General features: G+C 39.5%; 1 protein-coding gene across 2 annotated transcripts; it reads right to left on the bottom strand.

The window, feature by feature from the left end:
- Nucleotides 1-52,532: 52,532 nt before the first annotated feature.
- Nucleotides 52,533-126,871, bottom strand: PRRX1 (paired related homeobox 1). 2 transcript variants are annotated; one of them, XM_082649430.1, is made up of 5 exons: nt 125,611-126,871; nt 70,354-70,529; nt 65,463-65,644; nt 61,602-61,673; nt 55,738-55,875 (listed from the first exon to the last, which is right to left on the bottom strand). In XM_082649430.1, exons 1-4 carry the CDS (start codon nt 125,849-125,851, stop codon nt 61,619-61,621), a joined length of 654 nt encoding a protein of 217 aa, XP_082505556.1. In that variant the 5' UTR covers nt 125,852-126,871; the 3' UTR covers nt 55,738-55,875; nt 61,602-61,618. The 2 variants fall into 2 exon arrangements, with proteins under 2 accessions (XP_082505555.1, XP_082505556.1); XM_082649429.1 differs by lacking the exon at nt 61,602-61,673 and having other exon boundaries at nt 52,533-55,875.
- Between the last annotated feature and the right edge of the window lie 17,308 nt (nt 126,872-144,179).

Here is a 144,179-nt window from a genome sequence, read left to right as displayed (position 1 = left end):
TTTTTCCCTTTTTGCTTTTAATATTTTTTCTTTGTCTTTACTTTTTGTCTCTTTGATTACTCTTGTCTCCGTATGTTCCTCCTTGGTTTTATCCTGCCTGGGACTCTCTGCACTTCCTGTACTTGATTGACTGTTTTCATTCCCATGTTAGGGAAATTTTCAGCTATTATCTCTTCAAATATTTTCTCAGGTCCTTTCTCTCTCTCTTATTCTGGGACCCCTATAATGCAAATGTTGGTGCATTTAATCTTGTCTCAGATGTTTCTTAAACTGTCTTCATTTCTTTTCATTCTTTTTTTCTTTATCCTGTTCCACAGTAGCAATTTCCACCGTCTGTTTTCCAGGTCACTTATCTGTTCTTCTGCCTCAGTTATTCTGCTATTGATTCCTTCTGGTGTATTTTTTATTTTAATTATTGTATTGCTCATCTCCGTTTGTTCTTTAATTAAACCTTTCTTGTATCTTCTCAATCTTTGCCTCAGTTCTTTTTGCTGAGATCCTAGGTCATCTTCACTATCATTATTCTGAATTATTTTTCGGGACGGTTGCCTGTTTCCTCTTCATTTAGCTGTTTTTCTAGGGTTTTATCTTGTTCCTTCATCTGGGACATAATCCTTTGTCTTTTCTTTTTGTCTAGCTTTCTGTGATTGTGGTTTTCATTCTGCAGGTTGCAGGATTGTAGTTCTTCTTGCTTCTGCTCTCTGCCCTCTGGTGGATGAGACTATCCAAGAGGATCATGCAAGCTTCCTGGTGGGAGGGACTGGTGGTCAGTAGAACTGGGTCTTGCTGTGGTTGGCAGGGCTGTGCTCAGGAAAACTTTAATCTGCTTGTCTGCTGATGGGTGGGGTTGTTTTCCCTCCCTGTTTGTTGTTTTGTCTGAGGCTACCCAGCATTGGAGCCTACAGACTATATGGTAGGGCCAGTGTTGGCCTCTGGGAGGGCTCACACAAATAGGTACTTCCCAGAACTGCTGCTGCCAGTGCCCTTGTCGCCATGGAGAGCCACAGCTGGCCCCCACCTCTGTAGGAGACCCTCCAACACTAGCAGGTATGTTTGGTTCAGTCTCCTATCTGGTCACTGCTCCTTTGCTTGGGTCCTGGCGTGCACAAGATTTTGTGTGTGTCCTCTAAGAGTGGAGTCTCTGTTTCCCCCAGTCCTGTGGAAGTCCTGCAATCAAATCCCACTGGCCTTCAAAGTCAGATTCCCTGGGGATTCTTAGTCCCATTGCTGGACCCTCAGACTGGGAAGCCTGACATGGGGCTCAGAACCTGCACTCCAGTGGGAGGAGTTCTGTGGTATAATTTTTCTCGTTTGTGGGCTGCCCACCCAGCAGGTATGGCATTTGATTTTATCATGATCACGCCCCTCCAACCATCTCATTGCAGCTTCTCCTTTGTCTTTGGATGTGGGGTATCTTTTTTGGTGGGTTCCAGCATCTTCCTGTTGATGGTTGTTCAGCTGTTACTTGTGATTTTGGTGCTCTCACAAGAGGTGCTGAGCACAAGTCCCTTCTACTCCACCATCTTGAACCAATCTCTGGATCAGTGTTTCTTATTGATTTTCTGTGTGGATGATATGTTCACTGATGTAAGTGAGGTGTTAAAGTCTACTACTATTAATGTCAGTTTCTTCCTTTTTCAATATTTTCTCCCATGTGGGTGCATATATATTTACAATCGTTATGTCTTCTGGTTGTATTGATCTCTTTATCATTATATAATGCTCTTTGTCTCTTGTTACAGTCTTTGTTTTAAAGTCTATTTTGTCTAATATAAGTATTGCTATCTCAGCTTGCTCTTCACTTCCATTTTCATAAAATACTTTTTTCATCCTCTCACTTTCAGTGTAGATGTGTGTCTTTAGATCTGAAGTGAGTCTTTTGAAGGCAGAATATATATGGGTCTTATTTTTGTATCCATTCAGGTACTCTAATTCTTTTGATTGGAACACTTAGCCCACCTTCTAATCTGAATGATAACCTTTCCGGGTAGAGTATTCTTGGTTTCAGGGTTTTTTCTTTTATCACTTTGAGTATATTGTTTCCTTCTGTTCTGCCTGAAAAGTTTCTGCTGAAAAGTTATCTTATAGTCTTATGGGATTTCCTTGTGTGTAACTAGTTGCTTTTCTCTTACTGCTTTTAAGATTTTCTCTTCCTTTTGAAATTTTGCCTTTTAATTATAATGTTTCTTGGTGTGGACCTCTTTGGGTTGATCTTGTAAGGGACTCTCTGTAATTCCTAGACCTAGGTGTGTGTTTCCTTCCCCAGTTAAGAAAAGTTTTTAGCTATTTTTCTTTAAATAAGTTCTCTGTCACTTTCTCTCTCTCTTCTTTTTATGGAACCCCTATAATGCAAACATTAGTATACTTGATGTTGTCCCAGAGGTCTCTTAAACTATTCTAATTTTTTAAAATTATTTTTTCTGTTCAGCTTGGATGATTTTCACTACTCTCTCTTCCACTTTGCTGATCCATTTGTCTATATCATCTAAGCTACTGTTGATTCCTTCTAGTGTACTTTTTATTTCAGTTATTGTATTCTTCATCTCTGTTTGGTTTGTCTTTATATTTTCTAACTCTCTGTTGAAATTATCACCATGTTCATTCATTCTTCTCCCAGTTCAGTGAGCATCTTTACGTTTATTACTTTGAACGCTTTATCAGGTAGATTGCTTATCTACAGTTCATTTAGCTGTATTCCCACTAGGCTGACTAGAAAATCTCATGATTAAGGAACATTGCATAAGGCATTTGGAAGGGACCAGTCTCAGTACTGATGGATAATTAGCCTTGGATTGAGTACTTCTCTAGTCCAGTCTAACAAATATGAAAAGCAATACCCCAAAAGATCAAAAAAAGTTATGTAACTTAACTGCATTCCAGAATAAACTTCAAGACTAGTTATAGGAAAACAAGTTTTTCCAGCCCCCAACAAGTTAAAAACCACAATATCTGGAATCTCATAATAATAATAAAACTCTCAGGCATGTAGAGAAGCAAGAAATAAGTTTAAAGAGAAATTTAAATCAACCAAAAGTGACATAGAACAGATACAGATATTGAAATTTCAAAAAAAGTCATTAAAACAGTTATTATAGATGCATTTCATATATCCAAACTGTTAAGTAGATATATGGAATATATAATATTAAAAAAAAGTCAAACTTCTGAAATGAAAACTATACTACCTGAGATGAAACATACACTGAATGGGAATAATGGCAGATTAGACATCACAGAAGAAAAATTAGTCAGTTTGATTACAAAATAATAGAAACTCTCCAAAATGAAACACAAACAGAAAAATAAAAAAAGATCATCAGCACATTGTGGGACAACTTTTACATGGCCTTTTATATGTATAATTGGAGCCCTAAGAAGAGAAAGGTCACAGGAAAAGTACTTAAAGATATAATGGCCAAAGTGTTGCCAAATTTGAAAAATACTATAAATCCCCAGATCTTAGAAGCTCAAAAAAACTCTAGCACAATAGTCTTGATTAAAAGTACACCAATGCATGTTATAATCCATTTACTCATAATTGGTGATCAAAAGGAAAACCTAAAAGCACCTGAAAAACAAAGACACATTACAAATATAGAAACAAAGATAAGAATGGCTACAGATTTATTGTCAGAAACAGTGCATGTGGGAAGGCTTTGGAGCAATTTCTCTAAAGTACTAAGAGAAAAAATATTGTCAATATAGAATTGTATACCTAGTTAAATCATCCTTCAAAAACAAAGAGGATTTCTTTAAAAAAAAGAAAGAGATGGAATACTACTCAGCCATAAAAAAGAATAAAATAATGCCATTTGCAGCAACGTGGATGCAACTAGAGATTATCATACTAAGTGAAGTAAGCCAGAAAGAGAAAGACAAATACCATATGATATCACTTACATGTGGAATCTAAAATATGACAGAAATGAGCCTATCTATGAAACAGAAACAGAATCAGGGACATAGAGAATAGACTGGTGGTTGCCAAGGGGAAGGGTGTGGGAGAGGGATGGATTGGGAGTTTGGGAATAGCAGATGCAAGCTGGTATATATAGAATGGATAAACAACAAGGTCATACTATATAGCACAGGGAACTATATTCAATATCCTCTGATAAATTATAATGGAAAACAATATGAAAAAGAATATATATATGTATAACTGAATCACTTTGCTGTACAGCAGTAATTAACACAACATTATAAATCAACTATACTTCAATAAAAAATTTTGAAAAGAAAGATATTCTCAGACATATAAAACCTGAGAGAATGCATCAGCAGAAGACCCACACTAAAGAAATGTTAGAGGAGTTCCATCAGGCAGAAGGGAAATGGTTGACTGTGATAAGTTAAAGATGTATACTCTAAACCTTAAAGCAACTACTAAAATAAGAAAGCAAAGAGTTATAGCTAACAAGTCAGCAAAAGAGATGAAATGGAATCTATAAAAAGTCCAAAAGAAGAGAAAAAAATAGAACACAGAATAGACAAATAGAAAATAAATAGTAAGATAATTCAGTAAAACACTTAGCTTTAAATTCTTTGTGTTTTACCTCTACCACCGAGCTTTCAAAGGAATCTCCAGCTCCCAAAATGTCTCCCTCCCTTCCAAATCCTCTTTCTGCACATTTTTCAAGTTTGTTCCTTTTGACTCCCAATAATCCAGTGCTTTGACTCATAGAATCTTCTGATCTGCCTTCAGTATTTCCAAAGTGGGTCCCTTTCCTTGGGTGGATCTTAGTTGATGTAAACTGTGTTCCATCACTGCAAAGACCCTACTACATTGTATTCTCTTCTGTTTAGTCCCTAACTGACTCTCAGCTCTATTGTGAGTTCTGGAACCAACTTTACTAATCTTGAGTATTCATTTCTCCACTTACATGTTAATTGGACTTTGCATTTTCTCTGTTTCCTTATTATGTGGTTGGCATAGGCCATGGGTGATTTTATTTTCTATCTTTAAAATTTCCATTGTTCTCAGTAGAATGTATGAATAGATTCCACTGTAAGCAGCCACCAATATCTACAGGAATTCTTCCTGTCTTCTTCCTCACTTTATATTCATTCTTCAGCGATATATAAGGTAGCTTTCAACTTCACTGCAGCTTCCTTTCCAAGATCAGCAGGGAGCGCCCTTGTGTAGATGTTAGTGGATATGTCTCAATCTTTACCTTACTTGATATGTTTGTACATTTTGGTTACTCTCCACTTCTTAAAATACTTTGTTTTGTTTATTACATTCTTTGATACAACACTCTCCTGGTTTTTATTCTGTCATCTTGTCTGCTTCTTGGTGTTGTAAATTCTTTTTCTTCTATCTGCCTTTGTTTGACCCAGGGTTCTTTCTTAATTCCTAATCTCGTCTCACTCTAAACATGTTCCCTTCCTTGCATAGCTTCACTTTTCACCTCTATGCTAATGATTTTCAAATAGTTACCTAAGCCAAAATCTCTTACCCAAATCTCAAACTACATGTTTAACCACCTGTTGAACATTTCTATTTTATGTTTCGAGGACACCTCAAACTCATCCTGTCCCAAATTAAATGAATTACTATCTAAGCCTTCACCCTTCCCAATCCTACTCATCCTCTTAAGCACTGCTATCAATGATTTATCACCAATCATAAAATTCCCCAAGCTCAAAACTTTGTGATCACTCCTGCCTCTTCCCCTCTCTCTTCTGTAATGTCCTAATGATTCTATCTCTTTGTTATCTGTTGACTGTGTCCATTTATTACAACTACTATTCCCATTACCTTAGTTCAAGTCTTTATCATCTCTCACCTGGATTATATCACAGCCTTCTATCTACCTGCCAACAATAATTTTCCCCTTCCAATCTATTACTTATACAATAGTCAGTAGATTTTCTAAACTGTAACTTAATCATGTCACTCAACTGCTTAAAATTTTAACGGCTCAACATGCCTCAGGATAAGGTCTAAACTTAACAAGCCTTACAAAGTTAGTAGTTTAGCCCGTCTCTAATTCAGCCTCTTATCTCACTACTCTTCTACCTTACACTCTACGTTCTAGTCATACTAAACCTTGTGTAATTTTTATGAACAATTCTAGGACTTTGCTTATGCTTCTCCTCATCTTTCACATAGTTAACTCCCCATGACCTTTTAGGTCTCATCTTAGATATTCTTTCCTATTTGAAGCCCTTCCTGACCCCCTACTGCCTCAAGAATGAATTAGGAACACTTCTCTTTGATTCCATTATACCTGTTACTTATCCCTCTTGTAGATCTTTTCATACTCTAGTTGTAATTTTTTGAATGCAGGTCTGTATCTTCTGTTAGATGATGAGTTATTTGAGAGAAGTGACATTTTCGTCAACTTATCAGTAGTATCTGACCCAGAACCTAGCATATAAAAAACACTCAATGATTAACTGTTAAATACACACATACATACATACATACATATACAAATGAATGACTCACACTTAAATGTTTATTCCCAGTTATTAAGCTAGCTATTGATACTTCCCTTTGTACATTAAAAAGTATGAACATTATTCTCAGGTGAGTATGACTTATAAATCTCACAGTGTCAATAAATTTAAAGTTATTTTTATTATTTTTCAATGAAAGATTTTCAAGTCCCTTGAAGTAGCAGGTACATATTATTTCCAAATGAAAGTGAAACGTGGCTAAGTTTACTGTGGAGATAATAATAAGTAATACTTTTGAGAACTCACTCTGTGTCAATCAGTGTTCTTAGCACTTTACATGTAATAAGTTATTGACTCCCCACAATAACCCAATGAGATTGCAACTATCCCATTTCATAGATGGTAATCTGATTTAGCAAGTTCCCCAAAGTTGCACAGCTGGTAAGCAGAGCTGGGATTTGAACCCAGGCACTCTAGCTAAAAATACTTTTGGTTTGAGAGCTTTTGTATATGAATGTTCTTGCCACCCTTCGGTTTATCTTCTAATCTTTGCTATGTTTATATATGTAAATATGGAATCTATTCCACTTAGACTCTACAAAACCAACTCAGAATTAACTTTATCTTTTGAAACCAAGCACATAAATGCTAATGTCTCATCTTACTTTGAGGTAGAGTAATTCCTCCACGTGTTCATTCTTTTTCATAAATTTGAGCAAGCATGCATATAGCTTTGAATTTCCTTCCTAAGTCTCAGGACTTACTCTGTAATTTGCAGGGACCAGTGCAAAATGAGAATGCGGGGCCCCTGTTAAAAAATTGTTAAGAATTTCAAGGTGTCGACAGCAGAGCATTAAACCAAGCATGAACCCCTTCTAAGCACAGGGCCCTTTGCAACTGCGCAGGAAGAACACCCATGAAGTCAGCCTTGCTAATTCTCCTTCCTCAGAGGCAATAGACAACCAATACCTTGTCTACAGTTGACAATCACTTGACAGGCAGGCTACTTCACTTTTCTGTATATAAGACTAAAAATTCTATTCTTAACTATAAAACAACACATTTAAGTTGTTTAAAATAGCAATCCTCACTACCATTATCATAGCACAGAACTTGGGGATCTAGCACATATAAGGTATCTATGTGTTTTACTCAACAAAACACCTACTTCACAACTCTGTGCGATAGAAATGTGTTCCTATTTTACAGATGAATAAACAGACCAAGAGAGATAAAGTAACTTGTTTAAGGTCACCTAGGTAGTAAATTTGAGGGGCTACTATTTAAGCCCAGAGCCACCTGCCTCCAAAACCCACAGGTTTTTCATTATACCATGTTACTTCTTTTGTGACAATGAAATAAAAACACAACTAATCATGGACTAAGAAGTTGAATTGTGACGTACTTAGCTTTTGCCCTAAGCAAATAAAACCTTAATCTTGTTTTCTCTGTGTGTCTCCACTGTTGATCCCAGATTGTTCAATCATGGGCATGTGTGCACAAGACAATATATGATTTTTTAAAAGAACAAGGCTGTCTTCTGAGGCTTGGCGAGATCCCTACTGAGAGTGCTGTCATGGTCACTCTCAAATATCAGAGGTAGATACAGTCTATTAGAAATTACAAGGTCAGCTGTTGTTTTATATCATTAGACTTCTGAAACCAACTGGGAAAAATCTACTTCTGCCAAGAGGGAAGTCTCCAGGCTCTGCAGCAAATATCAATTCCAATTTGGTTGAAATTGTGCAGCGTTATTTTTTTCTGTGTTTCTCAAGGTTCCAGAAGTGATTCTCTGCACATTGGTTGGAGCTTAACCTGAAATATGTCATATTCTCCATCTAGATTGAAGAAGATGTGCATGTACTCATGCCTGCCCTCTTAAGTAGAGGTAGGGCACACAGTTCCATCTAGATGGAAGAAGATGTGCATTTATGCATGCCGTCTAAACCAGAACTGAGACATAAAGCTTGGGACTTTGAGCTGAGAACAGTGCATAACTTGCAGACTCAGTCATCTTGCCTTAGATAATGGGGGAAAAAAAGAATTATAATTTGTTATTCTCTCTTGTGAACAGTTATATTGTTCACTAAAGGTTACTAGCCACCTAGAAATTCATAAGTGGCTCTCCTTGGCAAAACTTGATTTTGACAGCAATCTGATGATTTCATAGCATTTTAGAATAATGAAGTGTTAACATTGGAAAGGACCTAGGAGGTCACATAATCTAAATACCTCATTTTCAGATGAGGACATTGATGTTCAGAGATGTTTTAAGGTGGCTGAAGTCATGAAGCTAGCATATGAGCTGGTATTGGAAATCAAAGCTTCTGATCCCAGTTTAGTTCTCTTTCCATTACTGCACAGCTGCCTTGTCTTACTTAGTTGACATGTCAGACTCCATTTAGTCTTACTCTGTCAGCAGTTTCCAGTTCAGCAGGGAAGTTCTTTGAAATTGGAACACTTAAATGAATCAAGTTTTATTGAGCATATACTTATTTTTCCTTTTTTAAATATTCAACACAGCATTCGGCATGGTCCTTTGTAAGTAGGAGGCTTTCAATCATTCTAACATTCATATATTCAGTCAACAAATATTTATTGAGCATAAAAAAACATAATAGGTGCTTATGAGTATGGAATTCATTGCTCATTTCTACTGAGATAAATAAGGTATGAGCCCTGCCCTAAAGGAGCTTACAGGACAGTGGGACAGATACATAAGCAATTAATAATTCTTTGATTAATAATTACATGAATATACATATATTCAATAATAAAGATACAAAAAGGAAAGAAAGATTAACTTTGGTAAAAGGCTTTATTTGAGTAGGTGGCATATGGAATCAAAGAGAATCAGATGTGAGGAATAGCATGAAGCGTGAAGAGTCATGTGGTATTCTGAAATCCTGGAGGAGATTAGACTGCAAAAAAGATGAGCAGGCTACGGAGGCAGAAAGGCAAACTTACATCAGATCTTGGAGGCTATTGAATACCAGGCAAAGGAATGTAGATGTTATCATGTAAACAGTGAGAGTATTAAGGTGATATTAAAAAACCGAGATGATCCAATCTGTATGTTCAGGGATAGTATAAAACGTTTACAAGAAAAGTATAAGAAGAGAGATAATTAGTAAATAATTATAAATTTATCCCTATCCAGTGTAAAAGAGATAATCCTACCAGTTGTGTTTGACTATGTTGCTTTCCTACTTAGGATCCTAAAATAGTTCTCTATTATTAATCCTTTAAAATCTAAAATCTTCAGCGCTTCACCAAATTTCTGCCCCATACCATGTAGTCATGAATAAAAACAAATGTAACAAAGTGTTCATGATTGTACATTGGTGCATTATTTACAAAGCACTTCCTGATATATTGTCCCATTTGATCCTCACAATTGTCCTCTAAAGTAGGCAGGAAGAGGTTAAAATCTTCATTTTATAGATGATGAAATAAAGGCTCAGAAAGATTAAGATCAATTTATTGGGGGCCTCTTAAGCATGTTATTCTACTCCTCAACTTCTCTAAGCTCACACATCTAGTAAATGACAATGACCTCTCAGGTCCTTGACTTCTCTTTTCCAATAATTGTATCCTCCATGACCTCAGCCACACCCTCCCATGATCATTCCCTGGACTTTGTCACAACCAATAACTGCAATATCTCCAATTTTTTTCATTCTTATTCTATTTTTCCCACTCACTCCCTTTGTCAATCTAATCCCAAGAATCAATCTTTCAACCTCACCACAATTAATAACCGTACCACTTTCTCACTGGATCTCTCTCCTTTGATGTTCTTTTTCCCTTTCCTTACACAGTTAAATTGATAGCCAATCATTCAAATCACACCATTGTTTATACTCTCAATAACCTTGCCCTTTCTCACTTTGTCAGAACTACAGCCTATAAACCCAACTATCCCATCTATTCCATGCCTCCCTCTATTCCATGCCTGTACTCATGTAGCTGAACATAGCTGCAAAAAATCTTAACTCTATAACCACAGACCTCACATTGGGCTTAATGATGTCAGTAAATCAAGGTATCCACACCTAGTTTATTTACTTTCCTACTGTCCTAGATGAATATTTAACACCTTTTCTTTTCTCCTCAAATATTCAACATCTCCTCCCTCATTCCAACTTTCAGCTGATGACCTTGCTCCCTGCTTTACTGAGAAAACTGAAGCAACAGAAGAGAATTTTTAGATTCCCATTATCACATCAACTTTCCTATAAGCATATGCAGACATATACTCTGCCTTAATGCTTATTATTAAGTATTAATATTAAACCTGTTTTCGCCTCCTACATAAGGCCATGTTAGCTACTTACACAGACAGAATCCCTTCTCATCTGTTAAGGACATTGCTCCAGTTCTCCCTCTTACCTCCTACAACATCAATTTTTCCCTTTGTACTGGAAAACTCCAATCAGCATACAAATATCTTCTTATTTTGTCCATCTTAAGGCCAAAAACAAAAATATTGCTTCACCTATCAACACTAGCCCCTTTGCTGCCCTCTGCAGCAAGGAGTTGTCTATAATTGTTGTTTCTGATTCCTCTTGTTTCTTAAAGTCATTTCAGTCAAGCTATTACCTCCACCGTGATCAAAACTACGCTTGACATGGTCACTAATAGCTTCCCCATTGCTAAACCCAAATGGTCAATTCTCAGACTTTATCTTACTTGAACCATTAGCAATATTTGAGACTATTGATAACTTCTCCTTGACATATCTTTTTTTGGCTTTCACAACATCAACTTTCTCATGTGTTCTCCTGTTATTGCTCTTTCTCAGCTGCCTTTTGTTGGTTTCTCCTGGTTTCCTTACCTCTCAGTGTTGTAGTGTTCCCTGTCCCAAACTAAACTCTTGATTTTCTTTGCTGTTCTCCCTAAACCTGTTTCTCCCATAGCCTTACATATCTCTGTTAATGGCAATTCCATCCTTCCATTTGTGCAGGCCAAACTTTTGAGTCATTCTCAAAAATGCCTCTTCTCTCTTTTGACTCTTCTCTTCTTCTCACATCATACATCCAACCTATCAGTAATTCTATTTGTCTTTATCTTCAAAATCTATCCAGAATCTAACCACTACTTAGCACGTCTTCTGCTACCATCCTGCTCGGAGCTACCATGATCTCTAGGCTGGATTATTATAGTAGCCCCATGAGAGATTTTCCTATTTCTATTTTTACCCCTCATTAATCTATTCAAGTGGCTTGCACCTGAGGGCAATTTTGTGCCGCCACAAGGGACATTTGGTAATATCTGAAGACCATTTCTGATGGTCACAACTGGGGAGGTGGTGTCACTGGCATCTAGTGGGTAGAAGTCAAAGATGCTCTAAATACTGTAAATGCACAGGACAGCACCCACAACAAATAAATCATCTGACTTGAAATGTTAGTAGTGCTGAGGTTGAGAAATCCTTGTTTATCTTCATCACAACTGCTAGAGTAATCCTTTTTAAAAACAAAGTTAAATCTGGGCAATCCTCTGTTAAAAACCCTACAAAGTTTCTCCATGTCACTTATACTAAAACCAAACTTTCTACAATGACCTATGGGGCTTGTATGATCTGGCTCCCCATTAGCTCCCTGATATCATCTTCTAACAGCCTATATAATGCTTATTCTGTTCCAGAGGCAAGCACCACATTAGCATTACAACCTGCTTCCTCCCCTGGCATTTCTGACACTCTTTACTCTGATTTCTATTTCCTGTAGCAATTATTACCTTTTAATATATTATGAAATTTATATTATTATATACACTGTTTACTGTCTGTCTCTGGAACATAAGCTCCATCAAGGAACCAAGCATCAGAAGCAAAAAGAACTACAATCCTGCAACCTGTGGAACAAAAACCACATTCACAGAAAGACAGACAAGATGAAAAGGCAGAGGGCTCTGTACCAGATGAAGGAACAAGATAAAACCACAGAAAAACAACTAAATGAAGTGGATATAGGCAACCTTCCAGAAAAAGAAATCAGAATAATGATAATGAAGATGACCCAGGAACTCAGAAAGAGGATGGAGAAAAAGATTAAGAAGATGCAAGAAATGTTTTAAAAAGACCTAGAAGAATTAAAGAACAAACAAACAGAGATGAACAATACAATAACTGAAATGAAAAATACACTAGAAGAAAAAAATAGCAGAATAACTGAGGCAGAACAGAGAAGTGACATAGAAGATGGAATGGTGGAATTCAATGCTGCAGAACAGAATAAAGAAAAAAGAATGAAAACAAATGAAGACAGCCTAAGAGACCTCTGAGACAACATTTAACACAACAACATTCCCATTATAGGGGTCCCAGAAGGAGAAGAGAGAGAGAAAGGACCAGAGAAAATATTTGAAGAGATTATAGTCGAAAACTTCCCTAACATGTGAAAGGAAATAGCCACCCAAGTCCAGGAAGCACAGAGAGTCCCATACAGGTTAAACCCAAGGATAAACATGCTAAGATACATAGTAATCAAATTGGCAAATATTAAAGACAAAGAAAAATTATTGAAATCAACAAGGGAAAAACAACATATAACATACAAGGTAACTCCCATAAGGTTAACAGCTGATTTCTCAGCAGAAACTCTACAAGCCAGAAAGGAGTGGTATGACATGTTTAAAGTGACGAAAGGGAAGAACCTACAACCATAATTACTCTATCTGGCAAGGATCTCATTCGGATTCGAAGGAGAAATCAAAATCCTTTCAGACAAGCAAAAGTTAAAAGAATTCATCTCCACCAAACCAGCTCTACAGCAAATGCTAAAGGAACTTCTCTAAGTGGGAAACACAAAAAAAGGAAAGGACCTACAAAAACAAACCCAAAACAAGTAAGAATATGATAATAGGAACATACATATCGATAATTACCTTAAACGTGAAAGGATAAAATGCTCCAACCAAAAGACACAGGCTTGCTGAATGGATACAAAAACAAGACCCATCTATATGCTGTCTACAAGAGACCCACTTCAGACCTAGGGACACATACAGACTGAAAGTGAGGGGATGGAAAAAGATATTCCATGCAAATGGAAATCAAAAGAAAGCTGGAGTAGCAATACTCATATCAGATAAAATAGACTTTAAAATAAAGAATGTACAAGAGACAAGGAAGGACACTACATAATGATCAAGGGATCAATCCAAGAAGAAGAAATAACAATTAAAAATATATATGCACCCAACATAAGAGCACATCAATACATAAAGCAACTGCTAACAGCTATAAAAGAGGAAATCAACAGTAACACAATAATAGTGGGGGATTTTAATACCTCACTTACACCAATGGACCAATCATCCAAACAGAAACTTAATAAGGAAACACAAGTTTTAAATGAAACAATAGTCCAGATAGATTTGATATTTATAGGATATTCATCCAAAAACAGCAGATTATACTTTCTTCTCAAGTGCGCACGGAACATTCTCCAGGATAGATCACATCTTGGGTCACAAATCAAGCCTCGGTAAATTTAAGAAAACTGAAATCATATCAAGCATCTTTTCTGACCACAATGATATGAGATCAGAAATAATTACAGGGAAAAAAAACTTAAAAAAAAACATAAAGGCTAAACAATACATTACTAAATAACCAAGAGATCACTGAAGAAATCAAAGAGGAAATCAAAAAATACCTAGAAACAAATGACAATGAAAACACAATGATCCAAAACCTGTGGGATGCAGCAAAAGCAGTTCTAAGAGGGAAGTTTATAGCAATACAAGCCTACCTCAAGATACAAGAAACATCTGAAATAAACAATCTAACCTTACACCTATAGGGACTAGAGAAAGAACAACAAACAAAACCCAAAGTTAGCAGAAGGAAAGAAATCATGAAGATCAGAACATAAATAAATGAAATAGAAACCAAAAAAGCAATAGCAAAGATCAATAAAGCTAAAAGCTGGTTATTTGAGAAGATAAACAAGATTGATAAACGATTAGCCAGACTCATCAAGAGGGAGAGGACTCAAATCAATAAAATTAGAAATGAAAAAGAAGTTACAACAGACACTGCAGAAATACAAAGCATCCTAAGAGACTACTACAAGCAACTCTATGTCAATAAAATAGACCACCTGGAAGAAATGGTCAAATTGTTAGAAAGGTATAACCTTCCAAGACTGAACCAGGAAGAAATAGAAAATATGAACAGACCAATGACAAGTAATGAAATTGAAACTGTGATTAAAATCTTCCAAAAAACAAAACTCCAGGACCAGATGGCTTCACAGATGAATTCTTTCAAACATTTAGAGAAGAGTTAACAGCCATCCTTCTCAAACTCTTCCAAAAAATTGCAGAAGGACCACTCCCAAATTCATTCTATGAGGCCACCATCACCCTGAATGCAAAACCAGACAATGATACTACAAAAAAAAAAGAAAATTACAGACCAATATCACTGATGAATATAGATGCAAAAATCATCCACAAAATACTAGCAAACAGAATCCAACAACACATTAAAAGGATCATACACCATGATCAAGTGGGATTTATCCCAGGGATGCAAGGATTCTTCAATATATGCAAATCACTCAATGTGATACACCGTATTAACATATTGAAGAATAAAAACCATATGATCATCTCAGTAGATGCAGAAAAAGCTTTTGACAAAATTCAACACCAATTTTTGATAAAAATTCTCCAGAAAGTGGGCATAGAGGGAAACTACCTCAACAAAATAAGGGTCATATACAACAAACCCACAGCAAACATCATTCTCAATGGTGAAAAATTGAAAGCATTTGCTCTAAGATCAGGAAAAAGACAAGGATGTCCACTCTCACCACTATTATTCAACAAAGTTTTGGAAGTCCTAGCCACAGCAATCAGAGAAGAAAAACAAATAAAAGGAATACAAATTGGAAAAGAAGAAGTAAAACTGTCACTGTTTTCAGATGACATTATACTATACATAGAGAATCCTAAAGATGCCACCAGAAAACTACTAGAGCTAATCCATGAATTTGGTCAAGTTGCAGGATACAAAATTAATGCACAGAAATGTCTTGCATTCCTATACACTAATGATGAAAAATCTGAAAGAGAATTTAAGGAAACAGTCTCATTTACCATTGCAACAAAAAGAATAAAATACCTAGGAATAAAACTACCTAGGGAGACAAAAGACCTATATGCAGAAAACCATAAGACACTGATGAAAGAAATTAAGGATGATGCAAAGAAATGGAGAGATATACCATGTTCTTTGATTGGAAGAATTAATATTGTGAAAATGACTATACTACCCAAAGCAATCTACAGATTCAATGCAATCCCTATTAATTACCAATGGCATTTTTTACAGAACTAGAACAAAAAATCTTAAAATTGGTATGGAGACACAAAAGACCCTGAATTGCCAAAGCAGTCTTGAGGGAAAAAAACGGAGCTGGAGGAATCAGACACCCTGACTTCAGACTATACTACAAAGCTACAGTAATCAAGACAATATGGTACTGGCATAAAAACAGAAATATAGATCAATGGAACAGGATAGAAAGCCCAGAGATAAACCCTCGCACCTATGGTCCACTAATCTATGACAAAGGAACCAAGGATATACAATGGAGAAAAGGCAGTCTCTTCAATAAGTGGTGCTGGGAAAACTGGACAGCTACATGTAAAAGAATGAAATTAGAACACTCCCTACACAAAAATAAACTCAAAATGGCTGAGAGACCTAAATGTAAGACCAGACACTATAAAACTCTTTGAGGAAAACATAGGAACAACACTCTGACATAAATCACAGCAAGATCTCTTTTGATCTACCTCCTAGAGTAATGGAAATAAGATCAAAAATAAACAAATGGGACCTAATGAAACTTAAAAATGTTTTGCACAGCAAAGGAAACCATAAACAAGACCAAAAGACAACCCTCAGAATGGGAGAAAATATTTGCAAACGAATCAACGGACAAAGGATTAATCTCCAAAATATATAAACAGCTCATGCATCTCAATATTAGAAAAAAACAAACAATCCAATCCAAAAGTGGGCAGAAGACCTAAACAGACATTTCTCCAAAGAAGACATACAGATGGCCAAGAAGCACATGAAAAACTGCTCAACATCACTAATTGTTAGAGAAATGCAAAACAAAACTACAATGAGGTAACACCTCGCACCAGTTAGAATGGGCTTCATCAGAAAATCTACAAACAGCAAATGCTGGAGAGGGTGTGGAGAAAAGGGAACCCTCTTGCACTGTTGGTGGGAATGTAAATTGATACAGCCACTATGGAGAACAGGATGGAGGTTCCTTAAAAAACTAAAAATAGAATTACCATACATATGACCCAGCAATCCCACTACTTGGCATATACCCAGAGAAAAACCATAATTCAAAAAGACACATACACCGCAATGTTCATTGTAGCACTGTTTACAGTAGCAGGTAATGGAAGCAACCTAAATGCCCATCAACAGACGAATGGATAAAGATGTGGTACATATATACAATGGAATATTACTCAGCCATAAAAAGGAACGAAATTGGGTCATTTGTAGAGACGTGGATGAATCTAGAGACTGTCATACAGAGTGAAGTAATTCAGAAAGTGAAAAACAAATATCGTATATTAACGCATATATGTGGAACCTAGAAAAATGGTACAGATGAACCAGTTTGCAGGGCAGAAATTGACACACAGATGTAGAGAACAAACGTATGGACACCAAGGGGGGAAAGTGGAGGGTGGGGGGTTGGGTGGGTGGTGGTGTGATTAATTGGGAGATTGGGGTTGCCATATATACACTAATATGTATAAAATGGATAACTAATAAGAACCTGCTGTATAAAAAATAAATAAAATAAAATTCAAAAATTCAAAGAAAAAGAAAAATGGTACCCAAGCATCTAGAAGCATGCTTGCATACAGGAAGCACTGAATAAATATTCTTTGGCTGAAAGAAGAAAGTTGCTTTGAAGAAAAGAAGCTCAATAAGAAAAAGCTGGTTATGCTGGCATAAGTATTCAGATCAAGTCATTCTCACAACAAATTTAAAAGGAAGACATTCTTAACCGTATTCTCCAGGTGGATAAGAAGTTTAAGTGACTTGCCCAACGTCACACAATAAGTAGAAGAGCCAGGATTCAAACCCAGGTCTACCTGACTCCAAACCCTCTGCTCTTTAAATAGTGTTAAACTGAACCTCAGTAATCAATATGAGATTAACATAACCTGGAGGAGGCGAATCTTATGTGACTTTATTATTCAATAAGCTGAGCAAAATAAAGGTGGCAAAATAAAAGAACAGATAAATAAACAAGGTTGGCAAAATTCTTATCTGAAAGAATAAAAGTAATGAGAGTAGAAGAGAGAATAACAAGAAAAGTCTAGTAATTTCAGAGGATCACAGAGCTGGTGGGAACTTAGGGGTTGTACAGCCTTCATTTAATAGATGAGGATGCTGAAGTCCACGGGGCAGGATGATTTAATCTAGTTCAAAAATAGTTCTGCTATGACAGAGTCAGGATGGAAATTTGGACATCCTATTCTAATCTAGTGCCCCATTTTTTAAAATCATATCTGTCTCATCTTTTTGTAGAAAATAGAGCTACTCTTCAAAAATAAAAATAGCCACTGTGATAAGACACAGTAAAAATTTGAACAATTTGATTTAACTCGAGTGAAGGAAGTGACTACTCAAAACAACAAACATTTTTAACAGATTGTTTTCTAATTCAGATGATAACAAAAATTAAGTCTAAAAAATGTTGTTAAATACTGATGCTTCAGTTGTGTATTTTAAATAGCACACTACTGTTAACGTGCATTGTTAATATGCAAATACATAAACAACATATTTTTAATATATAACTATTCTTTCTAAAGTAACTAAAAACTGTTTTCTCTCTTAAATTCCAATACATTTCCACAGGCTATAATCCACCCCTCTAATCTAGCAGATAGACATTTATGTATGTATGTACATGTATTATGTATGTGTAAGTCCCTTCTCTCTTAGCATGACAGGAATCTGTACTTATTTCCCAGATTATGGCACTATCCTACCCACATGCATTTATAGCTATCAGAGCTGTGTAGAGGATGGGCAGGCTCCCCAAGCCTCAGCACGAAGCAGCTTTCCTGGAACACCAGATTCTCTAGCATTAGGGATTCCATTCTGGCTGAGTGACAGCCATGATAGCTACAAAACAGAAGTAAGGCGGTAAGAACTGGATTCCACAGGACCTTCCCCTGGAGTCAAGGCTGCTGGGTTAAGCTGTAACAAACTACTAAGAAATATTAGTCTTTCTTCAATTAATTTTCTATATAGTAAATCAGAAATTGCTTTCTTCTGCTTAAATTAAAATGCTAATGTACTGTAAAAGGTCACCCTTATTCTACAGCTATAAGGAATGTTTCATGACCCCAAAAGTAATTCTACCAGAATATTTGCTTCCCTGGAATTGGACTTCTGGCCACTTATATACCACATGAATATCTTCAGACTCATTTGGAATTATATAGTGATGTAGTTGTATCACAATTATATAGTGATGTAACTTTCCTGTATTTTGCGCCTACTTGCTCATGGGAGACCTCTGGCTTCCATTCTCTCCCAATTATGTCTAAGAATCTCCAATCAGTGTTGGATAGGCTCACAAGTCAGTCTCTCCACTACAGCCACTGTCACACAGCTGCTGGGTTTTTCCTGCCTAACTCCTTTCCTTCCCCCTGGCTCCTCCCCTATCAGTGGATGTCTTCTCACAAAGCCATGGATGGGACAGTTCTTAGCTGCTCCCCCGGCTATCCATGGTGCTGTCACCTCATGCTCCTCAATCTGTGCGTCTTTAGGGTTTCAGGGCTGGTGTGTTCTAAGTAAGCATGAGTAGAACATCTTTCTCCTCTGAGTCTAGCTAGCATATGAAAGTCTACTATCCTAAAAGCTGGCACCAGATTTTCTCTTACAGAAAGAATTTTCTTTGTTTAAGAAAGTACTCTAATAAGCAACCTGGAGTCCAAGGTAACACTTTACAGTCATGGGGGTTGATGGGACAGAAGCCTGGAAACAAAGTGGCTAACTTCTGCATGAGACTGTTTTATTCTGGAGAAAAATAATATTGACATGATTGATATTTGGGGTCAGATAATTCTTTGTTGTGTGGGAATGTTCTATACATTGTAAGATGTGTAGCACAATCTCTGACCTCTACACTCTAGATGCCAGTAGCATTCCACCAATTGTGACAACAAACAGTGTCTCCAGACTTTGCCAAATGTCTCCTGGTGGCAAAATCATTCCCAGTTAAGAACAGCTGTCCTAGAGGAAGTTAAAAGAAAGATAAATTACTATTAAAATATAATTTGGGAAAGGCTAAGGAAGTACCAACAAACAATTGTCCTTATTGCCATTCTAGAACTTTATTTGTAAGAAATGAGCACATGTAATAACAGTATATGTTCTCTGAAAAATATAGCTCTTGCTTAGTTTTCCAGAATCCTCACCTTCTACTGCACCATATATATCCTACAGGGCTAATTTGCCTGGAACCATCTTCCCACCATTGTTCTTATTCATCTTTAGGATTCTACTCAAAGGTCTATTCTCTGTATCAATATCATTCTTTCATCAACTCCAACAGTAATCAAATGCCTACTCCTTATCCACTCCAACCTAGTCACTCCATTCTAGGTTTTCCAAAAAACTTTTATACTGGCTCTTTTGGCACTCATTTGTCTATTTCTAAATTATCTTGCATAGGTCTTCCTTCACAAGTAGACAGTAGGGTCTTCCAGAGCAGGATATTTTTCTAACTCATCTTGTGTCCCTGATAACAGTAATAAGAGCAATAATTCTTAATATGAGTACAACACTTCACAATTTTCAAAGAACTTTCATAGACCCTGTCTCACTTTATTCTCACCACTTGGTTAAGTATATATATTTAGAAGTTGAGGTCCAAAGGCCTTGAAGGAGACTCACTTTATAGCATAAAACTAATAAACTGTGGCTTTGCATCTAAAACATAGAATTTTTACTCTTAAAAAGGGAATTTGTTAAGAAATTGTTATAATAATAAGATTTTAAAGTCCATAAATTTAATGATTACAAAGTCATTGGAGATGTTCAAGAATATATTTGCTTTCTGTAGCATAGATGGTAATAAGCCAGTTTTGAAAGTTCATAGTATGTCTTCACAGAGAAGCATTAGAAGGAGAAAGTTAACTTGACAATTTTAATAGTAAAGTGGAGAAAGATAAAAGATTAGGTTGATGGAGTTGCAGGTCAAGGGAATATTTTCAAGTCATAAATCTATTAACATATTGATATGTATTAGGAGAGATTAAAGGGACAGGCTGAAAAAATTATATAAGCACAATGCAAGGTGTATCTTCCTGAAGAGGTGATATGACAGAAGATCAAAAGAAAGAATAGGAAGCATATACAAAGAGAAAGTTTTAATACTTTTTTAAAAATTGCATTTATGAAAAAATACTGAAGATACGGGTTTCAAAATGGAAAATACAATAGCAGATGTTTTACAGATTCATCTTATATTCATTCAACAGATATCGATGAAGTATCTTTTATATACTGGGCAGTGTTCACCCATGAACTTATCTTCCTGGCAATGACTCTTTGAAGTAGTTATTTTGATCTTCACTTTTTCAATTAGGAAACTAAGTCTAGTAAGTGTATAATATTCTGAAGGTCACACAGTTAACCCTGGAACAGGCTGGTGTCTCAGAGAAACTCTCTCCACTATACTAGCCTGCCTTTCAGAGATGAAAGACACTGCCCTGTCCTCAAGGGATTTACCATCTCCTGGGTGAGAAAGACAAGTAAAGTAGGTGATTATCACACACCCAGTGCTGTGAGGCTCCTACCCATGTGGGGACTATCAGAGAAGTTTTCATAAAATAAAATAGTTTAAAATACTTCTTTGAAATATTTAGGAAGCAATTTCTGATATTCAGCAAATTTCCTATTTTTAATTGCATCTGTTTTGTGAAATTCTCACAATGCCTTGGAGAAAGAGGCTGCTGGGGGGAAAACTGGTTGTAGCCATTTTGTCTTCTCAGTGCAGTTCTTTCCGGAGCCACCATGTGGTATCGTTGTGCAGTTAAAACAACTGCTGCCTTTAGCAATCTGGCCTTTCCCTGGACTAGTTCTAATCGAAAGAGTATGTTTCCTGAATCTTATCTGTCAGTTCTGTAATAAGCATTTATATTCTCCCCGTGATGTAGGACTTCTCAAATATCTATGTTCTGAAATTCCTCTAGAAGCTGAGGGAAATGGGTGGCCAAATGTGTTTGTTCAGAAAAACCTGCCAGGCACATTTGCTCATGTCATTGCTTCTAGGAGGAGCGGCAATTCTATATTTGTTGGCTGCCACCTTTTATCACAGCACCACATGGAATAGCAGTGCTTGGCCCCCATTGTGAGCGACCCCCATGGCCTGTGCACAGATAGCACCACTTGGACATACTGGATAGAACTAGTTCTTTGACGCTCTGCAGCTCTTCCATCATGAGAGCCACATAAAAGCACATGAAAAATTAGGTCTCACTTTATAACTCCCTAAGGGAGAACTATGGCTGGGGGAGGACAGTACAGTAGAAGGAGCACACTGAGCTTTGGAATTTGCATCAGAAGTCATGGAATCTCTTTGGAAACTTCTGGAAAATTCCAAGCCTTGAATTTCCCATCTGTGCTTAAAAGATTATCCGTCCTACCCATCACAATCACTATCATTACTGTTTATTACGCTTCATTTGACTTTTTTTTTTTTGCTGCTGTATCTAGACACCCTCAAGGACCAATGCTCAGACACCATCTAAGCTTGTTTTTGAAGAGACAAAAACCTCAAATCAAATAGAAAGGTGCACTTAAGGCAACGAATAATAACCCTGAATACTTTTATATTACTTGGGAATTTTCAAAGTGCTTTCTCATACATTATTTTATTCACCCTCACAGCAGCTCTCTAAGGCAGGTATTACTAACTACAAATCAGGAAACTGAACTTCTGAGAGGTTCAGTGATTTTCCTCAAATCCCCAAATGACAGAGGCAAGGTAAAAGTCGGGCTTCTGATTCTTAATATGTTGCGTTTCCACTGTACCTCGTCTATCCACGCTAAGAGGCAGAATATAACAAACAAATGCATGCTCAATTATTAGAGTTTGGGATAAAAGACAAGGACAAGGGCATAACAAAGGGCAGGGAATTGGGGAAACAGAGGACTTCCATGACATGAGCGTGATTTTAAAAATCAAAACGTAGTACGTGCTCTGAATCCTTTAGGCAGAATTTTTATAAAATAGCTTGGTAGGCGGCAGGAAAGCTGTTTCTGTGGCTTAAAAGAAAACCTCTCATCAGCTAATGTTTGTCATGATGTCTTTCATTTGAAAATGTGCTCTGCACATGCGACTGCCTAATAAATGCTAGCTGCTAATGACAATGAGGACTGATGAACTGAAATCACTTTGGCACCGAACTTGTCAGCTTTCACGTGAGTAGCACATGATGAAGAATGCTGCATCCCATTAATAGCTTGCTGAGCATTTGTATCTGTAATAGTAACTTTTTGAACCCACTGTGGTGGGAGTACAAGGGCTGATAACACAAGGCCCTATATACACAATGCCAGTCATTCCAATGAAAATGGAAAAGTTCAGTCAATCGTCTGGGGATTTATCCGCATGACACCTAACATCTGGATGACTGAATGTTTCCAGTCTTCACCAGGATGGTGCCATGTAGATGCTCAAGTCTACTCTTAGAGACCAGTAATGCTCCAAGATAAACAAACTTTCACATAGCATGGCACATTTGGGGGCCACAAGAGTATATTTCATTCATTCATTCTCTCAGTAAATATGTTTGTAAGAGAGAGTACTGTGTGTCACTAGTTCCTCTTTTGGTACAGAGACCAAACATGGACAAAGCACTCACAGGCCAGTGGAGGAAGATAGTGATTACAATGCAAGATAATAAAGGCCATCATAGAGGCACAAATAAAATGTCAAGGGACCACAAAGCAGAAATGAACTATCCGTGCCTAATGGTGTTTGCAGAGCTTCAAAGATGAGGTGGCATATGAACAAGTTCTTATGATACTCAACAGAGTGGGTGTGGGTATTGTAGGTGAAAAAGAAAGGCAGAGTGGTATGTATAAAGACAAAGAGATACTTAAAAACACTTTTTAGGGAAAAGGAGAAATTAGGCAGTGGGTAGCACATAGGGTATATTGGCTGTACCTTCCTGAGGTTCTGTGTATTGCAGGACCAGGCTTCAGCCCTCCTCAACTACAAACCTTCCATGAAACAAGAAGACCATGAGCAAGAAGATATGCTCACCCAGAGCCCATGCCCACCCCCTATAACCCTCCTTCCCACCCCTGCCCTTTGTAGACCCCACTCTGGTTTCCTGGAATCCAGAATTCCTTGCCCAAATGGCCCCAAACCTGCTTGAGGGCCTGCACAGACTTTTTCCCAAATTCGTCTTCGCAAGGCAGATCATGCTGCTGATGTGAACTCACCTACACTGAAGTGAGGACAACAGGCAGGTATCTGGGGGGAGGTGTGGATGAGCCTAGGTGTATGAGCTAGAGGCCACATGGTATGTATGAGGCCCCTCACATTGTGGGCTGGAAATGGGATACAGTAACAGAAGGGGAGTAGGCTGCAAGCCCGAGGCTAGGAGCCAGCTATTCCCACCCCACCAAGCTCAAGAGTGAAACTCCCAGGAGTCCAGGAAACCTAAATTAGAACCTAGCCTTCCAGATTGCCATAAAGATAGGATAATCAGTGCAGGATACTATGACAGGTATTATTTAACAGTTTACTACTTCGGCTTATAAATTTTAAACATCTGAATACATGGTATGTGAGCCTCCATTAATACTTTTGACCTGGGTTTTTTTAAGTTTTAGGGACAGATCTGTATTTGGGGAAACAGGTTAGAGAAGAAGCTGGAAAGAAAGGTTGGGACTAGACTGTAGAGGATTTTACATGACAGTTTAGCAAAGACATTTCTAAAACTAGATATTTGAGATGATAAGTGGCTCAAATCTTTCCCTTTCACATCTTCTCCAACTGTTCCTACTTTGAGATATCTTTCTTTTCTAAACTACTATTACAGTTATACACAATATTCAACTTAGCTCTTCATTATGGAGTAGCTAATTGATTAATGAATATCATCTTAACTCCCCAACCTGACTACAAGCTCTACTATAAGGTAACAAATATCTTGCTTCTTTTAAAAATCTTCCATGGATGTCTTGCATAATTTTAGGGTGAATAACTACTTAATGATTGATTGCAAAAAGTTGTTAATGAAAAACATTATGAATGAAATTAATGAAATTTCAATGTCACATTTGAGCTATGTTCTGATGCCAATCCTTTTTTATTCCTCTCTCCCTTTGGGACTGACTATATAAATTGCAGCACGTGGTACAAACTGAAAATGTGGGTCTTCTTGTTTAAATATTATTCAGAGGAGACTTCTCTGGTGGCACAGTAGTTAAGAATCCGCCTGCTAATGCAGGGGGACACGGGTTTCAGCCCTGGTCTGGGAAGATCCCCCTTGCCGCGGAAAAACTAAGCCCGTGCGCCACAACTACCAAGCCTGTGCTCTACAGCCCGCGAGCCACAACTACTGAGCCCACGTGCTGCAACTACTGAGCCTGTGCCTAGGACCCATGCTGTGCAACAAGAGAAGCCACCGCAGTGAGAAGCCCTCACACTGCAATGAAGAGTAGCCCCCGTTAGCCACAACTAGAGAAAGCCCACGTGCAGCAACGAAGGCCCAAAACAGCCAAAAATAAATAAATAAATAAATATTTTTAAAAAAATTATTAAGAATTTTAGGAGGGTGACAGCAGAGTATTAAACCAAACATGAGACCCTTCTGAGCGTGGGGTCCTGTGTGACTTCACAGGCCTGTTTCCATTTACTCATTTAAGACAAAATGCCTTTCCTTAGGCTTTGTTAGTAAACTTAGTGAAAATGGTCTGTAGAACTCTTTCCCAAATTGCGGTCCAGTGGTAGGCAGTATGATTTGAAATGGTACACAGATGGACATTTGTTTACCATAACAGTTATGTACCAATGTGTTATGATATATGTAATAGTTATGCAAATGTGTTTTAGGGAAATAACATTTGCACATCAATCAATAATTTCATGTTTATTATTGTTTGGGACAAGACTAAGTTAAAAATGGACCAAATTAAAGAAAAATATTAAAGAGATGAGTACGGATGGTATGCAGATGTTGTAGAAAGTATAATATAGTACTTAAATGATTGAAGTTGGAAACAGTGGAAAAACTGGTTGATTAAGGTGTCCTAATGACCTTAAATATTTGGGTAGCATTCTTGGGTCACATTTTTTTTCTTTATTTTTAAACGTTATTACAGAATACAGAGTTCCCTGTGCTCTACAGTAGGTCCCTATTGGTTATCTATTTTAAATATAGCAGTGTGTACCTGTCAGTCTCTTGGGTCACATTTGATCTTTGATATTTTTGTTCTGGCTGATTCCTTTTTTTGTGTTTTTCCCATTAGACTTTTTCTAGTATTGAAAAAGGAAGGACACTGAATCTGGAGCCTTGCTGGAGGCAGTCAGCAGAAATCCCCAGTATCTCAAAATCCATCAGCCGTTCACCACACCCATTCCTGATCCTATTTTGCAGGTAGGGAAAATTATTAGGAGCAGAATACTTGGAACTAGCCACAAAGCTCTTTCTACCAATTTCCCAGTCAGTCTTGCAGTCCAGTTTTGGGTCTTCCCAATTTTATAGGGAGCATGCAAATTTTGGCAAGATTATTTGAGATAATTGCCTGAATTTATCTGAAGTGCGTAAAAGGGTACAAAGTGAAATTCTTAATCTTATTTGAGCTCATCAACGACCCAGTAAAGCGTTAGTATTTCCATATTGCCAGTGGCTTGCCCAAGGCTGTCTAGTGGACAAGTCTCTGAAAGACGGTTTTTACTCTAGCTCTTCTAATTCCCAAGTTCAAAACATTCTCACCACTCTTTGCTAAGGCACTGAATACTGGAATTCGGTATTCTATTCACGAATGATGTTTCCTCCTAGGTTCACCAAGGACTAGTGCTTCAAATTCCCGGCTAGTATTAATCTTAGGATTTGGGAACAAGAAATTAGAATTCCTGGGAATTCTTGAGACTTGGCAAAGTCATAAGTTATTCTTAAAACACTTTCAGTACTCTGTACGCGCTTTACTTCTTATTATGGATATCTAAAACACATTTGTTTATAAATACATTAATTATTAATTATGACTTTATTAATCTTCATTATTAATAAATCATAGATATTAAGTTTAATAGTACTAAAATAAACTACAGTCTGTAACAAATATGCAAACACTGGAAAACACCAGAAAATATTATCGGGTGGGATTTAAATAATGTAACATTTACATCTTCTAACAAGGTTAATGGCAGTATACAAGATCACATGTCAACGTTATCAATTTAAGGACTTATTTTGTTTCTAAAACCTGTTATTTCCAGAAACACTACTCATAGCAGTTGTATAAAATATTCCATGTGATTAAACTTACTATATTTATTTTATTTACAAGAAAGACTCACTCTTAGCAGCACACAGGGCCACGGTAACAGCTACAAGGAGGACTGATTAGACTGTGATCTCTCCTACGTGTTACTGTCCTGGTACCCAAAATGCTGACCTTCAATTCCACTCTGCATGTCACAATCTCCTGAGATTCCTTTGATTCAGCAACTTCTCTATGTTGTTTATTCAGTGTAATTCTCTCAGGAGATAATATTTTTCTTCCCATTTCCCAGATTGTGCTTGGGATACAGAATTTAGAAAAGAATATAAAGGTAAAAGAGAGGCTGGAAAGAAACATCCACTTGGAAACACTACCTAGGACACAGGGATCGGGATCATGAGCATTAGGGTGGAAGAGTTAGGTCAAATTATTTGTGTTGCGAGAAAGAGAAGGGCAACAATGAAGTAAGATTTATAACAGAACTTCCTCCTTTTTGAAATAAAGAGCCTTTTAAACCTTAAATTAGGTACTGAGTGTTCTTCATGGATTTAAAATCCACTATCTTCCCAGAAAGAACTATTATTTAGGAGTTAATTGCTAGTTGCTTGTTTAGTCTTTCTGTGGCTGTCAGATTATTGCTGAGTGGGGGCCTCGTAAACAAGAAGCTCCTAGCTTGTCCTCTCCAGACCAAATGGACATGTGTTTCCCATTTAAACATTTCATTGCCCCAACTAAAAACAAATCAGCTGTGCCTTTGGGATGTTAAGGGGAGAAAATTGGGATTTATTCCTGGACAAGCCTGAGAAAAACATTAACCTAATGGATGAAATATGTTTGTACTAAAGACTTCTTAAAAGTGTTGAATTGGACTTTCCCAACTTGATCTCCTCCTCCTTGAAAGGAAAGAAAAGTCCATCAGTATTATCCTAGCTTTGTCATTAAATGAGGAGTAATGGATAAACCTTGCTTTGGTTTAGATAAGCATCAAAAGGAATAGTCACTGCCTCTAGAGATTATTCACACACCTTTGACAATGTGGTCTAGAAGTCCTTCTATCTTGGCCTTATACAGTAATAGAAACCCACTTCCTGTTTTCTAAAGCCAAATTCCTTCTTCAATTCAATTTTTCCCAAGAAGGCGCTCACTGATTTCTCAATGCTCAGTGTGGTCAGCAAGAAAATTGGTTCTGGAAAAAATATTTGACTTTCTGCGTTGAAAATAACGGTCTCCTTAAGACTGCAAGCCTACTGTGGAGAAATTTTGGCTTATTCTGTGTTTTGTACCCTGATGGAGCACGGGAAATAGGAAAATAGATTATTTTCCTTGGCAAACCTGGGGCATGTTTGGTTTAGCAACTGAACAATTTTTAGAGTTCAAGCTAGACAGTGCAACATGAAGCAACTCTCAAAACTGTGTGTTAAGTTCTCAAGCGTAACTAGGAAAATTCATCAACACTAATGATCTTATTCTGAATCTATGTGATAGGACTGCCCAGCAAGCAAAATATGTGAGGGTTGTTTTTTCTCCTTTTTGAGTCTAACTTTGCCACAAAAGGTTTGGAAACTCAAACAAACTTGAGTGCTGGCATACTCCACAGTGTACCCAAAGAACAGCTAGCTAACCAGAAGCTGGCATCTTACTCATATTTGTGCCATGCCACTCAGGCATTGAAAATACATCATAATACTATTAAAAAGTGTATTTTAATATTATCATCATATAGATACCTAATTCAAAATTGGAATGAAATGTAGAAGTCACTTTTCCATTACCCAAATTGGTAAGCCTCCATCTGGAGAGAGTACAATATATAATTCTTGATTTAGGCTTTTGATCCTAGAACCAACCTGACTGTGTCTCAGCAGAGAAAATTTTAGCATTAAGGATCAGTCTGTGGTTTTACCTAAGTGACTGTCAGGGCTTCATATTCATAGTTTGATGTTCATCTTTGAATTTTGATTTTTTAAAGTAACACCTTAAGTTTTCCTTATCGTCCTTCTGTGAGTTACAAAATGATTTACATTCATGTGAAATGGAAGCACACTATCTCATATTGGAAAATCATGTTCAGTTTGTATTTGGTACCAACATTATTATCTTCCAACAGTAGATTGTGTTTAAGTTTCAGGAAAGTTTCATGTGAATGTATAGATATATTATTCACCAAGGGAAGTACAAATATAATCAAAAATAATAATTAAGGGGCTTCCCTGGTGGTGCAGTGGTTGAGAGTCCGCCTGCCGATGCAGGGGACACGGGTTCGTGCCCCGGTCCGGGAAGATCCCACATGCCGCAGAGCGGCTGGGCCCGTGAGCCATGGCCACTGAGCCTGCGCGTCCGGAGCCTGTGCTCCACAATGGGAGAGGCCACAACGGTGAGAGGCCCGTGTACTGCAAATAATAATGATAATAATAATTAAGATCATGATGATAGTTGTCATTGCTTGTTTGCAGACCCTAGTTCTTTATGGCTTCAGAGCAATTCTGAATACATAATATTCTCTGAAGTCACAATGGGAATTTTTTTTTTGGTATGGATGCCCAATTAATTGAATTAAGTAACACATACCAAAAGTTTGTTCATTGCTCTGCAGCTCAAGCCATTGATTAACAACTGTTCTTAGATCCCCCTTCCTGCAACTTAAACTTTTCATCACACAGTCATTCAAGGAGCTTCTACTGCTGCATGATTTATTGATATCTCCAACATTTTCTTAGAGTTCTACAATCATACTATTTTTTAATCTTTTTTGAAGCATAATTTACATACAAATACATAGTTTATGACTATGGTTTGATGAGTTTTAACAAATGTGTGCCGTCATGGAGCCATCACCCCAGTCAGGGTAGAGGACTGTTCCATCCCTCAGGAAGATCCCTTGTAACCTTTGCAATCAGTCCTCCCAAACCCAGCCCTAGGCAACCCACTGAATTTCTATTCCTATAGATTAGATTTGTCTTTTCTAGAGTGTCATTTAATGAATTCATACATATATACTTTGTCTCCATCTTCTTTTACTCAACGTAATGTTTTTGGTATTCATCCATGTTGTTGCATGAATCAATAGTTTGTTTCTTGTCATCACTGAGTAGTACTTAATTTTATAAATATACCACACATATGTTTGTTCATCCATTTATTGTGAGCATTTAAGTTATTTCCATTTGGGGCTACTATGAACAAAACAGTTATAAACATTTGTGTATAGGTCTTTACATATATTTCTTTTCTCCTGGATAAATATCTAGGAGTGGAATTTTTTGGTCTTATGGTAATTATATTTTCATCTTGATAAGAAACTGACAAACTGTTCTCTAAAGTGATTATATCATTTTTCATTTCCACCAGCAAAATGTGTAAGATTTCCAGTTGCTCCACATCCTCACCAACAGTTGATATTGACAATCTCTTTAATTTCAGCCATTCTAAGGGGTGTGTAGTGGAAATCAGACTAAAGAAAGACATTGCTTTAGGTAGGGTTTTTTTTCTTGAAATTAGCAGCCTACTAATCCATTATCTAATATTGAAATGAATCCATCTTGAAATTAATCCTGTGACTCAAGTGTATTAGCTATTCTTTCAAGGCTTAGGTCATTTGAAATTTTGATCAGCATAACATTTTTCTTGCCTTTATACTAGCAATTGTTTAATATATTGAGCAAAGGTGAACCCACAACAAATTTCTGAAGTGTGCTAATGAAAAAAACACAATATTTGGATACAATTATTCAGCCAGGCAAAAATTATATCCAACTGTACTATATCATTATCTATCTCTTATTTCTCTATATTTTTTCTGTTGAAAAATGAGAAACTTACTCAAAAATTCTCTGGGACATTTTCAACTTTCTAGCTACCAGTCTGAGGATAAAGTCATTAGGTGAAAGGTATAGAAGCCCTGCCATAATAAGTTTCCTAATTTTTAAAAGGCTTCCAGAAATGAAGATGAACAAGTACTTTGGAATATCCCAAACTACCAGTCTACAAATCCTGCCTATTTAAAGAAGCATAAAGTACATGATTACATCCTGTCCTCTTGTGGCCATACTCTCTCTTTTTATCTTTTTCTCAAAAAGCATTCACTCAGTAGTTTTCTGGGAAGCAAAGTCAAACAGGACTTAATAAGTCTTATTAGGGGGCTTAAACTGACAAAATATCAAACACAGACATTGCTCTAGGAAATCAAGCTGGATTCATTTTTCTAAAGGATCCTTAAGGAAGTTAGCGATGTCAGGATACACAGCACATTTTCCAGGACAGATGGAAGGGCAAATTTCTACACCCTAACATCCTGCAGTTATGGATTATAATGTCTAAGTGAATGAGGGTAATATCACTGTTCAGGAAACCCAGCATTCTGTCTTATACAGGCCAGAGGAAGTCTGAGCGTAGGCTAGTCGGAATATATGCCTGAGATCATCAAACTTATTGTTTTATAATATATAATATTATTACTGACAGCAGTTCAATATAGTACATTCAAGCATCTCCCTCAACCCCTGTAGGCCAACATGAGTTTAGTCCAGGTATGTCCCTGAACTCAGTACAGTGGGATCAGTACAAGAATCAATTGCTCTGATGTCTCCAGGAGCCCAACTAACAGGACCTTTGACTGGTTGTAGGGCTTATCCCCTATACCCATATAGGTATAATGCCTGTTATCTCCCTTCCTTAAAATGTTGAAATATCTTCCTGAGCCTACTCTTCTGGAATACTGTCTGCTGTCTATGAATTTCAAAAATGGCCTATAATGTTTTCCCCATTATATTTCTTTTGCTAATGATATAGCATTTAATTAATATACAATAAAAAGGTAGTTTAGATGAGTTCTTTGATATTTAAAATCTATCTTATATTATCAATATGTATAAAGATGAAGCTTGTTCTTGTTCAACTCTTCTATAAGCTTTCTAATTTTCAGTCTTTATCATTTACTGAGAGAAGTATGTTAAAATTTCCAATTGGTATCGTGAATTTCTAAATTACTTTTTGTAATTCTGTCAATGTATAGATTATAAATTTTAAGGCTGTGTCATTAAGTGTTGTTAAGTGTTATTTTACATTGTTAAAGTTTCATGTTGTTCTTTTACCATGATGTGATGATTCTCCCTATCCCTAATAGTGCTCTTGGCCTCAAAGTCTGTATTATCTGTCATTAATATGTATACACCAGGTTTCTTTGGCCTAGTATTCAACTGATTTATATTTTCTTCAAAATTCCATCCTTGTGTTTTGTGCATCTCTTGTCAACAGCATATTTACAGTATATTTTTAATCCCACCTGACCATCAGCAATTTATATTGTGTTGGGGTGAGGGAAGGAGTTTCATTCTTTCCCTAGAAGGGCAGGGGCTGAGTTAGGTACCTAGCGACAGAGACAGCAGGGGCACTTGGGAGAAAGCTCCAGACTTCATTGTTTTGAAGCTTGAAGAAGGACAATTTTGTAATCATTCTTAGGCATCCACGGTGACTGCTGTTTTCCTCACTGACACAAAAATAGTTAACTTCAAGAAAACTCTTTGAAAACTCACCTGGAAACAAGAATGGAAAGTTTGGGGGTCAGGAGGAATAGGGAGTGCTGTCCAGGATGAGACAAGTTGTTCACAGCTAACCGGCATCAAACACTCCAGTCCTGACAAAAAGGGGCATTGCACAGACAAGCAGCAGTAGGGAAAGGGGATGGAAGCAAAATACTTTGGGGACTTTGTCTTCACTCAAAAATTAGCTCTGTGCACTACTACTTTGGAGCTGCACTATTTTGTGTTACAAAAGACAAAAAAGAAATTCATCAGAACTCTCCTCACTCACTGTTCTGTAGAATTTCCAAAGGGGTGGGGAAAAGAGGCTTCTAAACTTTCCTTTTTCTTTTTCTTTTTTTTTTTTTTGAGGCTTCTAAACTTTGAGTTTCATTTTTGTATCCAAAGGAGGTGGGGGAAGCCCACTTCAATTTTAAGAGTAGCTAGACAACAAGAGAAACGTCTTGCATATACTTCTGGGAAAAGTAGGGCAGTCACACACATTCTGTACACTCCCTCCTTTCCTCTCCATGTTTTTCCTTCTCTCATTGGTTACCACACTTCTCTCATCTTTGAATTCCTTCTGCTATGTTGCCACACAGAGAGTCTGGGCCTCCTAGCCTACAAATCATGACTCTCTCCATTGAATCTGAGCTGTCCCTTGGAAGTATGGAAGAAAAAGGAAATCTATAATGTGATTCAAGTAGTATGTTAATCCTTCATGTGTGTTGCCTTGTTTAATCCCTCCACCAACCAATGGTGTAGGTATCACTTTACAAACAAAGAGAAAAGGCTTATAGGGGATAAATAACTTTCCAAGATTACACTGAAAATAAGTTAGTAGAGACTGGAAACAAGGTTCATGCTTTTCCCATTACATCATGTTATCCCCTAAAATTCCCCTCTGTAGAGTTCCCATCAATGTTTGCTATTCTGCAACAGGATTCCCATACCCCACACACATACTTCTCCACTGCCCCCATCACATACATCAAAACTATGCCCTATGCTTTCAACACCATGCAGGAGTTATAATGGCTAATAATAACTTCAAGGTATGGGTTACTTCATACAGCCCAGATAATGGGAGACTCCTGGAAACCCAAACAATAAAGGCAGAAATTTAGGTTTACAGTAAAAAACCAAGGAAAATATTTTTGATATAAATCTTTAAGGGGCATTGCCTCTTCCATGCTTAGAAGCTTGATTGGGTGAGATAAGTTCTATGTAGGATTTTTTTAAAAATCTTCTTTAAAATGTATTATAGCATCTTTCCTCCCCTCTTGGCTAGAGCAAAGTCTAGGATTACACAAACACACCCACCACAATCTTGCATGTCCCCCTGCTGAGGTTGTAAGATATACATGCCCATTATTTTTTCCCACATTTAACAAATTTTGAAATATTATAAGCACAGAAAACTACAGAGATCAGTATCTTGAACATACTGTGCTTGCCACCCAGCTTTTGTCAAACTTTAATATTTGTCATATTTGCATCTCATATTTTTTTCAACATCTTTGTTGGAGTATAATTGCTCTACAATGGTGCATTAGCTTCTGCTGTATTACAAAGTGAATCAGCCACACGTATACACATATCCCATATCCCCTCCCTCTTGCGTCTCCCTCTCACCCTCCCTAACCCACCCGTCTAGGTGGTCACAAAGCACAGAGCTGAGAGCACACACAGCATGCCTCAGGCTGTTGCAACGTCACACCGGCCTCTGCTGCCACAGGCTCGCTCTGCATTCGGTATTCCACCTGGCCCCCCGGCCTGAGTGAGCCAGAGCCCCCAAATCAGCTGCTCCTTTAACCCTGTCATGTCTGGACGAAGAACAGAAGCCCTCAGGCAACCTACACACAGAGGCAGGGCCAAATCCAAAGCTGAACCCCAGGAGCTGTGCAAACAAGGAAGAGAAAGGGAAATTTCTCCCAGCAGCCTAAGGAGCCGCGGATTGAATCTCCACAATAAACGCTGCATCAGTGGAATACCTGAATAGACAACAAATCATCCCAAAATTGAGGAAGTGGACTTTGAGAGCAATGAAATATACATATTTTTTTCTTTTTTCTTTTTTGTGAGTGTGTATGTGTATGCTTCTTTGTGTGATTTTGTCTGTATAGTTTTGTTTTAACCATTTGTCCTTGGGTTCTGTCTGTCCGTTTCTTTTGTTGTTTTTTGTTTGTTTGTTTGTTTGTTTTAGTATAGTTTTTAGCACTTGTTATCATTCATGGATTGGTTTTTTGGTTTGGTTGCTCTCTTCCTTTTTCTTTTTTCTATTTCTAATTTTTTTTCTTTTTAATAATTACATTTTATTATTTTATTTTAATAACTTTATTTTATTTATTTTATTTATTTATTTTTCTCCTTTTCTTCTGAACCATGTGGCTGATAGGGTCTTGGTGCTCCGGCCAGCTGTCAGTCTTGTGTCTTTGAGGTGGGAAAGCTGAGTTCAGGACATTGATTTACCAGAGACCTCAGAGCTCCACGTAGTGTCAAATGGCAAAAGCACTCCTAGAGATCTCCATCTAAACGTCAAGACCCAGCTCCACTCAATGACCAGCAAGCAACAGTGATGGACACCCTATGCCAAACAACTAGCAAGACAGGAACACAACCACACCCATTAGCAGAGAGGCTGCCTGAAATCATATTAAGGTCACAGACACCCCAAAACACACCACCAGACACTGTCCTGCCCACCAGAAAGACAAGTTCCAGCCTCATCCACCAGAACACAGGCACCAGTCCCCTCCACCAGGAAGCCTATGCCACCCACAGAACCAACCTTAGCCACTAGAGGCAGACACAAAAAACAACAGGAACTAAGAACCTGCAGCCTGCTAAAAGGAGACCCCAAACACAGTAAGTTAAGCAAAATGAGACGACAGAGAAACACACAGCAGATGAAGGAGCAAGGTAAAAACCCACCAGACCAAACAAATGAAGAGGAAATAGGCAGTCTACCTGGAAAAGAATTCAGAGTAATGACAGTAAAGATGATCCAAAATCTTGGAAATAGAATGGAGAAAACACAAGAAATGTTTAAAAGGACCTAGAAGAACTAAACTGCAAACAAACAATGATGAACAACGCAATAAATGAAATTAAAAATTCTCTAGAAGGAATCAATAGCACAATAACTGAGGCAGAAGAACGGATAAGTGACGTGGAAGATAAAATACTGGAAATAACTACCACAGAGCAGAAAAAAGAATGAAAAGAATTGAGGACAGTCTCAGAGACCTCTGGGACAACATTAAAGGCACCAACATTCGAATTAGAGGGGTCCCAAAAGAAGAATAGAAAAAGAAAGGGACTGAGAAAATATTTGAAGAGATTATACTTGAAAACTTACCTATTACGGAAAAGGAAATAATCAAGTCCAGAAAGCACAGAGATTCCCATACAGGATAAATCCAAGGAGAAACACGCCAAGACACATATTAATCAAACTATCAAAAATTAAATTCAAAGAAAAATATTAAAAGCAGCAAGGGAAAAGCAACAAAAAACATACAAGGGAATCCCCGTAAGGTTAACAGCTAATCTTTCAGCAGAAACTCTGCAAGACAGAAGGGAATGGCAGGACATATTTAAAGTGATGAAAGGGAAAAACCTAAAACCAAGATTACTATACCCAGCAAGGATCCCATTCATATTAGACGGAGAAATTATTATCTTTACAGACAAGCGAAAGCTAACAGAATTCAGCACCACAAAGCCAGCTTTAGAAAAAATGCTAAAAAATTTCTATAGGTGGGAAACACGAGAAGAAAAAGACTCACAAAACAAACCCATAACAATTAAGAAAACGGTAATAGGAACATACATATTGATAATTACCTTAAATGTAAATGGATTAAATGCTCCAACCAAAAGACATAGACTGGCTGAATGGATACAAAAACAAGTCCCATATATATGTTGTCTACAAGACCCCACTTCAGAGCTAGGGACACATACAGACTGAAAGTGAGGGGATAGAAAAAAATATTCCATGCAAATGGAAATGAAAAGAAAGCTGGAGTAGCAATTCTCATATGAGACAAAATAGACTTTAAAATAAAGAATATTACAAGAGACAAACCAGGACACTACATAATGATCAAGGGATCAATCCCAAAAGAAGATATAACAATTCTAAATATTTATGCACCCAACATAGGAGCACCTCAGTAAATAAAGTACATGCTAACGGCTATAAAAGGGGAAACTGACAGTAACAAAATCATAGTAGGGGACTTTAAAACACCACTTTCACCAATGGACAGATCATCCAAACAGAACATTAATAAGGAAACACAAGGTTAAATGACACATTAAACAAGATGACTTAATTGATAGTTAAAGGACATTCCATCCAAAAACAACAGAATACACTTTCTTCTCAAGTGCTCATGGAACATTCTCCAGGATAGATCATATCGTGGTTAAAAAACCAAGCCTTGGTAAATTTAAGAAAATTGAAATTGTATCAAATATTTTTTTCTGACCACAACGCTAGACTACATATCAATTGCAGGAAAGTAATCTGTAAAAATACAAACACATGGAAGCTAAACAACACACTATTTAATAACCAAACATCACTGAGGAAATCAAAGAGGAAATCAAAAAATACCTAGAAACAAAAGACAATGAAAACACGACGACCCAAAACCTATGGGACGCAGCAAAAGCAGTTCTAAGAGGGAAGTTTATAGCAATACAATCCTACCTCAAGAAACAAGAAACACCTCAAATAAATAACAGAATGTTACATCTAAAGCAATTACAGAAAGAAGAACAAAAAAAAAAAACCCAAAGTAAGAAGAAGGAAAAAAAATCATAAAGATCAGAGCAGAAATAAATGGAAAAAAGAATGAAGGAAACAAGAGCAAAGATCAATAAAAATAAAAGCTGGTTCTTTGAGAAGATAAACAAAATTGATAAAACATTAGCCAGACTCATGAGAAAAAAAGGGAGAAGACTCAAATCAATAGAATTAGAGGTGAAAAAAGAGAAATAACAACTGACCCTGCAGAAACACAAAGGATCAGAGAACTACTACAAGCAACCATATGCCAATATTATGGAAAGCCTGGAAGAAATGGACAAATTCTTAGAAAAGCACAACTTTCGGAGACTGAATCAGGAAGAAATAGAAAATAATAAACAGACCAAAAACAAGCACTGAAATTGAATCTGTGTTTAAAAATTTTCCAACAAACAAAAGCCCGGGACTATATGGCTTCACAGGCGAATTGTAAAAAACATTAAGAGAAGAGTTAACACCTACCCTTCTCAAACTGTTCCAAAATATAGCAGAGGGAGGAACATTCCCAATCTCATTCTACGAGGACACCATCACCCGATACCAAAACCAGACAAGGATGTCACAAAGAGAGAAAACTAGAGGTCAATATCACTGATGAACATAGATGCAAAAATCCTCAACAAAATACTAGCAAACAGAATCCAACAGCGCATTAAAAGGATCATACACCATGATCAAATGGGGTTTATCCCAGGAATGCAAGGATTCTTCAATATATATAAATCAATCAATGTGATACACCATATTAACAAATTGAAGAATAAAAAACAAATGATCATCTAAAAAAGATGCAGAAAAAGCCTTCAACAAAATTCAACACCCATTTATGATAAAAACCCTAGAGAAAGTAGGCATAGAGGGAACTTACCTCAACATAATAAAGGCCATATATTACAAACCCATAGCCAACATCGTTCTCAATGGTGAAAAGCTGAAATCATTTCCACTAAGTTCAGGAACAAGACAAGGTTGCCTACTCTCACCACTATTATTCAACATAATTTTGGAAGTTTTAAGCACAGCAATCAGAGAAGAAAACGAAATAAAAGGAATCTAAATCAGAAAAGAAGAAGTTAAGCTATCACTGTTTGCAGATGACTTGATACTATACATAGAGAATCCTAAAGACACTACCAGAAAACTACTAGAGTTAATCAGTGAATTTAGTAAAGTGGCTGGATACAAAATTAATGCACAGAAATCTCTGGCATTCCTATACACTAATGATGAAAAATCTGAAAGAGAAATTGAGGAAACACTCCCATTTACCAATGCAACAAAGAGAATAAAACACCTAGGAATAAAACTACATAAGGAAACAAAAGACCTGTATGCAGAAAATTATAAGACACTGATGAAAGAAATTAAAGACGATACAAACAGATGGAGAGATATACTATGTTCTTGGATTGCAAGAATCAACATTATGAAAATGACTATACTACCCAAAGCAATCTACAGATTCAATGCAATCCCTATCAAACTACCAATGGCATTTTCACAGAAGTAGGACAAAAGTTTTCACAATTTGTGTAGAAACACAAAAGACCCCAAATGGCCAAAGCAATCTTGAGAAAGAAAAACGGAGCTGGAGGAATCAGGATCCATGACTTCATACAATGCTACAAAGCTACAGTAATCAAGACAGTATGGTACAGGCACAAAAACAGAAATATAGATAAATGGAACAGAATAGATAAACCCAGGGATAAACCCACACACATATGGTCACCTTATTTTTGACAAAGGAGGCAAGAATATACAATGGAGAAAAGACAGCCTCTTCAATAAGTGGTACGGGGAAAACTGGACAGCTAAACATCAAAGAATGAAATTAGAACACTGTACACAAAAATAAACTCAAAATGGATTAAAGACCTAAATGTAAGGCCAGACACTATAAAACTCTTAAAGGAAAACATAGGCAGAACACTCTATGACATAAATCACAGCAACATCCTTTTTGACCCACCTCCTAGAAAAAGGGAAATAAAAACAAAGATAAACAAATGGGACCTAATGAAACTTAAAAGCTTTTGCACAGCGAAGGAAGCCATAAACAAGAGTAAAAGACAGCCCTCAGAATGGGAGAAAATATTTGCTGATGAAGCAACTGACAAAGGATTAATCTCCAAAATATACAAGCAGCTCATGCAGCTCAATATCAAAAAAACAAACAGCCCAAACCAAAAACGGGCAGAAGACCTAAATAGACATTTCTCCGAAGAAGATATACAGATTGTCAACAAACACATGAAAGGATGATCAACTTCACAAATCATTAGAGAAATGCAAATCAAAACTACAATGAGCTATCACCACACACCAGACACAATGGCCATGATCAAAAAATCTACAAACAATAAATGCTGGAGAGGGTGTGGAGGAAAGGGAACCCTCTTGCACTGTTGGTGGGAATGTAAATTGATACAACCACTATGGAGAACAGTATGGAGGTTACTTAAAAACTAAAAATAGAACTACTATAGGACCCAGCAATCCAACTATTGGGCATATACCCTGAGAAAACCATAATTCAAAAAGAGTCATGTACCACAATGTTCATTGCAGCTCTGTTTACAATAGCCAGGACATGGAAGCAACCTAAGTGTCCATCGACAGATGAATGGACAAAGAAGATATGGCACATATATACAATTATATACAAATTACTCAGCCATAAAAAGAAAAGAAATTGAATTATTTGTAGTGAGTTGGGTGGACATAGAGTCTGTCATACAGAGTGAAGTCAGAAAGAGAAAAACAAATACTATATGCTAACATATACATATGGAATTAAAAAAAAAAAAGCTTACGAAGAGCCTAAGGTCAGGACAGGAATAAAGTTGGAGATGTAGAGAATGGACTTGAGGACTGGGGTTGGGGGGGCAAGGGTAAGCTGGGATGAAGTGAGAGAGTGGCCTGGACTTATATATGCTACCAGATGTAAAATATATAGCTAGTGGGAAGCAGCCTCATAGCACAGGGAAATCAGCTTGGTGTTTTGTGACCACCTAGAGAGGCGGGATAGGGAGGGTGGGAGGGAGACACAAGAGGAAGGAGACATGGGGATATACCTTTATTCATAGCTGATTCACTTTGTTATAAAGCAGAAACTAACACACCACTGTAAAGTAATTATACTTCAATAAAGATGTTAAAAAAAAATCAGCCAGCTGATTTCCCTGTGCTATGCAGCTGCTTCCCACCTGCGATCCATTCTATATTTGGTAGTGTATATATGTCCATGCGACTCTCTCACCTCATCCCAGCCCAACCCTCTCCCTCCCTGTGTCCTCAAGTCCACTCTCCACCTGTGCATCTTTATTCCTGTCTTGCCCCTAGGTTCTTCAGAACCTTTTTGTTTTTTTTTTTTAGATACCATATACATGGGTTAGCACACAATATTTGTTTTTGTTTTTCTCACTTCACTCTGTATGACACATGCTAGGTCCATCCGCCTCACTACAAATAACTCAATTTCGTTTCTTTCTATGGCTGAGTAATATTCCATTGTATATATGTGCCACATCTTCTTTACCCATTCATCTGTTGATGGACACTTAGGTTACTTCCATGTCCTGCCTATTGTAAATAGTGCTGCAATGAGCATTGTGGTATATGTCTTTTTTTTTTTTTTTTTTTTTTTTTTTTTTTTGCTGTACCCGGGCCTCTCACTGTTGTGGCCTCTCCCGTTGCGGAGCATAGGCTCCGGACGCGCAGGCTCAGCGGCCATGGCTCACGGGCACAGCCGCTCTGCGGCATGTGGGATCTTCCCGGACTGGGGCACAAACCCGTGTCCCCTGCATCGGCAGGCGGACTCTCAACCACTGCGCCACCAGGGAAGCCCCATGTCTCTTTTTGAATTATGGTTTTCTCAGGATATATGCCCAGTTGTGGGATTGCTGGGTCCTATGGTAGTTTTATTTTTAGTTTTTAAGTAACCTCCATACTGTTCTCCATAGTGGCTGTATCAATTTACATTCCCACCAACAGTGCAAGAGTGTTCCCTTTTCTCCACACCCTCTCCAGCATTTATTGTTTGTAGATTTTTTGATGATGGCCATTGTGACTGGTGTGAGTTGATACCTCATTTTAGTTTTGATTTGCATTTCTCTAATGATTAGTTATGTGGAGCATCCTTTCATGTGTTTGTTGGCAATCTGTATGTCTCCTTTGGAGAAATGTCTATTTAGGTCTTCTGCCCATTTTTGGATTGGAATGTTTGTTATTTTTATATTGAGCTCCATGTGTTTGTATATTTTGGAGATGAATCCTTTGTCTTTTTTTTCATTTGCAAATATTTTCTCCCATTTTGAGGGTTGTCTTTTAGTCTCTTTATGGTTTCCTTTGCTGTGCAAAAGCTTTTAAGCTTCATTAGGTACCATTGGTTTATTTTTGTTTTTATTTCCCTTTCTCTAGGAGGTGGGTCAAAGAGTATCTTGCTGTGATTTATGTCATAGAGTGTTCTGCTTATGTTTTCCTCTAAGAGTTTTATAGTGTCTGGCCTTACATTTAGGTCTTTCACCCATTTTGAGTTTATTTTTGGGTATGATGTTAGGGAGTGTTCTAATTTCATTCTTTTACATGTAGCTGTCCAGTTTTCCCAGCACCACTTACTGAAGAGGCTGACTTTTCTCCATTGTATATTCTTGCCTCCTTTTTCAAAAATAAGGTGACCATATGTGCGTGGGTTTATCCCTGTGCTTTCTTCCTTGTTCCATTGATCTATATTTCTGTACCATACTTCTTGATTACTGTAGCTTTGTAGTATAGTCTGAAGTCAGGGAGCCTGATTCCTCCAGCTCTGTTTTTCTTCTCACGATTGCTTTGGCCATTCGAGGTCTGTTGTGTTTCTATATAAATTGTTAAATTTTTGCTTCTAGTTCTGTGAAAAACGCCATTGGTAGTTTGATAGGGATTGCATTGAAACTGTAGATTGCTTTGGGTAGTATAGTCATTTTCACAATGTTGATTCTTCCAATCAAGGAACATGGTATATCTCTCCATCTGTTTGTATCATCTTTAATTTCTTTCATCAGTGTCTTATAGTTTTCTGCATGCAGGTGTTTTGTCTCCTTAGGTAGGTTTATTCCTTGGTATTTTATTCTTTTTGTTGCAACGGTACATATGAGTGTGTCCTGAATTTCTCTTTCAGATTTTTCATCATTAGTGTATAGGAATGCCAGAGATTTCTGTGCATTAATTTTGTATCCTGCTACTTTACCAAATTCATTGATTAGCTCTAGTAGTTTTCTGATGGCATCTTTAGGATTCTCTATGTATAGTATCATGTCATCTGCAAACAGTGATAGCTTAACTTCTTCTTTTCTGATTTGGATTCCTTTTATTTCTTTTTCTTCTCTGATTGCTGTGGCTAAAACTTCCAAAACTATGTTGAATAATAGTAATGAGAGTGGGCAACCTTGTCTTGTTCCTGATCTCAGTGGGAATGGTTTCAGTTTTTTGCCATTGAGAATGATGTTGGCTGTGGGTTTTTCATATATGGTCTTTATCATGTTGAGGTAAGTTCCCTCTATGCCTACTTTCTCTAGGGTTTTTATAATAAATGGGTGTTGAATTTTGTCAAAATTTTTTCTGCATCTATTGAGATGATCATATGGTTTTTATCCTTCAATTTGTTAATTTGGTGTATCACATTGATTGAATTGCATATATTCAAGAATCCATGTATTCCTGGGATAAACCCCACTTGATCATGGTGTATGATCCTTTTAATGTGCTGTTGGATTCTGTTTGCTAGTATTTTGTTGAGGATTTTTGTGTCAATGTTCATCGGTGATAGTGACCTCTAGTTTTTTTTTGTGACATCTTTTTCTGGTTTTAGTATCAGGGTGCTGGTGTCCTCGTAGAATGAAATTGGGAGTGTTCCTCCCTCTGCTATATTTTGGAAGAGTTTGAGAAGGATAGGTGTTAATTCTTCTCTAAATGTTTGATAGAATTCGCCTGTGAAGGTATCTGGTCCTGGGCTTTCGTTTCTTGGAAGACTTTTAATCACAATTTCCATTTCAGTGCCTGTGATTTGTCTGGTTATATTTTCTATTTCTTCAGTTCAGTCTCGGTAAGTTGTGCTTTTCTAAGAATTTTTCCATTTCCTCCAGGGTGTCCATTTTATTGGCATATAGTTGCTTGTAGTAATCTCTCATGATCCTTTGTATTTCTTCAGTGTCAGTTGTTACTTCTCCTTTTACATTTCTATTTCTATTGATTTGAATCTTCTCCCTTTATTTCTTGATGAGTCTGGCTAAAGGTTTATCAATTTTGTTTATCTTCCCAAAGAACTAGCTTTTAATTTTCTTGATCTTTGCTATCATTTCCTTCTTTTCTTTTTCATTGATTTCTGATCTGATCTTCATGATTTCTTCTGTTCTACTAACTTTGGGGTTTTTTTGTTCTTCCTTCCCTAATTGCTTAGGTGTAAGTTTAGGTTGTTCATTTGAGATTTTTCTTGTTTCTTGAGGTAGGATTTTATTGCTATAAACTTCCGTCTTAGAATGGATTTTGCTGCATCCCATAGGTTTTGGGTCATCATGTTTTCATTGTCATTTGTCTCTAGGTATTTTTTGATTGCCTCTTTGATTTCTTCAGTAATCTCTTTGTTATTAATAGTGTATTGTTTAGCCTCCATGTGTTTGTATTTTTTACAGATTTTTTCCTGTAATTGATATCTAGTCTTATAGCGTTGTGGTCAGAAAAGATACTTGATACTATTTCAACTTTCTTAAATTTACCAAGGCTTGATTTGTGACCCAAGATATGATCTATCCTGGAGAATGTTCCATGAACACTTGAGAAGAAAGTGTATTCTGTTGTTTTGGATGGAATATTCTATAAATATCAATTAAGTCCGTCTTGTTTAATGTGTCAATTAAAGCTTATGTTTCCTTATGTATTTTCATTTTGGATGATCTGTCCATTGCTGAAAGTGGAAAGTCCCCTACTATGATTGTGTTACTGTTGATTTCCCCTTTTTTGGCTGTTAGCATTTGCCTTATATATTGAGGTACTCCTGTTTTGGGTGCCTATATATTTACAATTGTTATATCTTCTTCTTGGATTGATCCCTTGATCATTATGTAGTGTCCTTCTTTGTTTCTTGTAATAGTCTTTGTGTTAAGGTCTATTTTGTCCAATATGAGAATTGCTGCTCCAGCTTTCTTTTGATTTCCTTTTGCATGGAATATCTGTTTTCATCCCCTCACTTTCAGTCTGTATATGTCCCTAGGTCTGAAGTTGGTCTCTCGTAGACAGCATATATACGGTCTTGTTTTTGTCGACATTCAGCCAGGCTATGTGTTGTGGTTGGAGCATTTAATCTATTTACATTTAATGTAATTTTCTATATGTACGTTCCTATTACCATTTTCTTAATTTTTGGGTTTGTTATTGTAGGTCTTTTCCTTGTCTTGTGTTTCCTGCCTAGAGAAGTTCCTTTAGCATTTGTTGTAAACCCGGTTTGGTGGTGCTGAATTCTCTTAGCTTTCGCTTGTCTGTGAAAATTGTAATTTCTCCGTCGAATCTGAATGAGATCATTGCTGGGTAGGGTAATCTTGGTTGTAGGTTTTTCCCTTTCATCACTTTAAATATGTCCTACCACTCCCTTCTGGCTTGCAGAGTTTATGCTGAAAGATCAACTGTTAACCTTATGGGGATTCCCTTGTATGTTATTTGTTGTTTTTCCCTTGCTGCTTTTAATGTTTTTTCTTTTTATTTAATTTTTGATAGTTTGATTAATATGTGTCTTGGTGTGTTTCTCCTCAGATATATCCTGTATGGGACTTTCTCTGCTTCCTGAACTTGAATGACTATTTCTTTTCCCATATTAAATAAGTTTTCAAGTATAATCTCTTCAAATATTTTCTCAGTCCCTTTCTTTTTCTCTTCTTCTTCTGGGACCTCTGTAATTTGAATGTTGGTGTGTTTAATGTTGTCCCAGAGGTTTCTGAGGCTGTCCTCATTTCTTTTCATTCTTTTTTCTTTATTCTGGTCTGTGGTAGTGATTTCCATTATTTTATCTTCTAGGTCACTTATCCATTCTTCTGCCTCAGTTATTCTACTATTGATTCCTTCTAGAGAATTTTTAATTTCATTTATTGTGTTGTTCATCATTGTTTGTTTGCACTTTAGTTCTTCTAGGTCCTTGTTAAACATATCTTTTATTTTCTCTATTCTATTTCCAGGATTTGGGATTATCTTTGCTATCATTACTCTGAATTCTTTTTCAGGTAGACTACCTATTTCCTCTTCATTTGTTTGGTCTGGTGAGTTTTTCCTTGTTCCTTCATCTGCTGTGTATTTCTCTGTCTTCTCATTTTGCTTAACTTACTGTGTTTGGTGTCTCCTTTTTGCAGGCTGCTAGTTCATAGCTCCCATTGTTTTTCATGTCTGCCCCCAGTGGGTAAGTTTGATTCAGTGGGTTTTGTAGGCTTCCTGGTCAAGGTTACTGGTGCCTGTGTTCTGGTGGATGAGGCTGGATCTTGTCTTTCTGGTGGGCAGGACCACTTCTTGTGGTGTGTTTTGGGTTGTCTATGAACTTAGTATGATTTTAGGCAGCCTCTCTGCTAATGGGTGGGTTTGTGTTCCTGTCGTGCTAGTTATTTGGCATGGGATGTCCAGCACTGGAGCTTGCTGGTCATTGAGTGGAGCTGGGTCTTAGCGTTGAGACAGAGATCTCTGGGAGAGCTCTCTCCCATTGATATTATGTGGGGCTTGGAGGTCTGTGGTGGATAATGTCCTTATTTCAGCTCTCCCACCTCAGAGGCTCAGGCCTGACAGCCAGCCAGAGCACCAAGACCCTGACAGCCACATGGCTGGAGAAGGTGGGCTATGAGTTGGGTGTCAGCCCTTGCCCTGTTGTAGCTCTGTCCCAGATGTCTCCAAACGTCACCCAGATACATTGGGTTATTCTACCATTCCTCAGAACTTGTACATGCCAGTCTAGGATTTGCAGATGTCCTCCTGATACTCTTCATTGAAATACCTTGCATTCTTGGTGGTGAGAGATATGCTAATAGTGTTGGTTCTCTTCAGTTCAGAGACTGGGACAGTCTGAGCCTTCATGTGGCCAAGACAGGAGTAGCAGGCCAACGATCCCAAAGTGATAACATGTCAGATTCCAAGAAGGCTTTCTGCAGTGCCTGAACAGTATTCCCAAGCAGCCGCTCTCCTCAGCTACAACACTCTGACCGGGGAACTCAGTGGGACCCTCAAACGAGATTTTCTGTCGGCCCTAGAGCCTGAATGCCAACCCAGGCAAGAAGGTGAGCAGAGCGTCTCCCGGCCCCATCTCACCAGAAGAGCAGACACCTTCATATTTTTTAAGAAATGAAGTAGTTCTGATTTACTTGAAGCACTCAGTGTGCCCCTTCCAATCCTATGCCTTACCTCCTTACTCAGAAATTGCCTTTTCTGAAATAGTATTCTGAAATTGTTTTTCATTTCATCTTTTTATTTATTTATATGTATGTGTATTTTTACCACATGCATCTGTGTTTATAAATAATATATGATTTTAGTGTGCATTTTTAGACTTTATATAAAGTATCATATATCCTTCTGCAACTTTTATTTTTTCTTCTCACAGTTATGTTTCTGAGAGGTCCCCAAGTAGATATGTGGTAGCCATTTCTCATTTATTCATTTTTTATTTCTGAATAATATTCCATTGTCTGAATATATCACAGTTTTGTTTATTCTCTCTTTGATGGACATTTTATTTGTTTCCAATATTTTATTATTGCAAACCGTGCTATAATGGACATTTCTGTTCACATCTTTCTGTGCACATGTGTGAGTTTCTCTAGCTGTCCAGGATCGCTAGCCTTATTTTACCTCTGAGTAACTGAGTGACACTAAGCAAATAAATATGTGACTCTAAGAAATAGTTTTCAGATGTCTTCAATTTGTAGATGACCTGGCTATCTTACTTTCAAGAATGCTGCCTTTTTATAACTAGAATAACATTTTGAGATATTTTCCAGGAACTCCAGAGTGTCCGGCACTAATTTATTGAAAGTGATATTTAGTGTACTCATTTACTACAATATTCAATTAATTAGGTATTATCCAAAGGGCACAAGATGCTATAAAACTATATATTATAATATTCAAATATCCAGTATGGGAGAATAAGAATGTGTGCTCATGGAAAACAGTAAGTCAGTGAGTTACAAGGATCTTGAAATGCATGTGATATTGAAGGAAGGAAGAATGGAAAGGGAGGAGAAAGGGGGAGGAGGTATTAGGTTGGGCTGAGTTGCAGTTAACAAATAAACCTTGTCATGTAATAGATTGACAGAACAAAACTTTATTTCCCCACCATATAACACTCCAGAATGTTTCCAGGTCAGCGAGAGTTGCAGCGTTGCTTCCTGAAGTCACTTTTCCAAGTTCCAGGTTGACTGTTGCTTTACCATCCTTAAAATGTGGTTCCCCATGTTGATCAGAGGCTGTCATATCAGGCAGCCAGAGGGAGGAAGAGCAAAGGAAAGCATAGATGGGAGCTATGAGCCAGGACTGAAGTTGTCAAATACCACTTCTCTCATTCCATTGTCTGAAAATTAGTCACAAGACCACACCTTACTGCAAGGGATGCTGGGGCATGAGACCTACCCATGTGCACAGAAAGAAGAGTAAATGGCTTTGTTGAAATGCTAGCTGTCTCTTCTACAAGAATGAGGAAAGGAATTGGTATGATTTTAACTGAAGTATTTGCAGCAAACATTTGCCAACATTAGTGAGAAGAAAGAGTTAATACCAATTGAGATGGAAAGCAATTTACAGTCAAAAATGTTTCTCTCTCCTTCCTTGCTCGGGACAACCTGTCTGTGTTATCTTTATCTGCCTACATTTCATTTCCTTCTCTTTCATCTGGTAACAGCAGGTCCCCAATACTCAATCCACATAGTTTTGGGGAGGATGCCCCTAGCAAAAGAGAATAGAGCTTCGTATTAGTCAGAGCCCTCCCCCACCCCACCCCCGAAAAAGCACAGATGGAGGTAATGGCTGACATGGAGGTATTTTATTTGGAAAATGATCCCAGGTAGCAGGATTGAGGAGCTTAGGGAATAAAAAGGAAAAAAGGGAAACCAACACAAGGATCCATTATCAAGGTGGCCACCACTGCTATGGGGACTGATGTCCAATAATTGTATGCCTGAAAATGAAAGTGGGGAGCATTTGTACATTGGCTTAGTTTATGTTCTGTCTACAAGACTCTGGAAATATGCTGGGGACTGAGTGTTTCAGTAGTGACTAGAGGTAGAAGTGAGGACAAGAGGAGTTGCCCTGATGCTCAAGTGATGCCTGAAAAAGGCAGACACCCCTGGTCTGGAGGCTCAGTACACCTCCACCCCCAGGGCACAATGATTGGGTCATGAGTGTGCGTAAATCAAGCCAGGACACTAAAGTCCTCTCCCAGGACATTTATAACAGGAGCTGGTTTCTCAGATCGTTCTGCTAAAGCTGAAGGGATGTAAGTCTGCCTCTGCCAGCAGTCAGTTTCCTTACTCCATGGAGAAAATTTGCCTGCAGAGATGAGAGACAGAGGGTTCTGGTGATGTCAAGTCTCTTCTGGTAGCTGAGCTTCTCAGAGCTACCCTGATTCTCATGGCTCCTCTTTTCTTCCTCTGGCCTACCTCCCATCCATCTAATAAACACCCTAATTAAACTGCCTCAACCTAATTTCAGTTGGGTTTCTGCCACTTGCAACAGAAATGTACCTAACAATATAGAAATGGGTAAGTGAAAGAGGAGTGTCATTTATTAGAGGCCCTCAAATCTAGAACTACATGACCTGAGGTATTCTGTACAACCAGGAGGATCTCAACCCATTGCCAGATCTCCAAGACTCCCGAGGGTCAGACCATAGCAAACTCTGTGAACTGTAACAGAAATGTCCCCTTTTTAAGCAAAGTCAGGAAGTTTGAAACACAGTGGAAAGTACATGGGCTTAAGAGGAGCTAAAGCGATAACTGAAATCTCCCTTCTCGGCCCTTTCTCAAAGCTCTCTGCTGTTTTCTCTCCCCATAGACCTGATGTAAGGTATCAAACCCCAACCCATGTAAATCACAATAAATTGGGATGTTGGTTGATAGGGGGCAGATTAGCTCTGTTCAGAACTCTCCTGTGACCCTGTCCCAAGGAAGATTTGAAAGAAGACTTCAAACTGAAGTCCTACAGATGCATAGAACTCTGAGTCCTATTTCTAAGAGAAAAAAAAAAGTGGGGTCAGGATGGGTTCAGATTCAAAATTTATGACGCAAAAAGCTTTCTGGCACTGATTTCTAGTTAATGGAGTCTCCAGAAATTAAATCAAAAGGCAGCCAAGCTAGGTCTCTCATCCATGGGGGTGCTAGAGCCATACCCAGGCAAGAGTACAAATGAAGGTCCGCATAGTTACGTCCACACGCTTATATTATAAATCAGGCTAACAAATCGCTAAACAATTATGCTCCACTCTCCTCCATTAATGAATCCCTCCATAATGACCAGAAAAGCCAGGTTCACATCCAGAATTCTCAGACTGTTTGCTTTGTAATTTCTTTCAGAGCATGGCAGTGTAGGGAAGGGCCAGGACCTAGCCCCCAGCCTGTGGCCTACCCACTTCCCTTCTCACCTCAGCCCCATCCCACAGCAAAAGTAGACATGCGCACACAGGTGGCAACTGCAGCACACATATCCTAGGACAACATACAAACCCCATCTCCCAAAAACAGTGGTCCTAGGAAAAGAGGCCTATGGAAACCCTGAAAGCAGGTTCCAGGTCATTCTGACAGGAAATTCCAAATCCCAAGTGCCCGAAGGATGGTCTACAATGAATGGTGCAGATTCCAGGTGGGCACATCCATCTGGCCCCCTAGACTATTTGCACAGTCAGAGGAGTGCTAGTGAGACCCAACGCAGGGTGTGTGGACTTTGCCAGGTCTAAGGGTATGGGCCTCATTACAGTGTCTGGGATCCCAAGGGCTACTCTGGCTCCAGCAGTGTTTTTCTGGGTTCAGTGGGCAACCCTAGTGTCCTTTAAGTAAAGCTCTTTGTAATTTGAACTAGTGCGATAGGTTTCTGCCACCTGCCACTGAAAGGATCCTTATTAATACACTTGCAATGCCAAAAGTCTCAAGCAAGTGGTCTATAGCCACTGCTTCCATTTTTTAAAGCACTTCTTCTTACCGTAACTTGTCAAAATGTACCTTCTTCTTTCAGCACTCTAGTACACTGTACTCTAGAAAATCACTAATCCAATGGCCTTTTCCCCACCCCCAGTTAGCTGGTCTGCTCTACAGCATTTGAGTATATTAAGCATTCCCTTCTTTTTGAAAACTTCTCTTTCCTTAACTCTGGGATAACAAACAAGCTGACCTCTCTCCTATTTCTCAAAAAGCTCCTTGTAAATTGCTTTCAGTAACTCTCTCCCTAATTGGAGATGTTCTTCAAAGTCCTGTCTTTCTCCCTGGGCTAAACTACTTCCAAAAGCCACTTATTAAAATATTTATTTGAGTCACGACACTTTCTCTTCTCGAAGAACTTATTCACACTTGTACCTCAAGGTGTCACCTCCTTAAAGATGAATCCCAAACATCTATCATCCTTGACCTTGGTTCCAAGCCTTACTTCTTCACTTACTGGACACTTATATTTCAGTTTTTTGTTTTGTATTTTTGTCCATGCCACTCAGCATGTGGGATCTTAGTTCCCTGAGTAGGGACCAAACCCATGCCCGCTGCAGTGAAAGCGTGGAGTCTTAACCACCGGACTGCCAGGGAAGTCCCTACATTTCAGTTTTCAAATGGTACAATAATATAATACATCTAAAACTGCAATTATCTTCTCCTGTAATTGGGTCTCTCCCATTTTTGTTGCTTTTTGTCAGTTTTGTCAGTGATTCATCCCCCTAGTCCCCAGGTTTCAAATCAGGGTTGTCTTTGATTTGTCCATTCTCTTTCTCCCATCATAAAGTCCTATTGATTCTTTCCTTGCAAGATATTTCCTATCCATCCTTTGTTTTTTGTTCCCCTTCTCTCTGTTCTGCTTCCGGTTTCTGTTCTGCGCTAGTTTACCTTTATTCTTTTACCACAACAATCCTGCTAAAGAAGTACTTTTTGCATGGCATTTTTTTTTCCTGCTTTATAATTTTCAATGAATCTCTATGGCCTGAGGAAAAGTCCACAGTCCTTTGTCTGACACATAATACCTTGCAAGATGAAGACTCAGCTTCAATCTTCAGTGTTTTCTTCTTGAAAGTATTTTCTTCTTGAAAATAAACTCTCCATCCCATCTAGGCCCATCTTTTTTTTTTTTTAACATCTTTATTGGGGTATAATTGCTTTACAATGGTGTGTTAGTTTCTGCTTTATAACAAAGTGAATCAGTTATACATATACATATGTTCCCATAGCTCTTCCCTCTTGCGTCTCCCTCCCACCCTTCCTATCCCACCCCTCCAGGCGGTCACAAGGCCCATCTTGCCGTGCCCTCCTGAAACAAATTCCTCATTCCCGTATCCCTACCTTCATCCTTTCTTATGCATGCCATTCCCCCTACCTGAAAGCCATCACTTTCCCTTCTCCTGACCAAATCCTTGCTGATGAAACTCAAGCCCCAGTTCCTCCGTGAAACCCTCTCCCATTCCAGTTCACAGTGTTTTCTTGCTTCCTCTTCTGAACTCCCATCTGCTCTATTTCTTTGACACATTAATTTATTGTCTTGAACTACTGCATAAATTTGTTCATGCTGTAGTTGCCTTTTAAATCATATTTTAATTTGTATGAAAAAACTCGATTCCTATTTAGTTTTTCTATATCACGCCTCCACCAGTTACCACACACAATGCTATAACAATAGATGCTTAAGAAATGTTACTTTGTTACTTCTTTTTTCTAAAAGAAAAGGCTGTGCTTTATATAAAATCTGTTTTGTCTAATGATATCTGTTATTGTGGATACTAAAGATGTGGATGAAAAATAGCAAAACTCTCCTAAAAGATCCGCTTGATACTTATCCATTATACTAAAAAAAAGTCCCCTCTTTCTCCCACCATTTGTCTTTGTTTGTGAGAACAATAGATTATTTCCCTTTTTTAGAAAATATTATTACACTCTGATAAAAGTTCTCTTGTTCATAAATCCCTCTTACCTTCACTCTTTTCTGAGTGCAATCTTAGATCTTAGCAGATGTGTTTTTGAAGGTCAAAGAGAAAAGAACCAGCAGACTCAGCAGACATAGTAGTATCCTTCTTTCTTTTTATTGAAAAGGAATCATTTCTATTCTAGCGCAAACAATGTATATTTTACATCATAAAGCAAGATATAATTTACATATTACATTTCTTATGAGATCTTTATACCCTAAATGTCATTCCCTTTTTTATCCGGTCACTTCTTCCTGCTTGATTTAAACTGCCAAGTACCCTACAAATCAGCGCCTTATTTTGGTGGTGGCGGGGACTGGGGACACAGACAGATAGTTTGTATGTATTCATCTGTTATCTGGGTATAGATGACAAGGAACAGGGATATGCCTTTGAATTTTGTGTCCCTGAGGCCCTCTGTTGACACCTGGTTTAGGAGCCAGAAGGCTACTCCTCCAAATCACATATCAAACTTCTATTTTTTTAATCAATAACGAATGAACAAAATTGAGTGCTTGTACCCTGTGTACATGTCTCCATCAGATGCTTACATAATAGGTGTCTGTGGTATTGATTCACTAGCAATAAAAGCTCCTGTGGCAGACAGCATTGGTTACTCTATGATATTCCTGGACAGCACTTGCCCAGGTGTTGGGTAAAATTGCCTAATTTCATCCAGCACTGGGGTTATGGGTTCAGGCTTTTCTCTTCACCACTGGAAATGAATGTCAGGATGCAAGTTTCAAATGACCTTGTTTTACATGATCCTCTATCTCTTTACTCCCTCTTCTAAGATTTCCCCCTTTTTAGCAAAATCTTTTCACCTATGATGTCTCTTCCCTGCACTATATAACCCAAATCCTTTTTTAGCTGTTCTCCCCAAACTCCAAAAGTTCACCAATTTCTTGGACTGCACTCATTTCACAAAGAACGTTTTAATCTGTTAGGATACACTGTTCCTTTGAAACTTGATAATCTGCAGCAACTAGTGGGATAAAAGAATTAGTTGAAGAATACTTTAGGAAGCAAGTAATGTGTGTTGTTCAGCCAGCCTACATAAACCATTCAGTAAGAAATGTTTTAATAGTATGTTAAGAGAGAATCAGCTGATGAAAGCAAAATGCATAAGATGGGCTTCCTTCTTAATAAAAGAAGTTCAAAATCAACAGAGGAAATACATTTTCAGATTGGTGGCTGTTTGACTGAAAAAATACCACCATTAGCTTAATCTGATATGCCAGGGAAAATAAAAAATCTGTACTAAAAGTGCATCTTAAATCCCAAATCCTTGCCTGTCACTCAGAGTTGGCATATTTGGCCAAAATCAATCTAAACCTTTTCAAATTACTGATAAAAATTATTAGAAATCCAAGTTGGTCAGGATGAAAACGTAAGTCAAAGATATGTCTGTTCTGTGTGTCTTAAATTATTCTTTGGTCAAATGATGTGATTTTTTGAGAGGTCTGCAAATATAAACCTATTTCTCATTTCCAAATACAAGGTTATAAGTATTTACAGCAAGGTAGCATTTCCTTGCTAGAAAACAAGGCTTCTGGGTACAGCAGCCTTCTATTAACATGGTATACTTTTATATTCCCTTTCCTCCCATGGCTACAAAGCGCTGGACGTACAGAGAATACAGGAAAGACTGAAAAAGCAAATGATTAGAGCCTCACAACACCCCTGTGAGGTAGGTAAGTATTGTTAAACCCATTTTACAAAAACGGTAAACCAAGGCACAGCATGGTAACATGGTTTGGTCAAGTTTACCTGACAAGTTACAAAAGCACGGGTGGAAACAAAGAGAAAGAAACAAAGAAAAGGTCAGTCCTGGCTCCCAGCCCTAGACACGAAACTTTATTTCAATATATTAGAAGATAAAAATAGCCCACAATTGCCTTTTAAATTTTTAGAATTTAGATAAACCTTTAAGTATTCCACTTAAAGGCGTATCTTTCAGATTTCTGTTGAGTGGAAAAAGGACAGATGACGAAACGGCTTTCCCTCTTCTAAGTGTAATTCGCGTGATAGATCAGAATGTATCAGCATTCCACCAGAGTTCAGGTGCCAAACTCAAGGACATTTTCATAGCCTCAAATAGCTTCTAATTTATTTAAAACCCTAATGTGAAAATTAGACCTGTTTTCAAACAGCGGCCCTATCAATTGCTCTGTGGCCGTAATGAGAATTTTGTGTAGAGAAAGAAAGGAAATGAGATCCCTAATAAAAAGTCTTATCACCGTAGAAATAAAGACACTGGTGATGGTGTGAAATTTGCTCTTTGTAGTGTTTGAGAAACTGCAAACTCAAGCTTGCAAGAATATTTTATATATATATAATATATAAATATATACAGTATATATATAAGTGTGCATCTGACTACCCTTAAGGCACCAAAGAGATATAGGCCATGCCTTTCACAACTTAGTCTTTGTTTTCCTAGAGAAATGTCTCTCCCTCTCTCAAGTGAAAAATGTATCTTCTATCAAATAGCCTATGACAGCAAATCATTCAAGAAACAACAAATATCTTTAACTTAGGATGGCTGATTGATTGGATAGGGGTGAGGGGTGGTAGTGATGGTAATATTATCCTCTATAGTTTAGAGCTTAAATCTAGAGCTTAGATCTAGAACTTAGAGCTTAGAATTAGCCAGACATAGCCAATCACACTGGATCAGACAGGCCAGTGACCAGATGTTGTATACAATTGCTTTTTCTTTCCAGTAGCTGACGGAACAAGCTTACCATGACCAACAGAGATGGAGACAATGAGAAAGGGAATTATGTCTGGCACAGATTCTTCAGAAAGACTTTGGCTTTTCAGAAGTTCCTAGAGCTTCTGTACAGAGAACTAGGAAGAAGGATAGTGTAAGACACTGAGGTTCAAACAGGTCAATGAGGAGACTATAGGCAATTATTCTGAATATATACACATATATGGTTTCTTTGGCTGCTGTAGATTCTTTTAAAACCCATACAATCATGGGGGTGGGTGGGCTGAACTTAACTGAAGAAGCTCAGAGTATATCAAGCAAAGCATATGAATAGAAGGAAAAACAAAATTAACACACACAGAAACAAGTGGTGGTGGTATCCCAGAGGGAGGAGGAACATTTGTTAACTAATTTTCATTTTGCTCCTCTCCTGCTTTTCTCTGCCATGGTCCCAATAGTTTATTTCTGTGTTTGTTTGTTTGTTTTTATTTTTTTCCAGCAGATGTAGAAATGACAGAGCAGGATAGGTGTCTTATGGTTTTTGATTTCTTCTTAGGCCTGTTTAATTATTTTTTTCCTCAGTTGACTGTTGGCACCTGGTTCCTCTGTAAACTATATTCCTTGGCCTTCAGTCTCAGGTTGGCAATGCTGTTGGCCATGTTGATGCCCTGTGCAGGGCTATTGTTGGCACATGTGGCAGAATAAGTAGCCATGGCGCTGTAGGGACAAAGGAGAGAGCAGGGAGAATAACAGGCATTAGTTTCATAAAGCTGCAAGTCTGTGCCCCAGATGGGTACAAGTCTCAGGATGGGGGCAGGTAGGGGCAGGTGGGTTGGACTACATGACCTCTGAGGTCCCTTACAGCCCCAGATTCCATTAGTCTAAGGCCCTTGGAAAAGGGTGGCAGTGTTTTGAAGGGCAGGGAAAAGCAGTGGAGCGTGGAACAAGACGAGGGGGAAAGTATTTTCTGTGTTGGATACAGTGAGTAATGATTTATTTCTGGGGTGAGAGAAGAAAGCTGCTTATGGTGGATAACAGGTGTTTCATCAGTTGACCAGTTAAAACAGTGTTTAATCTTGTCCTGCCTACATCACCAGCTTGTGGGAGTGAGGAGGAAGAGAAGGAGGCATTTGAAAAGAAACTACGGGGCATTTTTCATTCCTCATTCTAGGTAGCTGACATTAATCCTAACATATTTTAGATAATCACTGAATACCATATTAAATAGTGTACTTGGGGAACCAGTTAAATAATCTAAGATGACTTCTCTGCCTTTGTTGATCCACTGGTTGATAGTACCAAGCACTGCCAAATCAGGAGGTTTCCACTCCAATTGGCCTTGATTTTATAACTTATTCAAAAGTTGAGCAGCTTACACTGTCTTTTGGGTCAGTTATTTTGGAAATGTTTAAATCTCTTAGATAAACTAGCAAATGCTCCAGTTTCAGTATTCCTGACCTCAGAGGTAACTGTTTCTGACTGTTCTTATTGCTGAGAAAAACCCAAAGTTGTTTTTCATTGTCAGAGACTGTAATTAAGACCTAGGAATACCACTGGGCAGAAATTTGTAATTGGTGGTTTTCTGTTAATTGTATCCATGAATTTCTTTTAAAGGAAAAGTAAAGGTTTCTTAGACTTGGATGCAAATTATCCATTACTTGATACTAAACAGCTATAAGGGAACTCATTTTAATTCAATGAAAATGTTCCTAGTTGTTTCTAAGATTAACAAAATACCTTTCAACTGAGGGCTGAAATGAGATAGACTTATAAATGGAATGACATGTGCTCTTCTGGCGCCTGCATTCCTATGCAATTTTGTCAGCCACACAGGAGTCTGTGGTTCTGGGGATCAAGTGACAGACCAGAAAGAAAGAACTAAAGCTACTCTACAAATAGAGAGACTGTATCATTAATACTTATTTGGGACACCACATAGTCAAGATTTACAGTCAAGACTTAGAGTCAAGACCCACAATAGCCTATATCAGCTCAGTTACTAGCAATTAACCCAGGAAAATTGGGTTAAAAAGTATAATTAGGTCTTTCCAGAAATATAATCCTTAATTTAAGACCCTTATAACACTGGTATGTGTATGAGTGTGAGTGTCTATGGTTGTGTCCTATGGCAGGGGGAAGACTCAGAAGCGTTCCAAAATAACCCTACACTCTTCTGTTTCATTGTTGTGTGTTTCACTCTTACTCATCTCTGGGTGCACGATCTTAACTGTCTACACAAAGTTAGATTTATCTATAGCACCCTGTACTTTTCCTTTTAGGACTTATTTTAATTCCTCATACTATAAGCCCCATAGATGAGATACCACATCTGCCTTGTTCACCACCGTGTCCCCAGATAGAACTACCACCATATCTAGCACATATTTGGCATTCAAGAAAGTATTTAATGAATAGATAAGTAACTGACAAATATCTAGATATTGTATGATTAAACTGATTGATTACTGCTCAATATCAGTGATCTCTGTCATCCTGCTGTGAGTAATGATTTCTAAAAATATTTTACCAACATGCTTTTATTTTAAGGAACCAGTCCTTCCCGTTAATTTTGCTATCTTAATCGAATGTGCCAAATCAAAAGGGACATGACAAAGGCAAGACTGATGATTGCATATTCTTAATCCACCATAAATAGCTTTTAACAGTAAAAAGTGAACAAATATTGGTGCAGGTTAGACTTATAGAATAGACTATTACTTCTACTACTGTCTACCAAAAGACAAAGACAGAAAGAGCCCCAATTCATGTAGGTTTCAATTAGGAGTGAGATAAATAGTCAGAACAACCTGTTAAAATGGGACAAGTTTTTTTCTTTGTTACAATATACCAAGAAGTCTCATTTGTTTTCAAAACCCATATACATATTATCATTTAAGTTCTGTATGAATTACATGATTCCATTCAAGACCCTACCAGAAATATATGCAAATCCATAAATCCCATACTCAAGAAATTTCTAGGATATACTGAAATCTAAGATTTCAAAGAAATAAAAGATCTAAGTAGCTGAGAAAAAAGATAATTGGATTTGGAAAATGTACCTAAGTTATAGATTATGACATCAACCAAATCAGCCTTTCTCAGCCAGATTTCTGTGAGAGAATTAAGTCCTAAAGATGGTACATAGTATAATTTTAAATGCATAGGAAAGAAGCTGAGATTTTGAGTTATCTGTATTATTTAAGTACTGAGAATAAAATTAAATGGCTTCTGAAAACAGGAGGCTAAAACTTCATGAGAGAGCAGAAAGAAAACAAAAATTCTCTGATGGCAAACTGTAGATTGTCATAGAGTATTGTGCTTTTACATATTTGGCCCAATTTCTCGGGGGATATGTTTTGCCTCCTTTGAGATCCTGGACAAGCAAAGTCCTATTTAATAGAGATTCTCTCTTTTTGTGATGATCAAAGGTGTGGCCACTTTCCTTAGCAGACAAAGGGAATTAGAACCATGGAGAATTAGTTTACTGAAGATGCTGTTACTGTTTTCTAGAAATGTCTACTGTATTTGCGATTTCAGTTTTATCTATTATATAACCATTTTGCTGCAGTTACTTCATAATTCGCTAGTATCATCTGGTTTTCTAGTCTGAAGACTTAGTATGGTAACACATATCTTGGAAACACTGAGATTTTCTAACGCAGGCCAGATGTTAATATCCCAGATGAGATGAATGTTGATCCACTTCCCATCTCAAAACCAAATTAATGGAATTAGAGTTATATTTTACACAGGAGATTGGATTTTCACTGAGACATTTTTCCTTAAATAGCAACCTGTGTTTGCAGAGTTGAGAACAACACCCTTGTCTAATTGTACTGTGGTGCTGTTAAAGGACACCACTGTGTTAGTGAGACCATGACAATGACTTATATGTAGCTCTCAAGTTAGAGGGGTGTGAGAATAAACAAGCAGTTGATATTAATGAATGAGTTTTGCAATATCCTATACACTTGATAAGTGATAAGCTTTTCACTCTATAAACGTTTAGGAAAGCTATAAACTTTCAAAAATCGGTCTAACTTATTTCAGCATCGCATAGCCATAAGAAATAGGATAAAAGAACAGAGACCATCTTAATTCACAGCCTCTAAACAAACATTTAGAGTACATAACTTCATAGGTAGAGGCTAAAGTGATATTGTGTGCACACACTAAAGAAAACGAGTATGTTTTCCCTCCAGCAGTTTGACATGAATCTAGTTTCTCAACTTAAACTAAAACTACCATTTAGGCAAGTAGGGACCAGTCCTTTGACATACCAGTAATAAGCAAGACGTGTTACAGGTCAGAAAAGACAAAATTAATCCAAGAGCAGCTTAGTCATGCTTTAAAAAGGCATTAGAAGTATGATGGAGAGGACCCACTTCCAAAAGTGACAACAGATGCAAGAGAGCCTTGAGTGGCTGTCAATCTGAAAGATTGTTCATGACCACCTGTTTTCCATGTCACCAAAACTTCTAAAGCTCTGTGTTAGGAAAAGAACGAGAACCCTGAAATGTTTTCTCACAAGACAGAAACCAGTGAGGTTAATAAGCTGTTTTCAACCAAATTAATGGGGCCATTCGCACCATGTAAAATGACCTCTCCTTCCTAAACAGGATTAAGCTTCCTGGGCTAAAAAGATGAGGTTGAAACTAGGTAATTTATTAAGCACATGATAACACCAAGAGCCTGCTTTCCAACACGTAGAGATCCTGCCCATTGGTCTTGCCTTCTGCCTATTCCTCTAACAGGATGCAGACATGAGATGAGTACTAAGACTGGGCTTATAGGGTTTGGCCAAAGCAACATTTCTATTTAGTTTTGAAGAATGTAAAATTCTCTGTGTCTGTGACCAAGAAACGACATTGCCGTGTACAGGGCATTGAGGAATTAGAGATGAAAAAGAAATACTTGTATCCTATCTGTTGATTCAGCAAATCTGCTCTGGGACTTGCTCAGAGCTGACACATTTAAGTAAGCTTGAAATTTTTCCCTCTCCTTATTTGGAGATTCCTAACAGTTGGAGCCCAGCCACAGACAGCAGAATGCTAACCACCAGCAGGGTTAGAGTTCTGTTTTCACTGGGGACAAATCATTTTTGATAACTTCAACCTACCTTGAGAGGTTGTCGTGAGGGATAGTGTGTTAAAATGACTGCCAAACACCAAGGAAGTATGGAAAATACTATACATGGTATGGTTTTAAAGCCAGGAAACTTATGACCGTCTCCCCGTCTGCTTTCTAATCACCTGGAGTGTAAATCCCACAAATCACGAAACAATTGAGGAGAGCTGGGGGAAAAATACTACCTGACTCAGTTTTCAACTCTAACTTTGTTTTCTATTTGGCCCTTTTGGAAAAATGATGACAAGCTATGGAAAATTTCACCCCAAAGACAGATCTGTCAGCCCAAGAAGTCTATGTGTCTTCCTGAGATCCTAAGGCTTCCCAGCTTGGGATTTTTCGAAAGGCTGTAGAGCTTGAGGTTTTCATGACTCTGTCAGTGACGTGTAGAGGTTGGAGATCATCTCTTTGGTTTGTTCTTTTGTCAATGCAAGAACAGCAGAGGTATACTCGCTTCATCTAAGAAAATTCAATATGAGTTTTCCTAGGGAAAATTTACTTTTAAAGAGAGACCCGATAAATCCTTTTGGAAATGATCTTTTCGTGATTTAAATAATCATTTCCAACTTCTGTTTTTAAAACTCAGAAGTTGATTTTTTTAAATGTACATTTAGCTCTTAAAGTGGACACATTTGGGCCATATTTCATTACTAAGCCTTCAGTTTGCACTGCATGTTCAGTGATGCTTCCACCATTTTAAACTTTTCTTTCTAGAAATGTTTTATATATGAAGACTTGCATCTTTCTGTTGTCTCAATGATTTTTGTTTCTCTTTTTGAAATGCACATTGCTTAACGTAGGTTCCAAATGCCCCTGTGTGATATATAAGAGGGAAACTATTACTAGCTCAAGCTTAGATACAAGGTTACGTAGATTCACGACCCAACTGGCCTGAAGGACAACAAGAGCCAGGACAAGAACATAGTTCTTCTGACCTCTGTCCCATCTCCTCTAAAACCTCACTATTCAAAGTATGTACCAAGTGTCAACAGCATGGGCATCACATGGGAGCAAGTTAGAGGTACATTTCCCAGGTCCTGCCCCAGACTTACTGAATCTCATTCTGCATCGTACCGTGATTCCAGGTGATTCATACGCCCAGTAATCTTTGCAGAGCCGTGCTCTAGGCTATCAGACTACCCTTAACTCTATGGATGTATTTTCTTGCAGTTTTGGTTTCCAATGGTGTTCCCCACTTGAGGACCTCACTGCTTTCATTTCTAGGACTGGTAAGCCCCACTTTCTTGAATATACTTAATTCCCATTTAAACCCTACCCCCAGCAGCCGCCCTCTTCCCCCTCTGACAAGTTACCTTTTCAGTGTCTTCCGTTAGAATCCGTTATGAAGCCCCTCGTGTAAACAACATCTTGGGAGGGACGAGGATCTATTTTTGAAAGTGTGAAAGGGAGAAATGAGCCAAATGCGTTCAGCAGATGTCAGGCAGCACCGTGACCACGATCAAATGAGGGGAGGAGGAGAAGGTGGGGGGAGGGAAATTGTGGATAAGGATCGCTGGCCTCTCTTTCACTTGTCATTAGTTTTCTTTGAAGCCCAGCCCTCCCTCTGGAAATGGCACTCCAGACCAACACTGCAGAGCTAGGCCATTCTTTATCTATCTTTCATAGGAAGGGACGTCTCGCAGAAAGGTTTCTTAACTACTTCATCTAAAACAACAGTCAAAAGTCCAGGACTTGGTAAATCACTGCCACCCGAAAGGCAAAGCAGTACAAGCTAATGAGTCTTAAATAACTCTAGTGCTTGTGTGTGCTTTCATTTGCATAAGGAAACAGTTCTTAGCTAAGCAGTGAGCACGTGTGCCAAAGACAAGCTTCTTTCAACTGTCTAGGCGTAGATAAAGAAGACACCTCCCAGGACAGTAGTGTCCTGTTAAGGAATGCTTTGTTCCTTCTGGTGACTCAGTTTCCTACCTGATATCATCACCTCTAACACCCTCGAGGGAATGAAGGAGGTCATGACATGCTATAAATAGAGTGAACCATAAGTCTCAGTTTGCCAGGGACAATCCCAGTTTATGCCTGTTGTCCTAGTGTCATTATGAATAGCACTCCCCTTTTACTTGAAAAGTGTCCCAGTTTGGAGGATAAATTATACAGCCACCACTCTAGATATAAAAGACACCCAGAAAAAAATATGTTGGCTGTTTCCCATCCCATAATTCTGACCATACGCATGCTCTCTGCTTTGAGTCTTGCTTTCCTCCTGTCTTCCACAGTTTGCTGTGGAAGTGAGCAAACTGTCCTCTTTGGCAAAACTGTCTGCTCCGCTGTCCCTGGGTTGCATGACCAAGCTGCCTCACTCATCCCAGGGGTTACCCACACACCCCAGAAGGTGGACCTCAGTCGCAGGCATGCTTCACAGATCTGAGACAAACCCTGAATCAAACAGGCATGTTTACGTAGTTTCCTAGTCTTATACTATTTACTATTTTCAGTATCATGTAAGATTTAATTTGAATGAAAATATGGTTATGTGGCCTAATACTTTGGACAGAAACAGGGATCATGAGCCCTCGCTCTAATTCTGCTTGCTGAAGGCTTAAACTTGGGCAGGTGTTGGGTCTGTTCTTTGGAACCAGATCAAGGACAGAGCTGCCACACAGGTGCGTCCAAGGATTAACCAAGAGCAATGCCTTTTAATGAATGTCACATGTGAGATAACTAATTTGACATAATAGTACCAACAGAAATAGCAAGTTAATTTTCCATAACACAAAAGGTCTATCATTTCCTCTGCTTTTCATCACTTGGTTTTCTTTTATATTTCCTTAACAAGACTTATATTTCCTACCAAGCTTCAAAATGTGAAATCATAATGTATTTTGGTTCTAAACATAGCAGAAAAATCTCTAAGAAACAAAATAGCTTTGTGCCACTTTTAGAAATTAATCAAAATATAAACACTTCAGTCAACATTGGGTCAAAAAACATTACTATTGCTTAAATTACTGCTTAAACCATCATTTTTCTACTTAAATCTGGAGATTAATTAATTCTTCATACAGAATATGAACAATCAGATTCTATGAAATTTTTAATTATTTTTTACAAACTCTGTGTCTAAGAGAGAAATGATATAAAAGTATACCATGAATTGAGTAAGAAGTACTAGGTTATATGATTTTTAAGTGAAAGGAGCAGAATACAAAATAGTATTTATACTAAGTCTATACTATATGAAATACTGAACTCTAATTGCAAAAATAAACACTAATTATCTCAAGATGGTGGAATTATGAGTGTTTTTTTAAAGTGTATCTAGTATTTCTACATACTCATTCAAAATAAAATAGAACACTTCCCCAAATAGCACACATAAATTGCATAATAATTTCAATTAATTAGATGCCCATATACATAGTATGTATAATGCAGGCACAGGATTTGAACTTCTGCTGAGGTCCAGGTGATCTAGCCATTAATTCAGGGAAGATTTCATCCCCACTCATGCAGTGTACTGCCCTCCGCCTCTCACTGGTAAGGACCACGTGACAGCCATCTGGGTTATTACAGCTGGTATGAAAACTTCCTCACTAGGATCCAGGAAGAAAAAGGAGCTGAACTCCCTGGTTGTGACCAAATTCAAACCAGAGACCTTGAAATATCAAGCTCTGATCCACATCCATTTCCCAAGCCATTTAATGAGTCTATGAACTATCAATATTTATCTGAAAAACAAAGCAGTCTTCCACTTTTTTAAAATATTAAAGAATATATGATTTCACGATGGTCTTCAAAATATGTTTTTAGTAAATCCTATGGGAGAGGAGTCTAAATTTTAAATAGGACACACAGATAGGACTCATCTTTTGAAATCAGCAAAGCATACTATGTCTGAGAGCAATAGAAATTTCCAGTTTCCTATGCATAGAATCTCCATGTACTAAGACCAAAGCAATTCAGGCTAATTTCACAATGGGGAATTTAAAAGAAATTTTCAAATCCATTTATGCTGTTTCTTTCAAGGAACTGATTTGGAACAGAGAGAATATTTAGTTGAGGTTTTTTGCTTTGATTAGAGTGATCAACTTTTGAAAGTATTTGCATTTCACTAATGTTGCGTTTCACTTCAGTAGCTCAGCATCAACTGGGAGATAATCTTATAATTAGTTTAAAACCTCTCTTTAAACTTTTAATTAACCTTAGCAATAAAAAGGTAAACAGAAGCATAATAAATGAATTTGTAAATACTTCCTCCTCCACTGCAATCAGCCAGAGAACACATAGCCTTGATCTGGTTTCTAAGAATACTCAAGTTTAGGTTCAAATAAAGACACTTTAGACTGATGACAATGCATTAGGCACATGTGTCTCAGCTTCCCTCTGGCGTTAATCTGTATTTTCTGGACAGCATAATAAATGGAGGTTAAAAGCCTTTCCAAGCCATTGAAATAATACTCTGTTATTTGCGTCCTTAATATTTTTCACCTTTTAAATATAAAAATTTAGTGTAAATTATACATTGTTTTTATATATTTTTAAAAAAAAACACACACACAAACTAACCCCTCAAAGAACTTCAGATAAGTAGACAAGAATTAGCAATAGATTAGGAAGGCATCTTGGATCATACGACATCCCCACCTACTAACAAAGAACTATGGCCATGAAAGTTATCTGAATGATCTTGGGTTTTTTCCCCTTCTCTCTCTCTCTGTCTTTCTCTGTCTCTCTCCTTCTTTTTTCCCTTCCTTACTTCTTTTCTTTTCATTCAAAATCAGTTTTATTGTGAAGTTTGCCTTTGGTCCTACACTTAAGAGCCTTACATGTTAAATTCCTACTTGCATATAATCAAACCAATCTATCAGATTTGGAAATGGAGTGAAGTTTTGTTTCAGAATGATTACAAGAGGGACTCTGGGCATAGCTTAATGATCTTTTCTTTGAGATTCTTCCCCATCTTTGAAACCTTTGCAAGAGTTCCTGAGTCCAAGAGGAGATTGCTGATGGCCTGCCCCTCTCTCTTCTGCCCCAAACCCTGCTCCTGGGGCAACTAGTAATCTCCTGTGAAAATCTGGGGATGTCAGCAAGTTGAATGTCTCTGAAGAGGTTAACCCAGTAAGAAATGTCAGCCAGCTGCACAAGCAGCTTTAAACGTGACCAACCGCTGAGAAACGTGTGGAAGCGGAGCAAGGGAGAGTGGGCCAGTCATTCACCTGTACGGAGAGGCCGTCCCCCAGGAGAGATAATCAGTGGGTCTTGGGGCAGGACGAGGTACGATGGGCTGCTCCACAGCAGTCACATCTCCTGAGTAGGATTTGAGGAGGGAAGCGTTTTTATTGGCCAGCATGGCTCTCTCATTCCTGCGGAATTTGGCTCTTCGGTTCTGAAACCACACCTGGAAGATTGTCGGGAGGAGAGAAGAGCATGAGGAGGGAGAGAAAAAAACAAAGAAGAGGTTCCATGAATAAAGTCCTGGTTGATTTTTACCATGCAATACCTTCCCATGGAAGACCTAGGCTAAGTATGGAATTCTTCCCAGAACAACAGAAAACATGCCATAATCCTTCCCTGGTGGGCCATGTTCCAGGGCTCTTAAGCACAAAGACTATTAGAACAGGACCATGAGGTACTTCCAATAATCAAGCCACCGGAGATGCGGTCCATGACTAACCCACGTGACAGCAAAATATGGATTATATTCCTTGTTGTAATTGTAATAAAAAAAGAAAAATCTCATTAGACTTCTGCACAGATACAATGGCATCTTAAAAGTTTTTTCAAAAACAGAAAAATCTCGTTAGATTTCTGCACAGATACAATGGCATTTTAAAAGTTTTTTCAAAGTTCTTCAAAAGGCAAAAACTTCAACTGCTTTCATAATACTTATTGGATATGGAAGGAAAACTCTCCATCTTCCCAAAAGTAGACCCTGCGACAAGGATTTAAGAAGCAAATAGTTTATCTGGGAGGTGCAAGGAATATCAATAAGAGAGGGAGGAAGTAACAGAAGAAAAGCAACCTCTAACTGTGCTACTGAACCAGCTTCCTCTGTGGGAGCTCAGTCCTTAAGGGGCTCTAAGGACTGATGCAGGGCACACACCTCCCACTGGAGGGGTGAGAGAACTGTGGATTTGTACACTGGCTCCTGTCAGTCATTGATCATAAATGTTCCAACACTTCTGGCGTGTCTCCCGAAGTTCTAGAAAGAAACTTGTGAAACAGAAATGCAGATACTGAAAATCGGAAGTTGGCTGGAGTATATTTAATTGTAGGGTTCCAAGGAAATGGGCAGTACTGATATCATCGACTACAGCTAATAATAAACCTACCACTTATTAAGTGCTATTAGGGCTAGGAACTTATATAAGCACATTACCTACATTATTTCTAGTTATCATGACAATTCCACAATTAGGTGTTATTATTTCTATTTCAGAGTTGAGGAAACCGTTTCAATGAGATTAAGTAATCTGTTAAAGTTCTCACAAGTAATAAATGGCTGAGTTTTTGAGCTTAAGAACATCTGACTCATGATACTACAACTCTTCCAGACTGCCGTGGTATTTTATTCATTCATTTACTCATTCAAGAAGTCTTTATGGCGACTGTGTTCTAGACCCTGGCCTAAATACCGGGAATGGAGAGGTGAGACTTATTCTCTGCTCATAAGCAGCTCACAATCTATTAAAAGAAGATAGACATGTAAATTTGAAAAATTACAAGAATTTTAAGTGCAATTATGGAAACGCATGACCAGGTGTGGGAGAAAGAAATCCTATGGTGAGGAGTGGGACAATTTCACAGTTCTAGTTGGTAACATTCACATAAAATACCATGTGATTGGTGCCCCATGGAAGACCAGGGTGCAAATCAGTAGAGGCAGAATCTTTTCTGGCTTCACCTCTTCTGTTTCTAATGTGTCCTTCATATTGCTATTAGAGTTATCGTTTTAAATGCAAATATAATTGTATCAGGGCTTCGCTTTAGCTTTATATCATCCTCTGACTCTCCATCACCCACAGATTAAAATCAAAATGTATTACCATAGAACAAAGACTGTTCAAGAATTAGCACACTGTCCACCAAGTCAGCCACATCCTGTATCACTTGAATCTCATGCACTGGCCCTTCATCATTTCCAATCCTACCTGGGCTTAAGGCTCCCAAATATATTTGGTTATTTTCCCACCTATGTGTATTCACACTGAATGTTCTCTCTGCCTGTGATATTCTTCCCTTTTGTCCACATGCCAAGGACATGTTTTTTAAGATTTAACTTTAATATCACCTTCTTTGTGAAATGTTGTAGTAGAAAGAACATAACTTTAAAGTCTAACAGAGTTGGATAAAAACACTGGCTCCATGACTTTAAAGGTTTGTCCTTGGATAGTTATTTAATTTCTCTGATTCCTTGTCCCCCAATCAAATGAAGATAATTATACCTACTCACAGGTTGTTGTGAGACTTGGCTCAGAATGGCTGCTTAATGTTCATGTATTCTCTTTTTCCCCAGGAAGATTTAATCATTCCCTCCTCTGGTCTATCACTCATTCTTGAACATTCCTGTAGTGTAGGAATCATCTTACTCTATGATAATAGTATGATATGCACATCTGTCTTCTCTGCCCCCAGTCTGTAACAACTTTAAGGAGAGAGGCCAGTGTATTATTTATGCCCTGCAAACCAAAACCAGTTCCAAGCGAATAACAGATGCTCGATAAATATTTGAGGGAAAAAAGTGAATTTTGCAAAGATGATAAGATATGGCTTCCATCCAAGAGGGCTTCACAGTCTAGTTGGGGAAGTTGGCCCACATACAACTCAATATAATACATGTCATGTTGCGATAAAAGCCATAAATATAAAGAAGGCCAGAGTCAGAGGGAGTGGTTCACACTGGCAAAAGGTAAGACTTCACGGAGGAAGAATAAAGTCACGGAGGGAGAATTCTGTCCTGCTCACGTGGGAAATGTTCACAGCTCTAAAAGACATTAGAACGTAGTAGGATGGAAAAGGTGGAAGATAAAATAGTTTCAGCATATAAGAACGTCATTTGCTCATTGTTGTGATGGGGCCAAAATAGCTCTCAACCCAAAATTGTTCTTTCACATTTTTTTAAAAATTTCCAGCATTGCCGTGTCCAGGTTTCCTTATTTAAAATTCAGATCGCCATGGCAAAAATGGTACTTTCAGGAATTGTGGGTTATTGGCCTAAAATTATTTATTAGGCCACTGCAGGCCAAGCCTGGGGTATAAAACATATGGGGTTTTTGAAGGAGAGGAAGAGATTTAAGAGTAGAAACAGAGAACGTGTTTGGAGAACTGTGGTGAGCAGCATGGGGGAAGAGGATGTTGGAAGGCAGACCTCCGAGTTCTGCTTTGGACTGCAGGACGGAGAGAGCAGAACTGAGTTTGTGCCCGTGGACCACTCTCATCTGAGCCCTGAGAGACTGCCACGCAGTAACATACGCATCCTCACGTATGCCTTCTCCTCACCTATCCTTGGGGGCACCACAGTGCCCAGGCAACTTTCCCCTTTTGTCAATGACATTTTTTTTTCTCCTGGGGAACACTTCTAGGTGAAGTCCCTGTTTCCCATGGGGAAAACTCTTGCACACTCTCTTCAGGTTGAAGGGACCTCTAGGACCCTCTCCCTCAACTCAACGAATGTCTCTCATAGCATAGGGTACTAGATACAGTTCCTACCCTCCACACTCTTTGAGTCTAGCTCTAGTCCCCATCAAGAGGGTTATTATTTGCAGAAAGAAACCCTTTAAGCCCAGACTGAACACAGATATGCAAACAATAACTCATTCGGGAAGACAAGACAGATTTGGCCCACAACCCCTCTTTATCAAAAGAGCAGCCTACTTGGGCTTCCCTGGTGGCGCAGTGGTTGAGGGTCCACCTGCCGATGCAGGGGACACGGGTTCGTGCCCCGGTCCGGGAAGATCCCACATGCCACAGAGCGGCTGGGCCCATGAGCCATGGCCGCTGAGCCTGCGCGTTCGGAGCCTGTGCTCCGCAATGGGAGAGGCCACAACAGTGAGAGGCCCGCGTACCACAAAAAAAAAAAAAAAAAAGCAGCCTACCACTGGCAATATGGAAAATAATAAAATCTTGACTCTCAGCAAAGACAGCAAAGCACTGCTTGAAAAAGCATTTAGCCAGAAGACTCTTACTTATTTAAAATTTACTGTAGTGCTTAAAATCATGAACTCTGAATCTGCATATCTGTCTTCAAATCCTAGTTCAGCCACTTCCTAGCTGTGTGACACTGGGGAAACTACTTTAACCTCTGAGTCTCAGTTTCCTCATCTGCAAGATGAATAATGTTATCCACCTCAGTGAATTGTTGCGAGGATTAGACAGATTAGTTCATGTAACTACAAACACTAGTTGGCATGTAAGGGCTCAACTAGTGTTAGTTATAATTATCATCATTATTATTCCTAATCACAGGTGGTATTATTTCTAGATGTCTGGCTTGTAGGTGATGTCTCATGGCATTCATATTAGAAACACATGTGATTCTCTTTCCCCTGTCTTACATGCCCTTATCCTTCTTTACTTCATAGAAACACAAAATCATCTATTTGAATGTGCTCTTAATGCAGTTCCTATGGGCAAGGTCTTTGGTGTGTTCATTTCTCACTCCCATCCATGTCCATAATTGTGTGTATTTATAATACCTTTCCTGAAGATTTAGATATTCCCAAAGTCTGGGGAGGAAAACTGAGATGGAGGACAGAGAGTTCATCTCTCCGGCCACCCTACAACTCAAGTTGAAATCTGGGATGTGGATGAGGGAGGGTGCAGAGTCAAATCCTCCAATGGACAATGTTTATAACATGGATCTGGAAGGGTGAGAAACGTTGGGAGGAATGAGACCTCCAGCAAGGCATTTTCTGCCCTACTGAAAGGCATTCACTTCAATTTTTAAAAATACTCTGCTGCCAAAAGAAACACAATTAGAAACGGATTCTGATCTCATGCTGTCCATTTATAATTCTTTTTAGCATCGGCTCTGGTCTGAAACCTACAAGTTGTGTTTTTCAACAGTCTTCAGAGATGTGCCTCTAAGGAGGGGAATACTCCGGTTACCTGCACTCTGGCCTCGGTGAGGTTCACCCGGCGGGCGAGGTCTTCTCGCACAAAAGCATCCGGGTAGTGTGTCCGCTCAAAGACACGCTCCAAAGCCTGCAGCTGGCTGCTGTTGAAGGTTGTCCTGTTCCTCCGCTGCTTTCTCTTTTTCTTTTCCTCTGAGTTCAGTTGATCATCTGGAATAGAAGAAATTGATGATAAGGAGCTAAAAAGTCACGTTGGAGGTCCCGGTTTACACTTCTTTACGGTGTACCTACAGTGAGACTGTTTCCTTGGCTCACACGCTTATCAAAGTGCTATAGCCAAATGCCACTTTCAGTATGCACATGCAGGCGTTGGTGCAATCAGGTTCATATGCCAAGAGCCCGCAGCAGTCCTCATGCTTGGTTGTTGCTTCTAAATCTGGGACCAGACCTGAACTGTCAGAGGGATATTTTTTGTATGCTGAAAAAAAAAATTTTTTTGAAGCCTGTTTTGTCAAAGAGGGCTAAAGGAAAATTTAACTCCTCTCCATATTCTCTGGAGATGGGGGAAGGAGAGTAGATTGCTTTGTACCTCACTTGTCTTAGGCAATATTAGAAGGATCTCTGTTTTACCATGCATTTTCCTGGAAACGGCAAGTAACTCATAACTGTATTCGCTCAAGGCTCCATGCTGTTGCTGAGGCAGGCTTCAGGGGCCTCAGCCTAGATCAGAGCTAGTGCTATAACACCATCAAAAGCTGACACTGACCTGAGACTCACCCTCTAAGAACTCAAGAACAGTCCTGAAACATCTCTGAAACAGTTTCACTCCAAATTTGAGTTCTAAGGCTTTGAGCTCTTGGGAACCTTTGGAGAATCATTTCCCCATGTTTTCACCTGTCAAGATTCCTCCTTGGTTTTCTCTGAGTGCCCCCAAAGGCACCCTGGCAAGCTGATCATCCAGGTTGCCCATGGCAGTCAGAGAGTAGTGTGCTCCTGTCCTGCCACCCTCCTTCAGCCCAGACAGGAATGATGGATGTGTGAAGCTGCGCGGAATACCAGTTGTGCTAACACCACCATCAAGCCCTCACCCTGACGCCCAAGCCACTGCAGAGCCCGTGTAGCACTCAGAGACTTACAGCTCAAGCTGCTCAGGCCCAAGTCACATGCTCAGCCTGATGAACTGAACTCACACTTCCAATCACTTTCCCCACTCAGCTCAAAGAAAAATATGAGTGAGAGTGAGGATGGAGAGAAAGAGGAGCGTGGCTGCTAGCTCCACATTCAACAGAAAGTAGCTCTCAGCCATTTTTTCCAACATGTAAAGTCTCCTGATCCTCTCTGACTATAAACACACAAAATACTCAAAAAATTACTAACATGAATTCTAATGCCCCGAGGAGAGTGACCCACCCCTGAGCTATAGTAGTAGTATTACAAACTGAGGGCATGTTCCAGATTTGGGCGGGGATTCAAAGTGCAGCTTAAATCTAGGAGTTCCTAGCTCAGATCTCTCAGTGCCTAACTAAGGCCTCCAAGACTTTTTGATGAGAGACCCCTTCTTCATGAGTGCTGCTTCATCAGTGGAGGATGAAGCCCTTGGAGCTCAGAAGAGAGACTGCTCATTCCTTCCTGATAGTTAAAGCACCTAGATATAGTAAGTGCTTGTTGAATTTGTGTCCAGGGAAAATGTGAAACTTTTCCTGTCTTTAGAAAATTGTTTCTGTAGGAAAAAAAAAAAAAAGCCGTATGATCTCAACCACATTCCCCCAGCTAAGAAGCTGCTGACACCCATTCTCTCAGCTTTATGGCTGTGTTCAGAGTTGACCACCTCTCTAGTTTCTTCCACTGTGGTACCTCAACAAGGAGCCCTGCTTTGAAGGCAGTTTTGTGACACTCTCAATAAGAAGGTCAGATCAGTGGCATCTTGAGAATGGAGCCAATTTAATTATCATGATTTCTGGGATCTATCAACGCCTGGAATATTCCATCCAACAACCCTGATTTTACCACTATTTAGCTATTAGCAAAATTAGTTTATAATAATGTCAACACTAGAGTTCAAACACCTAGGATCATACATCTTTCAGCTGTTGCCTTGCGTTTGTATGCTCCTTCCTATTTGAATATTTGAAGGCATTCCTGTTGCTCCCATTCTCTTTCTAAATCTTTTTACAGTTCTATGTCTTGCACTTCAGGTCTCTCTCAGTCATTCAGGCCTTTTGACAGCACCACACCTGTATTTCATGCTCCTATTAAACAGAAGTCTGCAAAAAATATTTAGCTTCCATACCAACCCTAGACTGAGATCAATTAGACCCTAGGCTATTTTAATCATATAAAGGAAATCCCTTGTTAAGCCAATCCCATGATTTGCTTTCTTTCCTCAAAGAAAATGCTTTCTCAGGTATAACCACAAATTATAAATCCTTTACGCTGTTTGGTAAGCCCATTTCTTCTTGTACTGCCAAACTATGATGGAGAACAAGAATTTTTTATGTTTTGTTGTTAGTACTACAACCTGCTCCATAGCCTTTCAGTAGTTCTTTGAAATCTTCCACTCTTCACTCAAATTCCACTGCCTGTCCACCATAAACCACCAACTCCCCTGACATGGGAGCAAGGGAAATGGAGAATTATAGTTTATGACAGAGAATAAATAGCTATGATGACCTGAAATGATTCCAGCAAAAGTTTCCCAGTGAATGTTCTTGTTGTTTTTAACAAATGAAAACACCAGTCCAGATCACATTGAAGGTGAGAAAAGACACACAAATAACAGGGGTCCAAGGAGTGTATCTGGCAAACGTCCTTCAGAGCACAAGTATAACAGAAAGAGACAGTGAGGGGGCAACAGAGACAGCTTGAGCGGCAGCCCTTCGGCTCGTCTGTCTTTGCTCACTAATCACCAACTATGAGCTCCCTGTTTTCCCCCAAGAACACAGAACAGGATCAGTACAATCTCATCAGCAGCATGAGAGAAAATGTGAACATCGTACGGGTTTCCAAATGTGGGGTATTTGCAACACCTGGGATAAGGACTGTTATCAGATTCTGAACTCTGGTTGAATACAGGGTAGAGACAGTAGTGTATTTTTATCATTGCCGGAATATCATCTTTCTTATAAAAACAGCTACTGTAAAGGTTGATTTTGAAAGATGCTGTCCAAGGATGCTGACAGCCAATTGGCCATCAGGAAATAGCTAATTCTTTGGAATTCTGAAATGGGTAGGATTCACCAAACTGCAGGATAACCACAGGGTACACGGATACATTTTTATCAAAATCATGTTTCAAATCCAAGGTGTTTACAGATTTTATGGATGATTATGTATGTTATGAATGATTGAGTAAATTGTAAGTATGCAGTTACTGCCATGCTTTCTAAGAAAAATAAGAAAAATGATCTTATTAGCAGGTTAATTTTCACTTGGATTCATGAGTCATAAAATATTGGCACCACATGAAACCAGAGAAATTATCTAATTCAACCCTTTTATTTTACAGATGAGGTAAATGAGGCTTAGAAGAATGAAGTGATTTGCCTCAAATCACAATACAAGCTGTGACTGAGCCAGAGCTAGAAGCCAGGACTTCTTTTTTTTTTAATTTAAGGTATAGTTGATTTATAATGTGTTAGTTTCAGGTGAACGGTGAAGTGATTCAGATATATATTTTATATATATATATATATAAAATATATAAAAGAATATATATTTATTCTTTTTCAGATTCTTTTGCCTTATAGGTTATTACAAAATATTGAGTATAGTTCCCTGTGCTATACAGTAGGTCCTTGTTTGTTACGTATTTTATATATAGTAGTGTGGAAGCCAGGACTTCTAATTCCACTCTACTTTTAAGTGCCAATGACAATATACACCCTGTGCAGGAGAGGGGCAATGACTCACCACAGATATAAATAAAAAACCACTACCCCAGGAAAAAATTTTATGGGAAAGGTAGCTTTAACCAAACTAGCTGTATAAAGAGGGTCTCAGGAAGAGAGTCCACGTGTATCACAAGCTGTTATTCCTGCCAGAAAAGCCATTACAAAAATGCAACCATTCTCATCTAGGACAGCAACTTTGATCCAGACGTCCTTGGATTTCACTTTTCAAAGGCCTCTGTAAGTGCTTGCTTCATCAGTTAAGTGTGTGCAGGGTTACGTTAGCACAGGAGTAAACCCTCACCTTCCATCTTCTCCTCACATTCATATTAGTCCTTCCCTTTCTTTCATTTTAGGACACAGTTCAAAATCTCTGTCTCCTATGACACATCTTAATCCTACTTTCTCTATATAACTTTGCTGATAATGCCAGTCCATATTGATTTCTCCATATCTAAATTCCTAAACATATTTTAGTACATAATCAAATACTTTTTTAAAATTATGGTTCATGTCTTTTTATGTAAATGCTTTGTCACCTCGCTGTGCTCAAGTATTCCTATATAAAAGACATAAGGTCTTTTGATACATTAAATGACAATAAAATTTGAAAGAGTTATAGTAGTATTGTGGTACAGAAGTAGTCCCAGAAAATTAGAACCTTGGTGATTTACGTAAGGTTTTGGAGGGCTGAATAACTTCTGATTCCAATTATTATTTTTAACAGTGCATAGTAAATAATTAGATTAACATTATCTTTTGTCCCTGGATAATTTTACCTGTGGAGGAAAAAAATCTTTTTACCATGTTTCTTTTTCAAACAGGTTCACCACCAGATTTAGAGAGATGGGAGAAAGCTGGGTGGGTCTGACTCTTCCGTAAATGAAGGAGCTGGTCCTTCTTTTTTATTCCCTACAAGAAAAGCAGATCTAAGATAAATGAATGATTTCAGCAAACAGGAACACGCAGGGGGAAGAGCTGCTAAAGAGAATGGTGTTTCCTATGGAACAGGATGTTAGAATACTTATCAAGCACTTCTTTAGGAAAGAAAGCCGTAAATTTTAGGGAGGAGACCCCTCACGCTTTCAAGTAGAAGTTAAAGAGAACAATAGCTCTGTCCTTGGCTCTAGCTTGAAATTCACTGTGAACTTCACTCGCGGCTGCTGAAGTTGCACTGAAGGGAGGGTGGAGAAGACAGGGAGGAGCGCCATCCTCAAGCGTGAGGAGAACGCAGCACACCGCGGTTCCTCCTCACTAAGGTTTGCACTCACTGTGCAGGCTCCAGTTAACTCCCAAAGGCCCTTACGCTCTCCTGCTCTGTACCTTGTGGGACACTTGAGATTCCAAAATCAGTCAGCCAAATGTAATTTAAAGGTACAGCAAAAACATATTTTAGGAATAAAATCTGAAGAAAAAAATGTGTTTCGTATGCCTGAGTCACATCAATTTGAGAAGAAATCTGATGCAAGAAGATAAAACGCCAGCTTCAGTAGCAGAAACCAACCATCACATCAAAGCTTGTCATCTGCCTTTTGGCTGAAAACATGGCAGGCAAGCGGATCTAAAGAGCAGCCGGCTGATCATTTTATGGGCATTGAAGAATGTTTTCAAAGGAACTTATATTGCACAACTACTTACTTTAATGGGATTTGTGTGGTTCAGGCCCTGTAACCTTTGGAAAATTGAAGGGAAGTATAATTGTAAAAGCCACTAAAAACTGTTTAGCTTTTATTGCAAGGCTTATGAAAAGCAGTGAAATACAGCTATGGCATTCATTTGAGTTTCTTTGGTTACACTAAGCTCCAATTGTAATTAGGACAGCATCTTTTCAATAAGTGCTCCGATCAATGGCACATAGGTCCTCACCAGGATGAGTGTAGACTGAGTTTAGCACATCCCACTGACCAAAGCCAAGTTCAGCAGCACATCCGCATCTTCTCTGCAGCATACCTGGTATCCTCCACTGCTGAATCCCAGCAACTGTCAAGAGTGACCAGGTTTCAGCCAATACAAATGCCCAACTGTACAGCTCTTACTCACCTTAGGGTCATGGCTGCCAGAACCTGAACTTTGCGTCATGGTCTTTGATGATTTTTTCCCTTACTGTCAACTTGGCATAGACATGGTTTATTTTTGGTCAAGTATGAGTCTTAAACCTTAGAAAATAGCATTAAAACACCTTAAACATTTGGGGGAATATATGTTCTTTGGAGAATAAAATGCTCTAAAAAGTTTGAAATAATGTTATTTTGAATGGTTTTCACCCAAAAGATGGATCAATGGCTCTGTGTAAAGCTACAGTGGTTTCAAGCAGATACAGCTCAAAGTTGAGCTCTCTGAATATAACCAACTGTCATTTGAAATGGAAAATACTGGAGAATATGAGATATCATAATACAGTTTGTACTGCTTTTCACTTCTTCATCTCACATATTTGCTTTCACCTCTGTAGGACCAATACATTTCCATACAGTCAAAAATATCAACACAATCCATATCATCTTATCTACTTTAACCCTCTTAAGACATTTTTCTGAAAGGATTCCTGACCAGAACCTTGAGGATATCCGAGACAAAGCAAGCCTTCCGATGCAGCCCTATATTGGAACCCTAGCTTTCTTCTGGGACTATATTGACAATTTTCCCCATGCTATCATTTTTCCATGTGACTCTGGGTCTATTTTAGACTATAACTTCAGAATACAAAGTTTACATGTGTATTTAATTGAAGCTCTTATCAATGCTCAGTGAATACAAATTAACAGTCAGACATAAAATATTCATATATTGGAATTATTATCATAGGAGTTCAGTTACTGCACAAAATACCTTCTCTTCGATAAAGACATAAAATTCCAGCTTCAGATATGTAACCTACTCCCAATTCTCTACGGATGAATCACTTACTCATTTTTCAATTCATTTCTGGATGTCGAAAATAGTGGAAAATGAGAATGTTTTACTCAGAGCCAACTACACTATAATCAGGAGGGAGTGCAGTGGAGTAGAGAGGAAAGTTCACTGGCTTGGCGATCAGAATGACCTGTGTTCTCCTATAGGCCCTGCTACTTTAGTAGCTGTGTGGCCTTGAGTAAGACACTTCACTTCTCTGAGCCTCAATTTTCAAAACAATAAAATGGAAGTAGACTACCTACTTCCTAGGGTCACTTGAAAATATAATGAACACAGAGCAGGCAGATAGTCTGGCACATAGCAGTTGTTTTGTAAGTGGTGGATTTTAACAGCTACCACTGCTGCTGCAATTTCTCCTTGGAGGTGGATTGTCAAAACCACTGCTGTTCTTCCTTTTTTCTTCTGCTTACTGTTTGTTGGTATCTAACTATTCACTAAGATCTCTATCACAGCATAACTAGGGAGATAGTGAGAAAAAACATTCAAATATGTTGATCTGGCTTAGTTAGGTTTGATGGAGGGCATAGTTGAGATCTAGGGAGCATGAAAAATGAGTAAAAACTTTATAAATTAAAAAAGAACTGAAACATGACAATAGACCCAAAATTGCACATGGAAATCAGTGCAGTTTGGGTCACTTTTCTACTGCTCGTCAATTCCTAGCTTTCTAACAAGGCAATCAATTTTCCTCTCTCAATTAAAATTTTGAAAAGAAACTTTCAGAAAGCAGGCAGATTCTAAGACTCAAAGACAGCAACCTTCTCCTTTAACAAGTAATCTCACTAGAAACAAGTTTAAAAAAAAAAATACAGGAGAAAGGAAGAAGACAACCAAGGGCTAAACCCAGGCTATGAAAATTCAATGATTTCGCAGCCTGTTTGCCTCGGGTTGACTAATTTGGTTGCCACATGTCTAAAAACACAAGAGTTGGGTCATACTACTCCATATTTATTCAGTGACTTTTTTTTTTCTAAATGTCTGAGCATTTTGGTGAATTCCAAAGGGATAAAAAGAAACCAAGGAAAGCGAATTCTGGGAAAAGAGTGAGTTCTGATGGAGATTTTAAAAGCTTTCTAAACTTGCAGTATTCCAGGTGTGTGGTCCCCTTGGAAGTGCCGTGTATTTCAGTAGGATTACAAACAAAGCTCTAGAGGAGTTATAAGCTCCTGTCTTCTTTGGGTAGCATTTTCCCTTTGTAGTAAGACTTGTTGTTATTTTGTAAAAGACACAACATCAGTCTTAACGTTAGCAGTGGAAATTGGTGTCTCCATGGGAGGCAACCGCTATAAGTCATTTTTTTTTAATGATTCATTTTTCGGGTAATAAATTTTAATGTCCTCAAGAAAAATACGGTAAAAAATACATTTTTTAAAAAAGCAAACAAACAAACATAGCTGGCAGCAGATAGTAATGAAGGAGATGTACATGATTAATGAGTCAGCTCAGCTCTTGAAAGGACAGTAGTGGTGGAACAAGGCTCTTTTACTTGGATAAAAAGACAATTATGAGGCTTGAACACTTGAGAATAGAAGCATGACTAGTCTTTCCTTATGCTTTTTCATCTCAAGTTAAAAGGACAGATGCCTATAGCAGAGAAAGCCACAGAGAACAGAGAATTAGCTTTTCATCACAATAAAGATGGAGCCAAGGATAACTCTGTTAACACTGTATAGAGTAAATGAAGAGGGCTAAAGAGGAGATTAAAGCCCCTCTCAGGTGTTACTCTGGCCTCTGACATCAAACTAATACAAAGACTAAAATATGCCAAAATGGTCAACATAAGAAGCCTGGTATCTTTAAACAATGTTTAAGTGAAAGGAAATTAAAATTCTCTTTCAAGAATTAGAAAAGCCAAAGTGTAAACGGTGGTTTAAAGCTTGACATATTCTGAGAAATGTATCACACTGTAACATCTCTGGATTTCAACTTTCTTATCTGTAAAATGGGGTTGCTTTAAGACATAAACAATACATGTTTTTTAAAAATTATAACAACTAGGTATATACACATTTCCTTCTATTTTGCTTTAAATTCTGTTATGGAGCAGTTGTGGAAATTGGCAATTAGGGTGTTAGATTGGCAATCAGGAGGTTCAGATCCTAATTCAGCAGGATTGCTGACCAAATATGTGATGTTTGGCCTTAGTGTTCTTACTGGAAAAATTATAGGTTGGACTAGGCAACTAAGATCTCTTTCAAATCCAGCACTGTGGGTTTTTCGGATTGTTTTTATATTTTCGGTATCTAGCCCAATAGAAAACTTTTAATAATTGTTTGTTTAAGGCAATGACTGAATCATGTCCTTTGGTTTTTGTTGTTATGTGTTTGGTTTTGCTTTGTTTCGTTCTTGTCTATGTTTTGGAAAACCTTTGGCTAGATGACATATTGGATGAAGACTATTCTGTAATTACTCATGCCTGGAGGAAGCTGAAGTGATTGACCCATTCCTCTATGTCCAGAGTACTCTGCACATATGTCTCCAAACTGAAATTTATGTGAATCTTTATTCTAAAAGAAATTAGTTCACCTATAATCGCAGTCAAGAAAAAAGAGGCAACCTGAGAGGTTTCTAAGAAACAGTTATTCTAACATTTAAATTTACTTAACAGAAATGAGAATAACTGCTATTTCTATTATTACTTCTACTAGCTTTGACCACCTAACTGTGGGTTGGGTGACAGTACACTTGCTGAAAACACTGTCTGTGTCAACCACTTTAGACTAATCCCAAAACTGGTGCCACTAACAATGGTCACGCTTATTCTTGACCTTCACATCCTGTCTCTATCACCTTATTCATTCATTTGAACAAATATTAAGTGTGCATCTACTACACACCAGGCAAGTAGGTGCTCTGAGAAATAGACAAATATTACATGTAGTCCACCTTCAAGGCACTTTATAATCGATTTGGGAAATGAAGCCATGAGCACTTGAAAAGTAAAGTAAAAACAGAGAAAAGAGATTCCAGTAGATGTGGTGGCCATCAGAGCCAGTAATGGGCGAGGGAGGAGGACAGAGACACCAAAGTGGCTGGCAAGTAAGAAGACACAGTCAGCATGAGCCTCCCTCTGTCACATGTGAAGTTCAGCATCCTTTTTTCAGCTGCATTATGACTTGTCATTCCATTCACCCCATTCTGGTTGTTCAGCTGATGATGGTGACAAATCATGCCTTCCTCATGTGTCATTCATAGTCTTCTTTGACCTCGTCTGTCTTTGCCTAACCACACATACTAGGCCTTTCCCCTATCCACTGACTATGCTGATGGTACCTTCTCCTCCTCCAAGTCTCAGTCAACCTCCATAGTTAACCTCCTCCTGTCAGCTCTCCATAGGGACCCTCTTTGATCACCAAGCAGAAGTAGCCTTCCTATAACTATTCCCCTTCCAGAATCGGAATGAACCATCGGCTTTGCAACTTATGACAAACTAATAATTATGACAAATAATTATTGCTGTTGATTGGCTCACACACTAGAATATGAGTTGCGTGGGGGCAGGAACCTTTTCTGACTTGTTAACTGTAGTATCCCAGCCTCTAGCATTAGTGCCTGGCATACTTTAGGCTCTTTTCTTTGAATGACTAATGAATATGTTAACTGTGCTTGGTGAAAACGCCTATTCTGTACACCTGGTTGATTCACACTCAGCCACAAACCTGACAGCCCTTTCAGGGCTGAGTTTCTATAAAGTCTTGGCACAGAGACTTTCCTGTTATGAAGGGTTACTGCAATCTCTACAAGGCACATAAATTCCAGGAGCATGCGTTACCCAGGTCTCTCATGCACTTTCTTTGCACATGACTTTGCATCAGTAATTATCACCCCAGTTAGAAGAGAGCCTTGAGGCAGGTGAATAAGTGTGTAGAACAGAGCCCTATATATCTCAGTAACACTCATGAAATCTTTGACTTTGGTAATGATGACACATTATGGAATTATTGAACATGTTAGTGGTGACTTGATACAGTTATTTCTGTTCCAAAAATATATATTTTTAGCTTTAGGTTGTATTCTCTTCTAGTTAGTTATTTCTGTGTTTTCTGTTCCTTTTCACTGGTAAAGGAGCTTGGGCAAAAGCATGACTAATTCATTTGCCAACATACAAGAACATTACTGTCAACCACACCTAAACCTTAATTATATGGCGATTTCCTCTCCAGGGATATGTGACTTTTAACCGGTAAGAAAGCTGATGCACTAAGGTCATATGAGAGAAAGAAGGTTTTGGGCAAAGCACTCAAAAATCCATGTGGGATAATCTTATTCCACTGAATCATGTCCCCTGCTGTTGAACAGCCCTAAAGAACTCCTTGTGAGTAGGTGATTCTGTTTGCCTAGAGTGGAAACCTATGAGTAATCTATGTGTCACTGTGAGTCATGTCATGGCCACCACTTCCAACTCCGCATCATCTGAAAGTTGGCAAGAAGACTTTATACTGCTCAGCTCATAACAGGAAGAAGCCAGGATGGAGGAAAGACCTAATAACAAGTTTTACTGATTAAAAAGAAGGTAACTAGAAAAGGAGGATAACCAAGGGTAAGAACAATGGCTCTTTAGTCACCACCTAAATCTTTCTCTTCTTTGACACCTGTTCCCAATGTGCATGCATTGCCAATACAGCCATTCTTCCTTCCACATCCTTGCGTCTTTTTACAGATTTTCCCTACCTTTAGATCTTTTTCCAACCTTTAAGTCATTTTCAAGAAAGGACTCTGATAGCAATATGTTGAACCAAGAGGAAGGATAAACCAGGACAAACTAGTGTTTAATTCCACTACAAAACTAGTGCTTAATTCCACTACAAAACCATTCTTCAACTTTCATTTGCTGGCTTTCTTCTTATTTCTTCTCTATTCCTCTGCAATGTTGATAAAATGGCACAGGGTTTGACGATGTGGTTAGCTTACTGGGAAGGCAGCACCTTTAAAATAAAGCATCTTAGGAATAAACTGGAAGATTTTATGAACTCAGGTGACTCACAAAAAAAACATATATGGATTAGGTGTATAGATGGGAGAAGAGATTTTAGAAAATAAGATTTTAGAAACATAATGTTTGCCATAAATTGGTTGAAGGACGTGTGCATACAGTAACTGATCTGGGAAAGTGAGACCATCCTAAGCTGCAGTTTTATACTTTTTTATCTAGCCAAAGAGGGAGTTACCTACAAGGAAATCAACTTCCTTCTTGCTCTTCAGTTGTGTTTTGCAGACCCCTGCTGGGCTCCTTCACTTTGTTCTGTTTGGTTGTTTTCATACTAAGGTTTTCCAGTAGTGGTCATACCTCCCTTGAGAGCATAATTAAACTTCCTTCTTTACTACAGGTCTGTCAGTTTGGAAGTAAAGCTCCTTGGCTAGAGGATTATCATGATTTTCTTTCCTGGAGACTTCTAGTTTTAGCACCAGTCTCAGATCTTCCCAAAAGCCAAAAGGGCACTAACTTTGTTTGCCACTAAGCCTAGGTGGTCACCGAATGACATCAGTATAATTAACTTCTTGACTTGAGAGAGTCTAGTTTTATATCAAACTTTATCTCTAATTAGTCATAGCCCCAGATCAGATTTTCACGATAGTGATTTTATACCTTTCCCCAGAAATCCAATATTTATGTCTTCATAGAATTTTATTATAAAGACAGTTTTATATAATTGGTGGGGGCAGGGGTGGGGGAGGTACTCCAGTGGATTAAAAGTCAGACAACCTGGGTTCTTGACCTGTCTGGTACTAAAAATCATGTGATTTTTTTCCCAGTCATGTAATCTTAAGCATGTAACTTTGCCAAGCTGGGTTTCCATTTCTATTGTTATCAAATGTGGCATGTTATTAGATTTTTTAATATCTTTTCCTGATTTTAAATTATAAATTCTTCTTCAAATACTTGACCAATGAATAAATCTGTGCCCTCAAAGAGGTATATAGTAAAGAATAATATATTTACTTACTAATTATCTCCAATTTTGGAATCTATGACTAACTAGATATTACATAACTCCGTGGATACACATTTTTGCAGTCAAATCTGCAGTGTTCTTGATGTTTTAAATAACATTACTGATGACCTTTGTGGATATCAGGGTTATTTCAGCATTGCGTAGATGCTTATTTTCTTTTAGATAAACTTTAAAGAAAATGTTCAGATTTAGCAAGTATTCAAACAGTTGAGAAGAGAGCAAAGATGAAAAACCATTTTATAAAGTTCTGGAATTTTAAAATAATCTGACATTTAGAGGTGGGGGACATATTTTTTATAAAAAGTCTGTGTGCATGTGCATGTGCGTGGGTGTGTGTGTCTGCGTGAGTGTGTGTGTGACTCAGCTCAGAGAATCCTGGGTTGAACTGCAACAGTGCTATAAACATGAGAACCAGAAGCAGATCCAACTGCCCACAGTGGAAAGGACCAACCTTTGGCATTGTGAAAGATTTTACTTGTTTGGGCTTTCTGTGTAGCCCACTAAAACTGTTAAGACCTATCATCATTACCTAGTCTCATGTCAGCTATATCTGGTAACTCACTTTGACATATTAGTTTCTAGGTAGGAGCTCCCCGACAATGGCTCATGTGATATCAGTGCCAGCTGGACTCAGCTGTAAACAAAAAAAAATCTTAAATAGATATTTCAGATGTTTAAATTTTAAAATTTAAATAAACCAAGGCAGAGTGTGTAAGGTTCCAAGTAAGTCAATTGCCAAGTTGTGCTGGTTGGTACAACCAAGTGCTATATCAATGGGGTCTTAAATTGTTGCATAATGCAGACATAGAGGAGGGGAAGTGACACAAAAGGAGTAGGAGTGCATTAAAGATGAATCACTAAGGATGCTCTTCCATTAAACTGTGAGTGTTTATACATTAACACCATCCCACTAGGACCCAAGTAATACGCAAGCCTTTGGAACCATTTGCAGTATATGTTTCAAAATCCAGACCAAAGCCACTAGGTAGATTTTATGGGTCCCTCTAGAAAAGCAGTTTCTTGTCAGGGCTGGAAAAATAATGTTGCAAAGGATCCAGTAACAACAGAATTTAGGCCTGTTAGTTAGATTCCAAGTTGATGCCTCTTCCAAAAGGAGAGCATTCAGAAAAACAATTTACTTCCCAGGCTGAGAGAAAAACTCTGACATTTAGGATTAAGAAGAGTTTGGTGTATAGTCTATTATACACAGGGTGCAGATCTGTTGGGGCAAATCTGTCTACCGTTTTATTTGTTTCAACAAAGACTATCATGATGGCGAGTTCCTCCAAGATCATCCCTTGTGGGAGCTCAGGACAGGAGACAGGAAGATGTATGTCACTGGCTTTCCCAAGTCTAGCTTGCTTCTCAAGGTGCCTTTAAGAATATAGTACAGCTAAGAAGGCAAGTTTGCATACAGTCCTATACAATGACTCCAGTGACCAATGGCCAATAAATCAATTACATCTTTGTACCCTACTTAACCTTTGGATATGACAAATATTTGGAGTGTGTTTTTTGTGGTCTCAAGCCAAAAGTTAACCACAGCCTAGAGATTTTTAAACCTCAGGAATAGAACTAGAAATCTATGTTCCCCACTTTATTCTCAGTGCAGCTGGAGAGAACAGAATTCCATTAGAGAGAGACAATGTAATTGTATTCATAACTTCTGAGGGTTGAGAGGTTACATTTTTATGATGCCTTTCTTCCAAAGATCATAAAACACCTCACATATGCTATTTCATTTATATTCCAAATGTGTTTACAGTATAAGAAAAGAGCACTTAAATACAATTTTAAGGAAAAATATATTAATAATTTAATAAATTTAGCAAAACTAAGTAAAGTAACGTTTACTTAATTTAATGTACAAGAGAAACCAATGTTCAGTAACATTCAGAATTAAAAATGGTTAGTGGGTGAGTTCACTGTTTTTATTTCTAATTAAAAATTTTATTTTACTTTTCCCGACTTCTCAAGATCACATGAGTTATTCTCTTTTCTTAACTCTAATTGCACTAAGTGCTTGATTGACACAATTTAGCACATTGTTATACACTGTTACATTGTCTTCTTTGTTTTCTATGTATTTTAGTCTCAATAGCTACTCAAAGGGAGAGACTGGTGTGTATTGGAAATGACACTAACTCAAGACAAGAGCCTTGAGTGCCCGACCTGTGTCTGCCCCTCACTGTCATTCAACAAACTCGCAGCCTTACTATGCTCCAGTTTCTTTACTAACAAATGAAAAAAAATCTTAAAGGATTGTTGTGAGGTTCAAATAAGATTTTTTTCCTAAAAACTACTATGCATACAAATAAGACATTATTATTGTAAACTCTGTGAAGGCAGACACAATATTTTGTAACTGTCTTACCTACTTTCCAGGATCTAATGTGATGTTGTGTTAATATGATTTCCCAAGTAAGTACTTAATTAATATTTCTTAATAACGAACAATTACTGAGTACTTACTATTTTCCAAGAATCACTGTTAAGTACTTTACATGGAATATTTTATATTTCATTACCTTAATAGGTCATGTTATATGCTCATGTTGCAAATGAAGAAGCCAAGGCTGAGAGGGATTGAGCAGCCTGACCAGGGGCACATAGCTGACACTTGACTCTTAGTAGTTTGGCTACAGAGCCCAAGTTCTGAAACTCTTTACTCTGTTTGTCTTTCATAGAACCAGCATTCTTTCCTGAAAGAATGCAGAGGTTATAAAATGTCCTTCCTAAAACTATCAAAAAATGAAAGAACTTTTAAGAAGTGCATAGGAATTGGTGAGCGTATGTTGGATATAATTTTAACTCAGAATTTGAAATAAATAAATACACCAACTTCTTGATATATATATGATTGGGTTGCAATCATATGATTTGTATAAGAGGTGTTTCTTTCAGAGAAACACTTCTGAGCATGACTTGGCAAAATGTTAAACACTGAAGTTACAGCCTACAAGATGTTTCTATTCTTCTCCTGATCAACTCGTTACAAATTCTTCCCAGAATCATGGGAGCATAAATCCGATTATGCACAAGGCCAGTGGGAACAAGATAATTGCACAGACCTAGTACCCATCCGTTACACTCAGCATCATCAATCACTGAAGTGCCGCGACCTCAGCTTTCTGGAATCCCCACGTTGTTTGAAATACTCTACTATTGCCATTTATGGAAGAACCATATTATACTGTCTTTGCCTTAAGTGCTATCAAAATAAAATTAAAAATTTAAGTGTTTATCCTTCAGAGGGTGCTCATGAGATAGAACAACGGAAAACATGAGAAAAACCAGCAAAATTCAATATCGTCTGATGTGAACGTAGATAAGCACCTCAATTTAAGGATCCGGTGAGCCCCACTAAGAAATTAAGTTGGGTAGTTCTCTTTTTAGTTCTTTTGTGATGGAAACTACATTTGTTAGCAGAAATGTGCCTCTGCTTTTCCCTCACACGCACCTCACACACAGACCAACTCCACAGGGGGAGTCTGACAAATGAGCGATTCTTGAACAAAGCAAGCAAAGCATTTGGCCTGAGTAGAGATGGAATGATCAGTAGCCCACAAATTAAACTGAGTTCATGCCCAAGGTGTATACGAGCCTTTAAACCATGGAATTAAAATAAAGTTGCAATGATGAATCAGTTCAGGTTTCCTATCTTGTGTTTTCTTTCTATTCAATGTGACATATGTTTACTGAACACCTAGGGGCTGGTGAGTATGCAAGGTCAATGGCCTTCACCCCCACAAGGAGCTCACAGGTTAGTGAGAAAAACAGATCTATAAATAGGTAACTTCAAAAAAAATGAGCTAAGTAAAATAACAGAGGCATACACTGCAAAGCTGTGGAACAAAGGAGGGATCAACTGCATCTTAACAGATGAAAAAAAAGAGTCACAGGGCTTCCCTGGTGGCGCAGTGGTCGAGAGTCTGCCTGCAGATGCAGGGGACACGGGTTTGTGCCCCGGTCCGGGAGGATCCCACATGCCGCGGAGCGGCTGGGCCCGTGAGCCATGGCGCTGAGCCTGCGTGTCCGGAGCCTGTGCTCCGCAACGGGAGAGGCCACAGCAGTGAGAGGCCCGCGTACCGCAAAAAAAAAGAGTCACAGAAAAGGAGAAACAAATTGCACTGGATTTTCAAGGAAAAAAATTACACTTTGACCGGGGGGGGGGGGGGATGACTCCTTGTAATGGATGGAGCAAAGTTATAGAAAGCAGTATTACTCATTCCTAATAGAGGATTTTCACTTCATTTATTCCTCATTCCAGCCCCATGAAGGAGCATGTCATTGTCCTAATTTCAGAGTTTCGGAAAAGTAGACATCTCAAGAAGGCAGGGCTGGCAAGTGATATGATCTTGACCTTCCTGTGTTGCTGAAGCTGAGCATTGGGATCTTTGAGAAGAGGAGAAAGATGGAGCTGTAGGGAAAGCAGGGCCAGATGGTGGAGGGCCTCCTAAAACATGCATTTGGACTTCATCCTTTAGCGCAGGGGAGTCAGTAATGAATTTTTCAGCAGGGGAGTGGGTGACAGGAGCAGTTCTGCCTTTCAGATAGCATCCTGCTAATTGCATAGAGTGTGGTTTTGGCTCGGCATGAGGCAAACATCGACACTTTATATATTCAAAAAGTCAGTACTAATAATGTGGCCCATCCTGCTGCTTTTAATGCTCAGGATGCTTTAGGCATCTCTGATTCTTAAACTTCCACCATAATATCTCTGTCTATCATCTCTCACTATCTCTCTGATATGTACCTGTTTTTAACTTCCCTGCTGATCTTTCTTTCAATCTATTAAGTATATGTGTATCTGAGTTACAAAAGATTCAAAGTACAAATTCAGGACATGAAGAAGTGAAATTTTTTACTGTATGGCAGAGCTTTGAGGACTTTCCAAATGGTCCAAATGTATATCCAAAAAGTCCACGCACCCCTCCACTAGGAACCTGCAGTAACTCAACCCATCAAAGGCTCTATACTACCTGCTATTGCCTCCACCCTCCAACATTCCACCTGAGACCTACTGAACTTCCCAGGCTCCTGAGGAGTCTCACTTTAAGCAACTTGATTTATTAAAGAAAAGAAAGAAAATTTCTAAAAATATAATATCAGATATGACAAAATATTGACCACAGGGTATTTTAAAATTGCTAACTCTATTGGTATATTTTAAGTATAATTATATATATATGAAACCCCCAGAAGTGCATGCATTTGTACTTTGAGGCAAACTGGCACTTCTCATCGTATTTTTGTGTTGCTTTGTGCAATTCAAATCCAAGCAAGCCTGTCTCCTTCTGAGCCCACGGGAACCCTTATTTCTCTTCTCTTTGCCATTCTCCAGCCCTTTTTACTCTAACTTTTCCTTCAGTCTTGGAATGGGCAGACCCCCTCAAGATCCTCACCCCCAACCCCATTGCTCATAGTTCAGTTTTCTGTGAATTGAGAAAGTTGCCTTCTTGCCATTTATCTGGCGGAGCTATGTGCGCACCACGGCTCCAGAATGGGACAGAGAAAGAAGTGAGACACATTCAGAAACTCAAAGAATCCCTCTCTTTTCAAGGAACTAAACATGTAGCCCTCTGAAAGTGTTTTATACAAGAATAAAAATCAGAAGTAAAAAAAAATAAAAATAAACAAGCCTTATTAATGTTTGCTGGAGAAACAGAAAAAGCTTTTTCCACAAGAAAAGTCCTTTCTGTACTGAAATTGGCAGCCAGACGGCCTGAGCATTTATCTCCTGCATAGAAAGTGCTCTGTCAGGCAAGCTGTGATTAACAATAAGCTGAAAAACACGCCCCAGACTTCCACTATATTTTATTTGGCAGAGAGAAATTATTCCTCAGCACAAAGTATTTGCAACTGGCATCAGTTAAACAAGAAATTATAACCTTTAAAAGCCCTATTTATCATTAGCTGCAAAAGTGCAGACTTCACCATCAATTACTCTGACAAAGGATTACAGACCATCAACACTGAACACAGGATAACACCAGCCTTGGCGGCCAGTGGGCCACTCTGAAGGGAGGATCAGAACATTAAACACCAAGAGCCCCTTCCCCAGAGACCCCCCTCGACCCTTCCTCGCCCACCCTCTTCACTTTTAAAGGCTGACTCTCCCATCTCTTGCACTCTCTCCCTTCACGAGCAAGCTTTCAGCAAAAAGATGCAATGGTTGTGAAAGGCCTTACTTAAGAACCTTTGGCCAAATCAAGTCAGCAGCAACTTTGCTCCAATTCTGCTCTGAATGAGCTCTGTTGATAAAAATGGAAATGACAAGATTGGTTTCTGAAAACTAAAGAAATAATATGGTCTTATTCCTCTCAGCTGCTTCATTTAGAGGCTAACTGGTCAGAAAAATAGTGAATTTTAATAAGCAAAAGGCCTCTACTGTGATTCTAAAACACCCTCCCAAACCCTGAATGGTGCCTATGTATTCTCGGAAGAAGCCTTTTTGCATTTCACTGAGGCATTAAACCATCTTTAAATGATTTCATTCCTTAGGAACAGAAAAACAAAGAGATGCTTTGTTTTCCAGACTTTAAAATTAGAAAAAAATTTAGTCTCAAGTGCATATATGTGGTACGACATCTCTTTTTCAAGAAACATATGTGTATATCTTTATTTAGATTTAACTTTCCAGAGAAGTATGAGGTCATTGTCAGTATTACTATCACCTTGTTGCTAGTTAATTTAATTTCAATGGTCCTGGAGTTTCTCTCAGAGGCTTACAGATTAATATTATTATTCCCTACAATATTTTGCTTTTATTGACTATATTTGTCTCAGTATACAAACATCGGTATTCTATCAGAAGGAAGTAAAATAACAGAATATATGTAAACCACATATTTTTTGTTTAGTATATAGTGATCAGTAAACGAAGATAATGATGCTGTTGGCAATAATGCTGATAAAGATGAGGAGGGGGAATATGCAGTATTAAGATTTGCGTTTATAAAGCCTTTTTAATGTTACGAAAGAACGCTTGTGAACACATATATCCATATATATACGAATGAAAGTTATACATCTGGTATATTCTTAACTGTGTGAAACACTGTTCAGCAAAAAAGACTGGAAGGAGATAAATCAAAGTGTTAAGAGTATTTACCTCTGAGTGATGCAATAATAGATATTTTTCTCATATTGTTTTTTTCTATACTCTTCTTTAATTTTCTATGATGAGCTTGTCTTACATTTATTATGAGAAAAAAACAGAAAAGGTACAGGCAAGGAAAAAAATCAAAACTAAAATATTAGGCTTGCAAGGTGATTGTGAATGTATATACTTTTCACATCCAATATGATAACCTTTTGACTGTTCCCATTTTTACAATAAAGTAACTGAGTCTTAAAGAGATTAAGTGATTTGCCCAATGGAAACCGGGTAGGTACCACAGCCAAAGCTGAGACACGGTTTATTCTACTTCTAGGCCTATGTGCTTTCCCTTTCTCCTTGCTGCCTCCTGCACTGATATGTGTGTGTGTGTGTGTGTGCGTGCACACTCAGGCACACTTGCACATTCACATTCCATATCTTTCCCAGTTAATGTGGGTTTAAGAAGCGGGTCTATTCATATATGAGGCTCCTAATCGCTCCAGATTAGAGCATGTTCCTTCACATTTGGTCTGCTATGTTCATAAAAACTATCACAGGGCTATCACTTGTGGGTGACCTCCTCCAAAAATCACAGGAGTTTGGATGGCTTTATTTAGCTCTATTAGGTTCAAAGAATGTACCAGGCAGATTCTCAGTCCAAAAATAATCTCCTTTTATTAGTGCTCTAAATTAACTCATGGAGGAGTGAGCCGAGCTAAATTAAAGCTTTCATACAGCGAGGCCCCAGGATTTTTACTGAGTGGTAAACGTTTTCTCTCCCTGTGAGAACTTTACTATTTCCTTCCTCTAAGAGAGGCTGTGCTTAGATGCAAAGAAAGTTGCTCAAAGCAGATCTCAGAGAATTCATTTTATTTGACAAAGACTCTTAGTTTGAGTCCCTGGTGTGGAATATTTAAGATTTTATAGGTTTTCCTAGTTTTTAAAGTAATTTGCATGTAAATAAAGAGATACTAATCTCTAGCACAAATGGCAAAATGTGTTCTTTGCCCTTTTTTAACTGGAAAATTGAATCATAAGAGCAGCTCAATATCAAAAAAACAAACAACCCAATCCAAAAATGGGCAGAAGACTTAAACAGACATTTCTCCAAAGAAGATATACAGACTGTCAACAAACACATGAAAGAATACTCAACATCATTAATCATTAGAGAAATGCAAATCAAAACTACAATGAGATACCATCTCACACCAGTCAGAATGGCCATCATCAAAAAATCTAGAAACAATAAATGCTGGAGAGGGTGTGGAGAAAAGGGAACACTCTTGCACTGTCGGTGGGAATGTAAATTGATACAGCCACTATGGAGAACAGTATGGAGGTTCCTTAAAAAACTAAAAATAGAACTATCACATGACCCAGAAATCCCACTACTGGGCATAGACCCTGAGAAAACCAGAATTCAAAAAGAGTCATGTACCAAAATGTTCATTGCAGCTGTATTTACAATAGCCAGGACATGGAAGCAACCTAAGTGTCCATCAACAGATGAATGGATAAAGAAGATGTGGCACATATATACAATGGAATATTACTCAGCCATAAAAAGAAATAAAATTGAGTTATTTGTAGTGAGGTGGATGGACCTAGAGTGTGTCATACAGAGTGAAGTGAGAAAAACAAAAACAAATATTGTGTGCTAATCCATGTATATGGTATCTAAAAAGAAAAAAAAAAGGTTCTGAAGAAACTAGGGGCAAGACAGGAATAAAGACACAGACCTCCTAGAGAATGGACTTGAGGATATGGGGAGGGGGAAGGGTAAGCTGGGACAAAGTGAGAGAGTGGCATGGACATATATACACTACCAAACGTAAAACAGATAGCTAGTGGGAAGCAGCCGCACAGCACAGGGAGATCAGCTCAGTGCTTTGTGACCACCTGGAGGGGTGGGATAGGGAGGGTGGGAGGGAGGGAGACGCAAGAGGGAAGAGATATGGGAACATATGTATATGTATAACTGATTCACTTTGTTATAAAGCAGAAACTAACACACCATTGTAAAGCAATTATACTCCAATAAAGATGTTAAAAAAACAAAAAAAGAGCCATTAAGTGAGGTATTTTTACTTATAAAGAACTTCAAGTGGCTTATATCTTAACCACATCCTTTCCGGACTGCCAGCTGTACTTATGCTATCTTTTCATAACCATTGGAATACTATGGCACATTCCTCTCTGAGAACTGCACACTAGGGAACAGGCAAAGTAAGACAAAAAATATGATATTGAGAGCCAAGTTTGCCTCTTTTTCTCTAATACAGACAGGTCACCACTGGCCATGACTAATAATGCATTTAGCACCCTTCCCGCTGAGTTTCCAAATCGCTCTAGAAAAGCATGCCAGGCTGGTCTTACTGTCATGTGGCCCTGGGACTTTTCATGTGTCACTCTCTCCTTTGCTCCTGCCTAGCTGGCACCTTGCATGAGTGACCCGTGCAGATGTGAGGTGTGGATGCTCTCTGTCTCTCTTTTGTGCTGGATTTTGGACACGTACCACTACAGGGAGAGGAAGCTAAAAGCTCAAGCCTTTTATGTTGAAGTCTAGAGGGAAGCACGTCTATATTTTATTTCTCCACACTGAACATCTGGAAGGTCCCAGAAAAATCATCCTAAATCGCTCTAAGCCTATGCTACATTACATCAACTGGGGTTCCAGATAAGGGCCCAGAGAATAGAGCAAAAAAGAGCATATCCAGGAAAAGAAGTGAAAAGAGAAGACGCAGTTAGGATAGCTGGAGGGAAAGGTGTGATTTCATACCTCTTATAGATTTCTTGTTGACTGGAGGTGTGACTTTCTAACAGGAACTAACAGGAAGTGATTTTTTTTTTACCTTGAATATATATGCATTTTATTTAAAAAAAATAAAAGATCAAGTAAACAAATAAAATAGTTTCAGGACCTTAAATACATCTAGTTTTATGTTTTCTTTTTATTATTTATCAGTAACTATTATTCTTATAATATCTAATGCCAATATGAGGCTATAAGTTCACACATAAAGACTTTAAAAATGATTCCTCACTGAATAGAGCAAAAAAGCACATCCAAAATTATTAGCCACTATTAATCAAATCACTGATTATGTGTTGCAGATTTAATATTTTAAAATAACGAACCAGCACTACTTTAGTGGCTCTCTTTTTTTAAACACAATCCAAATCTAAAAGCTTTGCAGCAAAATTTCTTTGATGTTTGACTCTTGCCAGCATACAAATCCAAAAATGTTGGTGGCAATAGTCTCTACTTTCCTTTTTGAGTTTTTTATTTTTATTTATTTTTTAAGTGAAGTATTACAATATTATGTAGTATTGAATATAAGTATTACAATATTATGATAGGAAATGATTTGAACTAATAGGAAATATAATTGACTGGGAGTTGATATGTCCAAGTGAAAAGAACTCAAGCACAGCTGGTAGTATAAAGGCTTCTGATCCTGACTCTGAAGAAGGAAATATTCTCCTCTATCTAACTGTGGCTGAGAATCTCATGCATGTACACATTCCCAGCATGAAAGAATGACCTTTCCACCCAAAGACAAATATTCCTTCACTAAGCGTATGTGAACAGACACATGACACTAGCGTCAAATATATTCCAGAAAGGTTTCGCTAAAAGGTGGCGGTGGGGTGGGGGGGACAATTGATTGAATATTTAGGTATGTAGTATTTATATAGCATCTTATTTTGAGTGGTTACAACCAGAAGGCAGCTTTGGAAAAGCCACTGGTGGAACCTAATGGGCATTAAACAGGCGCTCCAGTTGCAGACACAGTTCTGCCACCAGCGACCTGATCTTGTGTAAATCACCTCAGATTCCTCATTTTGCAAATAAGAGGTTTGGAAGGATGCCCTCTCCAGACCCTTGTAGCTCTAACCGTCCATGGGGGTAGAGTTATTGCATTTAGCCATGCTAATATCAGATATCTTGTAAATCAGGCCACCAAAGACATCCCAGTGGGTGAACTAGACTCTTCCATTGCAAGTTCTTGCAACTACATGCAGGTTCAGAGAGCCCCGGCCTCTCTCCCAATGCACTGCATTCTTAGACTCTGCCAGTTCCTAATTTACTTCACGAAGAGGCTGAATGACAAATTAGAAGAACTGATGCCCTTAGTCACCACTTAGTTTCCCGCATCTATTGTTATTCTGACAACAACAAAAAATCCTTAGATGTTATCATACTTAAAATTTTTTATCTATAGAAACACTTCAAGCACAGCTGTTATTCATTAGACTCCAGTGGCTGAAAGCATTTGGTTACTACAGGAAAAGGAAAAAAGAAAATCAGTAACGTTTTATTTACAGTCTGCTTTCATTGTGAAATAGTAGAAGTTCCTGAGTTAATAAAAAGATGTGCTTGGTACTAAAAGCCTAAATATGCTTTCTTAAAAGAGTGGTAAATACTGCGGGCACATTTCCCAGTTCTTAAGCACTATTCCAGTTCTCTTATTTTCCCCATAAATATGCTCACACTTTTTAGCCCACGTGACTAGCTTTTGAATAAGAAAATGAAGTTATATAGGGAATATGCCTCTTCTAAATGGGCATATGTATAATACATGCACACAAGCATGTACATGTACAAAATTTTCATATAAATTTTATAAAGATAATTTCCACCCTACAAAGAAAACAGCTGTTCTGTGAGATAGTGCACTCCTTAGCTGTGAAAACCACTAAACAAGCCCTGGATTTTTTTTAATCCAGGAATACCAGAGGAGGAATTCCAGATCCCAGAATAGGTTTGATTCAGTCACTTATAAACTCTCTTTCAACTGTGAGTTCAGAGATTCTGTAAGTTACCGTTTTCTCCTTAATTCATTTTAGAAATTGACCCAACCTCTTTACTGTGTTTCATTTGTTGGCAGGGACTACAACAAACACAAGTGAGAAACTAAAACCTTGTGGTGCTGAAATCTGGATACATTTGCACCTGGGATTTTGGACACATTTGCACCTAGAAACCAAAGTATGTGGTAGTAACATCCTTTGTGGCGGCAACCTTCTTCCAAAAAAACTGCCAAGTGCTATATAAAACTAAAACTCTATGGTATCTATGTGTGGTGAACAATACTATTCCCGCTTCTCACAGGCAGAAAACATGGAAATTAGGAATCAAATGTTTGAAATAAAATGGAATTATTACTCCCAACCATTTTATTTTGTAGACAAAAACTCACCTGCAATTTATACTACGTAGACTTGTTTCTTTGCTACTACTGATACATCTCACTTTCCTCCAATCAGATCAGATTTCTGATTGTCTCATCTCAAAATTTAGTCCAGTTCAAGGTCTGATCTTCTCGTCTTTTTAATTCAATTTCCAAGAAATTCCAGGTAATAAATGGCCCCATCAACCCCATTACCCATCCTCCATCATACCAACTGTACTATCAAACGTCTCATTCCTAAAAGTTCTCCTTTTAAGAGTCTGGCTGAGCAAGTTCTACCTAGCAACACCAATTTTTAAATTATTTACAATGGTAATTGTTGAATTTAGTGGGGGTTAGGGGTAGGGGAAGAGGGAGATCACAGCCCAGCAAGAAAGTTAACTGTTGTTCTTTCCTGGTCCCCTTCGTAAGTAAGGCACTGCTGTCATATCAAATATCCTGTTTCCTGAAAACACGACTCTGAGATTGGTTATGTGCGGGAAGTTACATCATAGCAGAAATCAGTCTTGTTGACCCTAAGTGCACCCATATTCCAGCTTTTGCCCTCTGGCCCCACCTCCTTAATCACATTTGCATGCTGTCTCCACTCTTTATAGTAATATTTAGAACTTTTCTACAGCATATTTTATTGTGCAAGTCATTTATCAATGCTATTTCATCTTTTCTCACCCTCGTTCCTTTGAGGTAGAGCCCCGTGATTAGTAATAATAACAAAACCATGCTATTCGGCTTTTCTATTGCTTCTGTCTCCTGAGAACTCTACACATATTAACAGCACACACTGTTCTCCCAAATAGCTTAGGTCACAGAAGGAGCAGGGAAGAATGCTATGACTAGCCTAAGTGGAATAAATTGAAGGTTGGGTTGGAAATGAATCAAGATGCTGGTGTTAATATGCCCAACTATTTAGGAAAAGTTCCAGGGTCACTTAATGATGAAAAGCAATAAGGCTGTCAAAATTTGCCTGGAATACATATAGGATTAAGCAAGCTCCTAAAGTTTCCCAAGGTACCTCAAGGTCAAGGGCTTTCTGCAGAAGGTAAGTCTTTTTGATGGTACACAAATTCCAAAAGCCCCAAATGCAGAAAAATGTAAGAGAGGTAGGGGTGAGTGTGTGTTGGGTGGTGGTGGGGAATTAATTAGTTAAAGATTCCTTTAACTTATTTCCATGAAAGTTCTCTACTGAACCCATTTAAATCCTCAATCCTTGTCACAGACTATCATTTTTTATCTTGAAAAACAATGATTCCACAACTAGGACAAATCTAATTCTTAAATAGTAAGAGAATACTAGCAACCTGAAATAAAATCAGCTTTGATTTTTCACCAGATACATGTAATGCATAACTTAATAATAAGGTTATAATGCTCATTATAATGTAGGGTTATAATAATAATGTAAGGTTATCTTTTAACTACATTCTAGAAAGTTAGCTACATTCTAATATATAATTCAACAATGCATCAAGGAAGAATATTCCAACAGTCTTACTAACACCATTTATTGGGATTTTTAAGGCTCTTCTCTTGAGTTAAACCCTTCAAATTAAGAATTTAATCAGAAATATTGAAACTATGGAAGAATAATTAGATTTTTAACCCATAAAGATTGTCAGTTATTAGGAAGAACTTCCTGATCTTGGACAATCATTAATATAAATGCATATTCTTTCCCAGAAATATAAATCCTACTCCAATTTTGGACTTCCAAGATAAAAATAACTCCTGTATCAAATAATTTGTTCCTCTCTTATAACATCACTTTCCATTTAATATTATATTTATTTTGTGTTTATCTAATCTAGAGCCTAGATTCTAGACCCATCCATCAACTCAAGTTTCTTGAGGGACAAAGAACTTTGTGTTCTCAGAGTGCTTAACACAGTACCATGTACATATGTTGGCGCATTAAATATTTCTTGAATTAATGTTACAATAAGGTAGGTTTAAGTGCTGTAATAAGGCATTGCTTCCCCCACCCCAACAGAAGGTCGAGTGGTCTGCTGAAACCTGCAGCTAGAACTCTGTCAGCCACCAGAGCACAAGGGTTAAAATATTTCCATTTTACATTAAACCCTTGGGGCTGTGCTCCTTTAGTTTATTTATTTTCAATTCTATGTTTGTCACTCACACAAGAATAGGGGAGGAAAAAGAGGGAGAGGAAGGAGAAGGGGGAAGGAGGAAGGAGAGGAGGAGAAAAGGAAGGGTGGGGGAGGGAATGCAGAAGAAAGGGGGGAGAAAAAGAAAAGGGAGAGAAAAAGAAGGAGAGAGGAAGAAAAGATGGGAACTGGGGAAAACAAAATAATTCAATGTACCTGAAATAATAGCAAAAACATGAGAAAGAAAAAAAAGGAAAGAAGGAAAGAAGGGAGGGAGGGAGGGAAGGAGGGAAGGAAAGAGGGAGGAAGGGAAGAAGAAAGAAGGAAAAAATGAATGTAATTTCTTCTCGAAGTCAGAATTCATTTGAATGGCAACTCTATAAAAACAAGTTGGTTCTCATTACTTGGGTTAAATTTGACCTGATTAAATCCATTGGCAATGTCTAAGACATTACTTTATATTTCATGCCTAAATTGGCTAATAAACATTTTTTAACCCAATCTGAGTCTGCTTGCTGTCACCCAACCCATCTGCTTTATTTCATTTATTCAACAAATGTTTTCTGAGGAACAATTTCCCAGGTCTGTGATGGGCATTGGAAAAATAGTGGCGAACAAAACATGTCTCTCACTTGAACGGATTATCTGACTCTCTCTACAGCCATCTGAAACCCAAACTAGTGCTATTATCCATCCCCAAATTTTGTCAAGCAGGCATCTTTTTCATCACATTATCCTCTCTAAATTCTTTCTGTCTGCCCAGACAAAACCATTAGTACCTTCTCCCTGCAATCAAACCTTTTCTAATGGACTATGTCTGATCAATCCCTGCAGTCCCTGGTTCTGACCCCAATGGCAGTGCTTGCATCAAGCCAACTTACTATTCTCTCTCCAGGCTCTTACATCTTCTGAAATTTCCGACTCTCTGAATAGTTTCTAAGTTTTTTTTATTCAAACTCTTCCAAGAATCACACGTCCAGACCTTTCTGACACAAAATCCAGGTGGCCCATATTTAAACCATCCTGACCCCGTAAAAACATTTGAATGTTTAAACCCAATTTATATTACAATTACTCTTATCACAAAAATTCTCATATATAGGAGGAGGTGGCGGGTTTTGCCAACAGTGTATTCTCTCACATTTTCAAATCCAAAAACTAGGTTACTAATGTTAACGACCAAGTTTGCTTTTGGGTATGATTATGATTAACTGCTAAGACCCAACCAACTTTTCTTGCACATACCACACATACTTGAACTGTCTGTGGTGGCAAAATGGACTGTTATGTATAAAGGGAATTCCCTTCCCCCAATCCGTTCTAAGTGATTAACATCTGTTCATCTTTCATTATTCAGCCCAAAGTTCGCATCTTCCATGTAGTTCTTCCTTAGTCATTTATTTGGTTGACAACTTCATCCTTTGTGACTCTTCTTTATCCTGCCTTGATCCTGACTCCATCCTAGAATCCATGACATGTTGCTGATTTAGGATTCGTATGTCTGCCTCTTCTAAACTATGCGGTCCTAGGGGGCAGGGCCCAGACCTTATTATACAACACAATATTTCTAGTGCTTATAACAGTGCGTGCAACACTGTAGGTACTCTGTAAATGTTGAATGAATGTGAGAGATGGGAGGAGGGCAGGTCTTGTATATTATGAAATACTAATCAAAAATGGCTAGCAGAGGACTTCCCTGGTGGCGCAGTGGTTGAGAGTCCGCCTGCCGATGCAGGGGACACGGGTTCGTGCCCCGGTCTGGGAAGATCCCACATACCGCAGAGCGGCTGGGCCCGTGAGCCATGGCCGCTGAGCCTGCGCGTCCGGAGCCTGTGCTCCGCAACAGGAGAGGCCACAGCAGTGAGAGGCCCCCGTATCGGAAAAAAAAGAAAGAAAGAAAGAAAAGACTAGCAGAAGCTACAGACCTTCTGGTAGCTCCTGAATTTTCCAAGTGAAATATTGCCTGAAATCTGGTGAGAAAAGTGTTTCATACAGATGATGAATGCCAACCTAGCCTTTCTCAGCCAAAATACAGCCAAATCGTTAAAACGCCTTCCCTTTTTAAATTTATCTGTCTTGTGACATAATCCAGCCTCAGGGCCCCAAGCTCCCCACATCTCACCTCATATCGCCACCTGGTGTCCGAAAGCAAGAAAAATATCTAAGAAATGAAAAGGATTTTTTTTGAGCTGATAAATATCAGGACATTAGAATCATATACTGAAAGTTTAAAAAAATCACATGCTTCTTGGCATAGACTTCTGGTCACAAACATAAAGATTAAGTGCACAAAACTCCCTCAAAGCACAGCCTCTTTCCACTCACATCTTCACACAAGAAAAGAATGCTGTCAATCTTTTCAGTTCCATGGACTACCTTCCCCCCACCACAGATTCCATGTTTTAAAAACCTTACTGGAAAATAAACTATCATTTGTTATTTTCATTAAGTAAACTCAAAATTGTCAGTCTAAGGTGTCGTTTAGCCTGTGATAGCCAGGAATATCATCATTCATTATGTGTTCAATCAGCTCTTTAATAAGTCCCTACTATATTCTAAGAGCTATACAATGTTCCACAGAGTGACAGTAACTTAATATCAATCCAATCAAGAAATCGTGAAGTTTTTTCTTTGTCTGTAGAGAGTAAACATATATTTTCATTAGGTGTTTTGAAATAACTGAAAATTAGTCAAGTTTTCCTATCACTGTCCCTAAGAAGCTGGGGAATCTGAACTTGGGTACCAGTGGATAAGGAAAAAATAGATCCTGATGGATTGAGTACAGCTTCAAATCAATAATTCCTGAAAAAAAGTCTCAAATGTCTACTTTTTATTCAGATTATCTTTCATCTGGTTTTAAATATGTAATTGGTTGTTAAGGCATATTGATGATAATTTTATTGTCACAGAACTAAGAACTGAAAATGCATAGCTAAAGAATATGAATTTTACTTGAACTAGGGTCATCACGAAATCATCAAATGAGTTTCAATAACAAAATCAGCAATTATATAGTGAAGATATAGGAGGCAAAAAATACCTAGATCAGAGGTTCCTAGTCAACAGTCCTCAGAACAAAGCTTTCAAGGTTCCAATATAAAACGGGGAGGAAATAAGTACAAAGCAGCGAGTTTCTTCATAAGTTAAGTGCACTCATAAGTTTTATTCTGAGATTATAGTCATTTTATTATTTTGGTGTTATAGTATCCTTTTCTTTATGAAACGATATAGTCAGAAAAGAGTAGGAAGTTTATATAAATGTCCTTATGTGGCTAAATAAGAATGCCCAGAATTTTTTGAATAAAATTTTACAACTAAATAAATTTCTAAAGTCTAGATTATCCAGAGCATGAATCTGAAATTAATTTTGAAGGGCTAAAAGTTGGGAACCCTCAAAACACACCTGGCTTTGTGTTATCTTTAAGAGCAAAATTTAAAAAGCCAATTGCTTTTTCAAATGGATTGGTTAAAAAAAAAAGGCAACGTCTAAGAAAAGTAGAAAAAAACCCAAATACCTCCATTTTTGCAAGTATAGCCCAATTCCACAGATATCTCTTTACACTGTGTAACATTACATCTTTCTGATCCACGTTGTACTCTGAGTGCTAATGTTTCCCTTGAGTGATTTTACACCGCTTCGAGGTCCAAATTCAGCAGGCAGTTCTAGGCTTTATCTCCCAAGATCTCTAGGTGAATAGATTTAATAATAATAATAACAATAATAATTTTTAGAGAGGTACTCCACTGGATTTAGAGGTCACTCAGCAAATAAATACATATATAGCCTAGATGCTTTGACTTTTAAATCATAGAATAAGCAACATGTTGCTTCTCAAACAAAATATGCTTGATCCTTAGCTTTAAGCAAAATCTATTTCTCTCCCACCCGTTCTCTTTCTCCCTCCTTCTTTTTCCCTCTCTCTCACCACAAAGCTTTCTGGATTGAGTAGAAGTATTTGGTCACTTGCTCTCTGACCCCAGAGTCTCCTGAGACTATATATTCATTTTAAGAATGAGTCCCTTTAGTTACCTAAAGTGTCCTCGGACTAAATTGTTTCCAGATGTTTACAAATATTTCAAGGAAATATTCACACAGTTTTTATGGCTGAGTGATAAAGGACTCCACAGTGTCTGCTCAATTGTAAAATAAGGATCAAGTGCTTATTATAAAATAACTTCCATTCTGCAAGTATTTGCTACATGCCAGGCACAGCGCTAACCACGCTCAATACATTATCTCACTGGATGCTCACAATAGCCCTATATGGGAGGTTTTGTACTCCTCGTTTTGGAGAAGAGGAAGGTGGGGCTCAGAGAGTAACCACAGAACATGAAGTGAGGGAATGGGCTGCCATACTAAGTCCACATTCTTAGCCGGTGGGCCCTGCCTCTCTCTCAGAGCAAAGCTCTTCTCCTGTTGGCTTAGCACAGGATCATACAGAGGAAAGAATTCACAGAAGTTGTGGAGCATCCCTGAACATCCAAATAAATTTCCTTTAAGAGGTGAGAGAGGAAGGTTTGTAGACCAAGAGTCCTCCTTGTTTAATATCCATGAGTACTTCCCACAGACTTGTTCACCAAATATAGCAACAGACTGTAAATGTATGACGCCAACACTTTCTCACTATTTAAAAACCAGGGCTTCCCTGGTTGCACAGTGGTTAAGAATCTGCCTGCCAATGCAGGGGACACGGGTTCGAACCCTGGTCCGGGAAGATCCCACATGCCGCGGAGCAGCTAAGCCCGTGAGCCACAACTACTGAGCCCACGTGCCACAATTACTGAAGCCCGTGCCCCTAGAGCCCGCGCTCTGCAACTAGAGAAGACACCACAATGAGAAGCCCGCGCACTGCAACGAAGAGTCGCTCCCCCTTCGCCGCAACAAGAGAAAGCCCACGCGCAGCAACGAAGACCCAACACAGCCAGAAACAATAAATAAGATAAAATAAATAAATTTATTAAAAAATAAAAAAATAAAAACCAGCTTTCACGTATGGAGTTTGAAATTTGCCTGTTTAGTGTTTATATTGTTCTTCACTCACAATATTCTGACCTGTAAAAAAAAGAATCCTAAGTGGTCAAGGTGAGCTTTCTAAAAGAAGCTCTTAATATCATAGAAACTATGCTTTTTGTTTAACTTTGTGTTACTCTGGAAAGAGCCTAGTATTAATTAAAAAACGCTTAAATGACTTGTATTTGGGGTGGGGATGAGGAAGTGTCCAATCAATTGATTGTTCTAACTAATGGAGAGAAGCAAGCCATGACCATTTACAAGGTACTCAAAGAATGTTAGTTCCACTCCCCAAAACAAAAAGTAGTCCAGAAGCCTTCTGTATTTACCCCTGAAAAATATTATATAGTTTCTTTGTTTTCGTTTACCTAGGAGGTATACATTTCTAACAAGTTTTGCCTAGGTTTAGTTTCCAGATGATTTTGGGTTCTCAACGTGCAGTCTCTGGGATAATGAAATGAAGTACCTCTGGAGTGTGCAAGTTCGAGACAGCAACCATCGACATTAAAAGAATCCACCAAGTGGGAAATCCATATGCAGGCGATTAAGAGGTGACGCTGTTTGCTCTGGAAATGTCTCTCCTGGAATTGAGCGCACAAGCTGCTGCAGCTGCCTGTCTCTTACCGATGTTAAATGTCATCTATTCATGCCACTTCTTCCCCTGTTCTCATCAAATAGCTACCCTCCTAAGGCTAGAATTTGAATGAGTGTCAGAAATTGCTGACCTTGCCAAGTCACATTTTCCTTAGTCCCACTCCCCAAGGCACCACAGAACTCTCAGACTTTTGACCTTGCTGAAAACCATGGGATTATTTGAATGAGTTCTCTTCCCCACTTCTCTCCTTCCCCCCTTTCCAGGGTCTCCAATAGCTCCTTTTAAAGAAAAGCTGGGTTATAAAATGCAGAGCTGCCCGCTTTTGCCCTCTTAGGTTTTCTGGTCCTCTAAAAGCCAGCATGTTTTCCAAGCTGCCATTCTCCACTCACCAGACCATATTTTTTAAAAAGTATCTGGAACACAAACAGCAACTTGTTTTTTGTACCCTTGACTAAAAATCTACCAGGCTCTTTTTTTTTTTTTTAAATGTAATGTTGTTTCAAATCATTTTTAAGTGAGTTTAATGCTGGTGAAAGGTGCCTAGATTGACAGCCTGGAGGCGAGGGTCTATATTTTTAACTATAACAGAGTGAAGCAATGTCAGCTACTGCCAAGGAAATTCACAGGCCTCACCCTTCTGCTTGCAAGGGTCCTTGTGGGATTGAACAGGTCCATGTCCATTTGAAATTTGCTTGCTTAGTGTTTATATTGTTCTTAACTCACAATGTTCCAACTTGTAAAAAAATTCTACTACACCCAAGTCCCGTTCAAATGCTGCTTTTTCCAGGAAGCCTTTCCTCATGTATCCCTGCTAGTTTGAAAAATCCACCGTCTGATTCCCTAGCAGTTTGCTACCCTTCTGTTATACTAGAGTTTTATAGTAGTGTTGATCAGACCTCAAACCACATACATCTTTTTTCTTTTAATTTTTATTAGGGTATAGTTCGTTTACAATGTTGTGTTAGTTTCTTCTCATATACATCTTTCCTTCCATGTTGTGCCCCCTTCAAGACTCCATAAAAAAAAAAAAAAGAAAAATCAAGCATGCATTATCATTCCATTTTACAGATGGGTAATAGAGGCCAAGAGTGGCACACATAGGCAGGACTGAAATCTAGATGTTCTGATTTCAAATTCCATATTCTTCACCTACCAAAACAAATATTTTTTAAACTTCCTAGTCTGGATGAAAGCACTGTAATTCCCATATCATCTTCCCTCTTAACTGTGTCTTGCAGATTGCCTCCATAAATCCTCTGGCTTGGAATCAGCCTTCTGAGAACTGCTGAGTTGTTCCCTAGTCAGCTACTAGTCAGGACTTGAATTACCCTTTGACCAGCCTTCCCAGGTCTGAGCTGACTATGACCAGCCTTGTCAGGCTGCAGGGCTTCCCCACCTCACACTGTCCTCTGTGTCCCCGTGCATCAGGAGATGTGCAGGGCTAGTTCCAGCCACCACTGGTGTAAAATGATTTATCCTGACCCAATTTCCTCTGCTCCTTTTTTCAGATCATTAATAAAGACATTAGTGGAAGCTCAGAAGAAATGAGAAGCCTAATAAAACCTCAAATAAGCCCTGTTGCAAAGCCAATATTTCAGCCTCAGGAAAAATATTGTCTAAATTCCCTGTGTTAAGAAATTAATAAACTGTCTCTGAATTCTAGTCTCAAAGTTAGGGGACTGTCATCTTGTTCCAAGGTTCAGTTTATATGAAGTCCAGTTTTTCTTTCCAACTACTGAACTTTTCTGTGTGGTCTGTTTAATTGATCGCATACTTGTACATTTATGCTGACTATAACATCATTTGCCAAATAACTTGAAAATCACGAGAAGTGTTAGAAGGTTTAGAATGCTGAGGAAGATGAGATAATGAGGCATTTCTTAACTCTCGTGGTACTATAAGCTGCACAATGCTTAAAGTACCGGAGGTTCAAAATATTCTTTGAAAGCAAGAGGAGATATTGAAAACATATTTGTAGTTACCAGGGGGTAAGGGGGGGGAGGATAAATTGGAAGATTAGGATTGACATATACACCCTGCTATATATAAAATAGATAACTAATAAGGACCTACTGTATAGCACAGGGAACTCTGCTCAACACTCTGTAATGGCCTATATGGGAAAAGAATCTAAAAAAGAGTAGATATATGTATAACTGATTCACTTTGCTGTACATCTGAAACTAACACAACATTGTAAATCAACTATACTCCAATAAAAATTTTAAAAAATAAATAAGAGCAAGATGTATCTATTCAAAGTGTCTTCTTTCCAACTAGTGGTTTCTTACATGTTTGAAATTCTTCCTCCAGTTTAGAATCACTTCCAGGTCATAGAAAATTCCATCTGTAAAGAACTGGAAGGAAAGATCTGATCAAGCCCCTGTGAGACAAGATGTCTGCCCCGAGAAACAGGCATGTAGAACAGAAGACAAGAAGGAGTTGCAGTTGCTGTTGAAAGTTTGAGCTGGCACCACCTGGTAGCCTGAGGTACCCTTGAGTGATGGGGAAAAGAGGAGGAAAGGTATGGAGGACTGGTGATCTCAGGATTGGACGTGTTAAAATTACACTGAAGGTGAGCTATGTGAGGGCCAGTAGTAGATTCATCTCACCAATTAGATGATTGGCTTTTTTTTGGCAAAAGCTTATGTCATATGCATCTTTAGTATCCTCCAAAGTGCTTGACATGGTGCAGAACACAATAAATACTTGTTAGCTGGATGACCAGTGGTAGGTAAAATGTTCTGATTTGAGCTCATCTGAACTCTGCGTACTATTTCATTGTTTGGAGAAAAGACCTCACTGGCTTCTGACCTCTGACTGCATTAATGCACACACACTAAAGGGGAGGAACTCCAACCGAGGAAATACAAAGAACGTCTCAAGGCATTTCAGTTATCACGTATCTGAATTGTGGTTGTTAGTAACACTACCTTCTGATGTTTTGTTAAATTACAAAGAGGCTGCTTTTGAACTTAAACTTAAAACAGAATCCTTCCTTTCTGGGAAAATTACAGGCAGTACCTGAATTACAGGCTCAAACTTTTCAAATCACAAACTCGAGGAAAAAATTGCCCACATTTCACACTGCACCCAACCACTCCCTCTTCTTTGTCAACTGATTCCAGGGAGCTCCCTGAGAAAAGGCTTGCAAGTTCGAGAGAAAACCTGGTTAAGGAAATACAGAAAAGATGAGGCTAAGAAAAGTAAGCGCCTGGGGTCAGTCCTCCAGGCGAGGCCTCTTTTATCTACTAAGCCAGCTGGCTCCCATCAGCCTCCTACGCCCCTATAGTAAGCGCAGTCTGGGTGAATGCCACCGATGCTCAGTTCTTCATCCATACAGCTAGTTCAAAACACCATCGCCCCCGACCTGGCCTGTTGCAATAACCTCCTAATTGCTTCTCCTTTCCCCTCTAATATCTATTTTCCATATAGCAGTCATATTGTTCTCTTAAATTCATCAATCAGATTACAAAACTCCCCAGCTTAAATCTCTCCACGGGCTTCCCACTGCCATCACACGTAGAATATAAGCCCAGCTCCTCACTGTGACCGACAAGGTCACTATCACCCGGCCCCTACTTATGTCTATGATCTCATCTGCCAAACTCCTATCATTTGCTATCTTCCAGTCACACTGACCTTCTTTCTGTTCCTTGGACCCATCAAGTTTGTACCTGTTGGGCTTCCCTGGTGGCGCAGTGGTTGAGAGTCCGCCTGCCGATGCAGGGGACGCGGGTTTGTGCCCCGGTCCGGGAAGATCCCACATGCCGCGGAGCGGCTGGGCCCGTGAGCCATGGCCGCTGAGCCTGCGCGTCCGGAGCCTGTGCTCTGCAAGCGGAGAGGCCACAACAGTGAGAGGCCCGCGTACAGCAAAAAAAAAAAAAAAAGTAAAAAAAAAAAAACAGCCCTGCCTGGGTTTCCCTGGTGGCGCAGTGGTTGAGAGTCCGCCTGCCAATGCAGGGGACGCGGGTTTGTGCCCCGGTCCGGGAAGATCCCACATGCAGCGGAGCGGCTGGGCCCGTGAGCCATGGCCGCTGGGCCTGCGCGTCCGGAGCCTGCGCGTCCGGAGCCTGCGCATCCGGAGCCTGTGCTCCGCAATGGGAGACGCCACAACGGTGAGAGGCCCGCGTACCGCAAAAAAAAAAAAAAAAAAGTTTGTACCTGTCATAGGGCCTTTGCACTTGCTGTTTACTCCCACTGCCTGAGAGGCTCTTTATTCTCATCTCCTCATGGTTAGCTCCTTCCTTTCATTATATCCTTGCTCGTATAATCCTGTTCATTTCCTTTATAGGACTTAGCATCATGTGTAATTGAATCATTTATCTAGTTGTTCGTTTATGTACAGGTTTATCACCTTTCTTTCCCAGGAGAATGTAAGGTTTATGAGAAGAAACAATTTGTCTTTTTCACTGCTTCATCCCCAAAACCTAGAATAGTGACTGGTACACAGCAGGTACTCAAAACATAGTGTCAAACATGAGGAAATGAGTGAGAGGAACAGAAAAGACAATGGAATGGGAGTCTGTTCCACAATCATGACAGACTTAAACTTAGGCCTCCAACTTTGTTTCATCAGCAAATCTCAGAAGATGGGGCCTTGGGCTGCCCGGGGTTTATTGAGTGTTGGTCCAGATGATGAAAATTCAGTATATCATTTCCCATTAAACTACTGTCTGTGTGTTTATCACTGGGAACTAAGAAAGAAGAGAGGTGAGCAGGAAGGATGATTGAGGCACCAAAACCTCAGTCGCATTCTTAAAGAAACCGGGCAAAGAGACCACACCATAAATGACATGAGAGCACCAGGAGAGAAGGGCTGAATTCATACGTTGGTGGTCAGAGGGTAAGTGCTAAAGAAGGCTGCTAGAGATAAAATTCATCCAGTTCTAAACTTTTCCCAGCACTGGTCTATACCAGTAAAGAGGGAAAGACAGCCCTTTCCTCCTCACTATTGAGCCCCTGAGACAATTCCTTCCAGGACACAGCCCTCTGGATGCCTCCATCATCACTACTGTTCATCTATATCATACTTTTACTCGTCTGTTGGAGGCTTCCTGGGACCCTAATCACCACTTATAACATTGCATCTGGAAAAATGAATTTCCAATTCCAAACAACCAAATCAGACTGACTCTTTCAAATAAAACCCTATTCTTTGCTATAAAAAAAAATCATTTCCATAGCAGGAAAGAATATAACCAGAAATTTTGGACCTGTCATTTTGTTTCAATATTTTAATCCGGTATTTAATCCAGTATTAGACCTGACACAATTGAAAAGATGTGTACCACTCGTGAGATAAGGTAAAGAAGATCCATATATACCTGATTTAATCTTCAATGGACTTGTAAAAACTATACCGATATGCTTTCTATTTGAGAGGATTATAGCTCAGAGGGGCTGGGTGGCATGTTCAAGGTCAGAGCCATGATCAAAATCAAGTCCTTATCTTGAGGAAAGCTCTCTGGCTCTCCTAATCTCTTCTCTGGTACTATCTTCAGCTCACCCTTTCAGTCAAGTTCACTGAGCCCTGTAATTAACCTCAACTTTGCTGCTTGACTGTCATTGAAGTATCCAGTGACACGAGGGGTTTTCTTTGCAAAACTATAATTTTCTAAAGGACTATTTGCATTTTTTAACTTGTAAGCCCAGTGAACAGTCCAGTACCCCAGTTACAGGAGTCCTGTGTTCCACGGACTAAACGTCACAGAAAAGCCATTCAACTCAATCATCTTCTTCCACTTTTCTAGCCACTGGAGGATAAGTGATAGGATAACAGAATATGGGTTACCAGAGGTGTCAAGACAGGTTCTGGTTTTGTCAGGATTAACTTTGAGGCTTTAGGCAAGTTGCTCTGCCCCTTCTGAGTCTCAAAACCCTATTTGTAAAGTGGGCATGACAATATCTACCACTCAGCATTATTGTGAAAATTTAAACAGTATTAAGTAGTATAAATCACCCAGCACAGTACCTGGTCATGATGAGTGCTCAATAAATCCTAATTTCTTTCCCTTAGCTCCCTTCCTCCATTGAAAGATCCAAAGACATTAGATAAGTGGTAGCATCTCTGAGCCGCAGGGCCAAACACAGAGAAATATAGAGACTAATCCAAATTCCCTTTGCTAACTCAAGAACCTTCTTTGTTATATCATTGATACATTTAACATTCTTTTGGGTTAATAGGAATAGAAACACATTTTACAGTTACATCATAGAAGTTAATATCACATAGAGGATTATCTTTCTATGGAAGCATTATGCTTGCTACTTAGAAAACTGTATTTAAACCAGGAAGCCCAGCTGTCTTTGGTAACTGTTCAGCCCAAAGAAAAACTCATTGAGAAGGTGAGTCAGCAGGGCTAACTTTCAGGACAATCACAACCAAGGCCAGCATCTGCAAGACCTGAAATATGGGATGTTATGACACTGGGTGAATTACTTCTTACGTACTTAATTATGCAACAAGATTTGCAGGAGCACAACCACATAGTTCCCCTGAGTATACTGCCAATATGCTCCACAAATGATTAAATATAAAATAAACAACAGCTAACTGTAAATTATGAAGTTGTAATTCCACTAAGGGGGTGCCAGTGATGTCATAAACCACTAGAGCAAAGTTTAGGTCACCAAAGGATCCCAGATGAGCTTAGAGGCCTGTAACTCAGCAGTGGTCTCTGCTGCAGATATGACTCCAGGAAAGCCTTTCCCCTTGTTTTTTGCCCCTTCTCATCTCTGCAAAGGTCCTCCTTTCTTGTTCTCTTCCTCTGAGCTTTCTAAAATCACACTAACCCTGACTTTCTAAATGCAGTTCCTTTTTAACTGAATGGTCTGTCATTTAAGAGGCTATCCACATCTCCTCCACACTCTTTGAACGGCAAGCTATGAATTAGATATACTTCAGTAGAAAAAAGCTAAGCCTGATATTTAGCAGAAAAATCCATTTAGGGCAAAAGCCCTGGAACACACCTTAAAAGGAGATATTTGAGATGTAACTTTAGTATGTGCCAAGCTAATGTATGTGCCCACTAATGGAATAAATTTGTCTCTAAACATGGCAAACTTGGAAAAGTTATGTTGAAATTTCAAAATACAACCTTCCCACAGTCAATGTCTGAAAAAAGGGTAAATTAAAACTTGGCTTTCTCAGACCATGTAGAAGATAAGTACACAAAATTGCATAAATATTAGAAAAACTGTACTTTATCAACCATCAGAAAGGAAGGACTTTGTAAAAAAAAAAAAGATACAAAATACTGAACTATAACTTTCTAAATGTGGCATGCTTTCATCTGAAAACTTACTTAAAACTAAAGTGAAATTGCAAATATTAGTATCTGTGTGATAGATTGCCCCTTCTTTAACATTTTTCTTCTAGAAGAAGAGCTGAGATAACAATCACTGAAAATTTATCATAGGAATTTTACAACTCCGAATAATTGCCTCACACTGTTTTTCTTTGTTTTATGTGAAGCGTTTAAAACAGTGCCAGGCACCTAGTGAGTGCTTTATGTGTGCTCTTTTTATCTCCCACTTTGTTCATGCATTCATTTATTTAATAAATGCTTTTTATTAAGCCATCTACAACATGAAAAGCACCATGATAAGCACTCTGAAGTTAGAAAATACCTGCCTCTCTGCCCTTGTCTTCAAAACTTTATACACCTGGTTGAAAAGATAAGATTGACAATTAGGGAGAGTTAAATAACAATGGAACACATAAAACACAGTGGATGTCACAAAGAAACATCATTCAACACCAATTACTATGAGAGAAAGTGGTGTACGTCAGTGTTTTCAAACTTTGCGGTATATAAAAATCATCCAGGATATTTAGAATGCACATGATTGGTAGATTCTGATTCACTGGGTGTGGGTGGGGCCTTGGAATCTGCATTTTAAGGTTCTTCTTTCTGATGCATGCGGGTGAGTTAGGGATCACACTTTAAGATACACAGGATTAGATTGCAAGTGCATTAGAGAAAGAATCCGATTACCTGTTATTTCTCTTTATCCTTTTTCTCTAAATCATTAGAAATGAACTGCACATGGGAGAGACATATATAGGAGAAAGAAAGGAAGAATATAAGGACCAAAGCATAATTTTCCTGGATGAGGAAGGACTCCATGCTCCCTAAAGGAAAGCAGTAACCCAGTTATCTACACCCCCAATTAGAGACTACATAACACTGTAAAGCACACAAAGCATTTTTAACAAACACACAAACACTTTTCCATATGTCGGAACTGATATTCCCAACAAAGCTGTGCTCCTAATCTCTGACTAATACCCACTGAGCGTGTTTAAGAGATGATCTGCCTCTCATCTATCATGTGCAGAAGGTACATGGTACCCTGCTTCTCTAGACGGCTAGCACACGTCTTGCAATAAACCGTCTTCAAAGTGCCTCACCCACAGTGACCCATTTTCTCCACATGCACCACAAGCATTAGCCATGCTGTTCTATTACAGAAAAATGCCAGGAAGATTTCATCGTTAATTGCTTGGCAAAAAATAAATAGAGTCCTGGATGCTTCATGATGTAGAAATGCAGTCTGTATGTCTTCCAGGTTCATCAGATTTCAAAGCCATACATATGAAAGCAGGTCACATATCAAACTGAGAACACAGAATGTTTATCTTACTCAACTGGTTAGGAAATCTAAGTTGGCAAAAGAATGGCAACTTTATATATAATCACATTTAACTTAGTATTATTCATGTACAAAAAAATTAAGTAAACCCCACAGAAATCTCAGAGGAGTGGTATGACAGTGCTATGTTAGAGATATTATACTACAGAGAAAATTTAACGTGATTGGTCTCCTGGAAACTTACTGGCTGTGTCAGGTCTGGGATGAGAAGTCTTGACAGCTGGTAGCCTAAGCATATGTCATATATTCTCCATTCAATTCAGTGTCTAACTTGGGGATGGGTGTTTGTCTGCTTCAGTCACGATAAAGTCTTCAGTGATGGATGAAGCACGTGGAAATATGAAAGGTTGGTCCCATCTCAAAGTTTAAAAAGATGTGCAATACTGTTTCATGCTAAAGAAGGGGAGGGTGGCCTGAAAGAGGTGACCGTAGTCAGGAACATCTAAGCCAGACTCCTGGCTCTGCCAGGAACTTATGGTGTGGTCTTAGGAGTGTCACTAAAAATCCTAAGGCATCAGCTCTGAACTGTTGATCAAAAACGGATGTCTCCCTAGTCACTCGGTAAGTGACATGCTGTAAGACTGTGACTTTGGAGGATGGGAATATTCCTAATTTCAGTGACATTAAATGACCTCCAGCATGGATTGGGAAACCGTATTGAATACATAACTGAACCTGAACTTGTCGGAGAGGTCGTAGAATTAGAGAACAGGGAAAGGGCAAGCATTCAGGGTCTTTGTTTACATCATCTCATCATTCCAAACAATAAACCTGTGTGATAGATATTAATGTGTCAGGTTTTTAGATGAGAAAATCAAGACCCAGAGACGTGTCTAAAGTCAACCAGTAAGTAAATTGCAGACCCATCATTTAACATGGATTTGTCTAAAAACAAAGTAAAATGCTTTGAACCTCCTAGTGCCCCTAAATCTAAATTAAGTATTCTTGCTTTTGAGAATTGGATATAAATGTATTGAAATACATTCTTGTTTTTTATCTTTATTTGATAACTTAATTTAGAAAAGCCTTCATTTGATTCCTTATGGTATACTAATGTACATAAATTTAGCACTTTATTTCTCAAATATTTTCACAAATGCAATGTCTTTTTGGCCTGCTACATTCCCATGAGGAAGATGGGCAGTTTATAATGAAGTTATATGCCCAGTTTATAACGAAGAATAAGAACCAGAGGAATTAAAAGAGATTTGTGCAGCACGGCAGTGTGTCATGAAGTGGCATGCTGGGGTCCCTCTTCCTAACTCAGCGTTGTTTCTCTAGATAATAATGTATCTAAAAGAATCTGATTGACATCAAAGGTGGTGGGATACAATGAAAAAAATTAAAATGGGATCAGGAGAGATTCCTGATCAAGATTCAAGTCACTCAACAGTAGCTCACTAAAATTCTCCAAGCCACAGTTTTCTTATCTGTAAAACAAAAATAATTATGCTACCCCTACCTACTTCTTAGAACTGCCTTTATAAAACATAATAGCACTGGCACATGTTCTTAGAGTTTGTGAAGCAGTTTCATATTTTATCTCACTTTATCATTCCTATTATTAATGTTATTAATCCTTTAAGACAAGTAAGGCATCAATTTATACAAGTAATAAGGGAAAAGAATTAAGCAAACCAGCAGCCTGAGTATATTAATTCAGTTTAAACAATTGTACTTTTAAGGCTTTACCCAAGCACAGCTGGAATTTCCTGGCTGTGCAAGGTAGCCCTGAATCTTCAAACACACACACACACAAAAGAAAAATCCAAAACAGTGCAGACAACAGATATTCTCATCACCCTGAGAAAGGAGAATGTTAGGGTAAAGGAAAAAAAGATATAAATTTAAATAACACTTCATACATTCTGAGTAAAAAATGATCACGCACGGAAAAATCTCTTCTTCCCTGAGGGAAGCTAGAACAGATGCGTAACAGTCAAACGTGCAGTGATATTATTTTCTTCTTCTCTTGTCAAAAGGGATTCAGCCTTTGAAATATATGTAGCGAAACTGCAGATTTCAGTTTCGTGATTAATGAACCAAATTACATTTTATTTCTTAAATGTGTTAAGGATTCATCCTGTGTTCTTCCCTCGAACTTGAGGATTAGAGCAGCTGAACAGCACATCTGGTTATAGGCAAAGAGCTCTCTGGGTGGTTCTCCTTCTTTTCTCCTTTAAAACTAGGCAATGTGGGAAACTGCAGAAACTTTTATTGGGGAAGAGTGATTTTTAATCCTCAAAAACGATGATTACTCTCCCTGTTCCCCCTTTTTCATGAGAAAGAGAAAGATTAATTATTAGCTATATCTAATTTATAATTTTAAAATTTTGTTCTGCATGATGTTATATCATTTGTTAATACTTTCCCTAAAGAAAATATTTGCATTCATCAGGCAAATGTTTCAACATCATTTTGCCTGGGAATGATTTTTACATAGACTTCATAATAACAATTTATATTTTCTCTGCAATTATCACTTGAAATAAGGGCTGGGGGACTGCAGACTTTCATATCTGGATAAATGCATTGTCTTTGATTTTTCTAAGTGCTTCTTCTTCTGCCAAAAAACACTACCGTGTCCTGGAATGTGTTGCTATCCAACCTGATCATCATTCTACAGGGTACAGAGAAATATATATCATTTTCCTCCTCTTTTTTCTACAAAAGCATGTATGAGTCTTAAAATATTTAATAAAAGAAAATTCAAGATCCAGGTATCTACAATAATAGAAAAATTTCAGTCCCTTAAGATATTTTCTTCCCAACTTGCTTTGTGGCACTTTTCTTACTAAATCATGTAAAAATGATTTTTTTTGAGCAGTAGCTCTCCAACTGTGGTCTTGGAATGTCCTTTAGGTATTATGCAGGCTTTTCCAATTTCAAAAGGAGACATGTGCTCATGTCTAGGGAAGGTTCCCAGCTAGAACAAGCAGAAAAGAAAAAGAAACTGTTTACTCTGAAGGTCTTTACTGCTGGAAATGTACCCACTGGAACTTGAGAACGCTGGGAAATAACTGTGATGTCACAGCTCTCATCATTCTTGGAGAACTTTTGTTTGTTGTTTGTGCATTTGTTTAACTTTTCTGACGAGAGCAAGTGGGTTCAACATGTGTGTGTTTTCTTAATTTGGGGGAAACACAGTCTGAAAAATTAAGAAAAATCAGCCATCAAGAATGTTGTACATGGGTTTGCCTGGTGGCACAGTGGTTAAGAATCTGCCTACCAATGCAGGGGACACAGGTACGAACCCTGGTCCGGGAAGATCCCAAATGCCGCAGAGCAACTAAGTCCGTGTGCCACAACTACTGAGTTTGCGCTCTAGAGCCCGCGAGCCACAACTACTGAGCCCATGCGTCACAACTACTGAAGCCCACGCTCCACAAGAGAAGCCACCTCAATGAGAAGCCTGCACACTGCAACGAAGAGTAGCCCCCGCTCGCCTCAACTAGAGAAAGCCCGTGCACAGCAAAGAAGACCCAACGCAGCCAAAAATAAAAATAAATAAATTTATATTAAAAAAGAATATTAATACAAACATTGTGTAAAAAATAAAAAAGAAATACATTAACATCTAACTGTTACCTGTGTCTACCTCAGGGTGGTGAAATTTAGTTGACTTTCCCATTTAAACTTTTTAATGCAAAATAATACATTCTCTAAAATAAGCATGTATTGCACTTTGGTATTACTCATATTTTAAAAATTACTTGCATTAGAGATTGCATAAACAGAAGAATCATACAATACCTCCCTAAAATTATCTATTTGATTTATTTGCTTACTACAACTGTGGAATAAACCCTGCCCAAAAAAGTCTCTAATCTTAAGAAAATTCTCAAGGTAAATTAACAATTTAAAATATTTAGAAAAGAATTAAGCAGTACTTGTAGAGGAACTGATTATTTCTACAGTAAGCATTGATAAAAGGGATTTGCTTGGTCTAAAAGAAGCAGACAAAGAAGATGTCACAAGGAGGTGATGGAAGCAGAACCTTGAAAGGTAGCATGGGTAGGTTTGTAAAAAAGAGGCATGGAGCAAGGACATTTCAGATCAGAATCAAAGAAGCAGAAAAGAGACTAGAGCACACGTACTAGCTTAACTGGCATACTAGGGAAAAGCAGGGGAATGGTTCGAATCAGCATTTGTGTGTGAATGAGCAGGTTGCTGGGGCAGAGATAAAAATACAGATTGTAGGGCTTCCCTGGTGGCGCAGTGGTTGAGAGTCCGCCTGCCAACGCAGGGGACACGGGTTCGTGCCCCGGTCCGGGAAGATCCCACATGCCGCAGAGCAGCTGGGCCTGTGAGCCATGGCCGCTGAGCCTGCGCGTCCGGAGCCTGTGCTCCGCAACGGGAGAGGCCACAACAGTGAGAGGCCCACGTACCGAAAAAAAAAAAAATATATATATATATATATAGATATAGTAAAGAGTGATTTTAAAAAAAGAACAGGACAAAAATTTGGTCTTCAGATAGAAAAGAATGAAAAGCAATTGTGAATTCTAAAGAAGAGGAGAGCCATGATTTTTTAAAAAATATATTTGTAAAAAATGCACTAGCATTCACTCATTCATGCAACCAATATTCTTTGAAGATCTATTATATCCACTCTGCCATCATGTACACATAGAGGAGGACAAGCATGGATGCAGACAGACCCATTTAGTTAGGAGGCTGGCTTAGCAGTGCAGGTGAGGTATTGTAAAGATTTAAAAAGGAGATGAATTCAAGGGATTTTAGAAGGTAAAATTGTTGGGATTTGGAGTTGGATTGGACAGAGGCATAAAGGAAGGAGTCAAGGATGAGTCTGAAGTTTCTGAGTGTTGCACCCACATGTTTTGATACAGGAAAATAGAAAAAGTTATGAGAGGATCAGACTGGGAAAAGGAGCTCATTAGTGCCATGTTTAGGTTGTTTTTGAGGTTGAAGCATTTTGTGCTGTTCAAATGGAAATGTCCAATAGGTAGATGCATATATAGATCTGCAGCTCCAAGGGGGGGAGCCTTGAAGCTATATCCTGGGAGTCATTAGTATATAGATGGTTACTAAAATGGTGAGCCTAGAGGAGATCTCCAAGGCAAAGGGTTTAGAGTGGGAAGAGGAGGGGAAGGGGCCTAGTACTTATGCTAGGTTAGAAAGGGGATCCACTAAACTTAGGGAGCTCATTCTATCACTTAATAAGCATTTACTGAGCACAGACAACAGTCTGGCACCTGTCCCAGTGGTATGTGACTGATGTAATCCAGACCAGTATTTAGGGAAGTAGCACTGGTAGAAAATGGAAAGAAAAGTCACAATGTACATAATCATTTAGTGTCACCTCCCAGTTTGGATTAATGGTGATGTATGTCAATGTCCAGGTATAAAGATTTAGATTCAATGCCTGTTCCCACTAGAACTTTCAACTTCATATATTTATGAGTTACTTGGAAAAGAAGCAGAATAGTAACCAGTTTCCCAAACCTCAATCCCCAAGAAGTCTCTAACTGGCTATTATAAAATGAATCATCAGAGAGGACAAATACATGAAAATACCTAGTACATTACATATTTTGTTCAAAAGCCCTCTCCTTTTCTGAGGATTCTAGAACAGCATTTAAGAGGCTTCTGTGGCCTCTAGCATCAGTTTTCTCCACAGCAGACAGATCTTGGACAGCCAGTTGGGGCACAGGGAATGAATGCAAAGAAGAAAAGGATGGTGGACAAGCTCAGGAGGCCGGGGCACTGACTCCCTATCACTCAACAGACCCAAGCCAATTCTACCGAGACCTTTGCAGACTACCATGAATTTGTGTGGATAAATACAACGGAAACTTGAGAAAACATGTTCTCTGTATATATCTGAAGTGCTGGCTAGGCCTTTCACTTTGCCCATAGTCAAGCTGATTGAACTTAGCATATCCTGGCTCAAAAATTGATTGAGTTGAGCCCCTTGGCCTTTAAGTTGTATATCTCAATCGTCTTTGAATAGATTTGGCCTCCGCATGTATATTCAGAGTACTGGAAGAGTACCCATCTGTTGTTATGCTTATTTATAACTACACCACCTTCCAGCACTGTGAGGTCCTTTAAAATATAATGACATACTGATGATGAGAAATTAAGTGAATGGGGTGAATGTTCTCTCAGACAAACGTTTGAGGGAAAGCAATTTCCCTTCCAGTTCTGGCCTCATGCTTCTGTTTCTAGTGAACGCCCAAGCTCAAGATTATCTTGGAAGGTGTGTATAAACTACCATCGAAGCTACGAAGACAAAATATTCATTCTGTCAGTTTGTTGTTCCCAGCATTGCCTTATCCTGTTGACCCTCCAATGTCAGGGTGAGAAACAGACCAAGAGAGAAGTAGAAGATCCCAAGTTGTACAAGGGTGTATCCTCATCTGTCCTGTAAGTCTCTTGAAACTCTTGCCCAAAAAGGGAGGACCAGTGGAGGCCAGGAGTCAGATTCAGGGGTTGGAAATGGTTGTGAGTGCCCAAGCTGCAGGCACATAAAAGACGGCGGGGGCAGCTACCGTTCTTCCTTTGAGGGGAAGAGGCTTACCCTAACCCTAGGGCCTAACTCTAAGGTGGCCAATGTTCTGCCCTATCCAAGGACTTCAGGTACTGAGGGTTTCTGTGGCAGTTTTGCAGCATCTCACTACTACCGCCAGCTCTCCGTCTCTCAGAACTGCCCCTCTTTCTTTAAATACTTGGAGTTCATCTACAGAAATGTCTCACCCACCTCCACAGGGACAAACATTCTCCTTCCCACTGGAACCGAGGCATCAGCCCTAGCACCCACCTATCCAGGGTCATCTAGTCCCACTCTTCTCCTGTCCCTTCCTGCTAACCCTGGAATACTGACCACCCTCGTTTCAAAATAGAGGAAGGCACAAAGCCTACCAGCTGTTACCATGTTTCCGTTAAAACTTATGTGTAGCATATATTTACGCAGGCCCCGCAGTGACTTCACGCTATTGATATTTCCCATCTTTTGCTACTTGTGTAGAGGGGTCTTCCAGCACATCTCTCTCTCCTGCGGGAGTCCAAGGGTTTTTGAAGGCCGGGGTTAAGTTCCAGCCCCGACCTGGGAGGAATGCGCCCCCTTTCGGCGAGAGAGAGCAAGGAGAGGCGCGTCTGGTAAGGCTCGCGAGTGCGTTCCACCTCGCCGAGCGCTGCGCCCCAGTGCCCCTGGAACTGGGAGGAAAAGGGCGGAGGTGGGGTGGCGGTTTTCGCATCTTCGTCCCGGCCGGCAGAGATGGAGAACATTAAAATCTAAGATACTGTGTCTTTATTTTACAAGTTAAAATTCTTCACTGAATTACTGAATTAATTCTCCCTCGCCCCACGTCTTCCGCCCCTCTTCCCCCAAATAGATGAGCGTCGAAGAGAGCCTGTGGTTCTGGCCGGGTGCGACCGCCATTCCTGCAAGAGAGTTTCGGTGAAGTCTCTCCTCATGCGGCAGTTAAGAGCATTTCCAATCGCTTGCAAATAACTCCTTGAAAGCAGACAAAATAGGAACCAGAGGACCTGTCCTTGTTCTTTCTCATAACTCGGGCCTTGGGGATTCAAATTAATACACATTTTTCAAATGCATTCCTCATTTGGAGCTGAGTCTGGGGAAATCAATAATGGCAAAAATGAGGACCAAAGTTCTTGGGAATTAGAGCTCCCTCATTACGTGGTGCAGCAAAGCGACTAGGCTATCCAGTGCCCGAGAACTGCATTCTGGTCCTAACTCAGACCTATATAAATTCCTGTATTTGAGAACTCCGGGAACAGCAGAATCCTTGATTCTAGTTGTACTCAGACTCTTCTGAGAAGTCACTTGTGTTTGTGATTGATTTGTTCTGACGTGTTTTCTTTATTTTCTTTCATAAAATTTCCCTAACCCTCCACCATTTGTGCCTTTGTTCCCCTCCCCTCCCCTAAAGTGGCTTGCCCCTGTAATCGGCTTCCCAGATATTTTTTTCACCAAGAAAAGTGCTTCCAGGACAAGTGAAATATAGTGATTTTTCTTTTTTGTCTTAAACCTAAAATTGATAGGCCATAATTCTCTGTACGACTACTTCCCTGAGGCTGCCTCACTAAATTAGACAAATGACAATGCCAAGAATCTACTAATATCCAGACCACGGTGGAGGTTCCTTACTCAAAAACGTACGTGTGTTTGGAAAACAAACCCACTGACCCTGAAACACCGATGACTGTCCCTCCTCAGACGTCTCAGCAATGTTTCTCCGCATTTACTGATTTAATAACAAACAGCATTTCGAGAAAAGGAGTTCGTGGCAGTTTGTTGATATTATTATTACTTTTTGAGGTGGTTGGTTTTTAACTGAGTGTTGTTAGCCTGCTCACCAAACTATTGGATTTTACAAGAATCCAAATTCTTGTGGATAAATAATAATGCTGTTGACATATGCATCTTCTTTGAATTGTCGAACAGGGAGTTAAAAGTGTACCAAAACTATGAGTGGCATTCGCCCCGCTTCAAATTAAAACCCAGAATTCGACAAAGAGCTTCCAATCGGATTACAATGGCGCGCAATCACAGGTAGTTCTGTAAATGTTTGGACACGAAGTGGCAACAGGGAGTTGGCCCCTTATCCACCCTCAGGGGGACAAAAGAAAAAAAGAAAAAAGGAAGCCTTATATCCTTTTCTACAAATACACTCCCCCGATTCCTAAAAATTGTACTTCTTATGGCTTTTGCTGACTCCATCTCTCCTAAAGGGTAAAAAATAAATATATATTCTCAGAGCCATTGAAAGTCCGCACCGCCAGGAGCGAGAGGAACGCGGGGTTCGCCGCGCACGCACAGGCGCGCACGGATTTGCAACTTCCTCGTACCCGCGTCCCTGGCGCCCCCGCGAAGGAGAGGGGTTCTCCAGGAGGTGGAGGTCTGATTTGACTGTCGGCCCTGCTGAAGGAGGGAGCAGGTAAACAGGATATGGGAGAGGAACTGTAAAAGAAACACACCTTTTAAAAGAAAATTCAAATGGGTCTAGGGATCCTCATCGTTGAAAATCTATAGATGTTATTTAAAACTGAAAAAGGTTCCCGGAGGTGTCTGCTGACCAGAGCGGCTTCAAAATTCGGATCTGAGCTGATCTGAGCCAGTGGAATAGGAAGATCTCCTTGGCTCTGAAATTGCTGGGGTTTTTTCGCAGGGGGCTGGAGGGGGGTGACATCTTGTTGGTTTGGAGATGATTTATTTACTCGTGTTGTAAAATCTAAAATGACGCCCCTGGGAAGACGAAGGAACTGCAGGGACCCGAGTGACCTACTGCTCCCCGTCTGACGCCCCTACGCTCTGACCTGAGCTTGCCCGGGGAAGGTTAAGGTCGCCGAGCAAAAATGCAGGTTTGCGCGACGCCCAAGGTGCGGGAAAGGCGCTCCGGAGTCTTGGGCAGGGTCTCCTCAGTGAAGTGAACGGTGGAGCCAGTGACTCACTGTCTTCTAGACCTGGGGGATCTGGAGCCCCAGGGAGTATTGGCAGCCGGGGCCTCGGACTTTAGAGGCTCCCCTCCCCGAAGCTTCAAACTCCAAGCGTCCTTCGCTCCAAAGCGGGAGGGAGTCACTAGGCGGTCAATTTCTCCGAAACGGTAAGAGGAGGCCATTAAGCCCCTTGCTTCTGCATGTAAGGTAAACAGGATTCTCAACCTCTTTTCTGGACTTGACATTCAACCTTGGGGACTCAGTGACCTCCCTTGATCCTGGATTTCACTGCCTCCTCTAAAGAGAAAAAAATTCCAGGCTACGCTTAAAACGGTATATTTCGTTCGCTCCCTCCCCTGAATTGAGATAACTGAGGCCCAAATTCAGAGTGGCGGCACCGGCTCCAGGGCCCCAGGGTGGTGCCGCATAGGAAAATTTCTTGGCGCTGTAGGTGTTGCAAATATTGAGACTCCAGTGGAATTGATGTTCCGATGTGAATTCCAAGCAGGGAGCGCCCTGGAGAACGGTCCCGCTCTCCTGGGCGTTTCTCTGGCCTAGAAGAGTCGGCAGAGATGGGCCCCCGGGAATGTGGCAGGCGCATTGGGCGGGTGATTCCTTAGCGCCGCGTTTACACCTCTCCCTTTGTGACAAATCGATTTCCCCGCGCCGCTGTTCTGCATTTGCATCCCGCCGTGGCCCGCGGTCCAGCTGCGCCCGGTGCACACTTAGAACAGCCTTGTGAATGTGTGCTAGTGTGCACGCGTGTCTAATTGACTTTCCGTCTACCTTTTTATGACTACATGTGTTTCCAACGAAAGGTCTTATTAGGACAATCTGGTTTCACTAATTTAGAGGTTGGGAACGTGGAAGGCAGGCACTTTTTTTTTTTTTTTAAGAGTTTGCAGAAGTTCAGATTAAGAAATGACAGCGGGATGCACCGTCCTCCTAGAAGTAGGTCTGCCTATTTTTATGACCTGTTTCTCTTTCCTCTCCCTGACTACCCCTGTTCTACCACCACCCCCTTCTCACTCCACACTCCCCCATTAGCCACTGGATTTCTAACCGTGTTAAAGAACCGTTTCTTTAAACACTTAAGATATTTGAACCGAGAAGTTTGAGAAATTTACTAGGCTGGGAGTATCAGTAAAAGGAGAAAGAAATCCTTCAACAGAGAGGAAAGTGAAGTGAATAAAAAAGGGGGGGACAGAATTGTGGTGTGGAGTGCAGGAGATCAGCGGGAAGCCTTCACTTTGGACAGTACGTGGCTCCTCTTTGCTAAGATGGGTCCAGTTTGTAATTCAGAAAAATTTGCAGTATTAATCATCTAACATTGCAAGTGTAAGTAGAGTCTGTTTTACTTATTTCAGCTGAACAGAAAATTTAGGAAGGACCTGTTTCTATATAGCTCTAACAGGAAAAGGTGTCTTTTAAATGTTCCTCATCTCTGCAAAGGAGATTATGATTTCTCACTCTGGAGCAGACTCCCAGCAGGCTGCTCAAAGCGCCTGACTCTCGGTGCCCTCCTCTGTGTCTTGCAGCTGGCAGCCTAGCTCTAACACCCTGCCTGGAGACTCCTCTCTTCTCTGATTCACAGTCTGACCCTCACTGTTCACAGTGGACTGGAGGCCCAGCAGGGCTCCACTGGTCCTGACTTCTAGGTAGCTCATGACAGGTTCCTTGGCATCTCCTGGTTGGGGCCCAAGACTAAGGACAAAGGTCCTCCTGGACACTTGCTATCACTCAACTTACCAAACCTTCTTATTCTCATCCCAGAGATGGGGAAGGAGGTTGAGGAAACATTGCTTCTAAAAGCAACTACTATTTGTTAGGATAGGCCCTGGTCATCTCCAGAAAGCAAGGCCTCTGGCGTGTGTGTGTGGGGGGGGGGGTTGGGTGTGTGTGTTTTCCCGGCTACTTTCTCAGCCCCAGGTGTCTGTCCATCAGCTCATTCCCATCACCTCGCTCTGCATTCTGCGACCTCCCTCTGGAACTGTTTGTCTACCATTCTTCCTCAAACACCCTCTCCCCCAGAATCTGTTTCCTTTCTGGGGTCACTCCCCACTAGGCCTCCTTACTACTAGAAACTCTGTGATGTGCTCAAGTATCAAGCAGGCAGGTTCCCACAGGTGTCATCCCTTTCCCTCAGGACAAACGGTCCCCAACTCTGCCTGCTGCCCTTTGCCTGTCCCCAACCATCCCGCGGTTGTCACGTGCTCAACGCAGCCTTAGCTGCGCCAGGCCTGGGTCTTGAAAGAGCCATCCCTGGGCTGCCTCCCCACCACTGTGGCCTCGCCTCAGCTTGGGGGTGCTTCCCAGCTGGCCTCATCAGCCCAGTCTTGCTCTGTACCCACTAGAAGGCCACCATGAACTCGAACTCTCCTCTCTTTGTGTCCACTTAAAGTCAAACGACAGGAAACGTCAGCATCTCTCCAGCCCTGGCCTGCGTGGGCCCTGGGCTTGCTGCGGCCACTGACCCTGGGCCTGCTTTACACAGCCCTCCGCTTGCTTTTGGGGCAAAGCAGCCCTGGCTGATCTCCCTTGCCGCACCCTGATTTTCTATACAGCAGTTTCTTCACAACGTTCTTTTCTGTTGTGGCTCCAGCCTTCAGTTCTCCGAATAGTGACAAACGTTGTGATTAATAATTAGCCATGGCAAAACAAAAAAAACGGCGGAATTTGCAGAATTAGTGAAGCTGGGTAATAGGCACATGGAAATTCGTAATACTATTCGCCCTACTCTTTGTATGTTTAAATATTCCCTAGTAAAGTGTTTTCAAATAATATTATTTTGCAGTGCATTTTCTTGAGCTACAAGTGCCTATGCCTTCGGTGGTTGAGTCATGCTGCCTGGCTGTGCTGGGCCTGAGCAGCTCCCCAGAAAGCTCCCCGGAAACCAGTAACCTCAACAAGGAGGCCTCTGCACCTAGGCATTATCCGGGACTTGGGGACACGGGGTCTTCACTCCTCAGAGTTGCCCAGTTTTTCCCTAGTGTCAGGCAAGGTCAGACTCCCCATCACCCTCTGCCTCTGCACGTCGTAGGGTGGATCGGCCCCAGTTTGCTTTTGGCTAAAAAACTATAAGGGAGCCCAGGCCTGGACCAAGGATGCAGGGCGAACAGCAGGCAGCCTGCGGTAGAGATGGGCTCTCCCTGCGGCCTGTTTCAGCTTGGCCCTCCCACCATTTTTCACAGGCCTTGCTTCCAGCTGTTTCTAAGTCCCGTTTGCTTTGCTATCTGTTTTCTGAGAATCTGACCTTGGCACTGTTTTTGGAAAAGCACAGAATTCCAGTGGACCCCCTGGTTCCACAGGCTCCAGGTTCCAAGACGAAACAGCAGTCAGCAAATAATGGCATGGAAAGGGATCAGCCTCATTTAAAACCTTCCAGCCAAGTTCTGACTCTAACAACCTTGTTTAGGAAATATCCAACCCCATGTCACCTGTGATGAGCCAGGTGACAGGTCTGTTATAGACTCCAGGACGTATGGATACACTTGGAGTCACGTTTTTTGAGATACAGCTAATAACGCGAGGTGAGATTTCCTTGGGGGCACGATACCAATCAGGTAGGTTGCGGAAGGGAGATTATACATGGACTTTTCTGGAAATTTTGGGGCCAGTAGGGAGAGCTCCTTCAATGCGACACAGTGCTCCGCGCTTCCCCAGCGCATCTCTCCCGTGCGGGCTCATGCGGGGCGGCAGCTCGGGTTTCACCCCTAAAGGACACTACCTTTGCTTCGCCTGAGTCTTCCCGTGTCATTCAGGCCTTTCATTCTACCGGGGGTCTCAAACCCTTATGCAAGTGTCCGCAACAGCCGGGGACAGAGAGTGGCTCCGGGGACAGAGAGCGGATCCGGCTTTCTAGCCGGGCGCTCCGGCGCCGCCTCTTCGGCACACCCGGCCTTCGGAGCCCGCGCGCGGTGCCCAGCCAGAGCAGCGCGGGTCTAGCTCGATTTACGCGGTGCCCTCTGCCACCTCTGTCCCGTCTGCCCTCCAACCCGCTTACGCCACCCGGAAGAAGCCCTCCGAACTCGACTCAGCATCTTTAACCCAATGCTTTCCCAAACAGGGCGGGCTCCCCGAATTTGCACCGCTCTGGGACCCTTTTCCAGCCCAGCCCGTCGCCCCGCAAGCGGGAAGATCTGGCAGCCGCACTCGTTCGGGACGGAGAGGCAGCGCAGTCGGCTTCGGCGAGAGTCTGCGGCGGGCAGAGTCCCTGACCCCAATCGCAGGGCCTCCCTCCAGCGTCCGCCCTGGCTCCGTCCTCCGCGGAGCCCTCCTTTTCTCATCCTTTTCCCTCTGTCTGTGACCGGCCATTCCTCCGGCCACTGCCACCAACCCCTCCTGGTTCCTGACTTTCTCCCCCTGGCCCCAGGCGGGCTCCAGCCGCCCAGCCCGGACCCCCGCCCTCGACCCGGGACACACACCCCCGCGGGCATGCGCCCCTCACTCACTGTCCTGTTGCGGGGTGTCGCTGCCGCTGGTGAGTCCCGGCGACTCCAGTAGGCTCCGGCCGGCCTCGCCCACGCTCTCGTCCGCCTGCGCCGCCACCATGTCCCCGGCTTCCTCCAGGTCTAGCAGGTGACTAACGGAGAAGTTCTTTTTCGCCTGCAGGCTGTCGAGGTTGCCCGGGCTGTCCAAGCGGCCGCCCAGCGCCGGTTGCCGCTCCAGAACGTGCCCGTAGCTGGAGGTCATGGTCTCCCCCTCCGATCCCACCCACCCCCCTCTTCCCGCTCGAATCAACACCAAACGCTGTGGGCGCGAGGGGGGAGAGGAGAAGAGTGGGGAAGAGAGGGGGGGAGTGGAGAGAGAGAGAGAGAGAGAGAGAGAGAGAAAGAGAGAGAGAGAGAAGGAGGGGAAGAACAAAAAAAAAGTGGAAGGAGGGCGGGGGACCCCCTTGTGTAGAGCAGAGCGTTCTGCACCAGCAGCCTTCGACAGCCTCGGTTGCCTTCCTGAGGCCAAGTCCGGCGGGGTCCAAAGAGATAATCCACACCAAAAAATAAAATTAAAAGTCACCCTATGTTCAAGTCAGGAGAAAAAAATCCCTTCCAGCTCTCCAAAAGCGTCCACGCGCACACACTAAAAATAATAATAAGGGGGAGAGAGGAAAGGGGAGGCCAGCAGGGCGGGGGAGTTAGGCAAACAGAAGAACAGAGAAGAAGGGGTGGGAGAGAAGAATCAAAGTGGGTTTTTTTTTTTTTAAGGTTAAAAAAGTTATTCCCAGGCAAGAGTTCAAGCACCAACAGAAGAAGGCTTGTTCCAGCTTTAAAACATCTTCAAGAAAACGTGTTCCCCCTCTCTGCACTCCTGTGGATTCTCAGGAGTGACTAAAGTTTCAGGAGGAGAGGGTGATGTCTTGCAGATGTATTGGAGAGCAGGATTCTCACTTTACTTTTCGTAAGGAAAAAAAAAAAAAAAGGGCTCCAAGAGTCCGAAGGAGGGTGGTAGTGGGTTTCCCCGTTCCCTTCTCCCTCTCCCCCTCTTCTTGCTGAGCTCCTTTTTCCTTCTCAGTTGGATCAAGAAGCTCTCTGGCACTTCAAAAGGCACAAACTGGCATGCAGAGGAGGCTTTGTAGGGAATACAAGAAAATTGGAGACCCCTGGGAGGGCAGATCTCGACTTAATAGGAGCCTGTAATTACGTGGCAAAGCCTTTGTGTGGTGCCTGACGTTTTACAGACCCCTTTTCTCCATCACAATCTCCTTCTTCCTCCTTTCCCTCGGACCAAAAAAACAGTCTGATTAAGAAAACCCCCTTTGCCAACTTCTGAGCAAGAGAGAAGGAGAGAGGGAGGGAGCGAGAGAGGGAGAGAGGGAGGAGGGGGAGAAAAAGGGAGGGAAAAGAAAGCGCGAGAGCCCCTTCAGATTTTTTAAGTAAAGGTCTAATTATCATTCCCCTGCAATAGTATCACGGGGAGAAAAGACAAACTGAAACCCATAGTCACTTCAAACGGGCTGATTATTTTGCTTCGGCATTAACTCCTCCAGATTTGTTTAAGATCCTGTTGGAAAATCTCATTTGCATGTTTTGATAACAGCTGCGGGGAAACTTGTTGGAAAAAATCCACAACTATCTCAATCAAATTTTCTTCTCCCTCTGCCTTTTTTTTTTTTTTTTTTTTTTACGTTTCCTGCTGTTCTAACAATTTTTGGGTGGTGGGGCTGGAAGAGCGTCTGAGAACAAGGGAGACAGCAAGCATATTAATGCTGCATTTGGCCCTGTAGAGGCAGCCTATTAAATAATGTAATAAAATGACAGGAGTGATCATAATGGAAGGCTCTCCCACGCTTCCTCCGTGGACTGAAGGCAGGTTGGGGGAGATCTAGAAGGCACTGAATCGATTCGAGTCTTTCCGCGCCGCTAGGAATCCCGGGGCCAGGCAGTAGGAAATTTACATATTTATTTAGCTGGAAGAAAGGACTCTAGGAGTTTGTCATAATTGCTCCCCTTCCCCCCACGCTGGCCAATTTCGTAACCTCTTTGGTGCGGCTAAGGTCGCGTCCCCAGGCTACGACGCTAAGCCGAGAGGGTCGCGCTGCCCAGATGCGGAGGAAGCAGGGGCACTCCTAGAGCCAGCTGCGGGCGGAGGCTCCAGCGGAGGTTCAGGGTACAGTCCGGCTGCCCTGGGGGTGGAGGAGGGAGGAAGGACGGAGAGGGGTGGACGAACCCCCATCTAAGTCTACGGATAATGCTTTGTCGTTCTAATGCTGAGCCCTAACTTGACAGAGGACAGAGAGGTGCTGAGCGATTTTTTCATGACCTGTTGGAATTTGGTACAGCTTTAATAGTCTCATTAGAAATGAGTTACTATATGACTAGTAAGTAAAATATTAAGTGTTTATTTGTGGCGTTTTATGTTCGTTAAACACACACACACATACACACATATTCCCTCACTCCCTTGATTACTAAACTTTTTTTTTTTCTTTTTTTTCCCTTTTTCTCCTATAGCCCAGAGGCTCGACTGGAGAGAAAGAAGGGTCCGAGTGTGTGTAAATGGTTTCTGGGCTCCAAACGGCCACAGTTAGCCCAGAACTTCCAGCCCTGATCTAGGAAAAGAACATTTGATGCCATCAAAGGGCTGCAGATTGAAACCAGATGTGCTCGCCTCGGTTCTTTCCATGCATTTAATTAAGGAGCCGGGATGGAGGAGACTTTTTCATCATTAGCCCACCCACTCCCTCCCTCCTCTGTCCATCCCTTCGCCCTCCCCCGCGGCCCGCTCGCACCCGGACCGCGAGCCCCAGAGCCCAGCCAGCGCCGCGTGGTGCGCAGAGCCCGTCGCTCCGTCTCCCCAGTGGTCGGGGCTCTAAGCAGTAAACATCTGTCCGCGTCTGGGCTGGGGCGAGCTGCGCGGCAGGGCTAGCGGGATGCCGGTGGGAGACGGCCGAGCTCCCAGGTGGGCCCGCCGGAGTGGGAGCGTTGCAGGCGGGTGCCTTGCGCGGAGATTTCCAAAACCGTTGGTTGCGCGCGCCTAAGCCGAGCGCACATGTGTCAGTGCCACCGGCTGGAATGGACGTGACTTAATCGCATAGAGAGGTTTTCAGCCGGCGTCCCGCTGCATGAGCTTAGGTGAAAGGGCTGAGGGGCCGGCCGTTTCTCCCTTCTCTCCACGCCCCGCGAGGCACGGCTGGGAATGTCCCCGCAGCCGAGTCAGCCTCTTCGGATCTTCCCAGAAATGGAGCAGGCCCTAGCCTTTCCCTCCTTCTCCACCCTCATTACACAGTTGTATTTTAATGTTTCTTTTCGTCCTTGATACCAACCGAACTGCCTTTTGTGACAAAGGTCTGGATAAGGGACTAGGGGCTTCTGACACCCCCAGGACTTGCCGCTTCCCCTGAAGACACATTGATCTCAGTCATATGAGGGGAGATCGCCCTTCGGAGGAAGTTGCCTTGTCCAGAGTGTGCCGTCAGCCTGGTTGGTGACCGAGAGGTAGCGACAGGGGAGATACGGGCAGTTGGAAACAATCAGATGTCTCCACTTGTGTTCCGCTGTGTTTTCCAAGGGGATCGGGCGCTCCCTTTACATCATCCACTTGTCATACTCATAATAATATCAACCAATTATACCAATACCAACTAAGATGCTAACGGTTTCAACAAAAACACCGGGCACATTTGCCGACCAAATTACATATACATGCATATATATGTGTGTCTATGTACACATATATACATCTATAAATTTCTATGCACAATATTTTCCCAAAATGTCTTCCGGAGTGAGAGTTCAAACACCAGCAGACTGTGTGGGGTTGGCCCAGCTGCCACAGCGCAGCTCTCGGCGCTGCGCTAGAGTCCTGAGGCCCCGGAGTCCCCCTCCAGGGGTGGCATTTGAGGACTACGTGGCAGGAGAAGGGCTGACAGAGTGTCCTCCAAGCCCAGAAGAAGTTGGAACTAGGGGGCAGACTCCCGGGGTGTCCAAGGGAAGGGAGATGCCAGCTTGAGACAGGATCTGGAGACAGGCGGCAGGGCCCCTCTGGCAGTCCCGGCATGCTTAGTTTGGAATCCTGCGGAAAAGGCTCCGGGGACTCTTCACCGCTCCAGAAGGCCATTCCTTCCCAGGGTATCCGTAGTTCTCACCACAGGGAGCTGGGGCGGCGGGGTGAGTTGGGAGGACGCTCTGGGGGGGTCCCCAAGAAAGCAAATCCTGGAGGCATAGACCCTGCAGAATTGATATTTTTTTCTTGTTTAGGTCTTTGTGGAGTTTTTTAGTTTTTATTTTTTTCTATTAACAATTGCTAGTGGATTGGATCCACACCCTTATTATGTTTACACAAAACATTTGTAATTTGTTGAGATTCTGGACTGTAATTAAAAACCAGCCGGATAACCCTACAGGGAGATTCATGAGCAAGGAGCGCATTCACCCGGTAAATGGTGAAAGGCGTCGGTTCGTGCTGCCAGCTGGCCAGGCGGGAGAAGGCTGACGCGGAACCCTCGGAGCCAGCGCAGACGCTGTACCTCGGGCACACAGAGGCGGGCCACGGAGCTCCTTCTCAGAGTGCCAAGGGTCTCCACGCCTGGCCTCTCCCTGCGTCCAGGCGCCAGGCCCTGCTCGCCAGAGGGGTGGAGGGAGGGGGAAATTGGTGGATCAAAGTTCTCTCGGCTCAGGTTGCAGGAACCAGGAGGGCCAAGCACCTCTAGAATTAGAGAATGACCATCTGGCAGAAAGATGTCAGGGGAGGAGAAGCTGTGGCCAGGAGTACATGCTCATCTCCCAGGCAAGCGGCAGGCCTGGCCTGGGAACTTAGAAGTCCTCAGAGAATGCTGTGGCCTGTTTAGTTACCTAATCACTACTTTGTTTTCACCATGTGACTTCCTTTTCGGAAAAGTTAGAAGGAGAGCATTTCTAACTCAAAATCTCTAAACGTGTGTAGATCTTTCCCTGGCTTTTTCTTTGACTTCCATCCATCAATCAATGATTATTAAAATGTGAAGCCCTGGATCATGTAATTAACCAGAACCCTCTTCTTCATGATCCCTCCAGGATCTGCGAGTGGCTTTCCAACCCTTCCTTCTGCCCTATCCTTTTTAAAAATAACTCCTGTGTCTAGATTCCTCCCCAAGTAAGTGGGAGCAAAGCTCGGACTAGCAAGGAAACTTGCCAAGAGATCAGACCAAAGTAGGAAGGAGGTTTGGTTCCCAGTTATGTGCCCTTGTGTGGTCCTATTCATAGTTAGGTTTGGTATTGATTATTGTCCAGGATTTCCCTGGCACTGGAAGCTAGCAGAACTCTGCCTCATCTGGCTAGCAGAATGCCCCCCCCACACACCCTAAGCAGTTTCCCCTCTGAGGTGGAAGCCAGGAGTTGTACTCTCTGACATGTTAATAAGCTGACATGATAATCACGTGTGACAGGTCGTAGGTTCCATGACATGTAAACAAGACAATACCACCCTCATGCAAATAACATGCTATAGGGGTGGAAATGCTTTCCTGCTCATGGTTGACATTCTAGTATATATTCATTAGCAATAAAAAAGGGGAAAAGAGTAAAATGCAAGATAGATTCTTCAGGGTTCTCATATTTTAGTGTTTCCGAGGAGATTTTATGCCAGACTTGAGAAAAACTCTCCTTTGCCCTCCCCGTTCTGGTTCTTCTTATCATAAGTGGCATCTCAGGAACATTTCTCCTATGCATGGGTGAATGCTCTCTACCCACGCCCACCTCCATCCAATAGCCCTATTGGATTATTTTGGCATTTTGCAGTAATCAAAGGAAGTAGGACTAAAAACACATTTCCAGGTAGCAAGCTGGTAATAGGTTCATTTTGTTGCAGTTTGGGAGGGCCAACATATTCACGTAGGACCTAGTGCAGTTTCACTTAGAGCTGTCTCCTCCTCAAACCACTGGACACTGACTTTGCACGTGCTACTGAAGACACCGGGGACCTGCACATTGGCAAATGCAATGAGTACTCTCAGACTTTCCTTTGCCAAGTGCCTTCGCTCTAATTGACAGTATTGAGCACTCTCTTTTTGAAATTTCTTCTCCTGGTTCTCTGTTTCAATGACCACTTCTTCTTGGCCTTCGTAGAGTGTTCCTTTTCATCAGCTTACTCCTTAAATATTGATATTATCCAGAGTTCTGTCCCTCATCCTCACTGTCCTTTCCAGTAAACAGGTCGTTACTAAAAGATCTCATATACTTTCATGGGTCAACTACCACTTGTTCATCAATGAGTCTAATATCTAAATCTTAAGCTTTACCACCTACTCACTGTCACCTTGGGCAAACTGGGCAAGTTACTTACCTCCCTATGCCTCAGTTTACTCATCTTTCCAATGAGATAAACCATGCTCCTACCACATATATTCATGAGAACTAAATGAGAATGCATGCAAGCCATTAACACAGTGCTTACCGTACAGTAAACCCTGGAAAAAAAATAGCTATTTTCTTGATGGACATGCACTTCATTAAGGAACCTTAAACTCAGCATGTCCAAAACTGAACTCAACCTAATCTTCCCATGCTCCGCCTTTTTCCCCAGTAGGAAACCTAGGAGTTACCCCAAATTCCTCCCTCTTTGACGTGACCTCCAGCTTATCCAGGTAACCACTAAATTCTGCCTGTGTTATCTAACTAGCATCAATCCTGTCACTAAGTCAATAAGTGCTTGTCGAATTGCAACTGAAGATTAATTAACACTGGAGCAAATGAATAGGCAACATTACGTGGGAGTGTGTAGCTATAATATTAGAGTGTGTTCACATTATATTAACATAAGAACAATTAGTAGTCAGGATGACTTGCCAAACGCCCTCAGAGGAAATATGAATGTGCAGACGCCACACCTTCTCTGTCCTGAGGAACTCAAGCCTTACTCACCAGGCAGATTCAGACAAACCACAAATGGCTGTTGGGAGGATTAAGAAAGAAAAAAAACAAAAACATAAAAATTGCCATATCATAATCATCATTTAACAAATGTAAATTCCCTTCCTCTACTCTGTTAATTCCCTTCTTCAGATGGCCCTGGTTACAGATTCCTTTGAGTTCCATGGAAAAATAGGATGTTAAATTCTTGCTGTTTTCCTATTTTAGAAAACTCCTGGGCAAATGCATGTGACTGAGAAGCATAAAACTGGGAGTGGTTCTAGGCAAACAGCAGCACACAGCACTGCCAGGGAAACCATTGCTGACCCTTCAATACTGTGCTGGAAATGCTCAAGCCTGGTGGATTTTTTTTTTTTTTTTTTTTTTTTACCACACTCTGATAGTTAGAGAACCTGCATGCTCATTGGATTCTTGGCCCTATGTAAGACACCAGAGCTGAGGTCCCAGGCTGGCTTATTGCCTCTGCAAGTTCCTAAACGTTGGGGCCCTAGAGCTCTGTTTCTAAGCCAAGCAAAAGTGGGGTGGAATCTTACAGGATAGATACAATACGCCTTGGGCCTGGGTAAATTTGGCCAATTTAAAACTTATGAGGCTCTTCAGCTGACTTTAGTGCTTACCCAGTGGGCATGACACTTAAGATTACCTTTTTGGACTTGCTGCTCTCATAAATCTGGAGCCAAGCACAACCAATTCTCCACCTGCTTTCCTCTCCTGAGTCCTTCCATAAATCTCTAATTTTCTAAACAGGTCTCTCACTTCTTGTCCCCCAGTTCTCCACTTTTCCTATAGTACTAGCTCATAGGTCAAAAACCAAGCTGGTTGCACCTTCTATTGTCTATTTACACTTGTTTGGTTAGGTATATTATTGTTTGGTTAGATAAAAATTTTTTATCTGTCATGTTGAACACATCCAGATATACCTTACTTCAAGTTTTGCTCCACAGTAAATAGTGGTAACAAATTTCAGTGACATTTTTTTCTTGCCTGTCTCAAAAGGATGCTGTGAGATAATGTGTATGTATAATACCAGTTGCAGTGATTATTACCTCCAGTTGTCACATTTTCCTGCCATTCTTTTCTTGCTTTTCATCACTACAGATAAGAAGGAAGTATTTACATAATGGAAGTTAGAAAACTGATTTTTTTTAAAGTCTAAAATAATGTAGTGTTTCAACACTTTGCAGATCATGAACCTAATACTTCAACACTTTGTTAAGTCACCATTCACCTCTTTTATACAAATACAGCTTTGCTTTTCATAAACCTGGTGTCCAGCTCTGCATTTAAAACACCAGAACCACTTCTCACCAACATATATGATTTAAAAACAAAACAAAACTTCCTTTTGCCACTCACCTTTTATATTTTCCTCTTTTTGTAATTTTTCTTTTGAGCATCTTCTGCTCCTTTAAGCCAGAAGTTTGAATTATTTCCTTCAAAATTTGAAGGGTAAGATTTAGTGATCTCTCTAATTTTCATTACTGTTGGGTGTCTTGCTTTCCTTCTGAAAATTATGATACAGGATTTCAGATATCCAATTTTATGTTATTTTGGACCAAATGGCATAAAGCAGGGGTCTACCATTAACCTGTAACCATTACCAGTCTATTATATTCCATGTTGAGTTTAGTATGATGGAAAGAGTAGAAGCTTTAAAAACCTTGGAAGTATATTTCTTGATTCTGCCTCTTAAAAACTTTGAGCAAGTTATGCAGTCCCTTTGAGTCTCAATATCTGAGTCTCAGCATCTAAGGTACTGCTGAAAAAAAAAAGTATCATAACATAGTAAGGATCTAATAGAGTGCTTGGCAAATAGTAAATACTCAATAAAAGTTCAAAATTTCCACTTTTGTTTATTATATAGTAGCTTGTAGCAGAACAGCAATGCTCCCTCTAAGAGCAACTAGAAAATCTGAAATATTTATATCCTCCTCACCCCAAATATCAAAGAGCTTCCAAGGCAGTCAGGACTTGAAAATCATGTTCCAGAGAAGAATGCTTTTGGAAGTAAATCAAACTTTCTCTATTCCTCCTTAATTGTTGGGTAGTCTGCCACTTTCTGCCACATTTTGGACTGGACCAAGAGACTTAAAAAAGAAAAGAAAAGGAAAAAAATGTACCTGCTAAGAAACAGATAATCCAGCAGAGCTTTATGCATTTGTATGGCCATGGAGAAAGACAAATTAGAGTTTGGGGCAGCTGAGATTTCATAGAAAAGTGAGGCTGAGACAAATAAGAACAGTAATACCATTTTTCCCTCAAGGTGTTTGCTAATTAAGTTGCACAAGGCAAAAGGCTCAGTATAACATAATGTGAATAAAAAGCAGATCAGCAATTTTGGCAACCCAAAAGGGCCAGGAAGACCAAAATTGAAGCTTATGACATATCAAGGAGGAGAATCCACAAGAACACTTCGGGCCCTCTGTTAGGAAACATAGAAAGCTACATCCCTAAGAATGCAAGAAACTTAGATGAAGACTGAACCTTACCAAAGACTGATTTCAGTCCTAGATTAAATTGAGCTGATTTGCCTCTCTCTTGCCTTTTAAAATAGGTTGAATCCTCTCTGGAGGAATATAACACCCAGAGTCACTATAATTTTCATATAAAATGCCCAGCATTTTAGTTAAAAAAAAAAACAGGGCTTCCCTGGTGGCACAGCGGATGAGAGTCGGCCTGCCAATGCAGGGGACACGGGTTCGTGCCCCGGTCCGGGAAGATCCCACATGCCGCGGAGCGGCTGGGCCCGTGAGCCATGGCCGCTGGGCCTGCACGTCCGGAGCCTGTGCTCCGCAACGGGAGAGGCCACAACAGTGAGAGGCCCGCGTACCACAAAAACAAAAAAACAAAAAAAACCCCCAGACATATTAAGAAACAAGACCAAGAGAAAACGTGCACAACAGAAATAGGTGTCCCGGGTATTGGACATAGCAGACATGGACTTAAAATTAACAATAAACAATATAATATTCCACTACTGAAACTATAAGAATCAAGTGGAATTTATAGAACTAAAAAATGCAACAGGTGAACTCAAAAATTCAGTAGATGAGTTTAACTGGATATTTGATACAGCTTAAGAGAGAAATAGCTGAAAAATAGATCAGAAGAAAATATCCAAACTTAAGTATGGAGGAGAAAAATAATGAGAAGCAGAGAGAATTCTGGGGAAATGGGGGAGTAGAAAGCACCAAGAAACTGTCTCTCCACCTTGACAACAATTTTGCTGGCAGAATCTGTCTAATATAATTAATTTAAAACTCTGGAGTATATTGAAGGCTTGCAAGTTTCAGGGGAAGGTTTGGACAGTAAATTGAGGTTGATTTCAGTCAATTTTAGCTCTTAGCACAGTAGCAACTACTACTCATACCTTAGCCTCAGCCCTGTGGCACACAGCTGTGCACACATTGCTGGAGCAGCTACACACAACACACAACTTGTGGAAGCCAGGGTAGGCAAAAAGGACCCTACTCTCCAAATATCAGGAATCAGTGCTCTAATTGCTGATCACTGATTCTGATCTCAGAAGTGCAAAAACGAGGATGGTAATTGTTGTAACATTTCCCCCATTGTTCAAGCTCCTCCCCTCAAGTGAAAGTGATTCTAAGGGAATTAAATGGCCAGTGCCCTTTCTCCCCACTTCATTTTTTCTTTTTTCCCTTTTGGGAGACAAACACTAAAGCCTAAGACATTCAAAAGCAAGTGCACATACAGGGAAAATTAGAAAGTGACCATGCATGGGAAAGGTGAAGGCTCAGAAAAGACCTGAGGAGATTTTAGGTTTACACCTCAGGCTGATCCTTGGAACAGAGATTGCCCCAAATAAATAAATAAACAAACAAGGAAACACATACATACATACAATCATGAAAACCAGCAAACCCTAGGGAAAAGGGAGAATCTGATTTCCAGAGTTTTCACCTTATTAGATTCAAACATCAAGTTTTCAACAAAAAGTCATAAGGCAAACAAAGAAACAAGAAAGTACGGCCTATTCAAAGTAAAAGATAAATAATCAGAAAGTGTTCCTTTAAAATACCTGATGGAAGATTACCTGGGTAAAGAAATTAAAATAACTGTCTTAAATATGCTCAAGAAAATGATGTATAAACAAAATGAAAATACCAATAAAGAGATAGAAAACATAAAAAGAAACCAAAAAGAAATCCTGGAGCTGAAAAGTATAATAACTGAAATGAAAAATTCACTAGAAGGATTCAAAGGCATATTTGAGCAGGCAGAAGAAAGAATCAGCAAACTTGAAGACAGGACAATGGAAATTACCAAATGTGAGGAATAGAAAGGAAAAAGATTGAAGAAAACTGAATAGAGCCTAAGTGACACTACCAAGCAGACCATTTATTCAGTGTTAGAGTTTCAGAAAGAGAAGAGAAAGAAATGGGCAGAGAGGATATTTGAAGAAATAATGGCAAAGAGCTTCCCAAATCTGAGGAAAGACATGAATATAAACATCCAAGAAATTCAACAAACTCCAAGTAAGATAAACTCAAAGAGATCCACACTGAGGCACATTATAATCAAACTTTTGAAAGCCAAAGATAAACAGAGAATATTGAAAACAACAAGAAGAGATTCATTACATAAAAGGGATACTCAATAAGATGATCAGAAGATTTTCTCATAAGAAATTTTGGGGGCCAGAAGACAATATATTCAAAGCACTCTAAGGAAAAATGAACTATCGACCAAGAATCCTATATCCAGCAAAACTGTCCTTCATAGTGAGGGATACATTAAGACATTCCCAGATAAATAAAAATTAAGAAATGTCTTTACCACTGGAACTTCCCTGTGAGAAATGCTCAAAGGAAAAGTGAAATGAAAGGAAATTAGACAATAAATTGAAGCCATGTGAAGAAATAAAGATCTTGATAAAGTTAAATACATGGTGATTATAAAAGGTAGTATTATAACAATGGTTTGTAACTCCACTCTCTATTCCACATGATTTAAGAGACTAATCTATTTTTAACTATTGTCTAATAGTTAGTATTATTGTAACTTTGGTTTGTAAATCTACATGTTGCCTTATCCATAATTTAAGAGATGAATGCATTTGAAAGAATTATTAGTTTAGGTTTTGGAGCACACAATACGAAAGATGTAATTTCGTGACATCAGCAACTGGAACAGCTAGTGACAGAGCTGTAAACAGCAGAGTTTTTGTATGTTATCAAATTTAAGCTGGTATAAATTCAAATTAAGGTGTTGTAACTTTAGGATGTTAAATACAATCCCCATGGTCACCACAGAGAAAATAACTATAGAATATATACAAAAGGAAATGAGAAAGAAATTTAAATGTCTCACTACAAAATATCAACTAAACACAAAAGAAAACAGTAATGCAGGAAATGAGGAACAAAAAAGCTGTAAGGAATACAGAAAACAAATAGCAAAGTGACAGAAGTAAACCCCTCCTTATCAGCAACTACTTTAAATGTAAATGTACTAAACACTCTAATAAAAAGACAGAGATTGACAGAAAGGATAAAACTACATGATCCAGCTATATGCCATCTATAAGAGACTCACTTTCCAAAGACACAAATAGGTTGAAAGTGAAAGGAAGGAAAAGGACATTCCATGCAAATAGTAACAAAAAGACAGCAAGGGTAGCTGTACTAATATCAGAAAAAATAGACTTTAAATCAAAATAAGTTAAAAGAGACAAAGAAGAACACTATATATTAATGAAAGTTTCAGTACACCAAGAATATGTAAATATTATAAACATTTGCATACCTAATTACAGACGTGCAAAATATATGAAGCAAAAACTGATGGAATTGAAGGGAGAAACAGACAGCTCTACAATAATAGGAGGAGACTTCAGTACTCCACTCTCAATAATAGAACAACCAGAGAGAAGATAAGAAAGGAAATAGAGGACTTACCACAATAAACCAACAAGATCTGACAGACATACAGAACACTCTACTTAACTATAACAGCATATGCATTCTCCTCAAGTGCACCTGGGGCATTTTTCAGGTTAGTTTCAATCGATTTAAAAAGACAAATATTATTTAAATTATATTCTCTCACTACTACAGGATGAAATCAACAGCAGAAGTAAGACTTGAAAATACACAAATTTGTGGAAATTAAACAACACACTCTTTGAATCACAAACAGTGGATCAAAGACAAAACCACAAGGGAAATTAGAAAATAGAGATGAATGAAAGTGAAAACACAACATACCAAAAGCCAGACAAAGATACTATGAGAAGAGAAAACTACAGACAAATATATCTTATGAATATGAATAAACAATTCTCAATAAAATACTAGCAAATCAAATTCAGCAGCATATCAAAAGGACTGTACATGAGGACCAAGTGGGATTTATTCCTAGAATGCAAGGATGGTTCAACATATGAACATGTACCCAAAGAAATATTTTAAAAAAGTATAACAGTACTATTTATGACAGACTCAAAGAGCAAATAACCCAAATACTCAAAAACAATATCATGGATAAATAAATCGCTATATTTATAGAATTAAATACTTCATGCAACAATATGGATGGGTCCACAAATATAATGTTGATAGAAAAATGCCAGCCACAAAGAGCACATTTAGTTTGTTCCATACATTTTTTAAAAAGTTGGTTCCCTCCATTTCCGTGTCACAAGCTGAAGACATATCATATTATGTTTCTTACAGAAACTATAATTCAAGCAAGGGATTGGAGGCCCATTTCTTGCCACTCATTTACCATTTGTCTTCCACAGAGAATTTCTGTAAGAATAAGTAGCAGCATGAGAAAAAAATGCTTAAAATATCACTTGGTCTAAGAAGCATTAAATATTTTCACAAATTGCCTTCTGATATTTAGCAAAATCTTAACTATGCTTTTACGTGTTCAACTAAATGATATACCAAGTATATAGCACTGAAAACAGATGTCTGAAGTATGTAAAGACATGACAATTTTCTCCTAGCTCTACAGGTGTTCATGATGATCTCAACTTCATAACCTCAGAACTGTAATAATAGTAATAATTGCTACTATTTCATGAATATTTACTATGTGCCAAACACTGTGCAAAGTGTTTTGTACCCATTATCTCATTTAATCTTTACAATAACCCTGGAAGGTAGGTTTTACTCTCTCCTTTTACAGATAAGGAAACCAAAATTAAGTAATTTTCCCAGGAGAGCCACCCAGACATGATTAGTATCTGGTTCTCTCTGACAGTCAGGCATGTGCTCTTAACTGCCTTGCTAAATGGTGTGTTGTGCAGGTGTGCATCAGTGACATAAAGAAATGCCAGTTCAATGGTCTGAGACTGTAAATGTAAGATTTAGTATAAAGTTAGTTCCAAGACTCCCTCTGTTTCCCTACCTTTAGCCTTCAATTTACCCTCCTGAGTCGCCCTACACCACAGTGGCAACTGAAAAACTAGAAATATCATGAGGAAGAAGAGAAAGTCTTTGCCTGTCCCTTTGCCTGTCTCACCAAAGTGTCCATATTCCCAAATAAGATACCACTGAATGTTTAGGGCCCTGTCTTTGCTTTTTTTTTCTGGGGATGGAGTTAAGAGAGAAGTTGTATTGTAGCATTCAGGCTTACTATTTTTCTTGGCAGAACAATGGAAAAGAAAGAATTATGAAATGTATGCTTAGATATCCTATAAATCAAAGGATAGTCATACTTAGATTATTTTTTCTCTACATTCACACCCACCCCATTTTTGAAAGGTGCCATGTTTTTGTTTGCAATGAAAGATTCCTTTGCCATGTCACATCAGGATGCATATTGTCACCAGCATGCTCTTCAGCTGCCAGGAGCCAGATTCCTATTCTTAGACCATAGGGAAGACTTGCTATTATGACTCTGCCCTTGGATTGTGTTGGTGAAATATGTTCTTTCTGGAGATAACAGCTTCAATTGAAAAATGAATCTGTACTTGTACAGGTTGAAGAAGAATTTCAGCTACTGCACCCTGCTGCAGCAAGAAGACTAATAAAAACCTTGAACCCATAACTCATGTATGAGGTAAAGGGAGCCTTATTGAAGATCAAATAAAAAGTATAAATAGTGAGTCAGACAGCGCATGAAGTGAAGATTCCAACATTCTTTTTTTGCTTATGTTGCTTTCAATGGCATTTGGGATTAAAGGTCAAATAGAATTCAACATAGTAACCCTTGTAAGGCTTGATTTTCTATATTTGAAGATTCATCTCTTCATCCAGAACTTCACTTCTCAACAAGATGTCTGTCTTCATTGCACTTTTCATGCCTGTTTACCTCAAATCCTAACCAGGAAAATGGATACTTGTAAAACAATCCCCCAGGCCTTTCTGCACTAGATACTCATTCATTCACTAATTCACTCACTTAACATGTGCTGAGTGCCTACTAACACTGAAGATTTAAAAAGACCAAACAACAAAACAGGTCTTCCCACAATACACTCACTATCTAAGAGGGGAGATAAACAGATATTAAGAAAATGTTTTGTGTGGCCGAGTTAATGATTGAACACTATATTTTTCAAACTGAAAAAAGTAATTTCTAAAATTGATCTATTCCCCTAGTCCTTCATCCAGTAGGAGCAAAAGAAAAGCTTAAATTCAATAAGTAATGGTATCTCAGACTCTTGGGGATTCAATAGTTTCTCAAAGATAATTCATTATCCTTGAGGATGTTAATACTCAATCTTTCAGCTTGTTTTCCATTCCCCTGGCTTTCTTCTAGGTTAGCATCTGAGAATGTTAGGAAGGGGTTTCAAGTCTCAAAGAGGCTGGAAAGAGAGAGTCTAAGATCCACAAATAAGATCTACGGCCCTGTGTTGATTTCTAGGTCCTGTATGACAAAGCTTCTGGTTGGAATTTATTCCTGGCCTCCCTTTCACAGGTATTATTGATGAAGGTGTGCTTTTGCTTCTCATAGCTGGTTAGGCCGCAGTGGTCCACCCTGGCTCATTAAGCTCCAGTTTGACTCTAGCATTGCACAACCCTCTCGGTTTTAGCTCACTATGTTCAGCTTCCTAGGATTAGGATCCTTTTGGTTAAGTCCTCTCATCCCTTGTCACAGCAATACCATATAAGCTCAATGGCTCAACTGCTTTCCTTACCTCCCCTCCCCTTGCATGCAAATTTCTGGATCTTTTTCACACACTAAAGGAGTTGATGGAGTATTTAGAGGGCTAGCTCAAGTCTTATAAGCAAACCAAGCCTTTCCATTGTTTTTTGTTTTTGTGTGTGTGGTTTGTTTGTTCTTTATTTTTGTTTTTGTTTTGGTACAAGACAGCACCCTGTGAGATCATCTCTTTCAAGAGTTGCAAATAGGAAGAAGGGGGAAAATCTTTGGAGTTGGTGGGAAATGGAGGGGGGGTACTTTGTGGGGGAGAATGACTGAGGAACTGAACCTCCTCCCATGTCTTTTAAACTTTTCTTCCCATAACCTTTTAGGCTAGAAGAAGTAGAATTTGCTCACTTTCCTGTGTGGAAAGGATATATGTCTTCTGAATTCTCTCTACCCATTGGAATTTGATATTCAGGTCAGCCTGTCCTGCTTCTTGATGTTTTAAAAAGAGTAGAAAAAAATTAGAGATTTATTTTTTCTTTCCACAATGCTTGGCTTCTAAGAATACTGTCATAAAAAAATGACTCAAAAATCCCATTTTGGTAGTCAGTAGTTGAATATCCACTACTCTTTTATTTTCCATTTCTATTTGCCATTTCCAGCAGATGGATATTTCCAAATAAATAGAAAGTTAATGGAAATAGGAGGAAAAAGGTTTATATTTTAATGTTTATTATATATTATGTGTATTTATTTTCTTATGACATTTAAAATAGATTATATATTTGTAGTTTTATAACATATTATAAAACTATTACATAATATTTAAAAATTCATTATCCCTATTTTAGATGCATAAGCTACAATGGAAACACCAAGAAGGAACACACAACTGTAGACATGTTAGGGTAAAAGAACGAGAAAGATAATTAAATTGATATAATTGGCTTTCTTTTGGAAAACTGAAGCAAGAGATACAATCAAGTTTCTTGCTATTATTACTTCTCAGGATTTTCACTGATAGAACATAGGTTTTCCAAGGACATGTCTAAAATGTTAAGCCATTCAGACTGAAGGAAAACCAGATGGGGAACTATAATACAATTTATTAATTAAAGAAGAATCTTTAGAGGCTGTAGGACAATGTTGCTTTATCATCCTTAAAATCAGTACAAATTAAATAGTATTACTAACATTGAATACTTTGGAATATATTTGGAAGTGCACACAAATACATGCACACATACACAGGCCTAGAGAAGCATATTTCAGGTAGTGCTTGGTGATCCATTCAGTCATTGATACCCTGTACATTTCACCCTATGCCCAGCTGACACTGTTGTCCCTTTTCCCAAGTGGGAAGAAACTCAACTATATAGTATACTGAAAGAAGTTTGACTAATAAAGTTTAACGGTAGAACATTGTTGAATGAATAGAGTCAGGTTACAATTCTTAATTCTCTTTGATGCTAGTGATAAAACTTCGAGTACCCAAAATATACTTGCTGAAACTTACAGACACTGAAGGCAGACACAATGTTGCCTGATATTATATTTTTTGAATTTAGTTGCCTCTGTATCTCAGGCAGGAGTGAACTAACTTGTTAACGAGTGTACAGGATTCTGTTAACAGAAGACATAAATCTTAGACAGTCAAAGATGGGCCTCTGTGATTGATTAAACAAAGAAGAGTTGAACTGATTGTGGTTATCACAATCAAGTGCCGATTATTACTGTAGTTTATGACAAAAAGAATGCCACAGAAAAGCAGAAATAAAACAAGTCTTTTATGACAATAAGATAATAAAGTTAGAAATTACCTTTTGAAAAGTATAAAAATAAACTACAACTAATAGAAAATTAAAATTTTAAATTTGTTAAAATATATAACCTAGGCACAATTAAAACTATAACTTCAAAATATTTAGAAAATTATATAGACTTCTGGTAAACAAGGCAGGCTGAGTAGGCAAACTCGATACCAAGGAGAAAGAATACTTGGAGTCAGAAAGGAGGCCCTAAAGAAGTCTCATGAAAAGCAACATCCACTGAGTTTTCCTCTGGTTTTTTGATCCTCCCTTTGCCTTAAATTTCCTGAATTTCACTACTATTTGTGTAAATGTGGGCTTGTTTTATATGCACCTTCTATTTTCCTTCCTTAACTTCACTTCCAGCAATCCTTCTTCCGTTGACTGGACTACTGTAGCAATTTCCTAACTGGTTACTTTATGGACAATACCTGTCTACCCTGCCAAGAAAGTAGATTTCTTAAAATGCAAATATGATTGTATTTGTCTCTTTCAACATTATCCAGTGGTTCTGTATTGCCTACAAGAGCGAGATTAAACACCTTAGCATAGTGATGGCATGCACTTCCTTCCATTAACTAGATTAACCTTACCTCCCACCCTTCTCTTCACATATCAGGACCTATGCCATTTACTTGTCTCTAATGGTCATCACACTTACTTTGCTTAAGATTAGCTTTTGTTCATTCTTCAATGTCATTTTAAAAGTCACCTCTCACAAGAGCACTTCCTAGACTTTAAAGAATATTTCTATTCCTCCTCATGTCTCTTTCTCTATATCTATCTTAGCTCTCACTTTTTTCTTTA

Source organism: Grampus griseus (genome assembly GCF_964374135.1).
Source record: "Grampus griseus genome assembly, chromosome: 1".
NCBI classification, from domain to species: domain Eukaryota; kingdom Metazoa; phylum Chordata; class Mammalia; order Artiodactyla; family Delphinidae; genus Grampus; species Grampus griseus.
The sequence above is the reverse complement of the archived record's forward strand: the minus strand, read 5'-3'. Positions and strand labels throughout refer to the sequence as shown.

Coding starts and splice junctions, on each gene's coding strand:
- PRRX1 (XM_082649429.1), bottom strand. CDS start 125,851: ATGACCTCCAGCTACGGGCACGTTCTGGAGCGGCAACCGGCGCTGGGC. Junction 65,645..70,353: donor TCACCGAGGCCAGAGTGCAG/GTAACCGGAGTA, acceptor ACAATCTTCCAG/GTGTGGTTTCAGAACCGAAG. Junction 55,876..65,462: donor GGGACGGCCTCTCCGTACAG/GTGAATGACTGG, acceptor TTGTCCCTACAG/CGCCATGGCTACTTATTCTG.